This window comes from Abramis brama, assembly GCF_963993115.1.
Source record: "Abramis brama genome assembly, chromosome: 2".
NCBI classification, from domain to species: domain Eukaryota; kingdom Metazoa; phylum Chordata; class Actinopteri; order Cypriniformes; family Leuciscidae; genus Abramis; species Abramis brama.
In genome coordinates, this window is record NC_139964.1 from 57,509,951 (window position 1) to 57,654,129 (window position 144,179).

Here is a 144,179-nt window from a genome sequence, read left to right on the forward strand (position 1 = left end):
TCGCCCTCAAGCTGCTCAAACTCTTTATGAATTTTTCTATAGAGCAGAAAAAGGGATATTTAGCAGAACGTCCACTTTTTCTTGCAATTAAAGTAGAGGGTGACCAAGGGCTGTAAAGCTCCAAAAAGGACAAAAAGCACCATGAATTTACTCTATATGACTTCTATAAGACTTTTAAAGCCACATGATCACTTCGTGTGAAGAATAGACTGAAATTTAAAGGAGCAGTTCTCCCAAAAGTCATTATTATTATTATATCATTGTTATTATCTATTCACGGTCATGTTATTCCACTAGAATGGTTAACGCATTTGTCAAAAAAAAAAAATTATTTTATGATATTATTAATTGATCATCTTCACCAAAGATCTGAAATGGACTACAAAAAGTTGTATGGATTGCCAATGCCATTTTATGCCATTGTAACTATTTCATTTAAAGAGATTTTCAGTTATCATAAGATTATTAGTGACTACATTTTCACGAAGACATTTATGGTGTTGTCCTTTTTTAGCTTAACGGTTTCCTTTCCATGCTTTTCATAGAAAAGATGATTCTTCAAAATTTGTATTTTGTCTTTCTACAAAAAAGAAGAATGATTTGAGGGTGAGTAAATAATAATAGCTTAGGCTCTGATGTTTTAATATTTTTGAAATAAGTATTGTTTGCTCAACAAGGCTTCATTTATTTGATCAAAAAAATACAGTAAAAAGTAATATTGTGAAATACTATTATAAACTGTTTTTTTATTTTAATATATTTTAAAATTATATTTATTCCTGTGATGGCAAAGCTGAATTTTCAGCATCATTACTCCAGTTTTCAGTGTCATTCTTCAGAAATAATTCTAATATGCTGATATGTTGAAAAACACATTTCATTATCAATGTTGATAAGAGTTGTGCGGTTTAATATTTTTGTGGAAACCGTGAGGTTTTTTCTAGGTTTCTTTCATTAATATAACAGCATTTATTTGAAATATAAATATTTTGTAATATTATAAATGGCTTTACTGTAACTTTTGATCAATTTAATCAATGTGTACTTGCTGAATAAAAGTAATTTCCTTACACACACACACACAAAAAAAAATCTTCCTGACCCCAAACTTTTGAATGTTATATGTTGATGTGGAGTGGTCCATGTATCCGAATTAGACATCTAAACCTTTTCCAAGTAAAGAGTAAAATACCCAGCCAGTATCTCAACCTATCAAAGTGCGTAACAGTATAAAGTACCCCCATATCTCAACGTCTTAGTCTTTCCATTTTCTGAAATGGAAATTCTACCCATGTCCTCCAGCAGGGATCAGATTCAAGATCAATGCTTTCCAACTCAACCCACTGAACAATTGTTTTTTGTACTACGCAGAACATCCAGAGGATTGAAATGTGCCTTGAACAGATTTCATCTATCTTGACAGCACTGCAAAGTAACATTAGCTACACGTTGTAACCAAGATCTCCACATGTGGCTTTTCAAAGCTGGTAACATATTAATGAGTGCAATATAAGTTACATTAAGTACTACAGGGCATGCTAATGTCTTCCATCAGAAAGATGAGCTTGCGAAACCAGAGTGTGTTTTATTGCAGGATTGTTCATTTCATATTCTATTTGTGTTCTTTATTTAACAATCCAAGGCTTTTTCCTGACCCAAATCTCTTTAACCTCTGGGATTAACTCTTGAGATCTAGTATATATGCAACATTTCTGTTTTTAAGAACCGTTCAGCATACAGTCTGACCTTATCAAAAGCGATGCGTTTATCTTAGCGAGTGGGTGTGAGTGTATGAGTGTTAAGGGAGAAGTGAATAAAATGACTTACAAAAACGATTTTTTTCTGTTTGCCCTGAGCTTCTTTGCAATGCTGGAATGATTCAGAGAGCAGGAGGAATGAGACAGTAAGTGAGAGAGAGAGAGAGGGAAGGGGGGAAAAGGGGGGGGGGGGGGGGAATGAAAGTACTCTATCCCTGCTCTGGAGACCAGAGTCTGTTTGGAGGTCTGTGGTTAAACCCTTTGCCTCTCTCGCTTATCAGCTTAAACTATTGACAGCCATTTTCACTGCACACACCAAATAGGATTAACAGTCTAGAGAGGAAAGAGGCGGCCGACTACACAGACGCACCAACAGTCCCTTTCTCTCTCTCTGCCATAATACATCTATTCAGAAAAATGAATAACGTGCTGCTATCAGAGTCCCTTTCATATCGGTTGCAGGCATATGCACACTTGGAAACTCTGGAGTCAAGAACCGCTGGAGGTTTGTATTGGAGGACCAGAATAGAAGCCAGTAACACCATCTCATAAGCAGTCAAATGTTTGAGACCACACTTAATAGCTAACTAATCTGATGACAAAACCTGAGCAAATATCATTTATTTGAGTCAACCGTTGGAATGAATAGACTTTTCTATGTAATGATTGGCTGAGAGGGACTTTAAATGGGAAGTGATGGATTCTGACAAGGCCGTGTTAGGGCAGCTTCCCTTAATAAACTCCGGGTAAACATCATGGAAATTAGTCGATAAATAATTTAAGAAAAATTCATAAGTCATTTGAATCCGGTTAACAAGGGAAACAGATGAGCCGCAGGCAAAGTTTCCGGACAGCAGGAGGAGCTCTTGATACGTGAAACTGTGCCAGTGTCTGAGCGAGCGAGAGGGAGTGAGAGACAAGGAAAGCAAGAGAGGCACTTCCAAGAAATGAGTGCTAAAAGCTGTTTTGAAAGAAGACACCCTCCCTTATCGGAGAGGTTTCGTATGCAGCGGCTTTAGAGAACGGTCTGGGTGTTGTTCACAGCCTTTTGCTCTTGGTGTGTTTGCGAGAGAGAGAGAGAGAGAGACAGGGGAGAGGAAGACAGACCGAGAGAGAGAAAGAGGGCAAAAACGGATACATGTCTGTGGCCATTTCTCTTCAATATAAGAGTAAGAACAATTGAGCTTGTTGTGATTTGAGAGTTTGTTTGTGTCGGAGAGAAAGAGAGTCTCCTGTGTTGTGTATGTGCTTGTGGTTAGTGGTCAGTCGGCTATAACAAGGCAATTCTTTCTCAGTGTGTGGGCAAATCATTACAGAACCCTCATGTACAGCAACTGCACTAATACACACCAGCCAAACACCCAAACACATCAACACTCACATTTGAAACTCATAAGGCCACCTATGAGATGCATCAAGTTCTTTACCAACTTTTCTCTAGTCCACTGAACCACTTTAAGTCCTAATACTTAATACCTAAAACTCTATTTACATTGTAAATATCTGTCTTTCTGTCTGTTGTTTTATCTTCCTGCCTGTCTGTCACTCTATATATCATTTTGTCTCTGTCATTCTATCGTTCTGTCGTTCTATCTAACTCTATTTTCTGTCATACTGTCTATCTTTCTATGTCTGCCGTTCTATCTATCGTTCTGTCTAGCATCTGTCTGTCTGTCTTTTTATCTGTCATTCTCTGCCGTTCTGTCTGTCTAACATTCTGTCTGTTGTTCCATTGTTCGATCTATTGTTCTGTCTGTTTGTCATTATAAAGTTCTGCCTGTCTGTCATTTTATCTATCATTCAGTCTGTCTGTTAATCTGTCATTGTTCCATCTATTGTTCTGTCTGTCTGTCTGTCTGTCTGTTAGTCTGTCGTTTTATCTGTATGTCTTTGATTCTTTCTACTGTCAGTCTGTCATTCTATCTGCATTTCTGTCATTCTATTGATTTCTCTGTTGTTATATCACTTATTTTATCTGTATGTTTGTCATTCTATCTGTCTGTCTACCTATCATTCTGTCTGTCTGTCATTCTGTCTAACCTTCTATTGGTCTGTCATTCTGTCTTTTATTCTTTCTACCATTCTTTCCGTCTCTTTCTGCCATTCTGTCTATATCCTTCTGTCATTCTATCTATCGTTCTGTCTGTCTCTCTCTATTTCGATTGTTTTGTCCGTCATTCTCTGTCGTTCTGTCTGTCTGTTTCTATTTCTATTATTTTGTCCGTCATTCTTTCATTCTGTCTGTTGTTCTATCATTATATTTTTCCTTTGTTTGTCATTCTTTGTCTGCCTGTTTTGTAGTAAAGCTGCACGATTCTAGATAAATTGAGAATCACAATTTTTTTTTTTTTTTTTTTTAAATAGAGATCCTGATTCTGAATAGAGAACTATAGTGTGTAATTTACTAGAGGTTATGACAAAATTAATTTCTGCAGTCTATTTCAAAAATATGTAATTAGAATTTGTAGTTAGGTTTGAATGAGTGATTCAATGAAGCATCATTACTTTCAAAAAGTGATTTATTTTTTGATCAATACCATAGACATCAGTGTTTATATCCAAACTACAAACTTTTATCCCAGTACTTCTGTGATAATTAGAATTATTGTAATATAAAAAATGATACTGTGTGGATGAAAATACTTTTTTTCATGTTGTTTCATACCTATACATGACTGTCTCTGGGTCAGCGCCAGTGGCAATGCAGATCTGAATGTTCGCCGTGATCATACTTATATGCTAAAAGTTTAATAGACATGCTGAATCGTTGTCATTTAGGAATAAGATCGCGCGGGTGTTTGAATCGAGATCAGGATCTTTTAACAATTAACCGTGCAGCTCTAGTTTGTAGTATGAATGGAGTGATAGATTGATAGATTGATCTGTTTCATTTGTCTCTCTAGAATCTTATGTTTGGTGGAGTTATATCAGTGAACATATCTCACACTCACACACACACACACACACACACACACACACACACACACACACACACACACACACACACACACACACACACACTTTCTTTCTACTTCAATGCCAGTCTTTTTGTGTGTGAGTGTGTTTGTGTCCATCCCCTCTACTGCTCCTGTCTCATTTTATAGGGAATTCAAACAAACCCAGTGATAAATGGACTACATATGGCAGCCATCAATCCTGTGGCTGACTACAACTCCCAGAGTGCACCGCATCACTGGTGCGAAGCAGGAGATTACATGCTCTGTAGATCCAGGCACTTAATTACAGTATTGCACTGCAGCTGACAGACAGGCTTGGACAAAATGGGCTAATACCTACAAGAGCCTGCTAATAATTTACCTATACCAAATTGACTACAGTTACCTGTTGGCTTCTTTCCTACAAGCTGTGACTGTATTAGCACAGCTCATATTAATTCCAACCATCAAGCGCTCCACAGTGACTTCCTGCGAACAAATTAAGACTCACAGTATATTCAGAATCGCATGCCAGTTACTATTATTGACAGAAAGTAGTATTCAGAATGTATGCTGTGCACAGCAAGTGTTATATGCATAGAATACCGATCTACATTTGCCAAAATGTACATATATCAAAAGCACAGTGATTAATACTATATACTAAAATGCAATAGTTTCAATTAGAATTTCTAATTTTCAGTGTAATGAATGAACAGGAACTAGACGGCGCTCACTGAATTAAACATGAAACATATTTATTTTTTTGCATACTTTTTTTTTCAACTTACTATTTGGGAACTTTTTTTTTTTATACATTCATCATTTCACATACTTTTCAAAATAGGATGCGGTACGAAATTGTAGTACTAGTAAATTGTTCCCAGTATATAGCCATTATCATTGCATATTGTTTTATCATTTTTCTTTAAAATAGGTAGTTTAGTTATAGTCAATGCTGTAAAAATGGTAGTAGAATAGAATGCAGTGTAATATGCAGAAAATATCTGTTATTTTGTGCATTCTGCATACTTGTTTGACATGCTATAAAAAATTGCAAGCATTATGCACTCCTGGGCAAAAAAAAGTCAAAATGTTTATTGGTCTTTTATTGGTCTTAACCATTTTAATCACTTCACAAATCACAGGAAATTAGTAAGAATTGCACAGTAAAGTAACTTAGCATGGAATAGCCAACCCTAACTTGCAGACTAGAAAAGTCAGTGTTGTTCCACTCAGTGTTAATGGCTTCAAACAGTTCATGAGTTGTTGAAAAATGTCTCCCAGTTGGGTTGACTTAATGTAAGACCAGAGGACTTTATCTGGACTCAGACCAGGCCAAAACATGAGCCTGATGGACTTGTTCTTAAGCCACTCTTTTGCAGTTTGGGCAGGAGCATTGTCTTGTTGAAAAATAACATCAGACATTTCTTTTCATTTGTGGGAAGCAAGCTATTCTGCAATATCCTCCTGTACTCCAAAGCATTAAATGACTTTTCACAGTGAAGTATATCACCAATACCAGCCACTAAAAAGGCTCTCCACACAATGACACATCTTCCTTCATGCTTCACTGTGGTAGAGATGCATTTATTATTATATTTCTCAGCAGATTTTCGAAGACAGCACTCTGGAGCATCACCATGCAACTTGTTTCATTGTGATTAATCACTCCACACACAACTTCCCATATTCTGCCAAAAATTTCATTCTGTCGTTGATGATTTTCTGAGACAGCAATGGCTTTTTAAGTAGTGTATTTGCTTAAATTTTGCTAATTTCCCGACCAACCATTTGTGGTTAAGACAATTAAAAACTTAGTATTTAGCCATTTTGGGCTTGGCCCATTTTTTTATTTTTATTTTTTGCCCAGGAGTGTACACTTTTTACTGCACAGTATGCTAGTATTCCATAAACAGTCTCGCTCAGAAGATACAGAACAGAAGATAATCAAAATGGATATTGGAAACTGTCATGACAGGAGCATGACAGTTTGTAACCCTGCCTAATGTTACAGTCTGTACTTGGCAGATGTTTTAACAAAAGCTTCTGGCCCTATTAAGCAAAGAAGAGTGTATTAAGGTAAACTAGAGAAGACATGTTTCAATCTGTCTTCTTCTGAGAGATCTGAACATCCGGCTGCCTCACTGACAGTGATTCTCCAATCCGATTTGCTTGGATGAAATGACAGATGAAAGCGAACAAACTTAACACTTTTTCTCTGGAGAAGAACCAGATGTTTATGTAAGTTCAGTGATGCAGACTCAAATACTACAAACGGTAAACAAATAAATGTCTAAGCATATACAATCAAGTGAGTGATAAAATTAGCAATGTTTTTAATAGTTTTATATAATAGTAAGTATAATAATTAGTTTAACATGATCATGATTTAATCATGATCATACATTATAAAGGTATTTACCAACACTTTAATATGTCCTTTTTGAATAAAAGTATTACTTTATTTTAAAAAAACTAAATCATACTGACCCCAAACTTTTGAACGGTAGTATATCTTAAAACATTGATGTTAGCTTGTTGCTAAGCTAACGTTGTATTGTCATGCTGCCTTGAAATTTATAGTTAAGTACAGGCTATAAAGAAAAAATGCGTATAGTAGCATTAACAGTGAATGATTTTGCAAGAGAATGAGAAACAATGCAAGACTCAATACAAGTCATCATTAGTCAAGTTATTTTTTGGTTGTCATGAAGCAGTGATATACACTGTAAGGTGTGTATGGATAACTGTACTTAGCGGTAGGTTCGCCTACAGTGGTAGGTTAGCACCGAAGTGGATGAATGTCTCTGTGAAAAGTGGTACCAATCAAAGCAACCTGAATTTTATCTGGCCTTCTGATGTGGAGATTATGGGGAAAAAGGCCAAAGGAAAGGCGCGAGAAGACACTAATGTCCCAGCACTCAGCGAAAAATAATGAATGCTGTTATAACTTTATTGCCCCAATTCTGGACTTGCTCAGAGAAGAAAAAAGGAGCAAAAATTCAATCAGTTCTGCCTGGTGAGTTCCTCTCCCACTTTGCAAGATTAAAAGATCCAATTCTCCCAGCCCAGTCCAGCTCATCATACGCATCAGTCGTGTTTCGGGCGAGACGCGTTGCGCTAAGATGCACAGGTCTGCTGGGGTTTCCAATGAGGAGAAAGCGAACCATGTTTTCTTCCTCCACGGGCCGCATGCAAACGCGATTCCTGTCCTCGTGGCCAAGGACGAGGATAATTAGGCCTGGATGGTTTCTTCTCAAGGAAATGATAAAGTTGCAGACTAACGTTAATTTACAGCAAGAACACTATATCCCCTTTTGACACTTTTTTTTTCTCACACTTTTTTCCCTTCCTTTTGCCTCTTATACTTCTTGACTGGTCTCAGTGCATGGTTTTCTACCCACTAGATGAAGTGTTTTTAGGTGCTAAAAATAAAGCACTCCAAAATCTATTGTCAGTCAGAGCACCCTGCAGCTTGCCAGTCATGTACCCAAGTCAGTTTCTTTTCCATGGCCGTATCTGTTTCTGTAGGCTAAGCTAATGTTATATGTTTTTCCTTTCTTTCCACAGCAGCAGTGAATGGCTTGGCCTTATATTAGTTCAGAAACCCATAGGGAGTAGTTGCTCAATGATTCCAGACTGTGCTTCTAACTTAAAGGTAGATGTGGATTTCGCAATCCACTGTGCTGTACTTCTGCACCAGTTCATTGTGTTTCAGCTCTAATAATGAGAGGAAAAAAGTGACTGCATTTCTCATGACCTTGTCGCATTTCATTTAGCAGCATTGTAGGGACACTGTGTAAGTTATTTGATGTACTTGCAAAGTTGAGGCTCAATAAGAACCTATTTTCTACTGAATATTTTAGCTTTTATAGTGTCACTGTGTGTATTCTTTTGAGATGGATGGATAATACTTTTTGTTTGAGGTTTTTAGAAGATCTTGGAGAGCTCTTTGGATGTGAATAATGTTTTTAAGCGTTGGAGTCATTGGCCACAAACTGTATGATCTTCTTAGACAGCACACGTGTCATTTGAGTCTATGAGCAAAAGCCAGTCACTTAGTTTAACTTTATGTACATTACTATTAAAACACCACTTTTGAATGCGTCCGTCAGCGTGCAAGCTGTAAGTTTAGCTGACCTTTCTGCGAGTGGCACTGGGCAGCAGAAAATGCTGCTGGGACCGAATCCAACTTGGTATTTGAGACTGTAGCAAAGCTCAAATGTCAAATCATTCCCTAGTAATCATTTTCATGCCTTTTCATTGCCTATAAAAACTTATGTTGTTTCAACATCTCTGGCTGCGAGAGAGCGAAAATGAGTGAGAATGAAATTTAGGTTGGAAAATGGCCGTGCTATAGCATTTGAGCTTTAAAATTGAAGTCAGATTAAGACATGGTGCCTGCAGTTTTGCAGAGTTAATGTGGGCTCCACTGCTTAACCTGTTGATGGCTGTTATCTACGCTAAGATAAGTCATCTGCAAATTGCTATCTTTTCCAGACATCCAAGGCCTGGTAATCAGGGGCAATTTTGTGTATCTTCCCCAGTTCCTTTTAAATTCTTGAGATTGGAGCAGGAGTGCTCATATGTTTTAAGCCCGAGACACACCAAGACAACGATCGGCCATTGGGCAACGTCGGACCGTTTTTGAGCATCAGCCGACGTAGTTTTCCCAGTGTGTTCCGCACCGTTGGCTCTAGTCTGACGCCGTCGGGTTTATTTGGGCCGATTCGGTGTCGGGCCGTCGGTGAAAGAGGAAACTCTGATTGGCTGTTCAGCTTAGTGAACGAGTCAGTGTACGAGTCAGTGCACGAGAATAATCGCAAAACAGCGAGCAAAGAAGTCAAAACGGTACAGATAGAAGGCTGTTCTAATGTTACGTCATCTTACCTGAGTGTTCCTTGGCAAATATTTCAATATTAACATGAGCGGAGTGGAATAAAGTGTTTAGCATGATTGATATTCAAAACGGTAAGCACGCACTGCTAGTGATGTATGTCTCGAAACCGGTCTTGGTCTCGAGACCGGTCTCAAGACCACTTTTACGAGGTCTCGGTCTTGTCACGGCCTTGACGGTCTTTGGTCTTGGTCTTGGTCTTGTCTTGGTCTCGGACCTCTCGGCCTTGTCTAGGTCTCGCTGTCTCAGACCGACATAGTGGTCGGGGGATTTAGCAATACAATACTACAATATCCACGACGACACAATGTTCGATAATGCAACATTATTATCCGCAACGGAACGGATTGAAGCGCGCGTCCGAGTGAAGACAGTGCGGCGTGTGCGCCCAATATACGAGAAAACACTTTATCCGCGCCACTGATCGCAGCGGCAACGAGCACTTTGATCACTTGATTTAAAAAACACATATCAGTGACATGATGGGTTTTAACTTCATTCAGGAGATTTTGGGCAACTGCACAACTGACAGATGACTTTGAGCGCACCGCCAACTACACACTGTGTGTGTGTGTGTGTGTGTGTGTGTGTGTAACCATAGCGACAAAACGACCAACTTTCAGATCCTGCACTTAAACCTATAATTTTGTTTTTAAAATTTTTATTATGCATTTAAAAGTTGCAAAATGGATTCATTTGGAGACTCCGAAATCGGCAGAGATAGGCAGGCATTTGCTTAGATGAATTTGTGTCTTTGATATCTCTCTCTGTGTGTGTGTGTGTGTGTCTGTGTGTGTGTGTGTGTTGTTTGATTACAGTATTGTATTTAAGATGGTGTTAGACTAAATAAATGGTCTTTTAAATATCATCTGCATATCTCCGTTGTGTTGACTAAACATTAGGCCTAATCCAAGTTTATGATTTTGTATCTTTAATTTGATGTTACGATTTCATCTACACATTAAGTATAATTTCAATTGGTTACATATTTCTCATTCTTTAGACAGTTGTTGGAGGAGCAAGATGGTGTTGGAGGTGTCTGATGTTTTGTCAGATGGACCAGTCAGTACCAGTCATGTCAGTCCTCAACAGTACACAAAAGTTAAGGGAGTCTCAATCCTCTAATAGTGCAGTAACAGCCGTCATGCAATTGCTACACATAGTTGATCTCACCCAGTCTACAAAAACACTTACAGTGAGCTCACAGTCACACACATGACATGGTCTGTCTCTGTATAATGTTCTGCCTGTGTAGTTGAAGTAATACCATCTAATATGTATTGAATGTAAACTGCGGCTGAACCCTAGTATGCTGCTGTTCTTGAATTCATACAAGTTATTGCTTAGCTTCAACACTAGTCTGTTTTTTTCTTCTTCTCCGGTCTCGACTTGGTCTCGGTCTTGGTCTCGACTTGGTCTTGGTCTTGACTTGGTCTGTCTTGGTCTTGGTCTTGTCTTGGTCTCGATCAGGGGCGTCATGCAAGCCAAAATTCTGGGGGGGCATAATCTGAGACGTTGCAATTGTTTTCTGACGGGTGATATGGATCATGATAGGAGGGGTCAGGGGGTTTCTCCCCCTGAAAATTTTTAAATTCTGGCTGCTAAACATACCATTTCAATGCAGTTTGGGAGGGACAGAAATACCTTAACGGAGCTAGCAGCAACCCTCCTCTATCTGAGGACTAAGTTAAAGTATCTATTTTGTAAGTTTATGTAAAAGACAGGTTGATGAAAGAACTGTAAGCTCAAATTCAAAAGCTTTTGAAGTCTGCTTCATTAAAGCATGTTTACACACACACTTACTGTACACTTAGGCCTACTACACTTAGGCCTACTACACATGATTTTAAAAACAGTACCATTGCAGTTTTTATGTTATGATTTTAAATTGGTATGTGACCTAAGAACGATCTTACATTAAAGGTACATAAAGGTGCTGAGGTCTGACTTTGTGGTGCTCTGAAATTAAGTTATTTTAATATTAATATGTGATGAAGGACTTTGAAAGAAGTTTGACAGATTTCAGTGCTGAATAAGGTTAACACTACCCCGTTTATTTGAAAATGGTTAATATTTGACAGAAATGTAAAAAAGTAATCAAATCAAATGTAATATGTATGGAAGCATATTGCATTCACTTGAGGGAAAATAATCTACTCTGTTTTTCTGAATTAACAAGTTAATTATCTCAGAATTACGAGATAATTTTTCATGAATAAAAAGTTTTTGCTCTGTTTCTCTGAATTAATGACTTAATTATCTCAGAATTACGAGATAATTTTTCATGAATAAAAAGTTTTTGCTCTGTTTTTCTGAATTAATGACTTAATTATCTCAGAATTATGAGATAATTAAGTCATTAATTCAGAAAAACAGAGCAAATATTTTGTATGAAAAATTATCTCGTAATTCTGAGATAATTAACTCGTTAATTCAGAAAAACAGAGTAGATTATTTTTCCTCAAGTGAATGCAATACGCTTCCGTAAATATGTATCATTACTTTAGTAAAATCATTGAAATACTGTAGTTACACTGCTCATTATTATGTTTCAAAACCGATCAGATAACATATGGCTTTGTATGGCAGTAACGTTAGCCAGCTAGTTTACGGTTAGACTAGGCTAGCTATCCATAATGTTACACTGACACAACTTAAGTTAATGCTCTGAATTCGCAGCTAATATCAAATCCATAACTTTTTGATCAAGTTAAAATTTCCAGGTCAACCACAAATAATCCCACTACCTTTTAATATCATCCGATAACTAATTCAATGCCGATTTGTTGCTTTGCCCACTTACCACTTCAAGACCATCTGTATAACATTGCCAGCTCAACGTGCGAGACGAGTGAGTTGCTTGAACATACACAGCAAAGACGCGCGTAGCGCTCTAGATTTGATATACACAGACACCATATTAGGAAAAAGGGGCGGGCTGATGCTGACCGATTTATTACACATCCAGAAGAATACATTTGAGTCGTTATAGGCTCTGGTATATTATGGAGCATAATAGGAATAAAGTTGTGACAAAAAAATTACCAGGGAGGAAAAATCTGAGGGGGCACGTGCCCCCTCACTTTGAATGGGCATGACGCCACTGGTCTCGATACCCTCTGGTCTTGGTAGTGTCTTGGTCTCGGTTTAGGCGGTCTTGACTACAAGTCTACGCACTGCTTTGTTGATGGTTTGTGTATCTGCAGCGTCGGTTTCCCTTTTTGAATGATGAATATAGATGAATATATCTGCAGACAGATAAATGAGACATCATTTACACGCAGGCGCAGAACGCACATTCTAGCTGACAGTCGCCTGTAGTTCTCTCAGTGTGTTCAAGTGCAGCTTTTTCCCCCGACGCAGGCGACGCGAGGCGACAACACAGTCGGCTTTCATCAGTGCTAGTTCTTTGGCGTTGGTTTGGTGTGTCCTGGGCTTTAGAGGTAAATGCAGAGCACTAGGCCTCAATTTGCCAAATCACTGTTGATTCTAATAGGCCGAAAGGTGCTAAATGGTAGGAAATACTTTTCGAGATTTTGATCACGCTATACACACATTCACACATACTCTTCGCTGGGTCAAACTCTTGCCTGTGAGGCATAGATTGAAAGATCAAATAGAGTAGTGCAGTAGAGCACAAAGTGGCTGTGTGCTTTCTTTTCCTCTCTGGGACTGGATTGATTGTTTTTGTTGTCTCACAACTAAAGGAGGAAGATAGCTGTTCTCTGCTAGGCCTTCCTCAAGTGCTGACCAAAACAAGCCTAATACAGCTCTTCCACAGTCTACAAGCTGCCTTTAGCTTTTGTAGACTGGTGGAGAAATCAATAGAGTGAATAGAGGAACCATTTAAGAGTATCGGCTTCTTTCTGAGAGAAACTGGACTGACATAGACATCAGGAAGCGTCAAGTGGATGTTGGCAGCAGATGTCAACATTGCAATGTCAATTAGTCCTAGATGGAGAGATCGATAATGTGAGTTTTCAGTTTAAACGGGAACTATGCAGGGTTTTTTTTAGCTTAATTTACCTTAACTGAACAGCTTCGGAGTCATTGGAATGGTTATATGAAATTTTTCGAGTTGAATGGTGGCCGTCTCACTTCCCCCTAGCGCCTGGAAAAACCACCCTTGCAACTTTGCGTTCGCCGGCTTCTTTGAAAACAAATGACCGGGAGAAGATGGGAGGGGGGAGAGTCGACAACGAGTTTTTACGACAGTGTTGTCAAATATCTATTCAGCTGTAGGGAGAGCTCTATAGAGAAATCTGTGAGCAAAAAGCGAGAAAACAGCGAAGAAATTGCCAAAACTGCATAGCGCCGCTTTAAATGAGAAAACACAGTAGCCATTGGGCCACACAGAAATTATACATTTCAAAACAGGAAGGATGTCTCTGTGTTTGTTTGCTTTACTGTGTTTGCCTCTGCTGTCACTTTCTCCATCTTTATTTCCCATCAATTCTCAACTCTTCTTTCTGTAGTTCTGTCCTGAATCCTAGACAGTGTTGTAAGGCATCATAGCTGTACTATTACTGATTTAAAGGCTGTTTCAAAAGGTAGGCAGGCATGGATATTTATGATGCCTTCTAAGATCTTCTTTCGATCAAATTCTGATACAGAAATGCATTCGAGAGCTTTAACTTTCGCTGTTGTAGGACTCCAACATAAAACATGATTTTAAACACTATAATTTGACCATCGCTGATGTATGTGAACAGATCAGAAAAGATCTGTTGCGACTTGCACTACTTCTTTGATCAAAATTTACTTTTAAAAGTTAGCATAGGATGCCTATTTATAACCCCCTATAACTCCATGGGGGTTATGCGCAACAAACTTCCGTATTCTGTAAAACAGGTTGCATTGCTTCTGGTTTAGGTCTTTTGTATGTGGTTCGTTAAATATTGAGCTTTTTTATTCAAGATGCCTTCAGAGGAGATAAGATAACCAAAGATAAGCATAACCGATGTCCATTGCATGTGCAGATTTTTTTCCTTCTTACTAACATTAGGATATTAAAATTGAACAAAATGGCAACAATAAAAGCAACTAGTTTGGTTAACTGATTACCTAAAAATCCATAGATATATATGCAGAACCTGATTTCACCAAAGTGCAACATGTTCCTGGACATTCCAAGCAACTAATCAGATTTGAGGGACAAGTTTACAGTTTATGTCAAGTTTAGGCTTACAACCAGGCTTAGGCACTTCTACACCTAACATTATTCACCTACCATTTCCCTCTGATTTTAGGGATAACTTATGGGTAGAGTTAGGTTTTGGGGCAGGGATATGGTTAGGACTACATTTTTGGAAAGGAATCTTGTTCCAGGATCAATTAAATATGATGACCCAGGAATGCGTCTAACTCTTTCTCAGACAAGGGATGCAAAGAGACTTGTTTTCCTCAAATCTGATTAGTTGCTTGAAATGTTGTTCCAGGATCAACAAAGATCCAGAAACATATGTGACATTCGACATAAAGCCTATAAGACTGGACAAAACACAAATATGTCTTCAAATATGTCTTCCAATGGAGACTGGCTCATCTTGTGTGTGTATATATATAAAAATCTAAATAATCTATTTGACAAAGCATCAAATATCATTATATCATCATTATATTTTGAAGAATATGGGTAACCAAACAGTTGATGGGACCCTATTGACTGCCATCATCCGTTTGGTTACTGCCATTATTTATATTTTGTTCAACAGAAGAAAGAAACTTTATACAGGTTTGGAACAACTTGAGGGTGAGTAAATGATTACAATTTTTTTAAATTTTTGGGTGAACTATCCCTTTAAACTGTACTAAAATTGCTGCCTAGTAGAGTGTCTCAAATGACATTTGTGAGTTTCCATTTCAGTTAGGATGCCGCCTTAGAATTCTGATGATGCAAGATGACGATGGGTTGTCCCAGTGGAGGTAAAACCCAGTCAGCAGTAGAAGAGTTACCTTTGTAAGCAGTTGACAACAAGGCAGCTCTCTAGGTTTTGTAACAGAGCTTCGGTCTTCCTTTCCAAAATTCAGTCTGATTTTGTCTTGAGGGCCTTTCCCTCTCTCTCTCTTCTGCTGCTGACTGGGTCTTACCTCCACTGGGACAACCCATCGTCATCTTTCATCTCCCTTGCATACATTAGCTCTGTTGTCATGGTGCTGACCGGTATGCGCTTGCCGTAGGGACAGACTACTGTCTCCCAGACCCTGGAGCAGGTGATCAGTGAGTGACAGGAGCCCCCCAGGACGGGACCCCCCATCCCTCACACCGGGACGGAGCGATAGAGATGGGGAGAATTGATAAACAACAGCTGTTTCGACAAGGGAGAGAGAGAATGTAGGATTGGGGGGAGACACGAAAGAGAGGGAGATAGAGCGTGAAGGGAAAGGAAGAGGACTGGAGAGGTTTAAAATAATTAAAGAGGGTGGAAATCCCTGGAGAGACTGAAGCAGAGGTGTTCCAGCTGCTGAAGGCAAAGTGCTGTCACGGCACCATGAAACTTCACAAATGTGTAAAACAGTTGGACACTCATGGACAGAGGAAGTTTAATGCGTCATACAGCTACTAAATCCAAAAGTTGAAGTCTAAGTGAGAGTTGGAAGAGGACTCAGTTCACATTAATATCCCCAGAGGAAGAGAGGTCACATAGGCTTTGTTCAGAAAGGCAGCAGAAATCTGTTTTTTGGCTTATCCCACTCAAATCTATTTGGTTCTTTGTAGTTTGAACTGAGGGGTCAGGTTTTGACTGGTTAGCATTACCCTGTTAGCCCCTGCTGCTACAAGTCATAACTACACCATCTGGCGGATCATCTTTGCTCCATTGATGGCTACTATTCTGATGGAATACATTTTTTTTTGGGGTCCCATAAATATCGCTAATATTTAATTACGTACAGTAACTGATTCTTTCTGGAGGGCTCTTAAAAAGTGTCAATCCTGTCTGCTTCTTGTCACAGGATGGTTGTTGTATGGAAAAGATATATGTGCAGATTCTTCGAAATTCTCCTTTTGTTTCATGTATCAGACATGAGAGTGAGTATAATAATGACAGAAATTTCATTTTTAATGAACAATTCCCATACAATGGAAGTCTATAGTACGGTGTTCCAGTATTGCACAACAACGAAATTTAAACAACACAACGGAGACAAGCCACAACATGATGAAATCACCACAATAAAATGAAATCGGCACAGCGCAACGGAAACAAGCCATAACACTACGGAAAAGCAACAACACAACAAAATCACCACAACAAACAAAATCACAACAACTCAATGAAATAGGCACAACACAAAGAAATTTGCACAACACTTTAGCAAGCTTTATACTAGTGGTAATGGACTAACGAGATCCAAATTTTGAACAGTTTTTACTGTACCAATTAGGGCTGCACAATATATCGAAATTATTGAAATATCGCAAATGTATATATCGCGTTATGCATATCGCAACGTCTTGAAATAACTTGGGTCATGAGCAAAAGACGAAGAGAAAATCACTCACTGCTCTTGGCTGAATAACTTTTGTAGCTTTAATAAGAATCAGTATATATTTCATTCATACAGTGAAAACTGAGCAGTGTTTAATTTTTACATTTGATTATTCAGTTTCTGTTGTTAAATAAACCTAATCTAGGCCTACCTGAAACCCTGCTGTTCACTTTCAGAAGTTGTAGGGATGTTTTCTTGTCACAAAAAGAATGTGAAACATGCATGTAGGTTATATAATTTTAAATATATTTTAAAGATAATTTAAGTTTATTTTACACACTTTAAGCATTATCGTATAGCATATCGAATATCGCATTATTTAATGAGTTATCGCATATTGCAATTTTCTTCAATATCGTGCAGCCCTAGTACCAATATAGTTTTTATGAACCCTTGAATTTCCCATATGAGCAATAGAGCCGTTTGTTGCGCAATCAGACCATTTGTGTTGTTTCTTAACCACATGTGTGTTAAAGTTAACATGCAGGATTTATACTAGTGGCAATGGACTAACGTAATCCAAATATTTAAGAGGTTTTACCAGAACATTTGAAACACATTTATTTTATGCTAAGTATACTACAAATACATTTACATTACATTATCTATGCACTTAATATAAATACTCTGACATTGTACTTTTGGTATACTAAATTCATATACTTAAAGTCTGCTAAATTGGAACAACTTATTTTGTACTTAATTTACTTTAGTTATCCAGAAATAGTGCTGAAGTTCAACTAAATACACTTAAGTATATTTAGCTGAACTTCTGCACTATGTGATTGTGCTAACGTGGATCTATTGCAAGTATACTTTAGGTACACTTAAAATATTGATATTATACAGAGATCATATTATCCTTACTAATAGTAATATTAAACACAGTTTAGGCTTAATATTAAGAAATGTGCATTGTGCAATAAAAAGTACTCAAAATAAAATTAATATAATTATAATATTTATATCAGTAAGTCTTAAGCGATATGTCAGTAAATATGTTGATGGATTTGTAGTATACTTAGTATGACATAAATGTATTTTAAATACATTTTGCTATAGGTTTTTTCACTAGGGTAATGGTTTACAAAAAATGGGTACTACAGTAAAATATCCAAAATATGGATTTCGTTAGATCATTACCTCTGGTATAAATTCCTTAGCTTTAACACACCCTCTATAGTGGCAGAGAAAGGGAGCATTTCCATTGTGTTGAGGCTTTTCTAAGAAAAGTGTATTTTCATATTTCTCTTTCTCTTATGCTTAGCAAGGCTGCATTTATTTAATAAAAATAACATGGTAATATTGTGAAATGTTAGTACAATTTTAAATAACTGTTTTCTATTTTAATGTATTTACAAATGTAATTTATCAATATGATGACAAACCTGAATTATCAGCAGACATTAATCAAGTCTTCAGTGTCACATGATCCTCATTTGAGTTGTAAAGATATCTAAATTTTCCTTTTAGGAGTGGAACTACTGTCATTCTAGGCAGATGAACTTCTGATTACCAGTAATTACCAGTATCTTTTGGGTATCCTTATGCATATTGTGTGAGATACATTTATATAGTTTGCAGGAGTTAACAGATTGGAAAAACGTTTGCACAGACTCGTCATCTTATCATATTTGTCTCATGTTAACAGTGTATACGTTTGTGGTTTTACCATTTGAAAGAATGTTATTCCAGTGCAGCACCTTCCCCTATACTTGCATTACTGTACACGCATTTTCCCTTTTTTTTTTACTGAGGCACAAATCAGGAGCTTAATTAGTAATGAACCCAGAACATTGTTTTAACAGAGCCAACAGCAAAATTATAAAAGACACCAATGTCAATCTTTAATAATGATAATCTCAATAAATAATTCCTCTGCCAATACAGACCATGCACCTACTGTAACTGTAGGCTCTGTACAGTTGCCAAGCGCTGTAACAATTAAAGTTCATTCTATGAACAAACATTTGGCACAATAAAATAGAATTTAGTTAATGTGCAGTCACAGGTGTGTGTTCACAACAAAAGAGTCTCCAAACTTGGCTCATCCAATCAGATTTCAGAGCCAGAAATGTGTTTTTCAAATGTATGATTTGTTTATTTTATTTTTCTGCTCTAAATAAAATGAAATACTTGACTCTTCCTACTTGAGTAAACGTTTCTAACGCCACAAATACAATAGCACTGTGTTTTTATAGCACTTTGCTGGAACTAAACTCAGTTTTATACTTTGTATTCGTGATTCTGTGCCAGGAACATTAAAGAAAATGTAAATACACAGCCTACAGTGTGCGTTTGTGTGCGTAGGAGCATATGACCAATTTATGAAGTTATTTTGGATTAATCAGATGAACAGCAGAACATATTCTCACACTTAGCGTAGGCTCCAGAGGCTCCACACTTGACTTATCTTAGATGTGTGAGTGGGTTTGTGTATGTATGTGTGAGTGTGTGTTTAGAGTTGTAAAGTAAGACATGCCTGAAGACACATATACATAATTCATACATATTCAGAGCTCTGGGGCTTTATTAACAAGGGTGGTGGGATTTCACTACCAGTTTTTTTTTCCCCCTCCTTGCTGTTTGTCTCTTGGTCTTAGAGAGCTTAAAGAGTCTGTGCATGCGGATAGTTTGGGTATGTCAGGATGCTTCAATCTCATAAAGTTGACCTCTTTGCTTTGCCTCTAAGCCACACAGATTCAACAGCTTTCTGATTTGTGATTGTGCATTTCATTTGGGCTTTTGTGTTTTCGTTTGGGCTTTAGTGGCCGTTTAGATTGAGTTTAGCGTGCAGGCGGCATGTCAACACAGACGTACACGCTGCACTCGCCATTCTCCACAGGCACATTCATCCATTTCTGTCTTATTTACACCCATAACATATTCTTACTGCTTATGTAAAATGTCACAATTCCACCTAACACAGCTGAGCAATCCACTTTTGACAATCTCTCTCCCACCAGAGGGTTTAGAAATTATCCCAATATGTTTGAGAAGAGAGAGCTGGGCACAGGGCTTGGGTATGAAATAGATCGGGGTGTTTTATGCGTGCGTGAGAGAGGAAATGCTTTAGGTGTTAAGTTTGAAGTGTTAAGCTTTGGCACAAAGGCGTTGGTCTCCTGTGTCTAATTAGAGAACGGAATTGGCTTTTGATGATTCCGTTGACACATCTGAATCTGTGACAGATAAGGACAGACGATACAAGAGGAAGAGTGAGAATTAGCCAGGGTACTGTACATTACAAAGGATGGATTGGTCCGCTCTCCTGAATGACTTTTCAGTGCCGCAGGTTGTTGGCAAGTTGCTCACCTTATGGAATAGTAGTACGTAGTGATACATTTTTCATTGTTTCCCTTTTGTATAATTCTGTTTTGAACAGACATATTGTTGCAATATCTCGAGCTTGCAAAGGGAGAACAACCTTCAAAACATCCTGATGAGCCAAGAGAGGCAAGTTTTGAAAAATGTTCTTGAGTGTTTAAGATGAAGACTCCAGTCATATTAGTATAGCATAATAAAAGATGGTTTATTTTCCATGTATCTTCCATCTAGATGCACTATATTCAAAAGTTTGGGGTTCATGAAAAGTCTCTCAGAAATACAGTAAAAATTACAATTTAAAGTAACTGTTTTCTATTTGAATATGTTTTCAAATGTAATATATTCCTGTGATGGTAAAGATGAATTTTCAGCAGCCAATACTCTTCAGTTTTCAGTGTCACATGCTCCTTTAGAAATATGCTGATTTGATGCTCAAGAAACATTTTTCTTGAAATTCTTTTTCTTGCATTTTTTTCTCCACCTGGTTCAATTGCTCCTGTTCTTCGGAGCTCTCTCTTTCTTCACCCCACTTCAATGGGTCAGCTCGCCTCTATGCCCTTGACTGGGATGTATTGGAACATATTGCTGTGCTAAGTGTTAGCGACAGCTCTGGCTGATTTACTGTTCCGTTGGACCTCCTCTCCACCCTTTGATGCCCCCTGTGAGTAGCCCTGGTCTCGGGGAGGAGATGAGTTTGCGTGCTCTGTCTGGTTTACTGAGATCCAGGACGACTGGGGCGAGCTAGGCATAGAACCAGGGCTCCATTCTCTCACACACAGACAGGTCCATTGATTCTGCTGTCTGAGCTGTCTCTCTTCATAACGCAGATTACCCAGAAGCCTGACGCCTGCTCTCACTGTTTTCCTGGACCTCTTTCTCACTCGTTCTCTCTCTCATGTCACCAGCTTCCTTCTACTTGGGCCCCGTTCATTTTTGCATTCTCATCCCGACCCATCCTTTTTCATCTTTTCTTGTCTATTCGGTGTCTAGTTCTTTTTCAATGTCCCACAAAGACTTGTCAGTTCCAACCAGCTGTCTCTGTGTCACCGTCTTTCTATCTGCTTCTTCCTATTGTCATCTATCATTCCAGATTCTCAATCCCAGTCCTGTGCTTTCCTGAATCTCATTCTGAAATCAGTAAGAGAGTTTTGATCTGCTCATTCAACAGCTCATGTTTTTTTTTGTTTTTTTTTTGTATTATTTATACACTATTATAGTTATTATTAATATTTAGAATTATCTTTAGTTTTTATATTTTCAATTTTCATTTTCATTTTTGTAAAAAAAAAGGAAATTTGTTATGTGCTTTTGTCATTTTGGTTTTATTTGTATTCATTCATATTTCTTTTGGTAACACTTTACAATAAGGTCTCATTCGTTAACATTAGTTAATGTATTAAGTAACATGAACTAACAATGAGCAATACATTTGTTACTGTATGTTTTTTTTTCAGGTTAGTTCACAGTGAGTTAACTAATGTTACAAAATATTGATTATGAAATTATGATTTTAATAATGTATTAGTAAATGCTGAAATGAATATTAACTAAGATTCTTAAATGTTGTAACTAATTTTAACTAATAAAACCTTATTGTAAAGTGTTACCAATTTAAAACATATAAAAAAGGTTAAATCTCAAGAAAACTTTTAAGAAATGTTCAGGAATTATTTCACCAAATCTAATGGATCCTGGAGTTTTATTAGCCACAGGGACATGATATTTATTTATTGATTGATTTCAGAAGGAATTTGGGGTGATTTTTTTCATTTAACTTTATACTTTTTTAATGCAAAATATATGTCACAATTCCTCCAAAAAATATATTTCTCCTTAGGTAGCTGTGGTGCAGCAGTAGCGCTGGTGATGGTGACACATATGAGTCACAGTTTTCCCAGATATGTGTGTTCAAGTTTGGCCTGCGTCACATTCTGATCCCATTCTCCCATCCCTCTACCATGCTGTCACATAAAGGCAAAATCCCATAAATAACAAAGTGACATTTCCCTTTGAGGGAAGAAATGTAAGATAAACACTTCAAAGTGTAAGGAAGAAGCGCTTTTCTAGATGAGCATTGACTTATTAGTATGCAATTGTAGTTTGATAGTTAGTGGTGTAATGGTCTGCACAGTGTTTGTGTAAATATATTTAGTTTATACGTGCGAGCGCGTTTGTGATTAAACCTACTGTAATCATTACCCCATGTCATTGTTACACAGGGTAATCACATGCTGTATCATTTACATAATTACAGGTGTTGTTTTAAAATATGTGCCAGCACGACAAGCAGATGTTCATTGTATCCCATAATGCTCCTCTGATGGCCTTGCACAACATAACGAGTCACATGGAGTGTAATTACAAGACAGAGAGAGTAACAATTATTTCACAGTGACAAAATAAACAGCTAAGCACTTCTGGGTGGCTTTTGGCAGCTCACTTTTGTTTCAGCTTCTGAGATTTATATAAGTGAGATGGTTCGTTTACATTAGTATTAATGATGCAGGGTTCCCACGGGTCCTTGAAATCCTTGAAAGTTTGTGAATCTGAAAAAATGTTTTCAAGGCCCTTTTGAAAATAAGGTCCTTGAAAGTGCTCTGGAAAAAATTCCAGATTCACTCCGGTCCGCTAATGTGTTATTTCGCCAACACTTCATGGCCTATGCATACTAGCTTGCTTAATTTACGTTAGTTACGCGCATTTACGCGTTACGTTAAGTGTTTCCAGCATGAGGTACTTTGTCTTGTACATTGCCATGATGTTCACACGCGCACAAAACTACGATGGTACCTCAACGTTTGTTGTTGGACACAACAAATGTGTCCCCATATTAAGTCCTTGAATTTGAGGGTATTGGACCCAAGTCCAATACAACTTTCAAGTCCTTGAAATGTCCTTGAATTTGGTGTGGGAACCCTGATGAGGTCTTAAAGGGATAGTTCACCCAAAACTGAAAAATTCTGTCATCCTTTACTCACCTTCATGCCATTTGAATCTCAATTGATTTATTTTTCTTCCCTGGGAAATAAAGCACAAAAAAGTATAGTTATTACTATAGTCTTCTGAAGCCATATGACAACTTTCTATGAGGAACAGACCTAATTCAAGTAGTTATTCCACGAATTTTACGAGGTGGCTAATTCATACGAATTCATACGACCTCACTCGTACAAATTCATGCGATTTTTGCTAAATCGTGCATATTTTACGAGTTGCCAAATTTGTATGAATTTGTACGGATGACCTACCCCTGACCCCGCCCCTAAACCTACCCATTACGTGGGTTTAGACAAATCGTACGAATTCATATGAGTGAGGTTGTACGAATTCGTACAAATTAGCCACCTTTTAATCACTCGTACGAAATCGTACGAATTGGTCGTGAGATAGCGTTGGTTATTCTCAGAAAATGTCACTCTTAATTCTCATTGCTTTTCCACGTTCAAACTTTGCTCACCATGATTGGTTTTGAGACGTGAACAATAACGCTTTGCGTGCACATTTCAGGACTGAAATATCTTTGAAAACAAGGTCGAAAGCAGCAAATAAAGATTGATTGTCTGATTAACCAAAAAAAAAAAAAACGGCCTCTAAGAATGTAAAACTTCATGTAGTCTTTTGTGACGGACTATAGAAAAGTAAGAAGCTATGGAATTGGGAGTAAAAGAGTGCATTAAGAAACCATGGAAACACGGCATGCAAGGTTTAGAAAGAGAAATTACTCTTATTCCCATCTCTCCAATTCATTCTTCTTGAAAGAAATGGCACATAAGGTACTGGAAATGAGAAAAAGAGAATGAAAGCAATAATGAGGTGGAGGAGGACAGAAAGAGAGGAGAGCGAAAAAGACTGGGCGAGTCAGTATAACAGTCACAGCTCTTGCTGAAGCCATTAATGTTTTTCAGCAGGTTGTTAAAGGTGTTATTGTGCTGCACTTGAGATCATTGAAGAAGGCCACCAGCAGTGTTAACCCTGCACTCCACATCTGAACCGAACATGTCTTAGCTTTAGTTCAACTGCTCTCCCTTCCAATTAAACCTCAAATCCAATGACAATCTCTGGACAGTGAGTATTTTTGAAATGGCATAATATGATTCGACTTGCACAATTTTTTCTGTATGGACCACCTGGGTGGCCTACTGCCAAAATATGCAGGTCATTATCACCAGACTGCCAAAAGTACATACAAAATATTACTATATGTACTGTACTGTATATGGTTTTCAGTGAATAATGAGTTTGTTTTGTTTCCCGATACGCATTCAGGTAATTTTTGACCCGGGAGAGATTTCAAATTCATTTAATTTTTTTAAATGCATAGTTTTAAATTTTTGAAAATGTGTTAAGACTATTGTATTGTTAAGACAAAATGTACATAAATTACATTTTATTCATTTTAAAAGATTTTTTAAGAGATATAACCATTTTAAAATGTATAACTTTGTTCATGTTCTGGGTCAGTTTTGACCCTGATATCAACTGTGGCTTTATACTTGGTTTGTTTTTTTGGTTTTTAAATAATTATATATATATATATAAAATGCATATATTACAGATAAAGTATGAAGACTTAGAATATAGCGCATCATGAGTTTTTTGTTGTTGTTGTTTGCCTTTTGTTTTATTGTCATTTTTGGAACTCTACAGCAACCATCCTCATTCGCTTTTATTATATGGGAAGAGCAGCTTGAATTTTGCATGTCTTTTGTGCTCTTAAGAAGAAACATCACAGGATTTGAAACCACATTAAGTAAATGAAAATTAACACAAAATTGGATTAAAAAATATATAAAAAAAAACACTGAGATAACACCAAATTACACAGTGAGGTCATGTGACAGAAGAACAATGTAGCACTTTATAGTGTTTCATATATTGTTAGATAGTATTATGCAGTATACAGTGTATATTGTGCACAGCCAGTGTTCACCCTCAAATGTGCATGACATTTTGTGCAGTGCAGTCATTATGATATTAAAGATATAAAGATGTATGGTGACACATGGTTACAGTGCGTTATTTTTTTTTTTTATAGTTAGACATTTCAGGGTTTTTTTGGTCCTTGCAGGGGAACACACTTTACAATGTGACAAGGACAGAGAATCACATGACTTTAATGTAGTGATGAACAAGACCTTCATACCTATATTATGACAAAATAACGCAGCAGTTGTTAAAGTGAGGAGAATGTTAATAGTACATATAGTTCCTGAAAAGAGCTTAGAAAATGAGGATAAGATATGACATTGAGAGTAACACGTGAGAGACTGTGGCATGTGGTCTTCTGAAATGAGACCGCTTTTGCTGTGGTTTTTGCAGAATGGTTTCTGATGGAATACCATTAACCTTACACTATCTAAAGAAAAAAAACTGTACAACAACATTATTTATATTATATGTGTAAATTAATATACATGTATTAAAAGTCACAGCAAATGCTTAGATGAATTTTTAGATCAAAATAATCAAACTAACTAATCAAGTGAGTTAACTAATCAAAACACTAACAAGAAATGCTACAAATTCAAATTATTCGCCAAAAAATGTCTCGCTCAGACATCATTTCGCCTTTTGATCATGTGAAAATCAGTGACTTGAGAGTGGTGATGTTTGAGTGGGTGAGTTGTTTACTTTGTAATTATTCTGTCCATCTTCACCAGTTTGACACATTCAGCTCGATTTGCATGTTGTGCTGTTGACAGCATGATCAGCCAATCACAGCGACAAGGATGAAAACTCCTTCTGAAACATAATCTTCTGGTAAAATAGTGTTTTTGAGACATTTATTTGATCATATTTTTATTATTATTATTTTTTATTTTTGTCCTGCCTCTCTCATAGAAAGCCCTGATGGGAGTATGAGTGATTCTAATCACATAGCACAGTGTATACTGGTTAAATGCCAGTGTATCCCCACCATCAGTCAACTGATGAGGCCTTCAGTGGTGAAGTGTTTTAAAATAAATGGAGAGTTTATGATTCAGCTCTTGTATAAGCTATTAATGTTTTTCATCGGCTGGTTAAAGCTGTTATTTTTGTGCATTTAAAGAGTCAATGAAATGGTGTGATGAACACAATTTTCTTTCCGTTGTTGTTCTTATTATAAAAGGGGTTGGGAATATTGAAGAGATTTTTTGAATAGCCAATAGCCTTTATTTTATGCCACAGCCTGGCAAAACCAGGGCTCAAGATGTGGCTACTTAACATGGTCCAACTATATATATTTTTTAAAGTATAGATATTGGTCAAAGACTTTAGATATACAAAGACAATGCAATCATACTACTTATGAATGGGAGAAAGCACAATGCTCAGTATGGCGGAATTGCTTATGACTGCACAGTATGCGCATGGCTGGTCTAGCATGAAAAATAAGCTTTATTAACGCTATTTGAACATAAGAAACAACATTTATTTTGTTGATTTTGTTTGCTGATTTGAAATCTTATTTACTGTAAATCGGAGTTTAGGAAGAAGTCAAAACATTCCCCCATTCAAGTACTATATATCAGTATATTATAATGATTTCTGAAGGATCATGTGACACTGAAGACTGGAGTAATGATGCTAAAAAATCAACTTTGCATCACAGGAATAAATTACTTTTTAAAATATAATAAAATAGAAAACAGTTATTTAAATTCTAATACTATTTCACAATTACTGTTTTTACCATATTATTAATCAAATAAATGCAGCTTTGGTGAGCATAAGAGACTTTTTTTCTTTTTTTTCTCCGGTAAAGTACCCCTATTATGCTATTTTAAAGTTTCCTAATGTTATTTTGGAGTCTCCTACAACAGGTTTACATGCATCAAATGCCAAAAAACTGTTTCATTTTCTCATAATATACATTTGCACATCACCACATTTTCAATGATTCTCAAACGACTCGTCAGATGAATCAATCTCTCTAAATCCCTCCTTTCCGCGAGCTACTCTGCTCTGATTGGCCAGACAGCTCAGTCTGTTGTGATTGGCTTACTGCCATAACAACGTCAGCTCTGCCTGTCCTTAGGCTTCCTACACCATAAACTAAAGACAGTAACGAACAATGACGCCGATTTTACCATATCAATGCGAGCGTGAGTCCGAATTCATTCAACCCGAACCTCCATCGCAAGGACGACTCGAGCACAACGTTTCTCAGTGATACAGTTGCAACTGTAATTCCTCACCATAAACATTAACAAGTGCATGTCCATCAACAAACCGATTATTTTACTTGTACTAATTTATTTACAGAGTATTTTTGTAATATATTGCGGTGAACACGTGGAAACTGTATCAATAACTGTGCATGTATGCAATGTATACATTAGCCGAGCTCCAGTGTGAATGATCTGATGTAACATAAACGTTGGTAAAACAAATCTTGCTCCAAGCTTAATCTTTCCTCAAAGTAGTGAGAACGACAGACAATCTGCATTAATAGACACAGTTATAGGTAATAGTGGCCCACAAACTGATTAGCAGAGGTATTTAAGTAAGACAGTGATAACGTGAGTTAGCCAGTTAGCAGGAGACCTACACAATATAAAACTCAAAACTACGTATTTTGAACACCATCTTTCAAGAGCAAGCGGTTTGCGAATCCTGCATTGAACTCTGAGATTTGAGAAGCAGTCGTCAGTAAAATAAAGGGAACACAGCAAACGTTTAGGATTATACTGCTGTGATATCATGGTAAAGATGAATTTTAACCACTGATTCTTCACATGCTCGTCCTTGGGCAGTGAAAAAAAAATGGCTTTACCTTCACACTGTAGAGCAGCGTCTTCTCGACATGATGCTATCCAGTATCCACAGGAATCAGCTGCCGGTTTGAGGTTCAAGTTTTCCCTGGTGTCTGTGCGCGCAATACAACGAAATGGCTTATGACTCGTTTGAAAAACAATTAATTTCATTGACTCAGAGTCGACTCTTACTTTTGAAAGATAATAACTTTATATATGGTGCACTTTCAGATTTAAAACTTATTAAAAATAATAATAATAATCCTACCAACCCTAAATTATGGTACAGTATGTTATAGGATTGCAATATCTGCCATTTTTTGCTTATCGGCCATAACATGAAAATAATTATTGGCTTTTCTGTATTTGGCTGAATTTTAATATTGGTTTACCCCTGTAGTTTGATTATTGGTTGCATTTCCTGTAACATATGGTTGTAAATGATAAGTACTGTGCCTCTGATCGGAAATCTAAACATTTATCAGAGCTTTGAACCACAGGAGACACACACATATGGCAAGCCATTTTAGCTTAAATTGTACCCAGCCTTACTCGTCGTAATTGCATTTTTACTAGTAAGAATTCAATTAGAGAGCTCTACAATTCAATTCTTACTATAGCAATTACAATTAGAGAGCTCTCTTATTCAATTATTACTAGTAAAAATTACAGTTAGAGCGCTCTCTAATTCAATTATTACTAGTAAGAATTACAATTACAAAGCTCTCTAATTCATTTCTTACTAGTAACAATTCCAATTAGAGAGCTCTACAAATGAATTTTTACTAGTCATATGTCTCCATTGACTTCCATTCATTTTTAATTACGGAGCTCTACAATTGAATTGTTACTAGTAAAAATTCCAATTAGAGAGCTCTCTATTTCAATTGTTACTACTAAGAATGCAATTGCAGAGCTCTTTAATTCAATTATTACTAGTAACAATTCCAATTAGAGAGCTCTCTAATTCAGTTGTTACTAGTAAGAATGCAATTGCAGAGCTCTTTAATTCATTTACAGAGCTCTGCAATTATACATATCTTTAATTCATTTTTTTACTAGTAAAAATTCAATTAGAGAGCTCTGTAATTGCATTCTTACTAGTAAGAATTTAATTAGAGAGCTCTCTAATTGTAATTGTTACTAGTAATAATTGAATTGTAGAGCTCTCATTGGAATTGTTACTCAATAATTCAATTGTAGAGCTCTCTAATTAAAAATGAATGGAAGTCAATGGAGACATATGACTAGTAAAAATTCATTTGTAGAGCTCTCTAATTGGAATTGTTACTAGTAAGAACTGAATTAGAGAGCTCTGTAAATGTAATTTTTACTAGTAATAATTTAATTAGAGAGCTGTCTAACTGTAATTGCTACTAGTAAGAATTGAATTGTAGAGCTCTCACATATAATTCTTACTAGTAAAAATGCAGCTACGACGAGTAACGCTGGGTACAATTTAAGCTAAAACGGCTTGCCACACACACACACACACACACACACACAATCGTGTGAGTGTGTCGAACAGCCATTAGTCCTCCTTGATAGAGTGAACCTTTACTCTTTGCAGTGTTGTGCTATGATTGCCCTTATATGGGTGTTGACCTTGGCTGTCTCTTTCCTTTAATGGATGGATTTGTTCTTTCAGGCCATGAGGGAGCGATAATGCTCTCTCTCTCTCTCTCTCTCTCTCTCTCTCTCTCTCTCTCTCTCTCTCTCTCTCTCTCTCTCTCTCTCTCTCTCTCTCTCTCTCTCTCTCTCTCTCTCTCTCTCCCTCTCCCTCTCCCTCTCATTTACTTCCTGCAGCTCACACATGCTTTTATAATGTGACATGTTGTATAGGTCAGATCCCTAGCTTCTCCTCTTTAAAAAAATCATGTTGGTTTGCTCAAACAGACAAGGTGCAATCAGCAAAAGCTCATTTAAATGTTTCATTAGGCTATATTTGTGATTTTTTTTTCCATCTTTGTGTTGCATCTTTGTATATATTTTTTATTTAGTTTCTTTTTTTCTTGCTTGCTTTTGGGCCTATAGGGGTGGTGAAGGCGAAGTGGGAGGGGAAGCTGCTATCACTTTTAGATGTTTGCAATTTTGGTAACACTTTACAGTAATGTATAATTTGTTAACATTAGTTAATGCATTAACTATGACCTACAATGAGCAATATATTCGTACAGCATTTAATAAAATCACCATGAAATCAAAATGGACAATTCCTAGTTTTTTACAGAATCTTGCTATATATTTTGCTATATATTTATCCAAGGACATTATTTGTTTTAATTTATATACAGTACCCTCGTCATCTTTCATCAAAGACGTTTACACTACGTACACTACAATCCGGGCGAATGCATTTTCGACTGCCTCTGGTCAAGTGGTCGAAAGCTCAAAACTTTTTATACCCCTATATCTGTAGCGTCGTCCTGTTGTGATTGGATCAACCAAAACACATTTTAATACCAGGTGTACACACGTGGGACTAAACTGACTGCAAACTGGCAACTTCCTATGATCCAATTAATTGCCAAATAAAGTCCTGCCATACAGTTTTTTTTTTCTCATTCTAGAAGCCGTTTCACTCAGATATGTACGCTATAATACTATCAAAATTTCCAATTCATGCTGACTTTAATGTTAATTAATAAAAATGTTAATGTTAGTTCAAAGTGCATTGTTCATTGTTAATTCATGTTACGTAATATAGTTAATTAATGTTAACAAATGTAACCTTATTGAAAAAGTGCCACCTAGATTTTTTTATGGTGACACATGCTGCTTCTAAAACACATTATTTTGATGTTTAAATTAGTTTTTTTCTCTTTACATTACATTTACTACATTACTGTTCATTACATTTACACTTTTTTTTATTTAGCAGTTGCTTTTATCAATTTTTTTGCATTCTTGCAGCCATTGAAATGCACAAGGGGTGTTGATTTGTTATCCAATAGAACTTACACAGGACATATGTAACGATTGAACAGCAGCTATGTGTTATAAAATGCCAGACTGTTTGATTAGCTTGTATGTTGGTGTTCAGCTAATTATCAGCTGAGACATATTTAAGTTGTTAATAATTAACAGGGTAACAGGTGTATCGTTTTAACAGCCCTACACTTCACATATGCAAATATTTCCCAATAATTTTGCCACATTGTTGTAGGAGTATGCAAGTGCATAAGTCTTTCTCGCAAGCATTCATAGACACATATTCATAAAAGCTATATTATTGTGGCTCCATCTGCTAAGATTTGTGTGTGTGTGTGTGTCAGTGTGAAAGTGATTGTAAAATAAATAGAGATGTTGAACAGGTGGCTGGACATGTTGATTAGTAACACTGACAGTTGGAAGTTAAAATGCAAATTTAGCAAGCATAAATGAGAAAACCTTAACAGCACATCTGTGTGTAAGTGCAAGTGTTTATATCATTAATGTAATTACAGGAGTTGAAGTAAATTTATGTGACTTTATTAAGATTTGAAGTGACCATGGTCAATTTTAGTGTCGAGTGTTTTGGCAGTGTTCACAGGCAGTGTTCACAAGTGGTTGGACAGTGAAGATGTGGTTAAATCTCTAACACTTTAATTATGCTGTGACTTAAGATTTAATTATTTTTATGCATCTTTCATCATGCATTCTAACAGTAGTTATCTCTATTGTTTCTGAGATTGTCGTATATTTTTCCAACCAATTTGAGCAGTTGTGCTTGTGTAATTCATTGCCTTCTGGGATTTGAAATGGGTTATTCCTTTTATGGAGAAAAAAAAAATTAATGCCTGTTTTGTAAATTATGAAAGAACTTCTGGATATATTAGAGCTCAGGCACTTTATTATTTAAAGCTTGATTATTTACACAATAGTCATTGTTCTGTGACAGATTGAGTTTTTACTCAGAAATTGCAGTACGTTTCACAAATAATTACAAAGAAACTGCAAGTAACAGTAGAAATTTTAAGTAGAAAGACTGAAATAATATTTTCTAGTAAAATGTACTCCAATAAATTTTGTTTTATTTACAACTTCGAATTTTCTTTTTTTTACTGTGTCAACATAATTTTTACCATATTTTGAAATGGATTATTACATAGATTATATAATTTTATCTAACATGAAAGATTATGAGAAAAAAAAAACGACCATTATCATAAAATATCACAGCATTCATAATAATACTTGATCACGTTTATGCTCTTATTTTCCCACCAAAAGTTATGTCACTTCCTGGGATCTGGCTTTTTTTTTTTAAGTTAAAGGAAATTTCAAAAGACTAACAGGATAGAAAGTAATTGCACACAGGAAACAATGTAACTTGAGTACCAATTAAAAGAGAAAAGAACAAAATTAAGAAACACCTTATTAACTTTTATAACTTTTACCATTTTTTTTTTTTATATAAGAAGTGCAAAACACCCCATGGCCAAATTTGGGAGCAAACTAAAGTAGTACAATTATTTAAAATTAGCCTTTAATTGTTATTTTGTAATAAAAGAAAATTAAAAACTAATATGACTAAAAAATATGTTGCAACTATATGCGGAACTGATTAACGTGTACATAAAGTGTTTCATTCAAGGCAATTTTGCTTAAGTGCTACCAGGTGGGTCCAGAAATGCCTTTATACTTTATAATGACTGCGTTTTATTGCTGGAAAGGTTCTTTACAACAGGGATTATCTCTGAAGACAAAATCAAAGCTTTGTTTTAGAACACACATGAATGCATTCTTCATATGGCTATCTGCTATTGCTGGAAGGTGTTTATTCATGTACAACACTAATGGCCTATCTGTTTCAGATGGCATCTTCATCTCTTGAGGAATAGCCTGATTTCAGACCAAATATCACGCATGTAGGAGTTTGTTATATACACTGTTATATTCATACACACACATGCACTATTATACGACTATTTTGTGTGGGCGTTTGATTTAACAGTTGCAAAAGATGCTTTTGAACATTTTGCCAATTAGTGTTTAGCACTGTTTAGTGGTTGCATCCACAAAGGAGAAATACAATACTTGGAATGAAAAACACACACACATACACATATGCACTCAACTTTTAAAACTTCATATTAATTCTGAGAGGAATTTTAATAGAGTTGAATAACTCGCTCGCAGTATTCAGCAGAACATCACATTAATTTGACCGATCAACAGCGAAGATAAATGCACAGACAAGAATATGGAGGCAGATGTGACGAAGTGGTGTCACAACAATAACATGGCCCTGAATGTCAATAAGAAAAACTCATTTTCGACTCCAGTGCACCCAGACAGATTCTCCACCCTAATCATCACTAATGGGGCCACAGCGGAGACTGTGAACTGCCTGGGGTTACTTGGACTGCAGATTTGAAATTGTCCTTCCCCAGACCCTAAACACCAAAAACATTTCCATGGAAATACAGCACCTCCATGCAGTTTCTGGAGTGTTTTAAAACATATCATTTAAAATTCTGGTGGCAGCTCTGTTTGTCTGGTATCCCTGTGACAAGAAAGGCAGTGTTGGGGAATGTTACGCTTATTGCATTATTGCATTACTCCTACTAAAACTAGCTTGGCTTGCAGGTGTTTTGTAAATTCAGAGTGGTAAATTTGAAGTGTTTGTCTAAATCTGTGTGACTACTTTATAAGGAAAGGGAGGGGTATGCAAATGCAACTGTCAGTGAATACATAAAATTAATAGAACAGTGACACATATGACTTAGCACTTTAATAAGTAACTTACTCTGGTATTATCTTGTAAATTCAACAACGCACACATTCATGTCTGGCATGCAACATTTCTTGATCCTGCTTTCTTGTTCTCCCCATTGTATCCTGTTTTTTTATGAAGTGGCAAAAAAGTCATACAATATCCAAGAACCAATTAACACCCACTCACTCACTCACTCACTCACTCACTCACTCACTCACTCACTCACTCACTCACTCACTCACTCACTAATTTTTCTATTGTCAAATTGTGCAACATGACTACATTGAGATCTTGGGTAAAAGCAAAGATAGACTGTTTGGCATTAATGCAATATATATATATATTATATCCATCTATACAGTAAAATATATATATATCCTAGCTAAGACTTTAGCCACGGTTGACAGCACTGACCAGGCATTTTAAAGTCACCAGTCCATGCCAAACTCAAGTAAGCTCATCTGCTAATGTTGGCAATGTTACATAAGAGAGTTTCTGGAGTTGGCTGGGGAAATCTTTGAACTGACTTGAGGTAATTCTAAAAATGATTTCTCTTTCAATTTGTTCTTCTTCAGGCGGCCATTGTAGAAGCAGTCATGCTACAGGACTAAATTACACCGACAAAAGTTCTTCAGAAACTTAGATTCACATTAAGCTAAGACTGACATTTTTGCCTTGCAATGAAATCTTTTATGATCCCTGTAATTTATCTCCAGCTGTAAATCCAGCTTTACTCAGGCACCGTGGTGTACAGTAGGTAATGTGAATACCAGATACAAACACACCAGCTGCTGGTTTGTGACATTGTGATTCTTTTAAGTGTAGAGTGCCTAATTCACTGATCATATTAGTGGTAACAGCACTGCTGTCGAATGTTAGGGGCCTTTCACACAGTACATGTTTTTCCATTCCACTGCGCTACTTTTCCATTATTATTCAATGTAAACATGCTCTACATAGATGTCTTTAACGTATAAATTCCACTCAGATTGTAAGGGGTGGTTTAAACCTTGGGTGGCTGGAGGGTGGCTGGAACGGATCATCTTGAAACATTATTATTAGAATATTAGAATTAAATGTTTTCTGACGGATCTGGTAAAAGCCTGGGCTCTTTACCAGATCTCATCAGAAGACATCCGTTTTGTCTGGTATTCAAAACTGTCAGCATACCCAAAATCAGTTAACCAAACTGTATTTTGTCTGATACTCAAAACTGTATTAACTAAAAGTATTCTGGAAGCCAGGGAAGAGCAGAAATCAGGAGACGAAGTGATGATTATAAAAAAACAATTAGGAAGGTTAATTGAATAATCCTAGTTGTTTATGTGTTAATGCTCAGACTTTGTCTGACCAGCACAAATCGGCACAAGTCATTATACCAAAGCAATGGGAAATAACTGCTTGACAACATTGTACCATGATGTTAAAAACCTCAACATTTTCTCATTCGTGAAGACAAATATACCTTGAAACCACACAATCAAGATTAAACAACAATAGCAAGCATTGCAAGAGCAAGGGAAATAAATCATATAACAAGTAATATAATACAAATTAAATTGATTAAATTATAAATTATTATGATTAAATAATGAAACAAAGAAAATAAAAGAGATGGTAGCTTTCTTGAAGCCACACACACACACACACACACACACACACACACACACACACACACACACACACACACACACACACACACACACACACACACACACACACACACACACACTGGGTGCTATTGAGAATCCTTAGATCCTTCAACATCCTACCAGAGAATAAAAATAGGTACTTTTCAGTTACATTTAAAATCTTTCATGTTTTGTTTTTTTTTCTAGGAGAAGCACAATGGGGCTTATAATGGTCTTGCAGTCTTCTAGTTAGAGAGGCCTCATTCGCCCTATGCAAACTTGAAACCATATAGGTTTAAGAATAAAGCCAATTAGCTACTTAAGTGCACTTGAGTAGCACAATATCCTTCATCGACTTGAGCTTGTCTTTCCTTTGAGAAACAGACATTATGGTGTTGCGGCTTTATTCCCAGCTAGTCTTCTTCTTTATTTCCAAAGAAACACTTTATTTCTTTCAAGTTCTAACACATTACCTCAAATCAAACTCAATGGCTTTTTATGCACTCCACACAGCATTTGTTTACTGCTCACTTGGGCTGGAGGAAAGCTATTTTGTTGAAGAAAAATATTTCATAGTCCATATTTTAAGTATACTTTATCTATAGTATACTAATATCAATGTACTAGAAGTAAACTTGAAATTGTACTTTTTCAATATTGGTTGGGACTAAATTGGCCTACTTTTTACAAGACAAAGATTTTTCCACAAAACTATATGCAGACTTGTTTGTTTAATTTCTTAATTTCTTGTTTGATAAATTTAACTGCCTTAAACTATGGTTGTATGTAGCATACATTTTATTCATGAAGCAGCATGAACAAGTTAAATAGTATCAATACTATTGGTTTTGTTAAAATTATTGTGTTAAATAATATAAATTTAAATGATATCTTAAGGTAAAAATAAAATATAGCCATGAGAAATGGTGGTTCCATGGTGGGTTCCTGGACCTTAAATTCATGAAATGTTTCACCAACCATTATCCCATATTCGGGTCTTTAGCGACCTATATCTAACACGGATGGCTCTCTAACTACTACAGTAGTATAAAAGTCTCTTGAAATTGTAACAATTACAAAAAAATTAAATAAAGTTTTTTTTTTTTTACCTTTTTGAACTAAGAAGGGTTCAGTTTAAGCAAAGGCTTTTTACCATCATCACGGTCGTCGTCAGAGCTCATTTCCCCTGTACATTCAGCATCTGTCTTATATTCGCAATCTCAACGATAATCTCAAAACTATCAGTTTCAATGTTTTCAAAATCAATACTTTGATTACTGGCAGCTTGTTCACCAGATCAATTGACACTGACAGTGAAACTATTATTTGATTCCGTTCAGCAGTGGTTCCCAAAACTTTTAGTGCTGTAGAGTTTTTCTAACCCTATTATGTATTTCATGTTTTATGTCAAATTAATATAATAAATAAAGCAATTAATTAAACTAAATCAATGATGTAAATTAAATGAAATCAGTTTGAACAGAAGCCATCTTTGCATCTTTGGCACAAGCTGTATCTAGATGTATTTACACACTGTCTAAAATCGCAATAAAACTGAACACCTCAATACTGCAATAAATCAAGGTCGACACAACAGTTTCTTAAATGTCTACAAACACTCAAGTCTCATTTAAGCTCAAGTGCTCAAAAAGGTCATAACTAAACCAATATCCTTCAAAAGGTATCTTCAATTCAACGGATAAATAAAATAATGTCAAGGAAATAGTCAAGGCCTATGCTTGCACTTTCTAGTTTCTTGCTAGTTTTGGTCTCATGCAGCATGACCTCATCTCATATATGAAACACCTGCCATTCAACAACTACCATGCTAATCCACTCGTATTTGTGTAAAGTAACCTTGTTGACAATTTTGGGTTAGTAAGGATAAAACACACTTGATATTGTACCTTTAATCCCTTCTTTTGTAGCAGAAATAAACAGCTGCAGAAAAATGTAGGTGCCATGCAAAATGTAACAATTGTACTACTTATTACCAGGGGGGCAGGGTTTCATAAAATATTGAAGCTTCCCCAGGCACCGCCATTGATTAGCGGACCCCCACCTGCTGTTAGCATTCCATTGACTCCCATTCATTTTGGCGTCACTTTGACAGCGAATAACTTTACATCTGAGGCGTTTAAAGACTCCATTTGTCCATTATTTATTTCTAAAGAAACACGAAAATGTATAAAAGGCTCCATTACCTTGTATCTTACGTTATGGCCCCATAGATGCAGTTTTTGTAAAAATAGGCTAACGATTGCGTCATAACCACGCGACTCTCTGTCGCACAGTAGAGAAATTACTGTATGGACAGGAGGAGAAGCTCGCGGGCAATCGGGGGGACGTGGAGGCAAAATGACAAAATAATTAATCAGAATACTTAGCAAAAGTTGCTCCTGCTCCTAGCTCATGGACACCTCCTGCTCACACTCTCCGTCTCTGCAAGTTTCGGAAGGGAATGATTCAGATTTCGCTTGGCACAGCTACTAGAAGACAGACGGGTTGCTCACGTCACATCTACGTCGTCAAGCTCAGTTTGAGTCTGCGCAGTATGCTCGACCCCCAGGAATTGAAAGCTTCTAATTGACTTCACTTGTCTCCGTTGAATCCAATGGGGTCGCTGTGTCCAGTTTATATACTGTCTATGCTTATTACAAATGTATTGGAGTAAAGAGTACATATACTTATTTAAAAATGTAGTCATGAGAGTAAAAGTTGCCTATATCTTTGATTCTCAGTAAAAGTACCAAGTAGCCAAAAAGATACTTAAAGCTGCAGTCGGCAAGTCTGGCAGATTGAGGGGACTTAGCCAAAATTTTGAATGTTTACAACTCTCATGCCCCTCCCCCACCACCGAGCACCCTCCCATCAAGTTTGTGCTCGTCAGTGCGTGCACCAGATTTTCTGTGAATGCACCCGTCTCTTCAGCATCGAAACATCATTTTCTTTTCCTTGGTTGTTTTGGACCTCCTAGCTCTGGTTGTTAACCGAGGAATTGGAAGCTTGTTAGTAGATTTTCTCTCCGCCATCACGCTTCGTACAATCCAACACATCTGCGATCTTCAGGCGTGTGCATGTGATATTGTAACGTGCGCGAGGGGGGAGGGGGATCTGTGGCATGTGCACGAACTGTGATTGACAGTTAGATCTCTCACAGCCCTGCGCTGATTGGACCAGAAGAACCGGGAGCGGTGGATTTTTGCAAAACAAATAACAGGCTCCAGGTGGAGGTAGAAACGCGTTTTTTTTTCTAAAACCGGCTGATTTATGTTGATCTGTCGGAGCATAGTGTCGGTTTCAGTGAATATGATCAAAAAAATCTTGCCGATGGCAGCTTTAAGTGCTTATTACTATTACTAATTACTACCTTATGTACTCCAGTTTGGGAACCATTAGTGTACAGTATATTTGCTCGACAGTAAATCGGTGAGCCATTTCATGTTTTGCCGATGTATATTCTTTTGTTTTATGCCTGCGGTAATTGTGAGTGAAACATCACGTCATCATTGTGTATCAGACATTGCCACCTTGAGGAATAAAGGCGAATTGCACTTATTGAGTCATCAGAGATTCAGTTATTGAAAAAAAACAAAAAAACATACACTATTATACACCTTGGGTCACTAGCGACCCTATGCACTTACAATAAATTAATTGAAAAACAGACATTCTTTTATATTTTTTTCTTGTAATATTGTTTATAATGAATGAATTGAGGAATACTTTGATGTCTTACATCCCGGTTTGCTAAAGGCAGAGGTTTGCATTTAAGAGTTAAAAGATTAATTCTGTCATAATTTGCTTGATGTTGTTCCAGAGCCATATGAATGCACTGCAAAAGCTGTTTCTTGCTGCCTTTAAGGTTACAAGATATTAGAGAATCAGTTGAGTTCCCATGGCATGTATTTGTTAAAGTGAACCTTTAAATTTACCCAAGAATCTCTGGATGAAAGAATCTGTCAAATGCATACATGCAAATCTTGTATCCACAGACAAGGGATTTGAGTGGCCCAGTCATTTGCACACTTGTTGCCTGGAGGAGGTGATGGACTCGTGTAGAGTTTGGGCGAAAGCCAGGAGCCAATGTGAAGCTATTCACAAGCAACCATTGATGATAAGAGTGTGAATTTGATTTCAAGTGTTACCTAAAAGCAGCATCCCAACACCAAGAGAATGCAGCGCCACTGATAAGAAACAGAAGACCTGATTGCTGCAAACACTCCAACAAAAAACTCCAACAAAAGGGCTTAAAGAGACACACACATACACACACGTTTACTTCAGTCTAAATGAAGACACGACAGACTGTTGTTTTGTAGCTCAATTCACAGCCAATGAGAGCATATTTGATGCCTAACATGGAGTTATGAGGAGGGGGATTTTAGACCAATGAGATTCGCAGTGGCTGGGCTAACCTTTGTTTGTATACATATAAAATATTTTTACCAAAAAATTGTGTGTGTGTGTGTGTGTCTATAGTAAACACACAGTATATTTTGCAGTATATTTTAAATCCACAAAATAAATAAGCAGCATAACTGTTTTAACCACTGATGATAATAATAAGAAATGTTTCTGAGCTGCAAATCATCACATTAGAATGATTTATGAAGGATCATGTGATCCTGAGTAATGATGTTGGAAATTCAGCTTTGCCATCACAGGAATTAAAAAGAAGAATAGAAAACAATTATTTTAAACTGCAATAATATTTCACATTTTATTATTCTACAAATTTGAAATGTTTTGCTTCTATAAAATTAGTTTTTTATTTAATTATTTTTACAGTCATGTCCACAGATGTCCCCAAAGGTACACTCAAAAAATGGTACAAAAGCTGTCACTGGGACGGTACCTTTTAAAAAGGTTCTGTATCTGTACCATTAGGTAATATGTACACTTTGTACACCCTTGGGACAAATATGTACCTTTTAAGTACAAAGGTGTACCACCCTCAGTGACAGCTTTTGTACCTTTTTTATGTGAGTGTAGGTTTTGTCAGAATTTGCTATTGTTTGGGGAGATTGTCCCCAGTACTAAGTAACCCCCCCCCCCTCTCTCTCACACACACACACACACACACACACACACACACACACACACATTTATTCTTCTGTGAACCTCCTCCGTGGACAAACAACTTATTTGATTTGTACCAAGGGGTGAAACCACGTTTGGTGTTTTTGAGGTGTCTGTATATTTTGGTTTATTCTTTTAGAGGTTTGCACAGCAGTAGGGAAACCGCAGCCCAGTTGTTGTTGTTCTTTATACTGTCTGTCATTTGTTGTTTCATTCTGCTGTTTTTTTGCTGTAAACGACAGCACAGCTTGTGGCTTACACATGAGTGTCTGTGATTGTGTGGCACCAAACCCCTTTGATTGCTTTCTTTTCTCTGACCAAGGGGAGGAAAGACTCTCTCCTGGTCTTTCTCTTCTGTTTTCCTTTGCTTTTCTCATGCTGTGAGGGAACAAGAGATGACCAGGTGAGATTTTTGCTTTGTGTTAGTGTATATATGTGTGTGTGTGAGAGAGCTAATACACTCCTTTAAATGCCACAGAGTTAGAATTATTGGTCTACATCTACATCATGTGACATTGTCTCTCATCAGGGTTGTTCTGGAGTGTGTGTGTGTTTGAGTGTGTGTGTGTATACTTGCACAACTGTCTTTGCGAGGACCGGTTTGAGTTTAGACCATCGGAGTGAGGACAAAGAGAGTAAAGTGAGGAGATTTTTGGCAGTCCTCACTTTCTGAGAGCCCTTTAAAGGCCTGTTTGAAGGTCGAGACTACGCTTTAGGGAAAAGGTTATAATTAAGGGTAGGTTTAGGGTAAGGGTTCGGGTTAGGCACTTAGTTGTGATGGATAGGGTTAGGGTAAGGAGCTACAGATTACATTGTGTCAATGAATGTCCTCAACAAAGATCGATATACAAGAATGAATGTGTGTGTGTGTGTGTGTGTGTGTGTGAGACTGTATAAGGTTCTATTTATGCTACTAGTGACCAGGTTAGTCCAAGTGCACACTACAATCCTTAAAGGCATAGTCCACCTTAAAATTAAAATTCTGTCATTATTTACTCACCCTCATGTCATTCCAAGCCCGTTTGCATTTCTTTCTTTTGCAGAACACAAACATTTGGAGATCTGAGAATGTTAGTAACCAAACAGTTTCAGTTGCCATTGACTTTGACTGATTCTTTAAATGTATACCAGGAAATTAGCTTCAAGCTTTCACTATTTCCAACTAATGACAAACTGGAAGTCATTAATTTCCAATGGAGAGTAGTACGGGAGCTGTGTGGATTTCATTGTTCAGTCATTTTATCATGGCAAATAAGTGGAGCTGCTTTATCACCAATTTAAAAGTTCCGTGCAATTGCTGCCACTAGTTGGCGAAATGTGACAACCATAGGCCTACGTGAATGTCAGAGATAGTAGAAAAATGGCTTCAGTCTTGATGGCTGTGATCCAATTGAAAGGCTACATCCTTCGAAGGACTCGGACTTCAAAGGCCATGCTGTGGAATTCTGGGGTAGGCAAGACTTTGAAGGATCCATGGTGGCGCAATCGGCCTTTGAATGCACATTTTGAAGGATGCAGCCTCTGAATTAGGATGCAGCCGTATGTGTATTAGCTTAGCAACATTCTAATGTCAAACATCAAAATGCTTTGCTTGCTTTAAAGTTCCTGTGAACGGAACCTGCAACCGACTTTACTTCAGGAATGTGATACAGTGGGTTTGGAGGGGAGTGGTTAAAAAATGATCTGCCAAATCCATCAAACTGACGTCATCAGAGAAGGAACGCCATTACAGATGGGAAGCACATTTTCAGATTTTGACAAAAGATTATGAAGACTTTTTTTCGGAGGTTTTATTTTTCAACATAGGACCAATGTGTCGTAAAAAAAGTACTGTAAATAGGGTCAATTTTGATTTCATGCGGACTTTAAACATATCTAACAAAATGTAGTGAGTTTTATGTATGTAACCAGAAAAAAAAAAGAATATTGAGGAAAGTAAATTTAACTTGTTTTAAGGATGTTTAGGTATTTTACTTTAAACACTGAGACAGATGTATATATATATATATATATACATATATATATATATATATATATATATATACATATACATATATATATATATATATATATATATATATATATATACATATATATATATACATATACATATATATATATATATATATATATATACATATACATATATATATATATATATATATATATATATATATATATATACATATACATATACATATATATATATATATATATATATATATATATATATATATATATACAGTGAGGAAAATAAGTATTTGAACACCCTGCTATTTTGCAAGTTCTCCCACTTGGAAATCATGGAGGGGTCTGAAATTGTCATCGTAGGTGCATGTCCACTGTGAGAGACATAATCTAAAAAAAAAATCCAGAAATCACAAGATATGATTTTTTAACTATTTATTTGTATGATACAGCTGCAAATAAGTATTTGAACACCTGTCTATCAACTAGAATTCTGACCCTCAAAGACCTGTTAGTCTGCCTTTAAAATGTCCACCTCCACTCCATTTATTATCCTAAATTAGATGCACCTGTTTGAGGTCGTTATCTGCATAAAGACACCTGTCCACCCCATACAATCAGTAAGAATCCAACTACTAACATGGCCAAGACCAAAGAGCTGTCCAAAGACACTAGAGACAAAATTGTACACCTCCACAAGGCTGGAAAGGGCTACGGGGAAATTGCCAAGCAGCTTGGTGAAAAAAGGTCCACTGTTCGAGCAATCATTAGAAAATGGAAGAAGCTAAACATGACTGTCAATCTCCCTCGGACTGGGGCTCCATGCAAGATCTCACCTCGTGGGGTCTCAATGATCCTAAGAAAGGTGAGAAATCAGCCCAGAACTACACGGGAGGAGCTGGTCAATGACCTGAAAAGAGCTGGGACCACCGTTTCCAAGGTTACTGTTGGTAATACACTAAGACGTCATGGTTTGAAATCATGCATGGCACGGAAGGTTCCCCTGCTTAAACCAGCACATGTCAAGGCCCGTCTTAAGTTTGCCAATGACCATTTGGATGATCCAGAGGAGTCATGGGAGAAAGTCATGTGGTCAGATGAGACCAAAATATAACTTTTTGGTCATAATTCCACTAAACGTGTTTGGAGGAAGAAGAATGATGAGTACCATCCCAAGAACACCATCCCTACTGTGAAGCATGGGGGTGGTAGCATCATGCTTTGGGGGTGTTTTTCTGCACATGGGACAGGGCGACTGCACTGTATTAAGGAGAGGATGACCGGGGCCATGTATTGCGAGATTTTGGGGAACAACCTCCTTCCCTCAGTTAGAGCATTGAAGATGGGTCGAGGCTGGGTCTTCCAACATGACAATGAGCCGAAGGCACACAGCCAGGATAACCAAGGTTCTGGCGTGGCCTAGCCAGTCTCCAGACCTAAACCCAATAGAGAATCTTTGGAGGGAGCTCAAACTCCGTGTTTCTCAGCGACAGCCCAGAAACCTGACTGATCTAGAGAAGATGTGTGGAGGAGTGGGCCAAAATCCCTCCTGCAGTGTGTGCAAACCTGGTGAAAAACTACAGGAAACGTTTGACCTCTGTAATTGCAAACAAAGGCTACTGTACCAAATATTAACATTGATTTTCTCAGGTGTTCAAATACTTATTTGCAGCTGTATCATACAAATAAATAGTTAAAAAATCATACATTGTGATTTCTGGATTTTTTTTTTTAGATTATGTCTCTCACAGTGGACATGCACCTACGATGACAATTTCAGACCCCTCCATGATTTCTAAGTGGGAGAACTTGCAAAATAGCAGGGTGTTCAAATACTTATTTTCCTCACTGTATATATATATATATATATATTTTTTATTTATTATTTTTTATTTTTTATTTTTTTTACAGTGTAACGGTTCTCCTCTTCACATCACATTGCCATGGCAGCTCTGAACCTCAGAAAAAAAATCTCTTGTCAGGTATAATTGAAAAGAGAGTTAAGGCTTAGCGATTGAAAAACATGCGGCCAACCCTTCCCTGCCTTACAATAACCATACCACAAATCTCCTCATGGGTTATGACAGTCATCCGGCCACTGTGCTGTAGTTGCCTGATGATAGGTTTTCTCGCTCTTGCTCTGTTTCACCGCTCTCTGTGCTGTCCAGAGTTGGAATGTGAAAAGAAATTGCTGCTTTAGCCTTGGGTTAGGCCCTGTGACAGGTTAACACACACACACACACACACACACACACACACACACACACTGAGGTTCTGTTAACTGTACGCTGTCAGAACAAACACAGTCATTTTTCAAAATGACCGCTACCCCCCCCCCCCCCCCCCCCCCCTCTCTGTCGTTCTTTCCCACCTCATTCTGTTCTCCTCTGCCCCTCTCTCTCTCTCTCTTTCTCTCTGTCCCTTTCCTCTCTCTTTCGGTTCCTTTCCAATTTGTGAGATTTAATTGGTGAGTTTAGTGGCTGGAGCAAGGTGAAGGGAGAATTTAAGGCAGCTGGTTTCTGTCAGATGGACTGAGCTTGGTGAACTCAGTCACTTAGCTCTATCTATCTATCTATCTATCTATCTATCTATCTATCTTCTCCTTTTCTCACAATCTATCCATCTACCTCTCTTGTTCTGTCTACCTGACTCGTTTATGGGGAAGTTCAAACTATTCTGGGAGAGATAACTAATCTGAGAAGAACATGTCTCTGAGGTAAAATGTGAAACTGCCATATTGACCCTCCCTTTAAAACGCCTATCCTGTTCTGTCCTCAGATGAGCCATAAAGTCATTTACAACTTAGTTACAGTAATGGCTTTAAGCATCAGAGTTTTATGTGAGATATTTAAAGCAGCAGTTTGTAATTTCTGGGCTACTAGTGGCACCAAAGGGAACTGCAATCTGTTTGTTTGAGCGAGTATAACATGGGCTCAATTAAAGAGATGAGTTAGGGGCGGGACTATCTTGCTGAATTTAATATTATTTTAGAAAATTGTGTTCAGTGCCATTAGTTGTGAAGAAATTACATGGGCACCTAATTGAATTGCAAAAATAATGTCTGTTTCTAAATGGGTTTCGTCAAAATGCCCTTATTTGCCCTTGTTTGGACAAAAACAGATAGTTCTATACCATAATCATGCCATAGTTGAACCTAAATAAAATGTTGAGCTACTCAAATCAAGTGATCAATATTTGCCTAGTTTACATGATCCATTTCCCCAAAACAAGTCAAAAGTAGCTATATATATTCTGACAAAAGAATTTGTGTGTGTGTATTTCATATTTTTCGTATGTTTTACCCATTTGTTTATTGAGGGCTTTTAAGAGTGTGAAATTAACTGCAGTTACTGTACAGCTCGAGATAGTCGCTAGTGAAGGGCTTGGGACTGTGTGTTTTCTTTTGGAATCTGCGCCAGCTGAACAACCACCATAATGATGAGAAAAACTAACAGTTAGCTTCCTCTTGGTATTAAAGCAACCCAGGCTCATTGGCCTCTGGCGACATTTCTTCAATTTGTATTTTTGTATGTTTCACGACACTGTACACTTTCAAACTGAGAGTATCCAGTGAGTAGCACTTAAGGTTCATGACAGATGAACAGCTGAAAGTGAATCTGGCAACATTTTATTATGTTTTTGTACGTATCGTGGCCGTTCAGAAATGAAATGTGGTGAAATGCTCTATGAAAACGGTTAATGCTCTATCGTGTTTGAAAATAACGTACCACATACATAAAAAAACCTACCCTAAACCTAACTTGATAGCGTTACCTATAATTTGAGATAAAAATACATTTGCTGAAGCAGCCATGCCATTGTAGCTTGCTTCTATGGGTTTTTGAGTTTTTTTATTGTGACTTGTATATTATGGGATTCGTACCCAAGCGCTCTGCACAATACTGTACCAGGTGAGCTATCGAGCATGTTTACTACGTAAATGCCATACATATGGAGCTAGTTATGTGGTACAAACTTCAAAGTGTATGCACTATAGTAAAAATGTCATAACAGTACTGTGCAAGGAACCGCACAAAACTAAGACTTCATTAATCGATAATCTGCCCCTGTAATCATGATTCGTGTTAAAACGAATAAACATTGTTGGTGTTTTACTGCCACTGGTGTTCATTTTAGCTGGAAACTGCAGTTAATTGTATGTACAGTATCTGTCCGTTTTATGGAGTTTTGCAAAAATGCAGGCAGTGGCACGTATTTTTTCTAATGAACCCAGGTTGCAACAAAGACTTCCTTTGCTCAAACAAACATAGAAATCTTGAAAGCTCCACAGAGTCACAGTGTTTAATTTAAATTTTCAGTTAAATCGACCTGTTGGCTTACTTAGCTGTTCCAGCTGGGATAGCAAAACATATTTTAATAATGAAAAATTATACTCTGGTATGAATGTGGCCCATACATCACAAACACCGAGTCCCCCCCCCCCCCACACACACACACACAAATCCTATAGTAGTAGTAATGTAGGAACTGTAGGTAGCTTCTATGCTACATGTTTAATTGAATATACATGTTCATGGTCATTCATCTGAAGCATAGACACAAAGCCTATTTCATACAGTCGCTCTCTTTCTTTCCTCTGATGATTTATTTGTTCTCTTCCTGTGCAGCTGCCCCAGAGATAAGTGGCTGTTTATCAAATTGCCTGTCAGAAACACTCGCCAGATTAATCCACAGCTCTTATCGCCATGCTGAGAGAAAACTTCCCAGTGCTTTTAATTCACTGAATTGGATTACAGTATTACACAAGCACCTCTCGCGACTGGAGTGCACACAAAAAAAAAAAAAAACTATTTTACAGCTCGTTCACGCTGGAAGCGAGCGATGTGATCCAACAATACTAGAACGTTCCTGTTATAGTCAATTAAACAGTTTAAAGTGAGTGAGTTTTGTGGTGACAGCTATGGAAGTGCAGATAGTGTTGATTCACCTCCTGAAACCACTGTATACTGCAGGGGAGTAGTAAAGTCTAATGGGGTATAACAATGACTGAGTATTTTTCCCATTCGCATTTTCTATAGTGAAAATTCTTAATTAAAATCGGCATGAATTGAAAACTCGCTCTCATTTGTAAATGTATGAAATTTATCTTATTGTGAACAGTCCATATGTTTTTTTTTTTTTTTTTTTGACCTCTTAATGTTTAATAAATGTCAACTTGATCTTCAAAAATATCAACACAATTTATTTTTCTATAATCTGTTACTGGATGTATGTCACAATACTGTCATGAAACACTGACTCGCAGAAGTAGTGAGTAACAATTAACAAGCCCGCCCACCGACTCTATACACAATGTGATTGGCCTGACTAGAGTTTGGTTTTTCCAGCTCGAAAGTCAACGGAGAGTTGCTAGACTACCCTGGCTGCAAAATAAATTTTGCTGCCGCTAGGGTGCGTATAGATTTCTAGGCTAGCAAATCAGCATATTAGAGTGATTTCTGAAGGATCATCTAAAGGATCAGCTGTGTCCCCCAGCATTTTGACAGTCAAAAATAGTCGATCTCCGAATGCAACATAACAGGGAGGAAAGTAAAGATGGAAAGCTCCTAAAGCTTAGTTCCATATAGATTCACGGATAATTTGTTGTTTTGTCGTTAGTGAAAATCAATATTGACCTTATTTGAAAAAGGATGCTCATATAAGAAGCAATACTAAAATTCAGAGTCAGTTCATTCACATTCGGAGATCGACTATTTTTGACTGTCAGAATGCCGGCGGACACAGCTACAGTGAGTTGTTCAAAATCTTTCTTTTTAGTAAACTCTGTGTACACAAACATTGTTCTCAATGCTCAAGTCCATGTGTAGAGCCCCTGGTGATACTTCGAGTAAAGTTTTATGTTGTGTCGAGCCTTCTTAGTGTTTAAAAATAGCTTTTTTGACTGTAGTGCCCCTAGCACTCCCATTCAAAAGGCGACCGAAAACGAAAATATTCAGTAACAATAAACAAGTTTTATTCAAGTTTTACACACTGCATTCTCGGGAGCAACACACGACACATGCATAGAATGCTATCTTAGTATTGCCTTAAAGCTGCCGTCGGCAACATTTTTTTGATCATATTCAGTGAAATCGACACTATAATCCGACAGAACAACATAAATAAGGTGGTTTTAGAAAAAACCCCGAGCTTCTAACTGCACCTGGAGCGTGTTATTTGTTTTGCAAAAATCCACCGCTCCCGGATCATCGGGTCCAATCAGCGCAGGGGGGTGTGAGATCTGACTGTCAATCACAGGTCGTGCACACGCCACAGATCCCCCCTCCCTCGCGCACATTACAATATCACATGCACACGACACGCCTGAAGATTGCATGAAGCGTGATGGCGGAGAGAAAATCTACTAACAAGCTTCCAATTCCTCGGTTATTGCTATCTATGGGTAGATTAGCCAGGGCAACCTACCTCCGAGTCCATGGTGTTGATCGATGCTGAAGAGACGGACGCGTTCACAGAAAATCAGGTACACACGCACAGTGACGCACTGACGAGCACTACCTCGATGGGAGGGTGCTCGCTGGTAGTGGGGGAGGGGCATGAGAGTTGTAAACATTTAAAATTTTGGCTAAGTCGACCCAATCTGCCAGACTTGCTGACTGCAGCTTTAATGTAGTATTTATCGTCTCCGAAAGAATGTTGTTTTAGAATGTTACAAGTTGTCGAGGAATTCCGGTGAGGTAATGAAAGTAATTTCTATTCCCAGAACAAACATAAAACAAACACAACAGAACTATATAAGTAAAGGCTATTCACATGAGCATGTTTAAACTTTCATTAATTTGATACAAAGAGCAACTAGTTACTGATGCGGACTAATATATACACATAGCTTGGGTTGATATTGTCTTGGTCTGGAGCGAGGTTTACGTACGGTAACGTGAAAATAAGCTGGGCAGTCTGAAATCTGCCCCCAATGGCTCACAATTAGAGTGTGCTGCAGTTCCATTTTTCACCACAGATTTAAATTGGAATTTTTTTGTGCATCAAGGGCACATTTCGGCCGCAAAGGCCCTACAGTCATTTGGGACAGGGCCTCAGACAACCTCTGCCCCGCTTTGTATCATAATTCATGCCTGCCAAAGCCATGGGCTAAATTTTAATATATCCTGCTCACTTTACAACTTAAAATAGTCTAGAAAATCCGGAAATATTTGTTACAGAATGCTGAACACATTTACAATTTATTACTGATTCATTTTATATAGAGGTCTGTGTTTTGGATGAATATTTTGGTGTGGCTCTCTGCCCCATCTGCCCTTACAGATGTACAAGATGTACAGATGTACAGATAGACAATAATCTACTATCATTTTAATTCTTTAATCTCTTAATTATTTTGTCACTACGTGTATTGAGCCAGAGCCTAGCAGGAGAATTCCAGTGTTGTTGTATCACTTCATTATCTTGCAGTGTAGTTACATTGTTGAATGCTTTTTGGTTTTGCACTCATAGCTTGGGTCCTGATGGAATATGTCGGAAGAATGGAAATAGGTGGTTTTAAAGGAAAAAGTGTGGAATGTTAAATATTAGGAAGGCTCGTCTGGGTTCAGCTTGTCTGATGGGGTGCCGTAACAGTTGCTGTTTCAATCTGTGGCTCTATATGTAAAGTAGCCCCATGGGACAGCAGGAAAGGGGGCTCTGCTCAGCTGGATGAGTGATTGAGGAGATTTAAAGGCTGCGTGGTGAAGGGATAGCGAGCGAGATGGATGGAGGAATGGAGAGAGAGATGATAGATGTGGTAGGCGTGTGTGAAATGTCTATAGGCCGCTCAGGTGTCAGAGTCCTGACAGCTCCCCGTGGACTGTAAACTTGTGAACTTTGCCGTCTATTTACTCACTCGCGGTCTCATTCGCTCGCTCATTGAGCTTTAAAGAGTGGGCGGGGCAACTCGTTGTCATGGCGATGACTGACAGCCAAGTGCTCCTTTAGTCCATAAAGACTGATAAGAGTTTTAAATGAGCCCTCTAAGCCCATGGCTAGGTCTTACCCAAGGCATTATAAAAAGTGAAGCCACTGATATTTTCAACATTATCAGTGTTTTAAACAGATTATTTGATGAATAGAAAGTTCAAAAGAACAGATTTATCTGAAATAGAAAGCTTTTGTAACATTATAAATGTCGTTACTGTCACCTGATCAATTGTATGCATCCTTGCTGAATAAAAGTATTAATTTCTTTCATTTCTTTCCCAAAAAAGAAAAAAAATATCAGAAATATTTCTTAAGCAGCAAATCAGTAGCCTGGCAAGCCAGACCTACATCAAGATGTTAGGTCTGGCAACTCACCATTGGCAGGGCTCAATCCGAGGGGGGGGATAAACGGCTGTCTTTCAAATTCACTCTGCATGCAACAGGACAGCGCTACAACCAACCAGAGCGTTTTCCCAACAGCGGAGCTAGTTGATAGATTAAACTTTTGCCGTATCTGGCCGGCAAAACTACGAACACATCTTCCTGTTTTAAGAATGACTTAAGTGCCGTTCTTTGTTCTTTTCTCAAAGAAAATCTTAAAGGGGCATTTCACCCTTTTGAACATTGTTTTTTATTTAAAGTGGGTCATATATGTAGTCGAAATGTAAAATAAATTTTGAATTTGGTGCCTTTGTGACCGAGAAAAGACAAAAAATAACTTCAGGACGCATTTGTATGAAAGACAACAACTCCCACAATGCACCACATTGCACAGCTCCGCAAGCCACTCCCACTAATCCAGAAAGCGCATATCTGCCTATAAGAGAAATCACTCTTCCGTCTACAAGGCTAGCTACCACCAGAGCTTGAAATTCATTTCACATTCACACAAAATGTCTAGTTAGTTGGCGAACTCATTAGTGCATTACTCCTCGTTTGTATTTCTTTCGAAAAGGTGAATTATTGCATGGTACCTGGATGTTCAGTCAGAACATATGCGGTGCGAAACTAGGATAGTTCTCAACACAAACGTCCGTGTCCTCGTCTGATTCAGAGATTTCGTCCAGGAGAAATTGTCATCGTTGAAATTCTTTGCCGCAGACGGACTCTATCTCTGTGTTCGTAGCGGTTCGTAGTTGCATAGTGAGATCACCGGCGCCACCAGTCCGCCCTAACTCGAGCCAGTCCGGGCTCCTCGTCCGCGGCAGGCAGGTCTTCTGCCTCGGCTGCTCTTCGCTATAATGCGGCTTGTAAAGGTAGCCACAAACACCTGATTCAAGCATCAGACTTCCGAAATCCTCTTCCTCTATATCATATTGAGCACTCTCCTCCGCTATTGTCATAACTTTACATCTGTCTCCACAGCGCCTGTTAGCTTAGCTTCAAACAAGATGGAGGATATTGCTTTCAGTTTCAGAGAGTAAAGTCCCACCCACTGATCTGTAATAGGTCTGTAGCGTGAGCGGGTCCCGCCCCCTGGGAAAGATGAGGAACGTGTCTGTAGTCTCAACAGAAATCCCCCCCTCTTACACTTCCTCCTACAATGACGCAAAATGACGATTTTTGCGTCATTGTAGGAGGAAGTGTAAGAGGTAAATAACGGATTTCTCCCATATCAGGGGAAAATGAGAGAGTGTTGCACAACCATTCAATAGTATGACTGGGTTTCTAACAATGCAAAGCTTAATGCAAATGGGTGAAGTGTCCCTTTAACTCCAAGTCCGCCAGAGTCACGGACAAAGCCGATTCAAAAGACCGCTGTTCGCCAGCAGCAGCTCTTCTTTGTTTTCAAGTAGCAGGGAATTCACGCGGAACCGTCACAACTCTGTCGTCATTATGTAAAGCCCGCCCACCGACTCTATACACGATGTGATTGGCCTGACTAGAGTTTGGTTTTTCCAGCTCGAAAGTCAACGGAGAGTTGCTAGACTACCCTGGCTGCAAAATAAATTTTGCTGCCGCTAGAGTGCGTCTAGATTTCTAGGCTAGCAAATCAGCATATTAGAGTGATTTCTGAAGGATCATCTAAAGGATCAGCTGTGTCCCCCTGCATTTTGACAGTCAAAAATAGTCGATCTCCGAATGCAACGTAACAGGAAGGAGAGTAAAGATGGAAAGCTCCTAAAGCTTAATTCCATATAGATTCACGGATAATTTGTGGTTTTGTCGTTAGTGAAAATCAATATTGACTTTGTATTTGAAAAGGGATGCTCATATAAGAAGCAATACTAAAATTCAGAGTCAGTTCATTCACATTCGGAGATCGACTATTTTTGACTGTCAAAATGCCGGCGGACACAGCTACAGTGAGTTGTTCAAAATCTTTCTTTTTAGTAAACTCTGTGTACACAAACATTGTTCTCAATGCTCGAGTTCATGTGTAGAGCCCCTGGTCATATTTCCAGTAAAGTTTCATGTTGTGTCGAGCCTTCTTAGTGTTTAAAAATAGCTTTTTTGACTGTAGTGCCCCTAGCACTCCCATTCAAAAGGCGACCGAAAACGAAAATATGGTCAAACTTAAAAGTGGTGTTTCCATTCTATTTATGCTTTTAAACGAAAGTTCGCCTCGGGTAGATTAACAAAAAGAGCCTAGGTTGCATTTTGGCGAAAGTTACCCTTTAAAGATTAGGTGGGCCGTCCTGTTGTCATGGCGATGACTGACAACCAAGTTCTCCTTTAGTCCATAAAGACTAATAGACTTTTAAATTAGACCTCTAAGCCCATGGCTAGATCCTACCTATCTAAAATTCATCACTTCTTCTCATTTCATGCCTTTTTCATTCATTTTTAACTAGCTAGACCAGTCGACTGATAAATGTGCGCAACAATTACACTCGAGTATGCACCGGTGTGCTGTTGTATGTTTAGCATGCAGAAATCTTCTCTCCAGGTTTAAGTTGGCTCTAAAATCCCAGATTCGTCCACCTTGAGATTTTAAACTATGCAGTCTTGCTAGATGAGATCCACTGTGTCCCCCAGCAGTGCACATGACCAGAGTTCTTTACACCCACAGGCTTATGGGCATTAAAGTGCCTCAGTGACGCCAGGAATCCATTACTCTGCTATTTTGAGAATTCTACAGATTGCTCCCTGTGTGGAATAACAAGCAGCTGGGAATGGTCAGGAAGCTAACGGAAGGTCTGGATGACTGACAGGAGATCAGTGGGAACAGCCTGAGAGCTCGGCCCGGGCCCGGTTAACTGACAGCAGATCAGCACTGATAGGACAGGGGGAAAATGAGAGTGCTCTGAAAGCGCTTTGCTGGGGGCCAAAAGCCTGCCACAGCCCGGGTGTATGAATGGGGCCGGGGACCGGAGGAGACAGCAGCGGAGGGAGAAACGCAGACCGGGTGGACAGAGATAAGCATATCTGAAGCGGGAAAAGAGAGGAGGGGATGAACGTGCGAGGAGACAATAGTTAAGGGCAGTTAGAGGTGATGTAAGGGGGTTGATGAGGAGAGAAGATGAGGATGTGTGTATGAAGGGAGAATTATGAACTGATGAGGGATGGAAAGGAACAGAGGAGAGGTAAGTGATGTGGGAAAAAGGTATTTTCACTCCTTTCAAATCCACATCAGTGTACGCACAGCTGTCCTGCTGTGAGCTCCCTACCGTGTAAATGAAGAGGATGATGACGTCGTTGGTCCAGACAGAGAATGATTGCTGATTACGTGTGTGGGTGTGAAGAAGAGAGGCACTTTATTTTTGATTTTTTGATTTTATTTTATTTTGTTTCAGTCACATACTACTTGCTCTATCTTAGTAACTCTTTTTATTGTTTTTGCTGAATATGATTTATTATCAATTTTTTTTTTTTTTGCTCATGGAATAATCATGGCTACTGAGAATTTATACAGTGGCATTCTAAAAACAAGTATCAATAACTATCAGTAAGTCCGAGATGACTGACATTCCATCAGGGTGCACCTTTAAGCAGAAGTCCCAATTTAGTCTCATTTTAATCTCAGTGCCATGTAGAAGAAGCTGTTTTAATTTGTCTAATTTTATTTATTTGTATTTCTTTTCTTTTCTGCATTGTAATATCACGATTATCTCTTGTCATTTATGCAATGTCATTTCTGTCTCTCCCTCTATTTAAATCTCTTAAATCACCAACTCTTTCTCGTTTTCTGACTCTCTTCCTCTCTCATATCTCTTTCTGTTCTATGCTTTCTTCTGTTCCTTCATTCTCCCTCCACTTCATGGCTCTTTCTTAACCAGTCTCCTCTCATCCTTGGCTTTTCAATTATTCTTGTTTTTCTTTAGTGTTTATTTCCTTTCGTCTTCTAATTTCTCAGCTGCTCCCCCTCACTCTTTTCATCTCGATCCTTTAGCATTTGTCTCTCCCTCTCTTAATCCCGACTGTGATGTCTTCTTGTTATTTCTCACAGAGATAGGCCTGTCATAATCTATGCCGCTGAGTAATCATTGTTGGGTTGTTGTTCTGCTATAAACGGTACCCAAAAAAGTACGGCAGAAAAAATCTGCCATCCCAGAAAGGTGACATCATCCTCTCTACCAAAGAAAGATGATGGCCATCACACCTGAAGTACCAACCTGAGCTGAATACACAAGCCAAATAGAAGATGGAAATTGTGGAGGTGTGGTGGAGAGGGGCTGAAAATTAACTTTCGACAGCATCCATCCTAATACCAAGACTGTTTACTGTCAAACTTCATCCAATAACTATGATTTGGTAGTGAGTGAGACAGATAGACAGTGGGGAAAAATGGTTTGTTCTGTCTTATGTGCCGTAATGATGTTCTAGAGTAGGACAAATGGCCAGCTTTGGGCCGTTTGCTCACTTTTTATTGTATCCATTCTCATATTTAGCCATGATTCATGGTTAATTATGGGAGAATTGATTATTTGAAACTAATTAACCTCCATTAGAGCAGTTCTGGCTTAAATATGAAAACAAACTATCCAAGTGGACTTTGCTAGTGGGCATGTTCACAAACAAAAACGCTATTTTATATCGCTCAAACCTGTCCGTTCCTCTCCACCAATCACATGCCTTTAATCTGTATAGGCCACCCACTACATCTGTCTGCATGAAGGGAGGGTGTGTTTGGGAGTCATTAGGTCTGATCAGTTCATTAAAGAGATTGAGCGAGTTGCACTAATGGCCACTTGAGTGGTACCATGCCGTGGAAGATCGTCATTCGTTATTTCTCTCATTCTCTTCCTCTCTCCTTCTTCTCTTCGGTAGTCTCAGTGGGATTAATTGAAGGAGGAAAGCAAGAGGGAGCGAGAAGTGGAAAGACGTGAAAAACAGGAGAAACATGGAAAAACAATCTCTTGCATCCCCAAGGGATGGAGTTTGGTAAAGAACTTGTCTGAGGGTGTGTTGAAGAGGGCTGCATCCACTTGAGTGAAGAGTCAATGTCATACACAGGCCACGGTTCATCAACATCAGCCCAGATCACAACTGTGCTTGTGAAACACAGAAACAGGTATGTTTGCAGAAAGTATAGTGAAACTACACAATTTAAAGGGATAGTTCACCCAAAATTAGTTAGGGATAGTTTAAATTCTGTTATCATTTACTAAACCCCATGCTATCCAAACCTGTATGACTTCCATGCTTTGATTTTCCAAAAGCAGATGTGACCAGGTGGCTTTCAACCACCAAAATAGACAAAAAAGCACCATAAAAGTGGTCCATTTGACTTGTGCACTATATTCCAAGTCTACTTGGACCAACCAAAATTTAAGTCGCTATTCACTCCTCATGGTACCCTCCACTTGGGGTTGCGCGATAAACGATATCATACTAAGATCGCGATAAAATTTACGTTGATAACGATGAAAAGGTCTGAACATTTTTACTTCAAATAGACTAATCTAATAGCCTATCACACAGCAGAAATAAACACAAAAACAGCCAGTTAGTCACTAATAAGTGACTTCTGCATGTCTCTGTGTGATTGAACTGCGCAGTTTCGTCTGATACACAAACTCACACACGTGACGCTCTCTTTGTTTTCAGCATCTGAACATATGAACTTCATCTTCACAGCTGCTTTATTAGTCTCTTCACAAGTGACTTTTTTTTCTCACAACTGCGAAACTGATGTAACAGTTGTTGTCGTAACTAAAAATAAAAAACGTTATTTGAAATGAAGCTGAAATAAAATAAAATGTAAATTTTAAATGAAAAACACAAATTTAAAAAAATATATCTTTAGGTTGAAGTACTAGATCTACTTAGAAATATTCAGTATTTATTCATCTATGTTAATGTTAATAAAAATACTAATAAAATAGTTAATAATTTGTTTATTTTTAGCTCATCACCATTAAATAATATTAACATATACAACTTTTGATTTTAGTAAATGTTGAAATTAACAGCATGTAATAAGAATAAATGCTTTATTTTTGTTAGTTCATGTTAAATAATGTAGTTAACTAATGTTAACAAATTAAATCTTATTGTAAAGTGTTACCAAAGCACATAAGAAAATTACTAAAACTTAATGAAAATTGAACATATAAGAACTAGCTAATTAAAAATATGAATAAATATTATAATAGTATGTACAGTAAATAATACTAAAATAACAGTCATGACAGATTTTTTTTTTTTTTAAATGTGTGGATCTGCTGTTTCTTTAAGTAAACTAATATTTGCCATTTATTAATTGAGTGCTGAATGAATTGCATTTAATGAAATGTATTGTATTATATATATATATATATATATATATATAAACATGGTATTCATAGCATCATATACTGTGTTACACTACACCATCTGAGAGAATAACTGATGCTATTAAAATTATTGTTGTCCTTTACTCACAATGTTTGTGGGAAATTGGTTGTTTGGAGATAGAGCCGCTAAGAAAATAAAAACAGCACAATAAAGAGATACTGAAGATCTGTGAAGCTCTGGGCTAGAGAATCAGAAAGCCTCTGAAAGTGTGTGTGTGTGTTCTTATCTGCATGTCTGTGTGTTCTCACAGACACCTGTAGTTCAATAATGTATTTAAAGGCCCATTACCATTTTCCATTATTTACATAACCCTTCCTCTCCCTTTCTTCCCCCCACGGCGGAGAGATATAGAAGGATGGGGGGAATAAGCATGATTTCGACTGCAAGCAACAGGCAAGATCGAATCTTTTTTTTTTTCTGGGGAAATTCTCCCTCTGGCTTTCTGACACACTAGCAAACAACAAATAAGCAAAAGAGAGTCCAGATAGAAGAAAAATAAATGTGGCGGTACCTTTAAAAACAAAACAAACAAACAAAAAAAATGATATTAGATATGACACAAATCTATTCTGGGACTTGTGTTTTGAAAAACCTTGTTCAAACTGCTGGATAACATCCTGTAACTCTTCATTTTTACTTTCTGTTAGTAAATGATTGAGGACATTTTGGATCACCACCTATTGTTGCAAGCAATCCCTGGATCCCACAGCAGATGTTGCCGCTGATGGTTATTATAGGAATATTACTTTGTAAAGGTCATTTGTTTCCATAGAAATCCTGCAGATGCTATCTGAGCTAAACTCTAAAAAGCTCTGGAATCCCATATGACCCCTGGCTTGCACTGAAGTCTTCCCAGCTTAATGTAATACTCTGTTCAGAGATATCCGCACTGATATTAGCCCTTGTTGCCGTGTTGGATTAATAGGGTTCTTCTAATGCTCATGTATCCTCAAATAAGACAAATGTGTCTTCCAGCATCCACAAGGAGAGTGGTTCCTTTAATGGAGAGTTTTTCAGTAACACGCACACTGTTAATTATTTCACTGTAAATTTACAATAAATTGCAGGTTAATAATTGCATGACTTTCACAGTAAGTTACCGTATCATTTTTACAGTAAATAATTGTGAAATGACAGCTGTTTACTGTGACTTCACAATAACTATGCCGTCATATTACTGTGATTTAGCAGTAAGCTGCTGTATAATTACTGTATTTTACTGTGCAATTACAGTTAGTCTATCATATTACTGTAATTTAACAGTAAGCTGCTGTAGAATTACTGTATTTAACCATGTCTATACTGTGATTTAGCATAAATGATGGACCAAACAAAACTGATAAAAACAATGGTTTAACTTTTATTTTTTTAGAAGAAAAATACATTTTAATAACAGGAATAAACACTGTGTAACATGAATGAACACTGGGTAACATGAATGTCTGTCAATATGTGTGTGAATGTGTTTACTGTGTTTACCATTATGTGATAATGGTACTTGAAAAATACAATTTAATAACAGGAATAAACACTGGGTAACAGGAATGAACACTGGGTAACAGGAATGTGTGTCTATGTGTGTGCACTGTGCATGTGTTTACTATGTGATAATGGTACTTCACAACGTAGGAGCTGAAAAGAGAAAGAAGGAGAGAGAGGAGAGTGAGAGAGGGAAGAAAAGACAAAAAGGTGGGAAAAGAGAGGGTTGCAGGTGTCTCGCTCCTTCCCTTGCAGCAGGCACCTGCATAGTATGGGTTCTGTCCACCATCTACAAAAGATAAGAAAGACAAAAAGTTTAAGTTACTCTGTGGTGAAAGTACCTGCAAGTATGGTACTCGCATTGTAAAACTAATCCTAAAATGTGTAGAGTTTAAGAAATTACAATTGTAAAACTCATGATAAATCAGATAAATCATGTGAATAGTACTATATCAATTAATATTAAATCAACAAACCAGAGGACTCTGAAAGTAACATGATTGAGGTTAAGCAAAAATTACATGACATGCGTACATAGTAATGCAACTCAGTAAGCCAGTAATGTGATGTAAATTTACACTTAAAACTATTGTAAAGTACTCTGTAAATTTGACGTTTTTATTCTAACCTATCAATAACCTATAACATTGAAAAGGCATGTTTAATTCAAATAAACGTAAGAACAATGAATTTTAGACATTTTGCAGCCTGTCTAAACTCGTAGAACAGATTAAAGGGATAGTTTACCCAAAACCCCACCCTCATTCCAAACACGTTAGCCCTTCGTTCATCTTTGGAACACAAATTAAGATATTTTCTGACTCCTCCATGGACAGCAATTTTATTACCACTTTCAAGGCCCGGAAAGGTAGTGAAGATTGTTAAAATAGTCCATGTGACTACAGTGGTTCAACCTAAATGTTATGAAGCGATGCAAAAATACTTAATAGTGCGGAACGCACAAAAAGTATTCTCGTCGCATCATAGCAATAAGGTTGAACCACTGTAGTCACGTGGACTATTTTAACAATGTTTTTACTACCTTTCTGGGGCTTGAAAGCGGTTATAACATTGCAGTCTATAAGCGGGATCAGAAAGCTCTCGGACTTCTTAAAATTATCTTAATTTGTGTTGAACAAAATTCTTATGTGTTTGGAACATCATGAGGGAGTGTAATTAATGAGAGACTTTACATTTTTGAGTGAACTAACCCTTTAATAGCTTAAGTAAACATCTTACTGCATAACTAATTCTAGTTTAAAACAGAGACAGTGTTTCGTTAGTCTGTTCTGAAGTTGGAACACAACTTACATTAGACTGACATCCATTCAAAGTCAATGAGCTTCCTGATCAGTGTACAGACTTGCTGGTTTATGTGTCCTCTCTGCCTCTTTGATTTTGTACCTGTCTCTGGGTTGATGCCCAAGAAGCACATATAAACAAAAAGACAGAGAAGAAAGATGTTAGTTTAATTCAAGTGGGATTAAAAAGGTTTCAGTTCCCAGTCATCACCTTCAGTGGGTCACTGCTGTTGCAGTACTGAGCAAAACTAAAGTTAGCTCAGTTTTAACAAGGTGACATTACTTGGATTCAATTAAACAGCAACCATTTAAATAACTTAACAGCAACTGAAAAACATTTACATCACAAACACACAGTCAAGAATAGTCCTGCAACAAAGTAAGTTAGATGTGTGTGATTTACCCAGGCAATGCATTTGCACACAACAATTTACATCATTTACACGTACTGTTTGCAGAGGATGGAGGAAGAGCCTGTTGCCAGTCCATCTCCATGTGGCTGTTTCTGCTTGCACTCTTCCTCCTAGAATTATAACCCATTCACAGACAAAATGGCTCCTAATATCTCCAGATGTCGACCTGTTTTACTTTAGAATAGCACAGCTAACGAAGCTCCACTAATTCAATGATAAACACATTTATTTTCCTATATCTTTTTTATAATAAAATGCACTTTATTTTTTCTGTTGACGAGACAGACAACGGCTGCTCCGTTTCACACACGGCAGAAAAATATGGACGACGCCCAGCTAGCTAACGTTACTAATTTGAGATTAATTTATTCCACCTTTGCACAAATCCACAACACTATAATGTATCTAGTTGATCATAACTGTCATAATACACACATTAAGGCCACAGCTTACCTTATAACTTTATTTCCCGGTGGTAGAAAAATGCTGTGGGAAAAGAGAGAACGCTGTTAGAGTAACGAACGTTAACTAAGAAAAGCATTAAGCAAAGCTAAAGTTCAATTTTGACGGTGTAGCTAACGTGAAGCCTCACAGTTAATAACTTAATACGGTACTACTAATACACTTATTAACACAACCAACGTCTGATCATTCAAATTTGCGCGCTCAAACCTAGACGCGAATCTGCTCCAGCTAAGTTACAAAAACATGAAACAGAACTTAACTAACGCTAATTTGGTTCATACTTTTAAATAACATGCAGTTTCATATTAAAAACAGTCATCAAATTGACAAAGTTTGAAATTAAACACTTACCGCACTGAATCCGTCGAGTGAGACCATGGAGGAGATCAGGCCAGGGAGCTCCGGGGGAGCTCAGATGACGCAGTTGCAGCGCGAAAATGACAGAATTCACAGTAGTTTCTTGTAAAAGCCCCGCGCCTGCATTATTTTCACAGTAAAAGTCTAAATACGGTATTATATTGTGAAATATCACAGTTAAAGCCTGTGAAGTGGTAATAATGTAATTACCTGTGAAATATTACAGTTATATATTGTGAAATCCTGGAAATATTTTACAGTGCACTTAGGTTCAGAGTGACAAGGTTTTTCAGAGCGCACATATTCGGGTAAACTAAAGCGCTGTTGTTCCTTCAAGGACTCTTGAGTTGATGTCTGTTCCTCTTACCTCTCGCTTCCTGCTTTCTTCACATTATGAAAAGAGTAATTTGGTCTCCTGTTTTTTGTTGTTTTATCACTTAAAGGGATGGTTCGGAGTAATTTCAACCTAGGGTCCTTTGCACCATGACCTCGAGCCAAACAAACCCCCCAGAAGCTTTTTTTTCCCCTTGGTCGAACATTATTAAAGTTAGAGCTTATAGAGATATCAGCCGAATGGCTTAGTGCAGGCGCTAATGGATCCAAGGTTGTATCTCGTAAATTACTAGAGTTGGGGTACTCGGACTCGAGTCCAATTTTGAATGAACTCGGACTTGTCACGCACTCGGATGAATTTGTACTCGGACTTGACACGGACAAGTCCCGAGTACAGTCGAGTCCAGGCACTGGAGGACACAATATTATTCAAAAACGAAATAAAACTGCTTGTGTTGTTTCACCGCTGAGCATTGTAGCCAATCACAGATAAGTGCATGAACACAGTGGCAAATCAGAGGCGTTTTTGAGTCACCATGCGGAGAATCCGCTCAAAATGTATGTTCAGAATCAGCACGAGCTTTATCCTTTCGCAAATCCCCTCATAAACAACAAAGTCTAGATGCGATATAAATAAGATATTCACTGTGCAGTGCGGACAACTTCAGTGTTTATGACGAGAGTTTTAGGGAGAGTGCAGAACGCGGTAAGTAAGTGATGTTTTAAAGGGAGCGCTATTCTGACAATCTAAATAATAGTTTTGTTTTTCATGGTTACGTTCACACTGTAAATTATAAAGAGTGATAACTGTATTTAAATGTGGGAGTGTATCCGCTAATTTTACTGTGAGTCATGAAATTGCGATGATTGACATAGTAACCATAGCAACATGAGAACGTGATAACCATAGCAACATTTTGCCGTCTAATAATGTTATGGTTTTTGTTACATTTACACTTTAGTCATAAGTTTACATACATCTTTCAGAATCTCCAAAATTTTATTTGTATTTATTTTTTAATAAGAAGGATCATAAAAACATTGTTTCTATTTAGTACTGCCCTGAAAAAGCTTTTTCACATAATATATGTTTAATAGCCTAGTCCACAAGACAAAATACAAACACAAAATACAAGACAAATGACATAGGCTCGATTTTAATATTGTGTGTGTTTTGATATTATTATTTATAATATTGTGTTTTTTTGTTTTTTTTTCGTAATGGTTGTTCATGAGGAAAAATCCTCCAGCTCCTGCACATTCTTTGCTTTTCCAGCATCTTCTGCATATTTGACTCCTTATTAGCAGTGATTGTATGATTGTGAGATCCATCTTTTCACACTGGTGACAACTGAGGGACTCATACACAACTATTACAAACCTTGCAAACATTTAGTGATGCTCAAGAAGGAAGCATCCGTTAAGAGCCAGGGGGCGTAAACTGGGTGAACTGGATCATTGGTGTAAATTGTTCTTATTTTGTTTAAAAATTCATTAATTAATTTAGTCCTGCCCTTCAGAGGCTACATAAGATATTTGCATGTAAAACAAAATAAGAAAAATTTAAACATCACCATCATCTTGCTCAAAGGTTTACCCCTGGCTCTTAATGCATCGTGTTGCATTCTTGAGCATTACCTTGCAGATTCTGAAAGATGTACAATAGGTAAACGTATGACTGTAACTATACATTGCAATCATTTTGTAAGGTTTAAAATATTAATTTAAGAGCTCAGTACTGAGACCTTTCTTCGGAATTTGATTGACAAGCGCAGGGGCGTCGGACTGGGGGTAAAACCAGTACTGATTACCAGGGCCCCAAAGGGAGAGAGCGCCCTTGAAAAGTCTGGAATATATTTTATGTTACCTGGATATTTTCATTTCCTAATTAAATTTCATAATGAATGTCAGATGAAATGTAAAATTAGTGTATTGGCTGAATAACTTTGTTATAACTTTTGCAGGATAATGCGTGGAGAACTTTTTGCTTGGATACCTTTTATTAACGTTGAACATATTGAGCAAAAGAAAAAGTAGTGCCCCGTTTGTCGGAACGAAACCCTATTTCTAGGCCTCTTTTAGGCTACCGACAGCGGCCTAATACGATCACACCGGTGTGAGTAGAATGGCCAGTGCATCACGTGATCCAGTGTTGCCAACTTAGCGCCTTTGTCGCTATTTTTAGCGACTTTTCAGACCCCCTTAGCGACATTTTTTCAAAAAAGCGACTAGCGACAAATCTAGCTACTTTTTTGACAAACCTCAGTAACCTCTAAATGTTGCCAGCACAGTCCTGCGAGCGCGAGTTTTGCTTTCTCCCTGCCGTCACACACCTCTCTCTGCGTCTACCCTGTTCAGTGAATGGATGAGAGAGGAGCAGCAGCACGGCAGCTTACAGACGTGAATGAGCAGTGTTGTTTCACGGACTTATTACTTTGTTTTATATTTAAAGAATTTAGTTTGACCATTTTATTTTCCTTTCTTTTCTTGTGCTTATCACTTGCATACTCACTTTAACAGTGCTTTAGTTCACAACTTCACCCAGTTCCCGAACTCTCTCAATTCAGATCATTTTACACATATAAAAAATAGTCATTCAATAGCTACTCGTCTGACAAAAAAATATAGTAAATTAGAACAGCTTTATTGGATATTCGGCTATATTATATTATTATGTTATACAGTATGTGAGCATGATTTTAATGAGAAAAAACATTAGGCAGGCAGAACGCAAGTACGCCGCGATGACGTCATGAATATGCTAATTGACGTATGACGTCATCTAGCGACATTTAGCGACTTTAGCCCCGTTCACACCGCCAGCGATTTTGTCGCTGCATGTCGCAAGTCTCTGTACAGTGAAGTCGCTTGTGGGCGTTCCTAGTGTTGTCGCTCTAATGTTATTGGTAGACTGCACGTCTGAGCATATACCATCACAAGTGTTATATAAAACTGAGATATAATTCTAATTTGACTAGGAATTGGTCTTAAAAGATTTAAAAGCAGTATAATGCTGTTGGGAGAGTGTTGTTATATTAACCACAGCAGTGCAGTGCATTAAATATTTAACTACATTAACGATCGATCAATCAACAAATTAAACTCACTCATTCTGTCAATAGTTACTAAAACGTCATTCGAATTTGACAAATAATCAATTTCTTGTCCCTTATAATCCACATAAGGGGAAACTGTAAAATGAACTGTCTGCAGCAGTGCTAAACTTGCATCATAAAATTACAACACTCGAACTAAATGTGTGAATTAAACTCACTGAGAATGTCGACAGTTTCTTTTCCATGCATCATTTTATTATATCCATACAGTCAAATCATATAAAGCAGTGAAATCGCCCTCGAACTCTTCTTGCCTGCACTCGAGACGGTGACGTGAGCTGAACTCCACTGAAAGTCTTCTGTCCTATTGGTTGTCGCTCGCGAAAATCGCTTCTCATTTGCATAAAGTTGAAATTTCTGAACGTTTGTCGCGCGTCTCGTGTCGCTTGACACGCCCACATTCTGTCGCCAACGGTCACTGTCGCTCGTGTCGCTGGATGTCGCCAGCGCTCCATTGAAATGAATGGGATCATGTCGCTTTGTCGCTGCGTGTCGCTGGCGGTGTGAACGGGGCTTTAAAGGGGAGGCGTTAGCTACTTTCCTTTGAAAATAGTTGGCAACACTGACGTGATCAACTGCTAAATTCAAATCGTGCTTTCGCAGTTGGCTGGCGCTGAGCCAGAGACGGACGCGCGCCACTCAGGCGCTGTCAAATATCACAATTATTCAGTGTTTTTAACCACATAGTGTTTATTTTAGGTTTCAGACATTAAAATCCACATAAGTACTAAAAAAACAATACATTTAGAATTTGTAAAATACACACTGATGTCTATGGAAGCGGAAATAATAATAATTTCCATTATAATTAGACGACACGTTTTATTAATATCAGATTGTGTAGGTTACACATTGTGTAAGTAACTTTAAAGTTAACTCTATTCTTCCCCCAGTTCACCGGCCACTTACTTTCATGTATTTCGGGAGAAGTGGATGAATTCACGTGCTGTAAATCCAACAGATCCGATTCTCTGAACAGTGGCACAAACTAACATCTACGGCGCATAGCTCAATAACGCGATCGTTATAAAGGTGTTTAAACAACATAACACTTCCACTTGCATATATTTGACAATCGGAATATCAAATATTTCATGTCATAGCTAACAAATTTGTGAATATTTTGAATAAAAAAATGAAATAAAAGCATATCATCACTGTCATTCAGCGCTATTGTGGCTGCGGTGTGTCACGTGACAAGCAATGACGCGTCACCATGGAAACAATAAAGTGATCAGTTCTAAATAATGATCGCCTTGAAAAACTATTTTAAATGTACGTTTAAAAGGGTTAATTATGAATACACAGCCTGTTTTTTTTATTATTATTAAGAACAGTACTTTTTTTTTTTACTTAATATTTTAAGTAGGCAACAGTTTTTATTTCACTTTTAGGTGCAATACATTTGAATTGAATCATTATTTAAGTTTTTTATTAACCTCTAACCTGTATGTAAGCAGCACAGTGCAGTGTTAATGTTAAAACTGTGTTTACAATGTCTAAAGTGGCTGACAAAAAGAAATATTCTTATTAGAAATTAAGCTGCCTCATTTTTGAGCTGTGCATAACTGTAGGTGAATAGTTAGGCCTACTACGCTACTGTATTCATATTGGTCATTATGGTGGTACTTGGAGAGCCAAATATTTTCTGAGGTGGTACTTGGTGTAAAAAGTTTGAGAACCACTGATCTAGAACACGAAATCTGTAGTGCTAAACTGCTTGAATATCTCCGCGATCGTTAGTGCTAAAAATGAACTGAGACAACCCATTGAAAGAGCAGAACATACACTTTCAGATGATAATTTGGTTATACATGTAATCTGAGGTAAAGGCTAAATAAATAAAACTGTACACTAACAATGCTGTTTGCACAACACACCATTATAATAGCCTAAATTGAAACCTGTTTAATTTTAAATTAATAGGCTATAATATCTAAAATTAGCAATAATTAGCAATTATATAGCCTACATTGAGTGTTATAAAATTGTAATATCATTTAGCTTAAACTTAGTAACCACAGTAAAGTAGGCTAGAGAATGTTGAAAGGAGGTTTGAAATGTGTGTGCACACATGACAAATTATCAGGCTACTCTAAGCATTTACAGTTAATAGTTATTACGCTATAAATATCTAGGTCTACAGATTCATGTGTGCAGAGGCCATATTATTATTATTTTTATTTTTTTTGAGGAACATGGGGGCCCATCAGGACTGCCTATGCATAGGGCCCGGGATCTTGTGCTACGCCCCTGGACAAGCGATCTGACCAATCATAATGCAGACACCCACCATTTTTGTCTGACAAACAAACCAAACCAAATAATAGATTAAAGTCAGTGGATCTGAACTTGAAAAATGGTGTGTATTGGTTTCTTTTTGCAGTCATGATGTTCATTTATGTTTAATTCGTGCTATAACTAGAAGAGATTATCAGTTCACGTGCTGCCTCAGGCCTACACATTAAAGCACCAAAAAAAATTACATAAAACTGTATTTTTTTTTTTTTTTAAATATATTTTTATTTCATAAAAATTACAAAATTTGAAAGCTGAGACTTTATTTCATACAAAAAATAGCCTGCTCTGTCTTGTCTGTTAAAGGACAATTCCGGTGAAAAATGAACCTAGGGGTAATTAACACATGGTTACCGAGTCGATCGTTGTTAGTGGTATTAACTAGCGATTTACTTTTACTTACTCTGTGCCCCATATACTAGTGTTATAAGCTAATCTGTTTTTAGAGATAAAACTCTTTACATTCGATTTTCATGAAAACGCATCCCAGGGAACAATCGACTCGGTAACCATGTGTTAATTACCCCTAGGTTAATTTTTCACCGGAATTGTCCTTTAACGCATTGTCAGTGTCCTCTTTGCTCCTCAGTATATTTTTCACTGTGTGAGAACATGTGGAGTGAGAGCGGAATGGCTTGTCGGACGTAGCAACAGTAACTAAGAGGGGTGGGTGTTTGTGAAAGGTCAATTTCAAATCATTTAAATGTTTGTGTACTCGGCCGGACTCGACTCGGACTCGGATGTTAAGGACTCGTACTCAAGTCCGACTCGGCCCTCTTTTGGACTCGGACTTGGACTCGGACTTGGACTCGGACTTAATTGTTAAGGACTTGGACTCAGGGGGGTAATCCAGCATCCAGAAAGCGTACCACCCCTGAGGACCGCCATTGGCTAACAAGCCATCACCTGCTGTTAGCATTCCATTGACTCCCATTCATTTTGGCGTCACTTTGACAGCGAATAACTTTACATCTGAGGCGTTTAAAGACTCTTATTTGTCCATTGTTTATTTCTAAAGAAATACGACAATGTATAAAAGGCTCCATTACCTTGTATCTTACGTTATGGCCCCGTAGAAGCAGATTTTGTAAAAATAGGCTAACGATTGCGTCATAAGCACGCGACTCTCTGGAAATTACCATATAGACAGGAAGAGAAGCTCGCAGTCAATTGGGGAAATGTGGAGGCATAAAGTCCGATAAAGTCAAGGGAGAAGCCCATAGAGCAGGGGTCAGCAAGTAACTTTGGCCGCGGGCCAATATTTTTTTTAGCCAGTAGATGGCGGGCCAGCTACACAGAGTAGGCCTATGAATACAAATTAAATGCTCTTATATACTGTAGGCCTATAATCGCGGAATATGATGGGTCCATCACCGCCCATGGATCATTCGTTCAATCGTTTTTTTTTTTTCAAATTAAAACCAAAAATAAAAAGATGAAAAACGACTTGTTTTTCCATTATTTATTTCCTGAATTAAAATGAAAAAAATTTAAAAATCGAATATCGACGGGTTTTCTGATTTTCTGATTGTGCTCAGATCAAAAATAGAAAAAAATAATTACTGGATTAGACAAATTTTAATTTTGATTTTGAATTTTGAATTTAACACCTTAGGCATGATATAGCAAGGAAATCATTTTAAACAGATCAAGTACTTTTGTGGTAACAGATTACAGCCATTTTAATAATGGTGTGAATAGCAATCATGCCTCATTCGCGCCTTACAGTCCGACTTTTGAACTTTATTCCTTTTTTTATTATTATTATTTATTCGGGACACACACCTAAGGTTTAAGAAGGTCTGCGCGGGACAGTTTTTTTCCGTCCCGCTCCCACAAGCTTCTATTCAGGAACCGCTTAAATTAAAATACACTCTGTGTTCACCCACTTTATTTCCCGACCTGAGGGGTCCGCAAAATTTAGATCTCGTTTCCATAATCTCACATTCAAATGTCTCTAACGGAAAGAAGGAGATTAAGTAGCCTATAATAATTATAAATGCTATACAAAAATTGGGTTCGTGTCAATATAAATATTAGGCTATTTTAACATTGTACTGTCAGCAGAGAAAAAAAATGCCACAGGAAAAATTTATGAAATATAAATAACATAAATTGAATAGGACAAAGCCTATCACTCAAATTCCAAAGCAACATAAACGAAAATCATATTGCCCTACTGACAAATGAAGTAGGCTATTTTCTGCCGAACTATTTAAAACATCCTTGCAAAAAAAGAATGTTGTTGACTGACAATGGTTTCAGTACCAAACAGCTCCTCGGAGGTGTACAGGTGGTCAGAATTAAGTGCGGATACGCTGTCAAAAGATGTCGGGAGTGGGCTATTGTCAGACCGCCCGCTCAGTCCAAAGTTCACCAAAGTTCTGACCGCTACCGTCTTTTGACGCGCGAAAGCACACAAAGTGGTCAAGCGTATAACTAGACGCGGCAGGCGCGAATTTGACGCGCTATTCGCGTCCGGTGTGAACGCACAGTTAGGCTATACTTTAACATGTAATCCCGCGCCACATGATTCCCTATGTGCGTTTCACACAGTATGCGGCGGTGAAATCACCGCGCGACTACGGCTTTTCTCAAGTATTGGAAGAGTTTTGTGCAGCATTTAGGACTTCCAAAATAATCCGGCGGGCCAGAAAATATTGCTGGCGGGCCAGTTTTGGCCCGCGGGCCGCCAGTTGTCGTTCCCTGCCATAGAGAGTCATAAAGTTGCTCCTGCTCCTAGCTCATGGACAGCTCCTACTCACGCTCTCCGTCTCTGCAAGTTTCGGAAGGGAATGATTCAGATTTCTCTTGGCACAGCTACTAGAAGACTTACAACTGTCAGACAGGCTGCTCACGTCACATCTACGTCATCAAGCTCAGTTTGAGTCAGTATGCTCAGCCATCAGGAAGTGAGTGCTTCTAATTTGCTTCACTTTTCTCCGTTGAAATCTATGGGGTCACTGTATCCATTTCTTTTACTGTCTATGCTTGGACTCGACAAAGGTGGACTCGGACCCAACACTATAAATTACCCCACTAATAATGCCCGGAATGGTACCAAACTTTTACAGTAGTGCAAATAGGTTCTGTACTCATAAAACGAGGCATTGGAAAGTTTGTAAGTACATCAGGAGTTTATTTAAATAACACTTGCCTGATGGCTTATGCTACCGCTAACCTGGACGTCGAGGTCACTTCTGTGATTTGGGAAAAGCCCGTAAAAGTCCTGTCAGAAAGCGATGCATAAGGATGTAGTGTAATGATGCTCAGTTCCAGGAATGAACTAATATTTTGTTGGTAGTAAAAGTTTGCAACAATTATTAGTTAACACTAAGTTGTCAACACTTTTTCAGCAACACCGGGTGATCGCGCGAGAAGTGACCTCGACGTCCGGGTTAGCGGTTAGCACTTCAGGTATGGGCATGATGTGCAAATGCTTTTTAGAGAAGTTTCTGAATTCAGGTAATCTTGATTAATTTAAGCACTCTCATCTATTATCAAGGTTAATATCAAGGCCAATTTTCCTGAGTAAAGGCAGTCAGTGTAAAGTAGCAAAATTTGCATGTGCATGAACTTTTTAAACATAATTAAAAGTGTTTGGCCTGAATATGTTGAACTAGCTGTCAAGGTCTGTTCAGAGCAAACTTTATTGCGTAAATTTATTAAATAAAACAAAAGGGCGATAATCCAACATTAAAGGGTTAGTTCACTCAAAAATGTAAATTCTGTCTGTAATTTCTCACTCTCATGTTGTTCCAACCCCGTAAGACTTTCGTTCATCTTCGGAACACAATTTAAGATATTTTTTATGAAATCTGAGAGCTGGCTCACTTCTTCATAAGCTTCTATGTAATTTCATTCTGCCAAAACACACCAGAGCTTTACTAATTATATATTTATTGCTCCTGGAGAGCAAGAATATCTTGCAGTTTATAAATAAAATAACATATGTGTAACTGGACAAAATTTTATCCTTGGTGTGAAAGGATTATTTTTGATGCAATATTTTTCAAAGCAAGTTTATCTGTAATTGGGAATTGGCTTTTACACAGCTTGAATTGAATCATTTGCCTGAAAGATTTCTCAGAAAGATTTAACACCTGATTATCACCAGGGTGTTAAATATAAATATTTAATACCTTTTTATTATATTATATTATATTATATTATATTATATTATATTATATTATATTATATTATATTATATTATATTATATTATATTATAGACCAGACTGAATAGATTTTACCCAACTTTCAGTCATCTTCAGAGATGTTTCAAAGACTAAACTGCTGACTTAGTCGAATACGTGGCCTTCTGTTAATTCGTTCCCCGTGATTGTGTGAAGGGTTTGATAACAGAATAAAGCGTTGATTTGTCTATTGAGCGAGTTCTTTCATCTCAATGGGTGTTTTCATTTGACTTTGAAGCACTTATGTTGCTTTAGTTTTCCAATTTTATTCTTGGACGGAGGCATTATTTTTTGCACAGAGTTGGCCCAGACGTTCACACGCTGCCGAGCTGTGAAATCTCAGTTTATTGTCTTTGAATCAAATACAGTGTCTTTGTACCTTTGCGTAGCACTTTTTAGTGTGTGAGAGTGAGTGAGTGAGTGAGTGAGCGAATGTGAGAGAAAGTAATTTAGTTTTCTTTTTCCTATTGTGCCGTAGTTCCATCTTGTTACATTTCCATCTTCTCACTTTGCCAGTGAGAGGGAACAAACGCCTCAGACCTCCCTAATGAATCTGTGAGTAATTTCTTGCCTATTTCTGCATGTTTGCCTGGAGTCGACTTCAAGGCTTCAATGCAAGCATTCTGTCTAGATATCGTGTTTGAAGCCACTCACGTCACATAACACACAGCACTGGCACAGCAGGGCAAGACATGTTGACCCACTTAGCGGATCTTCCTTATAGTTAACACACCCTCTGCGCTTATACACATGCATAAAACATCTGTTTGTCCCTTGTGAATATGTGTGTGTGTGTGTCTGTCTGCACACAAACACGCTTAGGGATCTTCTTTTTCTTCATCCTTATCAAACTCTGATCAACAGAGCGTCGTATGAAATTATAATTACAGTGACATTCTGCTCCCCACTGTTCCCTTCACTGGCGTAGACATACGCACACATACACACTGCTCCAAGCCCACATAATGTTTCCCACTGTGCCACAAAAAACAGACATCACTAGTCGCTCAGGGGAGCTTCATCAATCCCACATAGAGAAAAGGGAAGACGCAAACACTGCAGCCCACACGCAGAGAGAGCAGCCGTCCCCTAAACATGCCTTAATTAACATGCCTTTGTGTGAGTTTGCGCTTTGAGTCTGTGTGACTGTGATCTCCTGGTGCCCTTTCTCAAAATCATCACAGCAGTCTTCGTAATGCATTCTCCCTCTTATTTTCTCTTTTTCTCACATTGTCATTCTGACCCACCTGCACAAAGCTGCATAATGTTAAGTGTCTCTTTTGAGAAGACCAGCAGATGGTCTGTTTCAGATGCTCGTGCTGCTTAGGCTTCTTGACTCGACTAGCTTGCTAGAATTCCTTGTTCTACCAGCTTCATTTTGCTATAGTGAAGCATATAAAACATAAGCTAGGCCTACATAAAAATATAATATTATACATTATATTGGAATATAATGCATATACACATTAAAATGTAATTTGTTCCTGTAATGGCAAAGCCATTACTCCAGTCTTCAGTGTCACATGATCCTTAAAAAATGTCAGGAATCTGTGATGAATGGAAAGTAGCAAAAAAAAAAAAGAAAAAAAAAGCAGCATTTATTTGAAATAGATTTTTTTTAACCGTGTAAAAATCTTTACAATCACTTTTGATCAATTTAATGCCTCCTTCCTGAATAACAGTATTGATTTCTTCCAATCATTTACTTAATAACGGTAACATTCATTGGATCATTTTTTGAGTATGAATGTGTCATTTGGAGTAGAAAATTAACTGCAGATGTCACAAAACAGTAAGTCACTAAACCTAAGAACAAAAGCAATGATAAAACAGTGTAAATACTGCTGAAAAACAGTGAAAAATGCAACCTTATTATGGAGTAGGTTTTACTTGATTTTATAATGTTGATGATACTTATTTTTTAATTTATACAAGCTTAAATTTAGTACTAATATAGACTTTATTTAATCTAATAACTTTGTTTATCTGTATTTACTTCACCACAAAATCATTTTCATTGTATAGAAAAAAAGATCAACATGAACATCCTGCTAAACATTGACTTTTTTTTTGTTCTGCTGAAATTGATACAGATTTGGCACAATACAAGGTTGAGTGAATGATGACAGAATTTTAATCTCCTAAAAGTATATATTTGACAGGCTGAAGTCAGTGTCTTTGCTTCCTTTCCATTTTCTCTCTAACCTTCTCTCGTGCCTTTCTCTGTATCTGTGGATGATGCCATGATAACGCCCAGGTATATTAAAGAAAGCAAAAACATGTCACTGAAAACCAAACACTGGCGAGGGAGATAGCAAGACACTGGCAAAATAACAGCAGGAGAGATGCAAAGAGAGGAGGGAAGGGAAAGTATAGAGATTGGAAGGGGGTCGAAGGAAATTAAACATTAAATTGTGGCTGTGTTTAAAGTATGTAACTCCAGTGCATTCTGGGGAATATGCATCCCGCTCTTTGCTGTGGCAAGCAATCTCCCGTCGGTTTGGTGTGCGAGTATGTTCGTATATGCTTGCATGTGTAATGGATGCCACAGGAGGATGACAAGATAGAGGGATGCTGTCTCGGGGAAGAACCAGACGAGAGCTTGCTGGGGAGAAAGTGATTTCGAGGAAGCAGCTCGCAGATATCAAATGAATGTGCAATTGTGCCTCTGCCTGAGGCAGATATTATGGACAAGACATAGACAGAGAGAGCAGCATTACAACAGGGTTCTCAAGTCTCACGCATTGGCCGTGAGACACACGCAATTCAACCAGTTCACACGCTCACACGCCACACCGTGTATTTCTCATGCTGAAAAGGCAATGCCTGCCAACCAAGTTGTCCTGCAAGCTTTATATATAACGTTGTATACGAGGCGCAGGCACACAAAGTGAAGTTTCCTGCTGCCAGCAGGTATCTCGGCCAGATTGCGTTCGTTACTAGGCAACATAGATGCGCAAACACACGGAAAATTCTCGGCCACCGTACGTTCGTTACTAAGTAACCAACAACATTGCGCGAACACACGTCGTGATGGAGAAGGTAAGTTGGAAGAAAGAAAGCTCGTCTAACATTTTTAGGCTAGAACATTAAATATATATATGTTATCAAGGCATCAAAATGTGCAACAAATACTTACAACACAAAACACATTTCATAAGCTGGAGTGTGTACTTGTGTACACACACACACACACACACACACACACACACCTTTATACTTATACACAATAAATCATTATACCATTTCGACTAGACACATTCAAAATGCAAAAAGATTTGTTTTTCCAAACTGTTTGGAGCAATTTGTTATATTTTTGTAATTTTTGTATATTTGTAATTTTGAAATATAACATTAAAGAGTATATTTGATGTGATGAATTGCTCTGTCATTTATCACATTTACCAATTGTTATCATTTCAATTTGTGCTGGTTAATTATGAACAATGGGTAAAATTGGGGGGCGGGGCTCCATTAGGGCTCCTCCCCTAACCGCATGATCTCACTCCAAGCTTTTGATAAAACTTGAGAACCCTGATTACAACCTGACCCGGCTAACGAAATATGGTTTTCTCTCTTTGTCCCTCTCTATTCCCTTTTTTTCTATCTGTCTTCTAGTTTTCTTCACTTTTATGGATTTCTCTCATCTTTCTTAGTACTGCTCCACTGTTCTTAAAAGTGCCTCTGTCTAATCTTCTATGATTTTCTACTGTAAAGGTTTAAAGTTAAAATATAAGTTTCTGTGGTGCTAGATCAAAACAAATTGTTTGAACATCTTGACTATAGCCTGACAAAGGCATTTTTCTCCCATTATTTTGAGGTATCTGGTCTATTTTGTTTCCCTACTTTAGAAACATTCCCACAGCAAAGGATGCTCATAGGAATGAGAATTGAAGGAACGAGAAAAAAAAAAAGTTTTAAAGCACCCTTGTGAAAACAAATTGGGACAGAGATGTAAGTGAGGATTAGGGGAGTGTAGTCCGGTGGAATAATTCATGAGATATTGTTCATTAAAACGAGTGACCAGATCACAAGGCCAATGTTGTCGTTTTCACATTACGAGAGCTGAATCCAAAAACTCGCAACACAGTACTTGGACTAAAAAGAGCTCTAGCCACAGAAATTCTTGTGATATTCCCATAGTTGCAAGAATTGGGTATATATGTAAGCATCATGTACACTTGATTTCCATAACCATATCTTGCCAATATACAATTTTATGGAAATCTGATAAAAAGCTGGAACACCCCTCTATAATCACTCTATTAATTAATGCATGATGTCCAAGCAATAGCAATTCTGGGTGATATTAGATACAGTCAGTTTGAAAAGTCAAACGATTGAAGAGCATAGTATAGCATGGCGTCGCTTATAGTAGAGTAGTATAGTGTAGCATTACATAGTATAATTTAGTATTGTGTAGCTTAGTAAAGTGTATCACTGAACAGCAGCTATACTGTACGTGCACTTCATTATACTGTACAGTTGGACTTTACTGATTCTACTTCTTTGTACTAAGATTTGCTGTTGTACTTTGACAGTTATACTGCAGTATTTTTTGTAAGGGATAGCATAATATAGTAAAGCATATAGTAAAGTATATATTTTAGTATAGTGTAGCTTAGCACAGTATAGCATAATGTAACTTAGCAAAGTATAGTTAAACAGAACACTATAACTTAGCATAGTTATAATGTAGTTTAACATAGAAAAGCAGAATAGGAAAATATTCGATTTAGTAATCAGAATTGGGTTATATTCCAATTATGTAGGCATTGTGCAAACCAGATCAGCCACTTTTCTTTCTTTTTTTTAAATCTAAAAAAATAATAACAATAACTTTGGAACAACTGCCAGGCTGTTATTGAAAATAAGAACTTATTCTTAAGTGACTTGCCTGGTTAAATAAAGGTTAATTTATAACAAAAAATAAAAAAGCTGCAATATTCCTGTATTATTCAGAATTCTGTGTTGGAATGTCAAGTGTTACTGACCATGCATTTATGGGCATGTCTAAACATAGGTATTTCTGGGTGATATTAGATACAGACAAAATAAACACAATTTGTAAAGTATTTTACAAAACATATATAATACAAAATAATGTTTTTAAAGTATAGTACAGTAAAGCTTAGTGTAGCTTAGCATAGTATAGCACAATGCAACTTAATATAACTTATACTATTGTATAGTTGAATATAGTATAGTGCAGGGTTGCCAACTTTGTTTGCCTGACTGGAGTAAGATTTTGATGACATGGACCCCTATTTTAGGTTTTAGGGATCCAATAATTATGTCATCTTAATCGTGCCATTTACCAAATACTTTGTCCTATATACTAGATGCAATTTTTTGAAACTGTCCTTATTAACTTTACCTGTACCACATGGTGAACTGGTAAGTCCGATATCTTACTGACTTATTAATTATAAACAAAATAACATTTAATTTTGTATGCTATACATTGTGGCGAAAATGTGTAGTGTAGGCTATATACATATTAAAGTATACAAAAAGTGGAGTTTACAGTATAAGCTCTTTTATTATAGATAATAAGGAAAAACAGTTGCACAATCACAGTGTTAATAGGTCAGAGGCAAAATGTGCATTTATGATGCATATAAATTATTGGACTCATTTCTCTGTTCACTCAATCTGTTGATACAAATCTCATGCTGACTTTTTTCTCGCAATTGGAAGTGTAAATCTCATTTTTAATTGCAAGTTTGTCTTTTTTCATAATTGTGAGATATAAACACGCAACTGCGAGACAAGAGTCAGAATTAAAAGTTTATATCTCGCAATTATAAACCTATAACTCACAATTCTGGCTTTTTTCCTTCGAATTGTGAGATATACAGTGAGGAAAATAAGTATTTGAACACCCTGCTATTTTGCAAGTTCTCCCACTTGGAAATCATGGAGGGGTCTGAAATTGTCATCGTAGGTGCATGTCCACTGTGAGAGACATAATCTAAAAAAAAAAATCCAGAAATCACAATATATTATTTTGTAACTATTTATATGTATGATACAGCTGCAAATAAGTATTTGAACACCTGTCTATCAGCTAGAATTCTGACCCTCAAAGACCTGTTAGTCTGCCTTTAAAATGTCCACCTCCACTCCATTTATTATCCTAAATTAGATGCACCTGTTTGAGGTCGTTAGCTGCATAAAGACACCTGTCCACCCCATACAATCAGTAAGAATCCAACTACTAACATGGCCAAGACCAAAGAGCTGTCCAAAGACACTAGAGACAAAATTGTACACCTCCACAAGGCTGGAAAGGGCTACGGGGAAATTGCCAAGCAGCTTGGTGAAAAAAGGTCCACTGTTGGAGCAATCATTAGAAAATGGAAGAAGCTAAACATGACTGTCAATCTCCCTCGGACTGGGGCTCCATGCAAGATCTCACCTCGTGGGGTCTCAATGATCCTAAGAAAGGTGAGAAATCAGCCCAGAACTACACGGGAGGAGCTGGTCAATGACCTGAAAAGAGCTGGGACCACCGTTTCCAAGGTTACTGTTGGTAATACACTAAGACGTCATGGTTTGAAATCATGCATGGCACGGAAGGTTCCCCTGCTTAAACCAGCACATGTCAAGGCCCGTCTTAAGTTTGCCAATGACCATTTGGATGATCCAGAGGAGTTATGGGAGAAAGTCATGTGGTCAGATGAGACCAAAATAGAACTTTTTGGTCATAATTCCACTAAACGTGTTTGGAGGAAGAAGAATGATGAGTACCATCCCAAGAACACCATCCCTACTGTGAAGCATGGGGGTGGTAGCATCATGCTTTGGGGGTGTTTTTCTGCACATGGGACAGGGCGACTGCACTGTATTAAGGAGAGGATGACCAGGGCCATGTATTGCGAGATTTTGGGGAACAACCTCCTTCCCTCAGTTAGAGCATTGAAGATGGGTCGAGGCTGGGTCTTCCAACATGACAATGACCCGAAGCACACAGCCAGGATAACCAAGGAGTGGCTCTGTAAGAAGCATATCAAGGTTCTGGCGTGGCCTAGCCAGTCTCCAGACCTAAACCCAATAGAGAATCTTTGGAGGGAGCTCAAACTCTGCGTTTCTCAGCGACAGCCCAGAAACCTGACTGATCTAGAGAAGATCTGTGTGGAGGAGTGGGCCAAAATCCCTCCTGCAGTGTGTGCAAACCTGGTGAAAAACTACAGGAAACGTTTGACCTCTGTAATTGCAAACAAAGGCTACTGTACCAAATATTAACATTGATTTTCTCAGGTGTTCAAATACTTATTTGCAGCTGTATCATACAAATAAATAGTTAAAAAATCATACATTGTGATTTCTGGATTTTTTTTATTTAGATTATGTCTCTCACAGTGGACATGCACCTACGATGACAATTTCAGACCCCTCCATGATTTCTAAGTGGGAGAACTTGCAAAATAGCAGGGTGTTCAAATACTTATTTTCCTCACTGTAAACCCGCAACTGCGAGTTGTAAAGTCTGACTTGCAAGATATAAACTCACTATTCTGAGAAAAAAAGTTTGAAGTTTAAATAGGGCTCCATAATCCATATAGCATAATCTATCTTAACATAGTATATTGTATGTAATGTAGTATAATAGCTTAGCATAAAATATCATAATGTAGCTTAATGTAGCCAATAGCATTATGTAGCGTAACAGTATAATATTGTATATAATAATATAGTGTGGCTTAGTATTGTGTATAGTGTAGCCAAGCAGAATATAATATACTATTGTGTATAGTGTAACTAATATTATAATAAAATGGTACAATGTAGCTTAGAATAGTATGTTATTGTATATAAAATATAGTAGAGTGTAGCTTAGCGTGTAGCTTAGCGTGCACTTTCAGTGTTTCCTAATTGTCCATTGTTTGATTTCGCATTGAGCAGCTACTGAGTTCTGTAAAGTCTTCTGGAAGAGTAATAATAGACTTCTGTCACACAGTTGTGTGTTAAATGCAGAAAACCTGATAGAGGGATAGTGCCTCCAGCATCTCACAGCTAACGCAGCAGATTAATGGATCCTCTCATCAGCCTCGTCTCCAGCATCAGATTATCCCCTCAACAGCATCAAGAGTGCTTTAACTGCCAAAGTATGCGTGTGGATCTTATCTGCGATTCTGTAGAACCACAGTGAGGGAATTGTTTACAACAGAGAGCTTGTGTGTAAACACAATAACGTTTTTCTGCATGTGATTCCAGGGCATGTAAATTTCTCTCCCGGTATGAATATGTATGGAGCCCAGACTCTGATTAGGGAGCACTGAGATCTCATGTAACATTTATCGAGCACAGGAAGGACAAATACAGCATGTTCCTCATGAAATATGGACTTGATATCTTAATATGCATGTGTCTGCGACTATGCGTGGACGTGCATCTGTGTGCATATCTTAGTGAGTCACGGCAGACACTGACCAATATGGTGTCAGTTTGCTGATTTGATCCATAGTTGTGGGTTATAGTCATGTGGGCAGAGGCATTAGTATCATGTCTCTTGAGGAAACCTCTAATGCATACAGTCTCATGATTATGGGATTATTATAATGTCTTTATTTTCATGCAGATAGCAACTACACTCTATTACTAACTGCAAACTTTATTGATCATTCATGCTTCTTCAAACAGGAAGGCGATTGTGTATTTATTTAAGCTGTCTTTTCACTGTCAGCGACATTGGGTGCGAATAAGTCTTAATTAACAATCAGTTTGTTTTTGCATTTTCACCCATACAGACATATGTTCTTTTTTTTGCGTCCCCAGTAAAGAAGCTCAACAGCTTTTACTACCCTATGAATAATGAACAAAATAGCATCTCACATTGGAGAAATGACCGGAAAGCATTATGGGTTGCCCGAGGCTACAGTGTTAAACAATGTATATTATTATTTCTGGCTTCTTTCATAATATTTTTTTTCGAATTGGAATTGGCGGCATACTGTTTAGTCGTACAAGATGTTTCAATGCTTATATCGAATTTGAAAATCTAACTGACTGTTGACAATGAAATTCTTCAATGCCATGGACCCGCAAACAGGATGATCCCCTTGCAAGAGACCTCCTTCTTAAAATACAAAACGTGCTATATATTTTCATGTACAGTATAACGACCCATTTATATAGTGCAGGAATGAAGAATTATAAATATTTGTAAAATGATATCTGGAAAATATTTACTTATTAAATATTTAAATTGTATAAAATTATTTAAATAAAAAGTATTACAAATAAATAAATAAAATAAAATAAATCAATTATATATTTAATTTATACAATTAGTAGTAGTAGTAGTAGTAGTAATAGAAGTAGTAAATAAACATACTTAAATTAAATGAAATTAAATATTTTAATTAAAATCTTTTTCTAACCACCATTAAGAGTGTTGTTAAATGTGTAAACCTGAAAAAAAGAAGAAAAAAAATACTATTGCAATCATTGGACTAAAATAATTATGATTTAATGTCAAGACCAAATGTAAAATGTATTTATTATTATTTATGTTCTCATTATTTTTGCACCGGCCTGGCAATTGATACCAATTGAACGCCACCTGAGATAGATTTACAGTAACACTCTTACAAACATTCTTGCACTTCTTGTCTTTTTGTACAATCTACATGTACTGTATAATAGTAGTGAAAATACATTTCGTGCAATGCTTTTATTATCATTGACACTCTCGTGACTGCTTCAACCCTTTGAATAATGCAGCCACAGTATTTCTCAAGGTGAAAGATTATTTCTTGCTGAAGGTTTCCTTTTTTTCCTGTTTCCTTTTCCAAATAGGCTTTGTACTTTCTTGTTCATTGATAAATGGTATATCTTGAGTGTGTGTACCCTTTGCATTAACACAGAAATTGCGGACTAAAGTTCACCCCAGACTGTCCCACAGGTCGCTTTTGAAGGTTATTGCAAAGTTTCCGTTCAAAGTTACAGTAAAGTTAAAACCTCTCACAAACCGCAGCAATTCTAGTTGTAATTTACTGTTTAATTGCAATTTCAGCCTTGGCTGACCGGCTGTGGCCCTACATATGGATTTGAGGCTGCGGAGCTGAAGTCTATCATCAGTTAGCCACACTGTCCGCTTTGCGCTGTGTGTGTGTATAGAGGTAGAGGAGTGCTCTCAGATACTGGATAATATGCTCTTCTGCTGCCTGAAAGCACTGCTGCTTTTAGGCTCAAAATTAGAGTGCTCAACTGCCAAACATGCATCCGTGGTCTCAGACCACCACAGAAACAGACTGGTTACGTTTATGCGCTCTCAAGGGCTACTCTGGTGCTGGCCAACAAAACACTAGATGCCACAAAGGGGAGTGAAACTCATTTGAAACATCTTATTTCGTGTTTAGATGTGTCTCACTCTGTTCCTCTAGGAGCCCTGAGGGAAACGGTAGTTTGGACACACTGAATGTATTCTCTTCGAATGCGAAACCTCTTTTAGATACGCAGAATTTGGCTCTGGCCACGGATTTTGAATTCCCATGGACAGTGGTAATTATGTTAAGTGGTATTTGTATCTGTGCTCTTTTTTTCTTTGCCTCTTACTGTCTCCCTCTCATATGCGCACACTTTTGCTGTGGAAAGGCTGTTCTGCAGGTGTTTGGGGGCCGACGGAGAGCTTGCAGAATGAATCAGAGGTTTATCAAATAGCAGCCAAAACCAGAGGAGATGAGATGAGGTGAGATGAGAAGCGAACAGGTAATGGGAAGACGAGATGAAAGAATCTGTAATGCAGGTTTGCAAAGCTTTTAGTGGGGAGGGGGGTGGGGGGGTGGATATCTGAGAAAAATCAGTAAAAATAGAGATTAATAAAATGAATACATTAATTCCCGCAGCTGAAGATTTCTATATTTACATTACAAAAGAGTTTTCTATCAATTCTCATGTTTTCTGACATATCATCCATCACTTGGCACAAATGAAAATTTCAACTTCACCTCAGCCAAAGTCTTAAACGGTTCACGAATGAAATATTACTGCTGCGTCAGGGTATAACTACAGCCAAACAAAAAGTTTTGGTAAACTAAAACTCTAAACTGAGGGGCAATGTTGGCAAAATCACAAAGCGTGTAGTATGGGGCATCTACTTGAGTCTCGAAAGGTAAGACAAGTTTACTTTTTTACATTTTGTGAAGAAAATGTCAAGTCACCTTTATAGCACTTTATACAATACAGATTGTTTCAAAGCAGCTTTGCACTGATAACAGGAAAATTATGTATTTCAGCTGTTGTTCAAATGAAGTCAGTTCAGTGTTGATTCAGTTCCTTTGCAAAGATCATCAATTATTAAATTAGTTCATTTCATCTATAAAGCAGTTCTGCAAAAAAAAAGTATGTCATCGTCCAGCTCAGTTCAGTTCTCATTCAACAGCGTCAGTGCAGTATAATTAATATTATCGTTGAATATTAAGTGTCCCCTACTAAGCAAGCCAGAGGCGACAGTGGCAAGGAACCCGAACTCCTTCGGGTGACAGAATGGAGAAAAAACCTTGGGAGAAACCAGGCTCATTCGGATGGGCCAGTTCTCCTCTGGCCAATAAACGAACACGGTGTCATTATGATTCAAGCTGCATCGCAAGTTAGAATTCAGATCGGGACTGGTAGCATTCGAATATTCATCAAATGTGAGCTAGGATGTTCTTCTTTGGTTACCATCAAATTATCAATGATATTCTGATCTTGAAGGCTTGGTCCCTCCATTTGAGGTACGCAACAAATTTTAATATTTGTTCAAACCCAATCCTAAGTATAAACAGTTATAATAGCAATGTTCATATAAGCAAGCACCATTAATCATCCTGCATAATATATTCTGAACCTTGAGATGCCCTTTTGGAGGGAAAACTTGCAACAAAAAGCTCATGAAGAAGATGGATTCTTTTTAATGTCTCAGTTCTCCTTAAACATCTTAACAAGAATAGAATTGACATATTCATGATGTAGCTTTTTTAATGATAGCTGAAAGCACCTCTCAGCTCTAGTGCCACTGCCTGGGGGCTATAGAGATCACTGTCAGGCCACTTGTCTAAAAGAAGCCATACCGTTTGTGCTGATAAGTGAGTGCATTGTGGATTTAGTCATTTAGCACACACTGTTATCCGAAATGAGTTGCGGTGGGGCAGTTAAAGGGCATTTCCTCTGCTTCGCTCATAGAAACAACTGTGATGTAGCAGACTTTTAGTAGATATAACATTCCATTATCTTACTGTCTAAATTGGCTGAAAAGTATATGTTGCAGTATACATATATGTACATGTATGTATATGTATACATGCAGACATTTCGGGACATCCATCCATCCATCCATCCATCCATCCATCCATTTTTAATTAATCAAATCAATTACATGTTTTTTGATGAATTAACTACACTATGATAAATAGTACATAATTACTAGTTTTAATTAAACACAAATAATCACAAGGTCAGGGGTTAGTTTAAATGTTGTACTTTTTAAAAATTAATTTTTTTATGTAATTGCCCTTGAATAGCATGTTAAATTGACAGAAGTCTTAAATTCAGAAGTGTACCATTTCTAAAACAATTAATACAATGCATATTCTTGTTGATGTGATTGCAAAATCTTAACACTGCGGATAAATGACATAGTATGCCAGTGTTAATGTATAAAAAAATGTAGTTTATAGTGGAAATATACTATAAATTTACCCGCTGTTCAGTGCATTGACCTCAGAACACGCAGTTTACTGCCTTATGGGCATGCACACGAATATTAACCGTCTGTCTCTCCCTCTATTTCCCTTGCTAGTCACTCTCTCTCCTCCTCATTCTCTCTGAGTCAGAGTTTTTTGGCATTTGATTAAACAGAATTACAAGCTCCCACCCTGGAGATTGTGAGCTTCAGCACATGTGAGTGTGTGTGTGTGCGTGCGTGTGTGTGTGCGCGTGTGTACTCCACCCACACGGGTGATAACAGGTGGGAGGAGATTTCTGACTTTGATTTAGACTCTCTGTCTCTCTTTCTTTCTCTATCTTCTTTGCATCTCTGGATGCTGAGTTGAGAAGTGATGGGTAAAGCCAAGATGTCAGATTTGAAAGTATAACAGACTTTGAACATCTCTTAAAAAAAAAAAATGATTTTAAAGCGTGATCTGTAGGACCATCTTAACAGCATCGCCTTTTTTCATCACTTTTTGAGAAAGGTGTTATGTTGAAATATAGGTGTTAGTCTTTGAGATTGTATTACAAGATTGGAATATGCAGGGTGAATTCCACATTTTGACAACTATACTTTATACACACACACACACACACACACACACACATTACATTTTTTACTGTAGTAGACTGGTACATTAGAGTTAGGTGTTAGGGTTCAGGTTAGTAGAATAAGTTGATATGTAATTCCAAATGTACTAGTCAGTAGAATGTCTAAAGTGGACCATCGAAATAAAGTGTATATATTTATTTAACCAATATGTGTGAAAAAAAAATTCATTCATGACACCTAATTTAGAATGTAATACATGTTAGTGTGCAAATGGTAATGTATACGATTATGGTGTAAAGCATTATACAACTTTGGTGTATTATATAATATATAGGCCTTTAGCTATAGCCTGACCAATCAGATGAGGTATTCTTCACATTATGATTGGCTATCCAGTAGCTATGTGTGCAATTACTTCTATATAATACCAACACAATTATAGACGTAATTAACATATTTATTAGGCATATTATGGATAGCATATAGCATATATATTTATATGAGAGTACAACGTACAATGAATATACACATATGTCCACCACACACATAATTACCCTGAAACTAGTTGGAGAACTCTCTCTTTTTCTCCCTTCGATTGCCCCATTTTCTCCTGTGATTATTTGACGTGATCATATTTGCTTTGCTCTAATTAATTCATCTTCGCTTGATCCGTTTACTGTGACATGATATTTCATGTTTATAAGCAGGCGCAGGAGTTTATTGGGAACAGGTGAAAGCAGTTGTAATGAACTCATAAATAACTGTAAAATTATCGAGTGTTTCTAGTTAATCGTTTTTACCGTGCATACACTTTGATGCAACCCCAAATAAAAGCTGGACATGCTTAATGATGACGCTCTTAAAAATATGTGAACAGACAAATGATCTTTATAAATAACTGCACTGGGGGTAATACAAGCTAGTACAAATTTCTAATTTGTCCAGGAGTCACTGTGTTGTGTATGTGTGTGTGTTATCATAATTAACAAAACAAGTAAATCACTTTGAAGTTTAAAACTTGAACATCAGTTGGTGTAGGACTTGGCTAAATGACTCTCCACCTGTGTCATTCATCATGTCTGAGGAATGACTGGGCTTCAAGTAATAGTTTAACAGTGTGTTCTTTGGATGGCATTTAATCACAAGTGCTATTTTTTGACTTTACTGTTTTTGACTGTTTATGTAGGCGTTTCTTCAACTATGGTGTACTTTTGCCCCTGAGGACTTCTGGGAAATGAAATCTTTTAAAACACTTTTCGCACGCTCTGGTTTATTTAATTTGTCCTCTATCAAAGTCCAACATACGGAGTATATACATATTTCACAGGATAATTTTGTCTAAGTTGGGGACATTAAATGTAACATCTAATTTAATATTCAACAATAATATTGATCTGCCTGAATTGACACTATTATACAAGAACTGAACTGAGCTGGACGATGATGGACTCCAGAGTGGCTATATATACAGTATATATATATAAATGAACTAAATAACTTTTTAAAAACAAAAATGAAACATCACTGAACTTACTTAAGCTGGACTGTGACGCTATTTTCTTCTGGAAACAAACTTTTTTTGCATTATTTTCCTGTTATCTCTGTAAAGCTGCTTTGAAACAATCTGTATTGTAAAAAGCGCTATATAAATAAATGTGACTTGACTTGACTTGACTAACCTGCTGTCGGTGAGTCTCATGCTTCCAAGTCAAGTCTTTATTTTGCATTTGTTTCATTCTGGGTTTATTACACTCGCCTACAGTTGACTCTGATACACTCATTGATAATAATCTGAAATGTTTCTTAAGCACCAAATCAGCATGTTGAACTGATTTCTGAAGGCTCATGTGAAACTGAAGACTGGAGTAATGACTGCTGAAAATCATCACAGGAATAAATTACATTTTAAAATATTTTAACATAGAAAACAGTTATTTTAAATTGTAATATAATTTCACAATATGACCTTTTTTACTGTATTTTAAATCAAATACACGTGCGTAGCCTTGGTTAGCGTAAGAAACTTCTTTAAACAACCCAATAGTGACTGGTCGTATGCTAAATACACACGCATAAGCATAAAAGTATTTGCATAGACAAAATTACAGCTTGATTGGAAAAGACACTTTCTAAAAATATTCTGTGATAATACCTTTATCTCAAGCATGATTTTCACTGTTGTCTCCTTGGCTAACAAGTACACTTGTTGTTTGCCAACAATATTGTGAAAATGACGCCCCAAATGTGGGACAGTCCTAATTAAAAAAAAAAAAAAAAACGGATATAAATAATTTTACACAGTAAATATTGAAGTGGTTTATTTTTGGTTCTCTTTGTTTAGATCCGGGTATAGGGGAATAGTTCCCTTCCGTGATAAAGCTGATGGCAGTTATGGAATTGCCTGTTGAGTGCTGTCTTCTCCCCATACGGCAATTAATGATCCAGTTTCATGGTTGCTCCATTCATGCGTTTCATCCATGATTGCTCACTCACCTGTGGGGCTTCCAAACCTGTGTATGCTGGCATTAGTTTATGTATCAAAAAACTGATGCATTTTGAATGTTTTTCGCAAAAACTGATGCATACTTTCTCAATGAATCTTGTGTGCATTTCAAACCTCCGCTGAGGTCCTGAATTCATTCTGGAGGACATTTACAATTTGACTTTTCATGATTAGATAATTATCCAGTAAAAGCAATAACCCACAGTAAGTGTTGGGAAACAGGCCAGCTGAAAAGAACACTTTAAACCAGGCTATGGTGGATTGCTGGACTGGTTTAAGATGATTTAATTAGTCTCCAAATCTGATCTACTGAAAAGTTTTAGTAAACTTGGTTCTAAAACCAACCCTCCCCCCTCAGGATTATGAAAGGTATACTGTGCTTCTTATCACAAGAGATATCATAGTGCAATGAAAGAGCTTCTGCCAGTGAATTCTGAGACAATATATTCTGACACCTTTTGACACGTTGTAAATATACATGCGAACAGATTCGATCCAATACATCAAATGAACTGCCTACCCTTTCCCAAGATAAGGAGACATGTAGTAAAATTTTATGTCAGACCAGTTGAAAGGCAGACATTAAAACAGAAATCTCAATGCAGGGAATCCGAAGATTAAATGAAAGGTTAGTTTCTTGTTTTAATTAAAGACTGCCTTAAAAGGAGGAGATATTTCACACTGAAATATCACATTTTGTTACTGAATGTAATGGTGTATATCCCAGATCCCACTTTAATATACTGTAAATGTTGGACTTTGTCTAAATTGTTTCTCTTAAAGAAATGAAAATGGACACAAATGAGACTTGCACTTTGACATGCATGAGTTCATATTAAGATTTATGACATACTGAAATTTGTTGAGATTTTTTCTGAAACAAGGCATGTGTGAGAAACTTTTACTCAAGAGAAAACTCAGAGTAGACTGAAGCAAAGATTATGATTTGCTTTATTCAGTTTAGGAGAAACAACAGAGATATACAATTTTAATTTGTGATGATCTGACAGCTACAGAAGCCCTGCATTTTTTTTTCTTGTCATGATTACAGCTTAACCTTCTTGTGATCGCAGCATAACAAAATGTATGCTTTTTTAAGTGCAGTTACACATTTCTTGTAAAAAATAAGGTTATGTCAAGATCACAAGAAAGTTGTTAACGTGAAAACACAACGGAACGAAAATAATACTGTGTGGTTTTTGAGAGCTTCCATATATAGCAATTTAAATATCAATTATTATTTATTTTACGACATGACACCCCAGGTGAATAGAGTTAACTAGATATTATATCACCATACCTCCTCAGTTGATTTATTATATTCAGAATCACGAATCACAAACAATTTTAGTTTTACAAGTTTTCTGAAATTAAAGTGAGCCATTATCTAATTAAATATGCACTAATTTGCATACATTTTGAGAACAGAAATCTGAACATTGGGTAAAGCCCGGCTCAAAATGTTCATTTTGTTGAAATATTGCCCAACATTTCAAAATTGACCAGAGCGTGAAAAAAAGTGTTTTTGTCTGTAGTGTCTTGTCTTAAATTGTTAGTTCATCCAAAAATGAAAATTCTGTCATCAATTACTTACCCTCATGTTGTCCAAACCCACTAGACATTTGTTCATCTTTGGAGCACAAATGAAGATTTTTTTTATTTTATGAAATCTTAGAGCTTTTTATTCCTCCATTGTCAGTCTACGCAACTACCACTTATAGGCGACATTATTAAAATCCATGTGACTTCAGTGGTTTAACCTCAATTTAATGAAGCGACGCAAGTGCTCATAAAATGCATAAAATTGAGGTTAAACCACTTGGGTCACATGAATTCATTTTAGTTTATGATGTAAACCAAATATAAGGACTTATGTGTTAGTAAAACTACAACTAAAAACAAGCAAGGCAAAATAAAGTAAAATAAAACAACAATAAAACTTCTTAAAGCCCTGGTGTCTGAGACTGTCTTGATCTCACAGTGAGGTGTGATTGAGTGCAGCACAACAGTCACACTGCAGGTGAGATCTGTAACAGGTACAGTATAGTCAATGCCCTCCGGTGCGCACACCCGTCCTCCCAGCTCAAACACACAGAACTCTTCTATTGCAAATTGAAACACTAAATCTAGACAAGAATGGATTTCTATAGTTTTCTCTCTCCGTGTCTCTTAAGGCAGCTCGGGCCATCAAGTGCATCACCTCTTTCACTGAAATCCCAGTAGCCTGTTCGCTCTCTCACTCTGTATGTGTACACCTTAGAAAATGTAAAAGAAAGTAGCAAGGGTAATTTTAACTCCCATCTGTGGAGACAAAACATATGCCACTGGCACAGGACTGATTAACACTTCTAAGTGAAGACTCAGAAGTTATGCGAGACAAGCCATCTTTAAATATCTGTTAGCAAATCGCATGTAACATTAAAGCAGGTGTGAAACTCCTGCTCTCATTTTCAGTTATTTAAAATTCTGATTTGGAATAGTAGTTTGAAATACAGGGATAGACATGTTCACGTGCCAAGTATTTGGGATGCCATTGGATATTATTCATCTGTCTGTTTCTTGATGCTAATGCCAAATGGACACTCTTTCTAATTAGCAATGTCGGCTACCCCGCTGCCAAGACAATAACCCATACAGAAGAGCTAAATGACTTTCAGCATGGCACCGCCATAGTATGCCACTTTTCCAACGAGTAAATTTGTAAATTTCTGCCTTGCCAGAGCTGCCAGGGTCAACCGTAAGTGCTGTTATTGAGAATTGGACACATCTACAAGCAGCAACAGCTGTGAAGTATTAGGCCGCATTAGCTTACAGAACGGACAAATCACGGCTCGGGTTCTGGAAATGGGATTTCAGTGGAATATCACCATGAACCATTGAATATTTTGGCTGGAGTGTTTTGTAAAACTGCACCGCCATTCTCTTAAGTATGGTTTTCTGGCTCACAAATGATGGTTTGGCAATTTCCAGGAGATGCTCATCGCCCAAATGTGGTGTGCCAACTGTCAAACTTTGCTGATGATGAATAATGGACTTTTTTCTGCACTGCCGGGGAGGTCTTTTTAGCTTTATTTTAAGTTTCCAGTAGTGGAAGCTTTTTTTTTTATGATTCATTCTTGTTTCAGCATGGTAATGATCAAGTTCACAGGTTTTTACAGAACATGGATAGTTAAAATTAGCAAGGGAAAGCTTGACTGGTCTGATGGGAGTCACGACCTCAACCCAATCAACTACTAACTATTGGATGAATTGGAGCTCAAAATGGCGGGCTAGCTATAATTGGCCAACATCGGTGCTCTGGTATCTTCTGGTTGAATGAAGGTCATGGTTTTATATAGCATGATAAAGATATTCTCTGAGCTGCCATCTATTCATAAATCAGTGGTTCTCAACCAGGGGGAAGGGGACCACTAGTGGGCTTCAACAAACTTTCAAGGGGGCCACAAGATGACAATACAAACTCCATAGGCATTTTTATAATTAATGTTTTTTTATATTTTTTAAAATCTTATCCTTAATCCTCATCCAGAAAATCATGAACAACTGGAAAAATCAGGTGGCTTTCGAATATTGTTGTGGGCAATGGGGGGCTTTGAAGTAAAAAAAGATTGAGATCTGCGGTAATTATTTCTTTTCCATGTGTTTGTAAGAATATGACAAGTAAATGTCATATTCAGCTTCCTAACTTTGAAAATGTTGCCTGAGTGTATTATTTGACTAGATTTTGGTTCATTTCTTCCTTTTTTTTTTTTTGATCCAACTGTTCCGTTTTCATCCATTTATATTCCATAAATATATTATCTTCCTATTCATGTATCCTTTTCATCAATCCAGTCCTCTCCCTCTTTTTCCCTGTTTTTGTGTGTTAGTTCTGTGTGCTGTGGCCAAATGGATGCACATCTCCACTCCTCATTGTCTTGACCTGGCAATGAGTGCTTCTGCCTGGCTCCAGTATCTGTCCATTTATACGGCTTCTCTTTGTCTGATAATAAAGAGTTACGCCAACAGAAGCACTCTGAAAGGCACATAATAGTGATTACCAAAAGAAGAAAAAAGGTAAGTAAACACATAAAATGCAGTTTTGAAGGGCACCGCTGATCCTCTCCATGTTCTTTGAAATAACTAATGTTATATATTCTCTTTGGCGTCATTGTTATCTGCCATACTTTTGTTGCAATACCTAGCAAATGTTCAAGTTTAACTATTTCTAAATAATAAACATTTCTCTTTATGAATAATTGCCATATCTCCAACTTAACCGGTGGCTTTTTCAATCAACATGAAATCAAAACGACCCTATTTACTTTTGCACTGATGGTTATTGACCAGTTTTTTTATAATTATTATCAGCAGATGCTGAATATTTAATAAATACTTATTTCACTATTTTTACATTTATAGATTGTCTTTCGTCTTATCTTTTTTTAGAGAACTAATTAGAAACTACCCACTAAGCACAATGATGTCCAAAAGACGTCTTTTCAACATCTTTGTCAGAAAGTCATACGTTGAAAAGACATCCACTGAGGAGCCAGAATGAAAGTTTTTATGATGTCTTTTTTTTTTTTTTTTTTACATGTTCTGCACGTCTGATATAGACGTTCATGGAACCTCCGTACAAGGTTAAAAACTAGTTCAAATGTGGCCATTGTGGACATATTTTCAGCATCATTTAAGGTCTCATTTAGATTTATACTGTTTCTGGACCAAATAAACACTCTCAGGATGCATTAAATTAAAACTCATGTTTATTTCAATGTAATTTCCTTTTGTAATTGCAAAGCAACTCACAGACAGTTTGTGTTTGCCCAAAAATCATGAACATAAAGGAAGTATTGGTATCAATAGCATTTAAATGATCATTTATTTAGAGGTGGATAAAAAGGATGTGCACACGATGTTTTGAGCAAATGTATCATTTAGTCACACACAGACATCAGGATTTTGGATATGAATCATAACAACGGTGACAATCAAAACAAAAAAAGCTTGGGAATCAAGGATGAGTTTTGTACTATGAAGGCTATGACCTCAGGTAAATGGTGACAATGAAAATTATGACTTGAAACAAAACTAAGCAGAACAGAACAAGACAATGACCATTTATTGATTATCTGTCATAACATAAAAATAATTATTGGCTTTTGGCAAGAATTTGATTATTATGCTTCTCTACTTAATACACATTCCTGCTCTTATTGTACTCTATTCATCAGTGCATGTTATTCAAAATGTAAACATAATTTTTTTTTTTTTATCCGCCTTCATAATTGTTAGTGTGTGGCTTTCACATTCCAATTAATTCCTGATGGACTAAATCAAGCCATTATATAGTCCAAGGTGGAATTTAGATTAGTTATACATGCATTTCTGTTTAAAAATGCCAGAAATAGAGATTTAGAAATTTTTAGCATATTGTTTCTGACTGTGGCCTGGTTTCAGGCTATTTCTGATTAGATCCAGGGTCAATTCTTTCATAAGACCTGGCAACTCTGTTGAACTGCTACCGCATGTGTCTGTCTGCTTTCCACAATAAAAGGATGTGTGAGAATCTTCCCTCCGGTGCTCTGTATCGATTGTACACGTAAGGATCGTGTACTGTTCTTCAACATTCTGTTTGAGCCAAAACGGCTATTTGTTTGTCAAAAAAAAAAGAGAGGCAAAGTTATACAGAGGGGGTCAGCTGACACAGTTGTGTTTTTGAGGCTTTACTTCTGCAGCTGTAGATGGATTGTGCTTCGGGGACCTGGCAGCGCTCATAGGATGAATGAGCGTCTTTGTGAAGTTTCAAGGAAATGTCTTCTATAAATTCTTTGCAAAATGATGATGCTTGTGGATTTGTTCCTCTTGCCTTCCTTGTTCCCCTCAGTTTAAAATCTATCAAGAGAATGTTTCAACGCTTTATTGACAGAAACACTCTGGCTCTGGGGATTACGCCCCATTCATGCGGTGGTCAATAGTCCAAAAGGGTTTTCTTGTTTACAGGTTAATATACAACACTCTGTTTTGTTCCTTTTGTGTTCACTGTAATCTTTGAATGGCTGGATATTGAAGGTTGTTTTGTGCATGGAGAAGTATGTCGCTGTCTTTATCGAATCGCAACAGAAAACCTTCAAAGTCTCTCTGTCTCTTTCAGAGCTCATTTGTAGACATTTTTACATTATGTGCCAACTGAATTTGCATGAAAATACCAGTTAAAGCCTGCAGTGCCAGCTAATGCCACCGATTTCTCTCCCACTCTGTCCTGACTGGTTTTAGCTTCTCAACTCTGGCTGACTGTTCCTACGTAGAACAGAAACATGTTTTTATACAACTCAGTGCGCTGTAAGCCCTTAAAATCATCCTACACCAATATTTGCTAGTGCGCTCAAGGTCCAATTGTTGAAATGCTGAACCTTAGTGTGCATGGGGGCGATTTATAACCTTCTTTTCTCTTTCATCTAGTTCATTTGTGCCAATGTTTTAGTGTAGGAGTTTGTTTGGGCATGTTAAGCTAATGCAGGGGGCTTTAAAATTTGCTTTTTCAACATTGCGTCCCATGAGAGAGAGACAATAGCAGGCATACAGCTGGCATAACTCAGAAATGAGGGAGCATATTGGAATTCTTATGGCAGAACAAAAGTTCGATCACACTCCATCTGAGAAGAATCCAATGTTTGCTCTCCCTGTCTCGCTGAAGTCCTTCCCAATTACTTCCATCATATTTAGCTATAAATTAGCAACACTTTTTGCTTTCTCTCTTTTTCATCTTGGGTGGTATTGACTTGCAACTCTGCGATCTGTTCATTGTGGCATGATATTAGGTGATTAAGAATCAGCGTCTCAGAGATTCTGCCGAATGAAACGAATTTTATCGCCCCTCACCTGAGGTGAATATTGAAGAGTCTGTTTGGCATTTATATTCAAAACAATTTTACAATATGGAGGATCCATAATAAACAAGGAAACAAATACACAACTAAACAAAGGAGACAGAAATAACAGAGGCACCTCAGGAAAGCGGGGACCCCTGGTGACACAAACTAATCTACTAACCAGAAGTGCTCCGAGCTCCAGTGATTATGCCACACACATACACACACTCAGGCTGTGTTGTGGCGCTGTTTCAGTGGAAGCTCACAAATCCTTCTGCGATTGATATAACAAATTCGTTTTATGAGTCCGGTCAGTGCTCAGTCTGACCTTGTGGGTCATAACAAACGTGATACATCATCAATTAAAAGCCTGCTAAATTATATTTAGATTTTTAAGGTGCATTTCCTGTGGCACGAAACCAACTCCAGCAAGCTCTCCACACTAACTCAAAATGACAAACGTACTAGCCTGACTGCAAATACTCTATAAAACAAAATGTCAGTGCCCTGCTCCAGACCGTAAAAGTTGGATATGGTTCAGTATAATGAAAACATCCAGGTCACCCCAATATTATACAAATATGTATGTATGTATGTTATGCATACATGCTGCATTCATTCATTCACAACAATTAAGCACATTTTCCCCAAGTCCTTTTTATTGGTTGAATTTGTCTTAAAACTTTACTTAACGCCTTTATGTATAATGCATTATAAAGGTATTCATAATGCATGTTATAATGCATTATATATTTTCATAAATAATTATAACCAAAGTTAAAATCCAGTATACATTTGCAGATTATTGTTACATCTGAAATTGGTTGTTTGTCATGTGTTTTAATGCATAATCTGTTATTTATTTCTAGTTATTTGATGGTGATCCATATGTGTTCTTCAAGTTTTGTGATATTCCAACCCAAATTCATATGTATTTTACGAGGTGGCTAATTCGTACGAATTCATACGACTACCTCACTCTGGCCTCACTGTCACTATGAATTTGTAAAATTTTTGATAATCATAAAATTTTTACCTAATTCTAATTTGCCTAATTCGTATGAATTTGTATTGAATATGAATTTGAACCCCTGACCCCGCCCCTAAACCTACCCGTCACTGGGGATTCGCCACCTCGTAAAATACATACGAATTGGTCATAAGATAGCGCTGAATATTTCCCTTATATAATTTGATAATGGTTATTTGCTTGATAGGCCAACATAAGACATCTTATATCTGACTTCAGGTCAGCGCAGAAAGAAAACTGAAAAGTAAATAAAAAAACAACAACAAGAAAAATCACAACTCGACAGAAACATTGTGCTACTCTGACCTAACTGGGCGAGCGAGAATGAGGAGAGTGAAGCTCTCACATAGAGGAGCTACAGGAAGTAAGAAGATAAAAATAAATGTGAATGTGAAGGAGAGAGAGAGAGGAGGTGGAATCATTCGACTTTGTTCTTATATTAATTAAATCCACCCAAAGTATCTTTGACGATGGGAGAGTGTCAAGACACAAGCCCCCTAGAGAATTCTCCCCCTCTTTGACAGGAGGTGCATATTCCACCCCTGAACATTCAAAAGTCTTTCTGCACCTTGGCCCTCATTATGGTCTTTCTTTTTTAGCACTCTTTTAACTTTCCTCCCTCCCTTCCTCTTATCTGCTAAGGTTGAATAGCTTCAGAACTTTGAAAAGAGAGCAGGACTTCCACTCGTGGGCAATCCCTCTTGTTTCGCACCCTTTTTAATGTATGTCTCTTGTCGTCCCCGTCTGTGTTTCTCCTTCCTGCTCGTCACAATTGAAATGGATTACATCTTCAAACAGAGCTCAATCACGCATCAAATCAAGCCAGTCTGTTCCCATATGATCAACTCTCTTCCTGCGTCTTACCTCAATGGCCACGATGCTCCCTGAATGTGAAATCGACATCCAGGCTCTCGTCTCCTCTCCTGTAGATGTGCAGTATCCTCTTTAAGAGGTTAAAACCATTTATCAGACATATTTTATTTTTCAAACTCTAAGGCCAGTAAAATAATTGGCCCATATTTATCCATATTTAAACAGCTGGACAGACTGTGATGAAATTTGTGGTAATTAATCCAGAGTTCATTCATTGCATTTGCTAGAGCCATGACTCATCAAACTGGAGTGCTTTTAGAAAGAGAGTGAAAGAAATGGCCCTGGTAGAAGTTATACTAATAACTTGGTGCCTCCACATAAAAATCTCTAATTGTGTGTTCTCCCTCTCCTCCAAAACAAGAGTAAGTTAAATAATGCATCATGAACAACATTAGACTGCATTCTAAGTACAACAGCACATCCCAGAATATGAGGTAGTGAAATTATTACTGATAAAAATCTATCAACTAAAAGGACTATTTTACCCAAAACTTGCCCATACCTACATTTTTGCAAATCTCCGAAAACGTAGAATTCACTGCAGTTTCCAGCTGAAATGAACACTAGTGGCAATAAAATTCAAACAACTTTTATTCACTTTCACACAAATTATGATTACAGGGGCAGATACATTATTGCACTTGTGATGCGGAGAACTTCGTTACGAGTCCCATAAAAGTGTCACGATAAAACAGCTCAAAGACTTGAAAGGGGTATTCTTCAGCAAATACATTCTTATCTCATGTTTGCTTTTGTTAACACTATCAGTTTGGTTTAGGGTAGGTGGCACTTTATTTTCAAACGCGATAGAGTGACCTTTTAGCGCCACGCAGGCATTTCATTTCCAAACTTCCACGATACGTTCAACAACCAACTTTAAGTGCCACTCGCTGGACATTTTACATTAGCAGTTCTGTGAAGCATGCTATGCATTTTTATGCTTATAAGAGTAATTTATTGTTAGCTAGCAACATGCTAATATCAACCTCTATAGGAATCAATTGTTTGTTGAGTACTGTCTGTGTGCTTCATGCGAAAAGCAGTATTTGTAGAGATCATTGTAGATGATTCAAAATCATTGATTCATGGGGTTACATTGCATTCCGGAAGCTACTTAGAAAAAAGTACACAGCAAGGCAGCTCTCTATAGGCTTTGGAAAAGGGATAAATAATTTAACATGTACAGAATAGAACTGATTCCACCTTATCCACCTTATTACCTATAACGGCTAATAAAAAGGAAGTATTGCACATTTACAGGGAATAGAATAGAATAGCATAGTGTTAGGGGGTAACAGTTTAGGACCCAAGGACCAGATGTTTGAAAGGAGACCCGGAGTCAGAAATATAATAAATTGAAGAAAGGTTTTACTGAAGATAGTTTGCAGTTTCATCAGCAGAAGTCAGCTTCAAGACTCACATGGAGTTTGTAGGCCGCCCCGCTTACAGTTACAAAGATCACAGCAGTTATACCATTTCCAAGGTCTAAGCTACGTCCTTGCTTCAGGTTGCAGTTTCTGATTGGCTAAGAAATAGATAAACATTGTAATTTTCCACACATATATAGATAGACGGAAGCATATCTCCATTGATTATGCAGCTGACACTCGGACCCTGAAGTTAGGCACTTCGTGATCTTCCAGGTCGCAGATTTGGGTTGCTGGGCGCCAGCCTGTCCAGAACAACTGAATTAATAATGCCAGTGGTTCCTTAACCTGTAACCAAGAAGACTAACACACAGCTTTTCCAAGGTTGGATTTGGCCAGGCTCTAACTATAAACAGAAGAGTCCCCTCAAAACATCAAGATAATGTGTTCTTTCTCTCAAGGAGAGCTACACTTTAATCTAACTGGAAAGTAAGGCTTTAACAAAGAAATGGTCTCTATAGGCTTCAATGACCCCTATATGTTTGAACACGTTGAAGACCTTTCTCAAACACAAAACAAGTCCCCATTTCATTTCTGGAAGCCGGGCTAAATAAGCAAGCACTGTTACTGCATTCAGATATCAAATACTGACATTAAAGAATACAAGAAAAGAACATTTCAGTAATCACACAGGTAACTTCTATAACAAAGTAAAATCTCCAGAGAAGTCATTCAACTCGTTTGATATTTAGAAGGAAAAATATTGAATACTACCTTGATTATAATCACTCATAACATATACATTAAAGCAGCAGTGGATTCCAATCCACCCCCTTCAATAGAATAGAATAGAATACAATATAATAGAATAGAATAGAATACAATACAATACAATACAATACAATACAATAGAATAAACAGGGGTAGAGTTAGTCTCCATCTGGTCTTGTCTGTCACCTAGAAAAAAGGGATGGCTCCTCAGAGATTTCTGAAGGACCAGAGGGAGAGAGTAACAAATACAGCTGACAGACCCCAAATCTTCTTTATGTTACACATTTAAACCCTCCCCCTTCAGTTAATGGAAAAAGAGAGTAAACAAGTTAGAGAAATGGTGAGTAAGACAGAAAAAGAGAGATAGACCTATCTGAATAGGCATGCAGTCGGACTGATGGCTGATGACACTTTAATGAGAGAAATCTGCTTTTAGAAAAGCTTGAACTCTTCCTGTTTATTTAGCTGAACCCAGAAAACCTTCCTTATCCCTCTGAGTGTTCCTGCAAAATGAGGTGGGGAAAGTAACAGATGGTTCCTCCATATCTTCTCGCAAATTCGACTACAGACCAAGAGACATTTCTGAAAACCCATTTGAGTGTAGCATACAACACCAGAACGACGAAAACCCGAAACAGCCTGCATCACTGTGCTCGAAACAGAGCACGCAGTACTGCAGATGTCATGTTGTTTTCGGATCAGCTACGGAAGAATGAAATGATCCCAGAAAGAGAGGATAGGCTGTTCCTCAAGCTCCGAACCCTGACACATCTCTCCCAGCCTCACACCCCATCTACAATGTGAGCGAGCAACACAACAAGACTAAAATGCTTCTATTATAAAGCTCTGTTCCAAAACCTAGTGAGATGCATCATAATTGAAACAGAACTGTGCTTAATGCACCTCACAAATAACATCTCTTACATTAAATTTACAAAAGACCCAACTCACAATTGATTCAGATAGAGGTTAATGTTAGCATGTTGCTGAGCTAACAATATGACCTTATAAATACAGTAGTAAGAGATCATATATAATATTTAATTACGAGATCAAAACTTAAAAATTGCAACATGCATGGATGAATTGTTCACTGAGTGAAACGACTTCTCAAATACAAAAAAAATGTAGGACGGGACTTGATTTTGTCCATCAGGAATTGATTGGACTGTTGAATCGTCATGGTGATCTCATAAAAAGGAAGTATTGCACATTTACAGGGAATAGAATAGAATAGAATAGCATAGTGTTAGGGGGTAACAGTTTAGGACCCAAGGACCAGATGTTTGAAAGGAGACTTCTCAAATACAAATACAAAAAATGTAGGACAGGACTTGATTTTGTCCATCAGGAATTGATTGGACTGTTGAATCGTCATGGTGATCTCATGTGATTGACAGGTTGTCCCACCCTCATGCCAGTAAACACGTCATCAGAGAAGAGAAGAGAAGAGATGTTAGAGGGAGAGGAAGTTATTTTCATTAAAGATTATGAGGGCACATGAAGAATAATGATATGCACAGATAAATACTGCAATATTCCATACAAAAAGAATGGTCAATTTTTTTTACCAGTCCGTCATCTTGGATGATTGTTTTTCATTGAGATTGTTGCAGTAAATATTGTAATTTCCTTTACTAACTACCTAATTTTATTTGAATATCTTTTTCCCCATTCACTTCACTTTTGTTCAGCATGGCACCTCAAAGAATTGCTGAACTACACTGAGAAATAACAGTTTCTAGCCAAGAGAAGGTAGCAGTATCATTCTTTTAAAACATCCCTCATCAGTAGCATGCCTAAGATGCCTTAATATGCTGTCTAGGTAGTCAGCTCACTACTGAATCAGTGGTGCAGTCATTGCCATTTATGCATTTGGCAGACGCTTTTGTCCAAAGCGACTTACATTGCATTTCAAGGTACACATTTACATTCTTATCAGTTCTTTCTTTCCCTGGGAATCAAACCCATGACCTTGGTGTTGCAAGTGCCAACGCTCTACTGTTTGAGCTACAGGAAAGCCTTGAGCATCTGCAGTGTAAACAGCTCTGGTGAATTTAACGTGAGCATTGTCTTTTATAGTTCTACACTGGCTGAATGATGTGTTTTATGTTTCCATATGCTCCAATTCAACTGTGTTAGAAACCAGCAGAAGTTTGGCAGTGCAAGCGGCAGTGTGAGATTGAACTGTAGGGGGCAGTGTTGCTTCACAAAAGATGTCCAGATAGGTGCTGTCAGAGAGAGAGAGAGAGAGAGAGGGAAGGAAGAGATGCTGGGGGAGGGGTGGAGATGATGGGGTGATTTTACAGGAGAGAGGGGCTTCATCTTGTCATGACTGTCATGTCTGAGTGGCCCGACTGCACCATCTGACATCACATTCCCTCTTTAACTAGCCACCTCTCTCTTTTTCTCTCTCTCTCTATATTACCTACGCTTACTTTCTTTCTTTTTTCGTTCTCATACTTAATTTACACCTCTCTATTTCTCTTTGCTACCTCTTTGACTTTTTGCTTTTGTTTCACTTCTTAATGTCTTGAGAGAGAGAGAGAGTGAGAGAGAGAGAGAGAGAGAGAGAGGGAGGAAAAATTTACTAAACAATTGCATTACAGCGCAAAAACCTGCAGCTTATCCAATAACCTTATCCAGTTTTACTATGAGCTAAATGTGCTGAAATAGCATTGCACCATGAGTATTCGAATTAGTTCATTGTCATCCTTTTCAGCACAAATGTGCCCCATTCACATGCAAATGATGCTCACTATTGATTATATGATTTGCATAATTATACATAAAATAATAATTAAATCATAACATTTTAAAACGTATAAAACATGCTCGCATCACCAAACCTCCTTATTTTCCGGCCCCTCCCCCAGTTACCCGTCACATAAATATTGCTTTTCACAGTCCAATTAAATCCTGCACTACTTATTTCCCCCATTTCCTGTTACAGTTTGAAAAACTCCATCTCATGTTGACTTTGACTTCAGAGAGAGACACTGGAGGATACATTTCAGTTTCAAATTCAGAGATTATACTGTATGTGTGTGGGAGGAATAGTTTAGGGAGACTAATCCAGGTGTGGAGGCCACCCATGAAATTTCAGTGAGTGTTTCTGTGCGGACTCGCACTCCACACACACAGCTGTTGACATTCAGACATTTCAAATGTAACCATATAACAACAACACTTATTTAGCATTTGTTTGCATGTCTGTGTGACAGAGCGGACCTTTACACAACAGATGCAGGTGCCGAAACTGAGTTTCACTTGCTTTCACGGTGGACTACGTGTGTGCCAGAGTGTCTGTGTTTATTTAAGTGCAAGTGAACAGCTCTTAAACAAAATACAGGTGTGCACAAAGATGCATTTCGCAGGTGTTTTCATCCAGACAATGAGAGTTGTTATTCACTGATATCTGAACAATAATGCCATCTAAAAACATTCAGCCTCCAATCCACTTCAGAGTTTTACAGTTCGGCTTGTTTCAACACAGAATTTAACCCCAAACAATCTACGTCAGTTGGTTTGGCAGACATTCCATATGTGACCATAAAAGCAGAGCACAACTGCTTTAGAATGTCAAGTAAGCTTTCAGCACTTTTTCTTATAAAATCCTCCGGTGGTAGTGTCCATATCCTGAATTACGATATTAGAGGCGGATGACATTTTCAGTGACATTTAGCATTAATCGTTATCGCTACTAAAAGAATATCGTTTTAGCGATTTCTTTCTTGAGGGACGTGGGGCTGAGTTCAGTCAGATCATGTTTAAACAGGTAGAAGTTTGGAGGTTTGACGCTTACGTCCCACTCTGGAACGAATAGCCTTGGGCTACTGCCTTGAGCTCTGACAGAGGCCTCTTCTCATGTGTAGATCACACCGCTTACTGTCATGGACAGCTATGAGACAGTCTCAGTCATGGAGCCTGTGTCGGAGCGGCTTGATTGATTGACAGGTGCTGTATAGGTGGGAAGGCACACAGAGAGTTTGCGTGTATAATGATTCCATCTGCTCAAATCGACAAGATAAATGAGCCAATATCTCTCAGCTGGACTCACACCAGTGCATTTGGATTTATTCTGTATGTGTGCGCTGAAAGCGAGCTGCACATTGACAAAAGCAGAACGCTTCCATTAAGGGGCGTTCACTCTGACGATTTGCCACCGGAAGTCATTAATTTTCAAGGACATTTGGCGGGATTTGTTGGCGACAGCATCTGTTGGCGATGCAACAAAGTTGAGCTGAGAACTTAATGGGTTAGTTCACCCAAAAAATTTAAATTCTGTCATTTACTCTCCCTCATGTCGTTCCAAACCCGTAAAACTTCTGTTTATCTTCGAAACACAAATTAAGATATTTTAATGAAATCTGAGAGATTTCTGTTCCTCCATTTACAGTACACGCAACTACCACTCTGACGGTTCAAAAAGTTCTGTAGCATTTTATTTTACAGTCCTGTTCCCTATGTACATACAATGTGCTTATTATAGTAATTGCAATACAGTAACTGGGTAATAACTGGTACTTACCCTGAACCTACCCCTAAACCTAACCTTAACCCATCTACAGTAGGTACCTTTTATTACCCAGTATGTTAACACTTTATTTTACAGTGTCCTTGTTACATATGTTACATGTACTTACCATAGTAATAACAGTAAATTATGCATAATAACATGCAGCTAACCCTCAACCAAATCCTAATCCTACTCGGTAACACTTTATTTTACAGTGTCATTGTTACACGTGTTACATGTAGTTACTATAGTAATAACTATTAATTTTGCATAATTACATGCAACTAACCCCTTAACCAAACCAAACCCTATTCCTAACTCTTTAGTAAGTACATGTAGTTGCTTAATTTTACTAAGTACTTAAATGTATAATTACAGTGTAACAGACACCTTAAAATAAAGTGTAACCTCCTACCCTAACCCTATAGTAAGTACGTGTAGTTGCTTAATATTATTCATTACTTAAAAATATAATTACACTGTCGCAATGACATCTTAAAATAAAGTGTAACCCAGTGGTAAGTACACTGTAAGTACACGTGAGTGCACATACTGTAAAATAAAGTGCAATCAAAAATTCATAAGGGGATCATAAAACTAATCCATATGAATTGAGTGGTTTAGTCCACATTTTATGAAGAGACATGTTGCTTTATATGATGAATGGGTTTAATTTAGGCTTTTGTCCACATATTGATGACAATTTTATTTTTATTTTTGGGTGAACTAACCCTTTAACGCAAATGAGCAGTGACAAAATAACTAGCCATGGAAGTGCAGACAAGGCTCGCTTGCAATGTCAGATTTTATGAAATTTATCATTTTAATTATTATTTATATTTAACTCGTCCACATGCAATGTACAAGAGACTGAATGTGACTCAAGGCCTGATATACTCTCAGCGAAGTTCTTTTTCGTTCTTAGCTTAGAAGTAATTAGAAGTTGGAAACATCTTTGCAGCGATACACTTAAAGTACCCCTGTAGTCAATCATTTTATCCCTTAAAACTCATCTTTGATTACCAAAATAACATATTTAAGCGTTTTGTTCTTGAAGAAAATGTCTGCTTTAATGTAACTCTACACCATTACCTCATTTAGTATACACGCACACGGTTCTATGAATAAACAAATTAGCCCCGTATCCACTCACTCACACCAGCTCAGAGATCCACTCGTTGACGATCACACGTTGACCTGATTGGTTACAAGGTAGTTTGTAAAGTCAGAAACACCAGCGATTTCAAACCGCGTTTTTGAGACTGTCTTTGGTTCACTGCAGTTTTAAGGTGAAAATACTCAGCAATGGTGTCGACTTATGAATTTACACATGGTTTGTCTTAAAGCATATTAAAAACACCACATGGACATACAAACAATATTTAAACCTTGATTTTAACCACAGGGGGACTTTAATGAATTGTACATTGTACAGAATTGTACAGAATTCTAATACCAGCGATTTATCGGTTATTTGTCGTAACATGAAAATAATGATCGGCTTATCAGTATTGATGACAATTTCATTATCTGTGTAGGCCTATAATAAAAACAAGAAGTCATGAGAGAGATTTTGCTATAGAGAAGATTGTAAAAAACAGGCCTTAGTGTGGTAAAAATCATTGTAACACATGGCCTCCCGTGGCTTATTGCTTTATAATGCCGTAGTTTCCTGCTGTAGATATTGTGTGTTAACTTCTATTATACCGCCTTGACTAGTAAACGTCAATTAGTGTATTTGTTCGCAGGCATGCATGTATGTGCTTGTTTTGTTTAGAAAGGGCTTTGATATTGCATTATGCGAGCCATTATGAAGCAATTATCAGATTTTCAAAGAGAGACAGACAGTAATGAGTTGATGACTTTGTCTTCCACTTCACTCTTTCTCCCTCGCTCAAATTTAAATTCCCATCATTTGTTTTCTTCCCTCTCAGATAAATTGCTTGTCACCACACATCTGAGTTTGTTATCTTTTCATATATTCCTCCATTTTAATACATCAGTATGAATACAGAGAGCAGCCATTCTATGATCATTAATTTTTTGTCCTTTCAAAAAAGTTTCATGCTATTTAAATGTTTTTTGTTTTTTTTGTTGACATAGTACCATGTTAACCCCAAGTGTACTACCATAGCATTTTTCAAGTACCATGTAATCACATAAATACTATGGTAGATGAATGGTAATCATACAGTACCATGATATTGACAAGATCAGAGGTAGTTGTCACAACAAACACAATAAATCCACACCAGCACACATTCAGAGAAGATTCAACTACCATTCAAAAGTCTGGAGTCAGTAAGATTTAATTTTAAGAAATAAATACTTTTATTCTGAAACGATGCATTATATTGATCAAAAGTGTCAGTAAGACATAATATTCTAAATATTCAAAAGATTTCTATCTCGAATAAATGCTACTGTTTCGACCTTTGGTGGTATGGTTTTCACAAAAATATTAAACCGCAAATAATAATTGATATATATTGATATATTGATAATAATAATAAATGTTTCTTGAACAGCAAATCAGCATATTATAATGATTTCTGCTGGATCATGTGACAATGAAGACTGGAGATAAATGCTGAAAATTCAGCTTTGACACCTCAGGAATGAGTTACTATTTAAAATATATTAAAATAGGAAACAGTTATTTTGATATTATTTATTTTTACTGTATGCAGCCTTGATGAGCTAAGAGACAAAAATCGTATTGACTCTTTTGAACTGATCATCTTTTTAATGGTAGTGTATACAGGTATAATGAAGGCAGATTTATTATATGAAAGTAGAATATTGTATAGGTGTTTTATGTGCAATTTATCAACATTATTAGTTTGATATTTTTGTATGCTACTCCTTTTAACATTTTTTTTTTCATGAATAGTTTTGTGTTTTATAATCATGTTATAGTTTTTTCCCCTGAAAAGTCGATACTAGCCTATTTAATGGCATGTTGTGACACAATTCTTGGTGCATGTTGTCACAAAATAAATGTTCAGTATCTCTATTTGTTGCCAAGACTGACCCTGTCTCTCCTATATCAAAGTAACATCTGATACCATTACCCTACCTTGGTTCTTTTTCAGTTTTTTTTTCTTTAGTATTTCAATCATATGTACAGTTATAAAGTAAGACCTAAGAGTGCATTATCATATTTTATTGGTTGATAGATTAATTGGGGATCAGAAAATGAATTATGAGGGTGAATTAAAAAAATACTTTTGTCAGTGTGTGTGTGTGTGTGTGTGTGTGTGTGTGTGTGTGTTTCAGAGAAGGTGTTCTATGTACAATATTCTATCTATGTAGTGTAATCTAGATATGGATTTTTGGGGCCAGTTTGAAACTATTACTCCCAGCAGCAGTAGAGGGTGGTTTGATTTACAGAAAGAATTTGGGAATTTTCCAGAAAACCCATTATCTCTTTCGCACGCACACACACGCACACATGCGCACACACACACACACACACACACACACACACACACACACACACACACACACACACACACACACACACACACACACACATACACACACACACACACACACACACACACACACACAGACAGCAGAGCGACAGATTTAATCTCACATTTATACATTATCTCTCTCTTTCTCTTTCTCTCTTTCTTTCTTGCGCATACGTGTACTGTGTTGGATTCTCTCTCTTGCAACCTCCTGAGGTGTGTACAATAGCAGTAGCTTTTAAAGGGGACATATCATGCCAAATGCACTTTTTTAGCCCTAAAATGCATTTTGTTGTATATTTGGAGTGTTTAGAAGTACAGAAAATATGAAATTATTCTCTTCAGGTGCTTCGTTGATATCTTTATATTCTGTTTTGGTCATATTTTTCAACCTGTTCCGATTTTTCTGTTATCTATGACGTTTTTTGAACTATTACGTCACAGTATTTGCAGCGGAACTGCCAAATAAGGACATTGACTTCCGGCCCAACACTTCGAGCAATCCGCCATTTTTATTTCTCGCTGCAATTTTGTAGTCCAAGCTAAAGGATGCAGAAGTTACGAGAGAGTAAGTTAAAATGTTCGGTTGTTGGATGTAGTAACCCACACGCTTCATTACACCGTCTAATGTAGATGAACTGCCGCGCGTGACAGGGCGCATGTTTAACTGAAAGAACGAGCAGAGAGAGAGACCCGGTCGCGCGCGCGCGCTCACTCTCTCTCTTCAGAGCCAGGCGAAAGTGTAAACAAGACATCACCGTCTCCAAACTAGACGCTGTCTTGCTCTCTCTCCCTCGCACATATTAATCAAAATAAATCGACACGGTGGTAAAAGGTCGGAAGACCAAAGTTTCATGTGTAAATACAGTACACACCATTGCGATACATCCATATGAAGACGTTGTTCTACAGGTTCGTCGTCTTCATTTTCATCTCGCTCCTGCTCCGACTCTGGCTCGAACATGTAAGGCTGGCTGGACAAGTCTTCCGTTGTTGACATTTTGTTAATAACGTGTGAATAAAAAGTTTCTGTGCCGCTAAATAATCGTATCTCTGCTATCAGACTACAAAAATGGCCGAACGGGGTGGAGTTGAACCGAGTGTGGGCGGGGTATGAAGTGTCTCAATTGTATTTAAAGAGACCGCACCAAAACGAGTTGCTCTCAGACGCACATCAGAAAAGGGGTAGAAAAGGGGCCTGTGGAGCTATAATAATGAGGAATTCAGACCCAACATTGCAGTTCCGCTTTATATAGACTACAAATGTATGATTTATATGTAAAAAGGAACAATTTAAAAGCATGATATGTCTCCTTTAAATGGAATTCATAAGTCCATCTGATTCATGAAGTGAATAGAGAGCTGTTAAAATGAGAGATGGATTAAAAGGAGAGATGGATTAAAAAGACAAGCATGTGGAGAGTGGTTTGAAAGGCTGTTCTCATCAGTGTTAACTTTCTCTAATGCACTGCCATAAAAAAGCCGTTTTCACATGTGAAATCACTCTTTGTTCATTGACTTCACAAATCTGTGTAAAATGAATCTGAGAGTAATATAATGCTGTTACAACTAAAAGTATTCCAAGAAAAATCAAAGAGCAAGGACAACAGAAAGAATCTGAAGTGATTAGTGACAAGTTAAAATAATTGTCCCCGAGATTTAGGAATCAAAAGCGTTCTAATTAGTTTTCTGATGGGTTTATTTTAGGCTTTGCTTTCTTCTGTGCAGTGTGGTGAAATTTTTTGATGGCGACTTATTATTATTTTTTTAAACAGAGGAAGCGGAAGAGGTCGTTTTAAAACAAATGGAAGTGTTTTAAGAGATATGTAAATTATTACAATTAATTTGTTTTTAAATCATTATTTTTATTCATACTTTGTGCTTTCAAAATAATAATTGTAACCTGGAATGTTGATATGTCTGTGCAAGGGTTGGCAAGATTTTTAAAATATTTTTGAAAGAAGTCTCTTATGCCAACCAAAGCTAAAAAAAATTAATTAAAAAATAGTAGCTTTAAAAATGGCAAAAAAAAATTCCTCAATTGCTAAAACACTAAAACCCATTGGCTGAACAAAGTTCTCAGTTGCCTGAACTCATTTAGCTAATTGTGCAGTCTGTTGTCAATACCTTAACCATTTCACATGGTAAAACACAATTTGCAGATCTCACTTAGACTTTTCAGCAAAACTCATTCTCAAAACACATTCTGCACTGTAATGCACATGTCATCCATACTGGTAAAAACACAAGTGGCAACAATCAAATACAAATAGAGAACACATGCCATTGATTGAACACAACCACTCAAAATTGATTTAACTTGTTTCAAATGATGTGACACAACCAATATAAGCCAGTTCAGAGAGCAAACAGGTTGTTGAAGGTAGGAAGGAGAAAATCTGAGAATGGATAGAAGAAACAATGTGAGAGGACGAGGACGAGGACGAGGACGAGGACGAGTGCGTATGCGAGGAGGAGGAGGAGGGCAAGAAAGGAGGAGGGACAATATTGCTTGTGATGTCGACAAAGTGCTCTGGCCTGGCCTGACCCAGCCCAAAGACAAGAAGAAGCACATTGATCACATGTTTACTCCTTTGATTTTTGTCCCTTTTAGTATTGTATACTGTAGTACAGTGTATACTGTATACTGAACAATGGGCTGTATACTGTACAATGAACAAATTGTATGGCCCTGAACATTGTGTTTTTCCATTTGTGAACAGTACTGACTGCTCAATGGTTGCAGGTTCATATCAACAAAGAACAAGAATTACTGTATCACAGAGACAAAGGACAAGTTTGTGAGATGCAGGTTACAGTACTGTAAAAATAGGGGTACAAGGAGGAAGAACAAACAAAAAATTGCAAAGAGCAAAGCAGAGTAGTAATTTCTTATCAATTTTGAGCTACTATGATAGAACATGTTTTCGTTCATCAAATAGACAATGACGGAAAAATATGAAATTTGTTTTGAGATTAAAAATGTACTTCTCCCTGAGAACTATATGTTTTGAACAATGTGTTTTCTATTTTTGGTGTATTGTTTACTGACTGCTTGATAGTGTATATCATTTTGATCACTTTTGTTTATGAAATTGTGTTTTAGCAATTGAGAAAAACTGTAATCTAAGGTAAAAATAAAATAAAATAATGCTTATGTATTTTTGCTATAAAACAAACAAAAACACAAACTTTTTTGCAGTGAGATTTAGTTTTCAGATGTTTTGATTTCAGTGTTTTGAAGTTTTCATTTAGATGCATAGAATGCTCTCCTTTCTCTTGCTTTGGTCTCTCTTCTTACAAAGCTTGCCAATGAGTGTGTGTAGTTTGCATGTGCATGTGTACACACTTACTTTGACAGGCCAGTTAAACACACGCATACTCAAACACAGGCGTCTTATGATTCCATACACACTTTGTGAGGTGGAATAAGAGCCTCTCAGTAAAGGCGGAAAGCAAGATGATGTACACACTCTTAATCTGCAGGTGGTTGGATACGGCAGACCTGTTGCTTGCTGATGAAAACAGCCACGCAGTACAGAGTTACACAGTGATGAGATTTGTTTAAAGAGAGAGAGAGAGAGAGAGAGAGACACACACTTATACTCACAAACACACACACTCCTCCGGGGGGGACCTGGCAGGAAGCCACTCAGTGAACAAAACGTACTAGGTGACATTCGACAAGCCTGAGGTAAGATTTTATACACTAGAACATGGCAGGCAAATGGAGCAGATCACCAAAACAAGACCATTGGGAGTGAGTGGCAAAAGAGAGGCCTATTTGTCTCACTTGAGCTCATTGTGTACTCAATGAAATTATAAAGTGTGACGTGAATGAATGGCGAAATACTGGCAAAAAGTGATGTGATTCACCGTGTCCCCGTTGTTGCTGGGATAGGCTAATTACCCTGTCTATGAGATCAGTCATGTTCACAACCACACAGATCAAAAAGACAGATTAATTATGGAGTAAACAACTCAAGAGATTCTGACATTATCATGTTTACACGCATCTGAATCATGACACCTGCAGTGAGGATTTATTGACTAATGGCCTTAAAAGGTGATAAGAAATGAAAGCTTTAGCATAAGTTCTGCCGGGAAGACTCAATTGTTACATCACTTATTACCTTCTCATCTATCCAATCATGTTCTAATACTTGTAGTATAAAAATCGGTACTTACACATGTCTGAGTGTTCGCAGATGCTGACGCCTACATTCACCTTCATCCTCCCCACCACCACCAAGATGGTCCCTTCCCATACCTCCCAGGGGGCGTTATTTTGCCTCCCGAGTCTTTCTGGTAGAACTGAATTTATACTCCATATTGGAGATTTGTGAAAAGCACAACAGTCTTTAGGTCTAATATTAAAATATGTATTCTGTCATTGTTAAAGGGGCAATTAAAACATGGCTGTCTATGCAGTTGAGAGGCATTTTTAAATCAGTGTTTCATGACTAGAGAAAACACAGAGAAAGGGGCTGTGGCATTTTCCTTTTTCATTTACATATACTACCATCATTGTAATTTGTAACAATACAATACAAGCTATTTGAAAGTCAGTGAACTTGTCCTTTCAGTTAAAAGGAAGAGTTCAAGAGAGATGAAATTTAGTTAACCAGGACTTATCACTAATTGCATTCCTCTGTTTGTACGTTCCAGACAGGATATCAGTGTACGTATCATTATGGATATTTGTTTCTGCAAGCTATAAGTGATTGTCTTTTACATTTACATGCATCCAAATAATCCATTTACAATTTAACTGAAAAAAATATGGAAGGACATTAGTGCCACATAAGAAACAAATGCTTTGGTTAATCAGATTTAAAAGATAAAGAGTCATAATTTTAACTGTCAATTTATGTCACAGTTTATGTCAATTTTATCTCAATTTAGACTTTAAGTCATCATTTCAAATTTTATGTCATAATTATGACTGTTTGTCATAATTTCATCTTTTGAGAGAATGATTGATCAAGGTAGAGTAAAGGACAGAACAATAGATAGAAAAAAAGGGTTGAGCATTTCTATCCATGCTCATATAGAAATAGTTTGACAATATTTTTATTATTTACTCTTAAGGTAGGGACACACCAAACCGACGCCAAAAAACTAGCACTGATGAAATCCGCCTGTGTTGTCTCCTCGCGTCGCCTGTGTCGGGGAAAAAGGTTCAATGGGGTTTACTCAATTTTAAAGAACCCTTTATGCTAAAAATAATTGCATAATACTTTCATATTTAACATGTTTTTTTTTTTTTCTAGTAATAAAGTATGTTTATAGGCTGTTTAAATCATAAATAATATACTCATGAACAAACTGGGAATCCTGTCAGAAACTGCATTTCACACACTTCCTTTTACTGTTCTAGTCATTAGAATGTTTACTTTATAGATTACTGCACAGCACAGAAATGGCAAAGTGACTTTGACTTCATCATAAGCCATCACCCACAGAGCATCTTCCTCCCTGAACATCTAAAATAACTCTGGTCTTGCGTCTTTATTTGTGGTTACAACTGAGTCCCATGGCTTGGCAAATGCACCACTTGCTGTGCAATTTTTGCCTTGATGTATAGCCAAGCATGAAGTTTAATGAGTCCATCACTCTGATCTGGATCAGATCGCAGCTTTTCTCTTACGCTGAAACTTTGGGACTCGCAACACCAACACTCTCCGAGTATCAAACACTTGTATTCAAAAACATACATTCACTAACAGCTCTTAATGATCTCCAGCAAAGCTCAGCTTACTTAGTCTGTTTAAAAGACACATAAAGGCAGTAAACAAGGAGAGTAACGTCTCTATTTACTTCATGGATAAACAGATTTGCTGTGAGTTCGTCTTTTTCTTTTTTAAATGCTCTTTTCAAGGCCTAAAGTATCTTCAACAACCTGGAAATGTAAACGAAAAGCTTACTGATTGTGCAGCAAAGTGTATTGACTTTTAAATTGTTCATCATTAACAGTTCACAGTAACATAGAGTAATGAGTGACAGTGGACCCAAATCAATTGTGGGATTACAGTCTACAGAGTATAAAATGCAGTGTACTTTACCTATGATTTATCATTGGCCTTTGAATTAAGGGTTAGGGCTGTGATTGGTTTATAGGATTGTTGCCACATGAACTAGGTTTTTGCACACAAAAAAATAAAATCCAATCAATAAAACTTTATTTATAAAGCACTTTAAAACCACCCAAGTGGACAAAAGTAGGCTACTATACAGAAAAATAAATAAATGACATAAAATACATACTTTATACCGAGCATATAAAACAAATAAAACATATCAAGAGACATAAAACACATGAAGTGTGAATTTGAATTGAATTGACCACACCTAAAAGGAAGCTGCATCTTATTTATGTCAATAGTTGAGAGAATGAAAGGGCCATTGGTTGACTATTGCTTATTTTCAACGCATTCTCATCCTAGGGCGTCATATACTGACGCTTTTGACATTTCGTCTACAGTCAACGCACATGGCACCCTTTAGTGTCAATATGACACGCACAGAGCTTTGTTCGGTTATGGGTAGGTTTAGGTCTGGGGTAGGGTTAGGGTTAGACCGCTAGGAGGCGCCTTCTGGCCCATATGTATCTGCGTCTCATATTGACGCTAAAGGGTGCCATGTGCGTTGAATGTAGACGAAATGTCAAAAGCGTCAGTATATGATGCCTTGGGATGAGATTTTGTATAATCAAACACTTCAAGAGTTTGTATTACTCTAAAGTTCAGTAGGAAAAAAGAAAGAAAAAAATGGCAATTTGGCCATGCCTTGAACAAAGTGACAATCCCTAGTGATTTTCTGGAAGAAAATTAAACGGCTTAACCTTTAACCAGAACGACAGCTGAGCAAGACAAATAAAGTGACACTTTCCGCTGTGTCTTTGAAGCACTTTCTTTTCCCTCATTCCCTCCTGCTAAGTGAAATAAATAAAAAGAGAGATAAAACAGATAAAAGTGTGACAGGTGTGAAAACAGACTTGGAGTAAGGGAGATCGTATACTAAGGGAGAAAGTATACTTCCTTTGACTCGTATGCTAACTAATGAGAGCTTGTAAAGTGTTACTGTTTACTTCATTACACAGATGTTCGACGCAAGCGCAGTTTTGAGCAATCTCTCGCCACGAGTTACCCTGGAAATCCAGAGTTCTCACAAGAGCACAAATTGAATTTGCTCAGCGAGTTTACTCTGGCGTCGACTCGAGTATGATGCTCATTAAATATGCCCTTGTATCCGAGCTGCACCAATCACATCGGGTTATCTGATATAGGCGGGCCAGAGGCGAGCTAAATAGATGACGACAGCGCTGTGACGTCGAAGTCATTAGTAAACATTGCAAGGTGGCTATGGATGAATACCAGTTGTTTGAAACGGCTTTGGCCGCTACAATGAATGAGTTAGACTTGGCTTTTTATCTAAAAGAGGAACAGAAGACGGCGCTCGAATCCTTCCTTTGCAAGAAGGAGGTTTTTTGCTGTCTTGCCGACCGGATACGGCAAGAGTCTAATCTACCAGTTAGCTCCACTGGTAGCTAAGCATATGGTGCTTATTGTTGTGATTGGTCGTAGTGTTATCCAATTGCGTGCAGTGAGATTTTTAAATGCATGCTTGGTGCCGCCCCTCGAGCTGGGTGATTTTCATTAGTTGATGCCAGACCCTTAATCTTTCAGATTTGGGTCTGAATTTCCAGGCTAGCCACGAGTTACAACCCATGTAAATACTGCCCAAAAATTACAATTATGTGCGACCGGCATTGCACATACTTTACACGCGTACTCTTCTGATGACGAAATTCACGTCACGCACACAGTACGCTGACCCTCGTGTACGAGTAAAAAGTGAAGTATACTTTGGCCTAAAGAGTACGTATGTGCTCCGGTGGATTTTTGGTCACACATGCGTTTTTTTGGGGGGTTTTTTTGCAGTAATTAATTTATCTACAAGGTGGCAAACGTTCCCTGGGGGCGTCGATTCACAAGGTAGTCGAAGAAAAACTGTATAAACAGAACAGACAGGAACTCAAGCTACAGCGCCAATGGAGGACTACATAGACGAGAGATTGTGCGAAGAGGTTAGAAAGTAACCTCATTTGTACAACTCTAGCATGAAAGAATACAAAGATATTTACATGGGTTGTAACTCATGGCGAGAGATTGCTCAAAACTGTGCATGTGTCGAATGGTCAAAAGAAGTATACTTTGCAAGGCTGTGTGTTCAACTGTTACCATACGTGAGCATATACGTAAAAAACAAAGTATACTTTCTGCTATACATTCATGGTCTGATCACAGTCAAGATGTCATTTTTGAGGTCTGTTCCTTAGTATGTAACAGCAGAGGCCATAAAGGAGAACAAAAACTTAACTTGTTCTGTTCAAAAGCTCTGTGGACCCGCTTTACATATTTTACGATGCAATATACTGGCACCATTGAAAGACGACACATCTGCGCTTAAGGCAGCTTTTCTGACTGATGTGACATGTCAATTCAATTCACTTAATTCAATTTCAGGGGAAACAAAAGATAACGCTGGTGATGCTGAATGATGAGGCTGCATTTGAAGAGAAACTTTACAGCAACTTTATGAAAAAAACCCCAAAAAACATAAATTTTCTACAATTCACAATCAACTACAGGGTAACAAACAATCAGGTGCTTTTTCGCCCATCCCATACTATTCATTAACCTGACGTGCTTTAAATCCATGCTGACATTCTTATAGTATATTTTAAAACCAAAATACATCATAACAAAAGCAAAAATTAACCAAAAAGGGCGTATGTCACATGCCCATGTCATTTGCAAGCTCTTAACCCAAACCACAACCACAATTCCTTAATACAAAAACCACCTCTTCTCTGTTTTGTCTATTACCTTTCTGAATTTAAAAATGCATAATAACTGGTCAAACAGTTTTGTCTTGGTAAGATTTACTTTTTAAATAATTTAATACTTTTATTCAGCAAACAAACACTACGTTTATCAAAAATGACATCAACGACATCTATTATATTGTTACAAAAGATTTATTTTTTAAAATAAATGTTACAGCACCAAATCAGCATAATAGAATTATTCTGAAGGATAATGTGACACACAAAAAGCTTTGCCATCACAGGAATAAAGTCACAGAGTATATTTTAAAACCACAATACATGATAACATCAGCAAAAATAAGCCGAAAAGAATCCCCATGTCTTCTGTAAGCACTTAACCCAAACCACAACCACAATTCCTTCACACAGAAACCACTTCTTTCCACTTTTGCTTTTCTACAGTTTTACTTCTGCTCTAGCTTTCTCTAGAACCGCAGTATTGCCGTATTGCGAGTATTGTTTGCGACTGTATGATAAATTGCTTATGATGCTCCTCATTTTCAAGCTGCTTTGGATAAAAGCATCTACTAAATGACTAAATGTAAATGTAATGTAAATTTATTCAACTATTCCACCATGGCCTATAAAAATATATATGCTTTGTAGGACCAAACAGAAAAATAAATGTTTAACCTAATATGAGCTAAGAAAGCAGTGCTGATGATGTAAGATTAACTGAAATTTGTCTATCCCCTTTTGAATAGATGGAAGCTGTACTTGTGTGATTAGAAACCATCTGTCCAGGGATTTTACCAAGATGGCCACCGAGTAAAGAGACTTGCTTCAAAAGGACATTGGTAATAGTCTCTCTTTTTCTGTCAATACTCTATCAGCATGAATCATATTACCAGCATGATGGCACTTTTCCAAGCTTGTACTGCCTTCATTCACTTTATTAAAATAGATCAAGAACACTTGTAGTGATGTACAACAAGGTGCTTTTTATGCGCTGCTGGAGAACATGGATAAAAAAGGAGCAACACTCTCTCTCTCTCTCTTTTTTGTCTCTGCAGTCATTTGTCATTGCCATTGTTTTGATTGACAGCTGGTACAGATGAGTGAGAGCTCTTCCTGTCCACCCACCAATCAGCCACCTCCTCCAAGCCCTCAACATGATGGCCAAGGGTCGGAGGTCACTCTCATGCTCTCAGTGAGTGACTCTTGATGAAGACGCTGATGGAGAGATGCAGTTCCTCTCCTCCATCATCTGTCTTTCTTGCTGTTTTTCAGCCTGAGGTCCTTCCACCCATCTCACAGCAGACCATCCATCTGCCTGTCCGCGGCCACCACTAATCAAAGCTGCCAGAGGGGCGGCCCCATAAAGCTCTTCACGAGGAGAATGCATTTTGTTTGTGTGTGAGAGATAAATGAGAATTAATGTACTTCACATCCAAATTAATAAACGTAACAAACAGACAAAATTTGTTTTACCCACATGCGTGCATCAGAAAATTATGTTGTATCTTAACAACACTGGAGATACATGGAGATTTTTGGGGATCTTCAGTTATTTAATTAGCGCACTTACAGGCGATAATAACTGAAAAACAATTAATCATCTCATTTTCATTAAAGGGGACATATCATGCCAAATGCACTTTTTTAGCCCTTAAATGCATTTTGTTGTATATTTGGAGTGTTTAGAAGTACAGAAAATATGAAATTATTCTCTTCAGGTGCTTCGTTGATATCTTTATATTCTGTTTTGGTCATATTTTTCAACCTGTTCCGATTTTTCTGTTATCTATGACGTTTTTTGAACTATTACGTCACAGTATTTGCAGCGGAACTGCCAAATAAGGACATTGACTTCCGGCCCAACACTTCGAGCAATCCGAGCTAAAGGATGCAGAAGTTACGAGAGGGTAAGTTAAAATGTTCGGTTGTTGGATGTAGTAACCCACACGCTTCATTACACCGTTTAATGTAGATGAACTGCTGCGCTTGTTACAGGACGCATGTTTAACTGAAAGAACGAGCAGAGAGAGAGACCCGGTCGCGCGCGAGCTCACTCTCTCTCTTCAGAGCCAGGCGAAAGTGTAAACAAGACATCACCGTCTCCAAACTAGACGCTGTCTTGCTCTCTCTCCCTCGCACATATTAATCAAAATAAATCGACACGGTGGTAAAAGGTCGGAAGACCAAAGTTTCATGTGTAAATACAGTACACACCATTGCAATACATCCATATGAAGACGTTGTTCTGCAGGTTCGTCGTCTTCATTTTCATCTCGCTCCGGCTCCGACTCTGGCTCGAACATGTAAGGCTGGCTGGACAAGTCTTCCGTTGTTGACATTTTGTTAATAACGCGTGAATAAAAAGTTTCTGTGCCGCTAGATAATCGTATCTCTGCTATCAAACTACAAAAATGGCCGAACGGGGTAGAGTTGAACCGCTGCAACATGGAGAGGGGGCGGGGTATGAAGTGTCTCAATTGTATTTAAAGAGACCGCACCAAAACGAGTTGCTCTCAGACGCACATCAGAAAAGGGGTAGAAAAGGGGCCTGTGGAGCTATAATAATGAGGAATTCAGACCCAAGCATTGCAGTTCCGCTTTATATAGACTACAAATGTATGATTTATATGTAAAAAGGAACATTTTAAAAGCATGATATGTCTCCTTTAAAAGCATCGCTCTTACACCAACTTTGCTATCACAGGAATATATTGGCTTGGTTTCACAGACAGGGCTTAGATTAAGACAGGATTAGGCATTTGTTCAATAAGGACATTTAAGTACCTTTTATTAACATGCCTTAGAAAAAACATTACTGGTGTACATCTTGAGACAAAACAAGGGCATTAAGCCTGGTCTGTGAAACCAAGGGATTACCTTTTAAAAAATATTAAAACAGATTTAAAAACATATTATTTCACAATATTACTGTTTTTACGGTCAAATAAATACTATCTATCTATCTATCTATCTATCTATCTATCTATCTAGATTTTATCTGTATAATTTATGTCAATATAGTTGTGAGAATGATGGGGCCATTATTTGACTTCTAATTATTTTGCATAATCAACCACTTTTTCAAGAGATTTTATTACTCTTATGTTCAGAAAACAAAACTAAAAAAGAAAGGAAAAAATGGATTTAGATTGCATTGAACAAAGTGACACAATCCCTGGTAATTTTCTGTAAGATCCATCTATCTGATTTATAATTGATTTAAATATAGTTGTGAAAGCGGCAGAGCCATCGTTTGACTGTTGTATCTATGTCATATCTTAGAGCAACACAAACTGGAGATACATGGAGATTTTGTGGGGATCATCAGTTATTTCATTAGCGAACTCACGGCGATAATGTCACGTGAATGACATTTTCATTAACAGCATCGCTCTTAAGCCGGTCTCAGTGAGGCATTCAGCACACGGACACGTTAGTAAGTAAACACTCGGATTCCTCCCATCACAGTCCTGATAAACATACGGTGCTTAGCAGTCTCCCATAAGAGTCAAGAATTCTAATTAATACAGCTTACTCTTTAAAGAATACACATACTCTCTTAATGGCTGTACCCAAACACACACTCACAGTTCTGGTGATGTGCTAGTCCCCAAGTGTGAACAGCCCTTAATAAAAATGTTAATTGAATCTTAGGAAGTCTCTAGGCCCAGGTTTAGCCTAATTCTCCACAGCCTTCTCTCTCGTGCACACACACACTCGCACACTTCACAGCATTTACACAGGCACTCAGCTGTTTCTGTGAAGGCACAGTCATTAATTTTTATCTGTTCAGACGGACCAACTGTAACATCACAAATCTCAGAGAGAGCAGGGATGGATGGGTGGGTGGGTGAAGACCTGTCATCGTATGGTAGAAAGACATTTTTTCACAACCGACCATGTTTTTTAATATATTTTTTGGAGGGATGTTCCAAATTAGCTAATATAATGCCATTCAATTAATACATTACGACTGTTTCATTATTTGTCATCTCTCTCTGTCTCCTATTTAGGGACATTCAAATGTTTTTCAATAAAACAGCATTCATATCGCATTTTATTTTTTTTGTTAAATAGGATAATCAACAAGAAAATGTGATGCTTACGTGTTGTGGGTGGTTGGCAGGTTTTTTTAACAACAGTTGTAACTGGCCTAGGTTAAAAAAGCCCAAAGTTTCTATGATATGATATTTCCTACTCTTATTATGTGTATTTTTTTTTAAGGAAGACAGTCATGTTAGTTGTGTGGTGAAAAAATGTTTACCTTATCCATCTTATTATTATATATCCGTATATCTGTATTATTATCCACCTTATATGCTTACATTATTATTTTTCAATGCAGAAGTAAGCTATTTTCTCTGAATCTGCATGTCAGGTTTCGTACAAATAAAGCAGGCAAGATGGTAAGTTTGATATTTTAATAGCAGAATGGATCGGACACAGCGTGAAAGGTGAGTAAACAGGAAGTAGATAATTGGATGAAGCTTAACTGAATGATAACAAAGTCTCTCTTTCTCTTGCAGATGCAGATGAAGATTCTCTGAAGATGGACTGAAGACAGGCTGAAGAAGATCGGGACCAACGGTAAGTATGCAGGTAGGTGAAGTAGAGAGTGTGTCATAAATAGACATGTATTGACGAGACCAGACCAAGAGTGAGTGACTGAGTGCTGAATATAAAGGTGAGCTGGTGATGGGATCCAGGTGACGGTGATTACTACTTAGAGGAGAGAGGAGAGTGAGTGCAGGTGTGCGCCAAGGAGGATTCTGGGGAGTGTAGTGCAGAGACAGATGAGGAAGACAGACGGTGGATGTGACATTACTCCCCCCTCCCGGGCATCCTGGAGTCCGTGATGGGGAGGTGGACTGGGTGTAGATGGACGGACTCCAGGATGGTCCAGATGGCCATGGTGGAGCAGACTGGTCAGGGGGCCATGGCGGAGTAGGAGACCACCCCTCGGGCGGTCCTGGCGGAGACGACCCCTCGGACGGCCACGGCGGAGACTTCCCTTCGGGCGGCCATGGCGGAGCAGGCTGAGGAGGTGGCCATGGTGAAGCAGGCTGAGGAGGTGACCACGGCAGAGAGGACCCTTCGGGTGGCCATGGCGGAGAGGACTTATAGCCCCCCCCCCAAATTTTCTTGGGGAAATTATCAGGCTTTGACACTGGGCTGAATGAGGCAGGGGGCGAAAGCGGCTCTGGGCTGGACAGGACCAGTGACGAAGGCGGCTCTGGGCTGGACAGGACCAGTGACGAAGGCAGCTCTGGGCTGGACAGGACCAGTGACGAAGGCGGCTCTGGGCTGGACAGGACCAGCGATGAAGAAGGCTCTGTGCTGGACGGGACCAGCGGTGAAGGCTCTGTGCTGGACGGGACCAGCGGTGAAGAGGGCTTTGAGCTGGGCAGGACCAGCTGTAAAGAGGGCTTTGAGCTGGACGGAACCAGCGGTGAAGAGGGCTTCGTGCTGTTGCTGTTAGCAGTCTCAGCGGGGCAGTCGCTGTGAGCAGTCTCGGCTGGGTAGTCGCTGTGAGCAGTCTCGGCTGGGCAGTCGCTGTGAGCAGTCTCGACTGGGCAGACCCTTGCTGGCTCTGGCTCGACTGGGCAGACGCTTGCAGGCTCTGGTTCGACTGGACAGATGCTTGCAGGCTCTGGTTCAGCTAAGCAGACACTTGAAGGCTCGATATGATTCTGGATGAGGATGGGTGAGGAAGTGAAGATGACTGGTGGCTGTGGATCAACTGGGCCGATGAGAGGAGGGAGATCGAAAAAGTCATCCTCCTTGAGTTGCGTTTCGGACCCAAACTGAAATGCCGGCTCGGCTGGACACAACCGGATGATGAACAGGGCTGCGTAGAATAATGAAAGCTGACTCATTCTGGAATCCGAAGGATTCTGCATCTTGGTCTGGTCTTCTGTCAGGTTTCGTACAAACGAAGCAGGCAAGATGGTAAGTTTGATATTTTAATAGCAGAATGGATCGGACACAGCGTGAAAGGTGACTAAACAGGAAGTAGATAATTGGATGAAGCTTAACTGAATGATAACAAAGTCTCTCTTTCTCTTGCAGATGCAGATGATGAAGATGAAGATTCTCTGAAGATGGACTGAAGACAGGCTGAAGAAGATCGGGACCAACGGTAAGTATGCAGGTAGGTGAAGTAGAGAGTGTGTCATGAATAGACATGTATTGATGAGACAAGACCAAGAGTGAGTGACTGAGTGCTGAATATAAAGGTGAGCTGGTGATGGGATCCAGGTGACGGTGATTACTACTTAGAGGAGAGAGAGGAGAGTGAGTGCAGGTGTGCGCCAATGAGGATTCTGGGGAGTGTAGTGCAGAGACAGATGAGGAAGACAGACGGTGGATGTGACAGTGCAAGACTTCCAATTCACTAGCTGCTGAAAAAAACAAAGTGCAGTAAACTGTAAAACTATTTGCGCTACAAACCAAAATGTTTGTATGATAAAAATAAAAAATGAAATGTTTATACCAAAATGATTTCGTTTATACATTAAAGGTAGTCTACATTATGTAACTTTTGGCCCTCTAGTGGCTAAAAAACAAAACTGCATGCATTTTGCAGAAGAACAGTTGTGTTTCGACTCTGTGTGACTGTACAGATGAATATGGTTCGCGGAGAAAACATTTATGGTTACTCAAGTAACCCTGGTTCCCTTTCGATATGGTTAATTCGCATTGCATTAGTTCACTAACGCTTTTGGGGAAAACTCTGTTTTCTCCGAATCCTGAAGCCTAATTGGTTCATGTCTGTGCAAGTGCACAGACAAATGGCATTTCAACCCTGCGAAAGCACTGACGTGGTTCTGCTGGGCTTGGAGGGGTAACTAGCCTTAGTCTTCCAGCTGATAGTCGTAGGCGGGCAGAGGTGCGGAGCGACAGCTTCTTCCACAGGTGGGGAGCTTCGTGTAACCTTTTTCTTTGGCGTCGTCAACCATGGAGAGAGCGCATTGTCTTGGTGATTTCCTGGGGGGCTTCTGGGAAGAACAGGGCTGGATGCTGGCGAGGGGCCTGCTGGTGGCGCCTTGGCTGCAGGAACCATTCATCAAGTCGGCTGCGGGCGGGCTCCTCTGGGGCTGACCAGTGCAAGCCGAGCTCTTCTACATCTTTTGTGAGGACTCACAAAAGCTCTGTGTCCATACAAAGCTACGCGCCGTCAGACTGTTTAGACGGCAGAGGGGCAAGTCATCGCCAAAGTGCACCCACTCTTCACACTCAGAGGCGGCCAGGGACATCGAGTCTAACTCTTCTTCAGACCCGCCGAACGAGACCATGCCACTCGCGCCAGATGAGGGGTGTTGATCCTCGCAGGTGAAGGTGTGGGGGGGAGGCACGTGGGTGCTGGGCTGACTTAAGCTCCTCTCACAAGCGGCTCTGCATCTTTTTTCGCCTCGGCTCAAGAGGGGAAAGAGATGAGGGAGCGGCCTGTTTGGTGAGGAGCGCAATCCGGGCGCGCAGCGTCGCGAGGTAGAACAAGAGAGCCTCCTTGGCGTGGGTGCGGCCCAGGCAGGAGTGGCACTCATGCTCGTCTAGAGCGGGCAGGTGAGCCCTGCAAAAGCTCCATTTGCGGTGTAACATTTGCATCAACATCGCTGTAAAATTTGCTCTTTTGTTAACTGCCGGAAAGCCCCAGGGGAGATCGCTGAATCAGCTTGCGTGTAGAGCGCGCTGAGTCAGCTTGCTTGCAGAGTGCCTTTTATTTGGCTTGCTTGCAGAACACGTTGAATCGGCTTGCTTGCAAAGTGCTGTTGTTCCACTGCGAGGCTCGTTCAATGGCGAAAAGAGGCAAGGAGCGAGGCTTCAGTCTTCTTCGGAGCAGCGAGATGATCTTCACGCTGAAGGAGAAAGATTCTGACGATTGGGCATTTCTGCATGGCTTATATAGGCAGCCAACCAGCCCCTTTCGGCGGGCTGAAATGCCATTTGTCTGTGCACTTGCACTGACGTAAACCAATCAGGCTTCAGGATTCTGAGAACTGAGTTTTCCCCATAAGCGTTAGTGGACTAACGCAATGCGATTGAGCCGTATTGAAAGGGAACAAATATAATAGTTTACAGATCTGAGTCAGCTCTAGTACAAGATAATGGTGGTAGAGGCAGATGTGTTTTGCTTGGAGTCGAAGTAAATTGTTCTTTCTCATAACTAAAAAAAGAGGGAGATTATCCTGCAGCTTATAAAACATTCATTACTAGACTTAAGAGATATAACCAGTTTAGATGGAAAGGATTCTCAAGCTATTTTTCCGCCTTTGATTGGATGCACTGGGAAACAGGTGTTGTCATTTATGTTGCAGATCGCCTCCTTATGTCCCCAGGCTATTGACACTGACATACCTAGATGGTTTACAATCACATGTGCAGACTTGGTGCCACTTGCAGAACTGAGTTTTCCCCATAAGCGTTAGTGGACTAACGCAATGCGATTGAGCCGTATTGAAAGGGAACAAATATAATAGTTTACAGATCTGAGTCAGCTCTAGTACAAGATAATGGTGGTAGAGGCAGATGTGTTTTGCTTGGAGTCGAAGTAAATTGTTCTTTCTCATAACTAAAAAAAGAGGGAGATTATCCTGCAGCTTATAAAACATTCATTACTAGACTTAAGAGATATAACCAGTTTAGATGGAAAGGATTCTCAAGCTAACTAGCTGAAGATGTAACTGTAGCTATACCATAATAGAAACGGTACTTCCTTGAAAATAAATTCCAGCACAGCACTACAACAACCATAATGAAATGAGCCTTCACAATAGATAATGCTTTACAAACTCTGTTAGAGCTACACATGGCAATGTATCTGTTCAATAAAATATACCTTACTCACATGTTGAGTAATAAAAATGCCATCTCCGCGTTGCTTTTACAGCATTTCAAATCCCTTAGTTCTCGCCATCTCCGCAAAGTCAAGCCAATGGTGATTCTCATTTATTATGAGCTCTGTCGCTTTCTCTTTTTGCTAACAGACTCTCCTCTATTCGCGCCTTTTTTTTTTTAAACAGGTGATTCTCTGGAGGTTTGAGATTTAGCAATGCTCATTTCAACCTTTCTCGCTCGTTGTGACAACCAACCCATGTGTCAACCACACCATAAATGCATCAAAGTAGCCCGAGTAACTTTTCTCAATTTACGGATAATAACAAGACACGTATGGGCGAGTGACGCATGTACGAAAACCATCCCGACAGGTCTAAAATATAAACACTTATATTAGGCTTACCATAGTGAATCGGGGTAAGACAAAAAAAAAAAAAAAAAAAAAAAAAAAAGTTAGATAGTATACCTTTAAAATAATATGATAACCAAAATCTGATTGCAGTATTCAGCATAAAGACTTTAAAAGTTAAAAGTTAAGAAGTTAAAAATGGTTGTGCCGCTTTTATGTTAAAAATAAGGTGGATTGGGCTGTCAACAATAATTTTTTTCCGCCTTTGATTGGATGCACTGGGAAACAGGTGTTGTCATTTATGTTGCAGATCGCCTCCTTATGTCCCCAGGCTATTGACACTGACATACCTAGATGGTTTACAATCACATGTGCAGACTTGGTGCCACTTGCAGAACACAATATATATCAGATATTCGGATTTAAGGGCCGTTCAAACCAAGGATGATAACTATAACAATAAAGATTTCGTTTTATAACACCAGAGTCCACACCACGACTATAACTTTAATGACACAGTCACCATGAATTTGCCAAATAATGCTCTTGGATCATATTTGTTGACAATGCAGCCCATGCTTATAATAAACAGAACATTATTGTGCTTTGGACGCTAATATAGTTATCATAGTTACCTTTAGTACCTATAGTAGTTTTTAATAATTATTCCATTCAAAAGTGAATAAAGGCCACATTTAATTTGATACGATTGGAGCGTTCACCAGCCTGTATCAAACCCTGTCTCTTCAGCTAAATCAGCCTTAACAAATCCATTTCTTATGCAAATAACTTGTGCTCTATAATTACCTCCCCAGCAAACACAGAACGTTGGCACAACGTACCCAACCTTCTAACAACATTTTAACAACATGGCCAAAAGGTTGCTATAACTACGTTGTGTGGTGAAGGTTGATACAGCGTTGTCACAATGTTGACATTGAACCACCGTTCAGGGCCATTGCTTAAGGTTGTGCCTGTGGTGTCTTGACAACCACTGGACTATGTACTCGTCACTGCCCTGAGGCGTGAAAATCAGCCATTTAAATTTCAGAAGGGAAGTATGCGATTTCGGACGCTGCAAGCAAGATCATACAAAAAGCAAAAGATTACACTCTTTTTTTTTTTCGTTTACTGTAGGCACAATAATTAATGATAGCATTGTGTTCTTTCTTGGGGCAGATATTTGTGGTAATGGTGACAGGAATGTGGTATATTCTGTAAAAAGAAAACAAATCACAAAATACAACAGAGACTTAAAGGGGTAGTTATAAAGCACATTAAAAATTAAAACAAGTTGAAACCAAAGTGCTGTACAAGTAATATAGTGTAAAACAGATTTATGAACAAAACATTTCAGTATAATGAAAGTGAACGAGGACTGAAACTGAACATCTTTTTAATAAATAAATTGAGTTCACAAAACTGGTCTGAATGATTTGTTCACAAATCAGAATAGATCTGGTTATCGAGTTCAGTTCACCCATTCCATCCAGTTGCAGTGGTTATTGTATTTCTTTTCTTCACACACAAACCTATTGTATGGCTTTGGAAGACATAATATATAAACCATTTTATGATACTGTCAGCATTATGTTTTGTTTAGTTGCATTTTCGTTCCTGTGTGTCTCTTGTGCGTCAGTTAAACTTAGCCTTGATTGTTTCCTAGTTAGTCTCCTTGGTTACAGATTACATTAAGCTATAATCATTATGTTTCCCTGTGTATTTATACTCCCTTTTCCATTCAGATCATTGTCGGTTCTCGTCTGTGAGTTAAGTGTTAATGTGTGGATTTCTCCTTGTATATATTCTCTGTAGTAATAAAGAAGCTTTTTTTGGAAGTTTTGCATCATGCTTTTATTATCGACCGCAATATACGTGACAAAAGAACCGACCAAAACGAATTATGAGGACTGCTTCTTCCAGAACAGCCGGACACTGGAGGAATATGTGGAGGGCTATCTACAGCTTTACAAGGAGGCATGCTGGGACAATGTAACCCTGAAAGAACTTTTCTGGAGCCAAATGCTACTGGCCAAATGCTACTGCTGGGTGAGGATCACACCCTGTGGGTATGCGGATCCTCCCTCACTGTGGGAGTCATTGAGGATAACGTCAACATTACCTCTGACTCCCTGGTACATATTCCATCACCTGCAGCTCTCTCTCTCCCCACTCCAGACAGAGTCCCGAAAAGTTAGAGAGATTCTGCCGAGGACCTGAGTTCTATGCCTGAGCCCGCTATAGATACAGAGCCTGAACCAACATTAACCACGGACCACGTGTGAGTGCTGCCAGAGCCAGCCAACGGATCCGCCTCAGAGGTGGAGCCAGATGCCACTTCCGTTCTGAGGCCAAAGCCCATCTCGGAGCCCGCACCTGGGAATCAGTCCTCTCCCAAACCTGCTGTAGACCACTGGCTAATCTGACTTGTCTGACTTTTGGTCTGAACCAATTCCTGCCCATAAAATAACTTCAGTGAACCTTCTTGACTACCTGTTCCCTCCCAAGCATCTGCCCACCCCGTTATCCCCAACCTCATGGCTGGACTAACCTGGTCAAGTTGCGTCGTGCAGTGTCTAAACTTCTTCTTCACCGCTGTCTTATCTTCAGCTCCTCAGCTCCGCTTTTAGGGCTTCTCTCCATCAGCTAAGCTCTGCGAAGATGGATTCCCTGGCTTCACTGCAGGACTCCACCTTGGCCTCTCTGCCCATAGGCCCCACTGTGGCTCTGCGCTCCCTCTGCTCTGCCATAGTCCGCCATCACTCTGGCTCCCTCGTTCCTCCGGTTCCACCTTGATCTCTCATCAACCTGGTTCCTCCACGGACTTCCGGGCCTCTGGATGTGCTTCAGCCCTCCACCCCTTCAGCTCCACCGGGATCCTCCTTCCCTCTAATTCCGCCTTGGTCACCCCTTCCACCGGTGTCACCCCGTCCTGCCAGGCCCCCTTCACCTCTGTCCCTCAAGCCAGCAGCATAGCCTTGGACCTCCAGACCTTTCTTCTCATCTTCCACAAAAGAAAGTCATCCAGGTTTGGGTAATATGAGAGTGAGTAAATGGTAACGGAAAATTGTATATTTTCGGTTAACGAATCCATTAAATTGATAATTAATTGTTGCATGTTCCTGTACAATTATTCTGCAAAATTAAAGTTTTGTTTCAATGCGCCTAAACTATGTACTTTTGACATTGACACTAACTTTCACCTCTTGTTAAAAAATATATTATACTGTCACACAGAGAGCTTGTTAATACTGTTGATTATGTTGGTATACGTACTTGTTAACTATAAGTGCGCTTTTCCATATTCGTGCCCTGACTTGACAATGACACTGCTTTGAAACTGAGTTTTATTTATCAACATCCATCTGAATTTGTATGCATGCTTTACTCGTATGTGTTTGTATGCGAGATGCTTGATATCACTTGCCTGGTAATTAATTTCTTCAATAGAAGCACAGCAGCTCAGTTGGAAATGAGACGGGTAAAAACTGCATCCCTGTGTATCCTCCTGTACACATCCAAGAAACCTCACTTTGGTGTGACACCTGCAGTCTTTCATTTAGCAGAACTCACCTTGGTAATGGAGGGAAGATATCCACACACACACACACCATTCAGGTTGACATGAGATAAATATGAAAGAATCCGGGCCTGGCGGCTTGCTGCAGCTTCCATGCAGTGAGTTACTGCTTTGGCAGTCTTTCACCACAGAGATTTTTCCTCCCGGGGAGTGTGTGGAACCCCTGACATTGATAAGTCCTTACGGACAAACTTTACAGTGATGTAAAATAAAATGAGGCATCCAGTTTGGGTCTCCAAAAAATAATCCTAGATATCTGTGTACATGCGTGCGGACCCCAAATGGTACAGTAATCGAGCGATTGACTAGATGCTTAGAGGGCAGATGAATCCCGGTAGGAGCCGGATAAACCAGGGATGAACCTAATCACCCTCTTTATCGTTCTTTTTCTCTTCTCCTATCCTTCACTTTCCTTTCAGATCGATTGCATTAATCTGTCATTTTTCCATTGCGAATGAGAAAAAGCAAAAAAAAAAAAAAAACTGACTGCGTGTCATATTTTGACCATTGTATTTAATTCGGGCATCAATAGAATATAAACAGGTGGAGGGAAATCTTGCAGAGAGTCAGCATTTAAACATCATTCCGGAGAGAAGAGACAAAGGAAACCAGACACAAAGTGACATTCCTCTTTGTGACTGAGAGAAAGAACAGGAGAAACAGAGAGTGGGAGAGGGAAAGAGAGAGATATGGAGAAGCGACACAGTGTGTGGTTGAAATGCAGATATGCGGAGGAGTTTGCTCATCTCTTCTTTGAAAGTTGTGAAGTCAGAGTTTCTGTGAAGTTCTCAGGTTTCATCACTCTTCTCACACACGGAGAAGAGGAGATATCAAATGATCTGGCTTTTCTGGAAGTCCCTTTTCATCAGCCTCAGATAGCACTTATATCAAACAACCATCAGACAGTATGGAAAAGAGGGATTTCACATTCAAAAAATGTTAAATTTCATCTCACTAGGTTATGATTGAGAAGGTTAAACTTCTTACGGCTTTCTGAATATAACTTAGATGTTCAAGATATCTTCCTTGACTTTAAATGTTAATATTTACAATATTAAAATAACGTCTATCCCACATGTAAGTAAACCATTTGTTGGTCTCCCCCTGAAAAGTGTAAATACTGTGGCACTAAAAACATTGTTTTTTGATTACCTTAACATGCAAAGATCGCTGATGGACCCAGATTACTGTTATGTACATTCACTGCATGCTATACCATGACATTTAATGCTGACAAACTGTGTATCATTAAATGGATTTAAGGATTAGTTAATCCTGATAAGCTCTACGCAGCAACATTTACTTGAATGGGAATGGGACTTATTGTTTTTTAACCAGTGCAGATGGGAGAAGTGTTTGGGTTATTAGTGGTGCCTGGTTAGTCTTGCATAGCCAGACTTTCAGACTGACAGCAGAAGGTCTGGACTCCATCGCAGCTTTCATTGGCCAAGGACTGCCCAGTGGCTGTCTGACTTGTAAAGCAACCAATCACAGTTCATTTTGTTATGTTTGTTATGTTGAGAGGCGTAAAAATTTAAAAATAAATAAATGTAAAAGTCGTCCCTACAATAACACACTGGCGTGTAAAACTCGCATATTTTAAAGAGTCCACGTCGTGAACTTCACATACTTTTTACTTTTTTTTACTTCCAGTGTTTAGCTAATAAGTGTTCATTGTCACAGTTGTAAACAAATTGTGCTAAAAGATTCCCATAGAGAACTGTGAATGACATGAGTTTCCCTAAAATATATTGTGTATCAATAGTTAAAGGTACGGTAGGCAACATTTTTCATAAACACTTTTTGTTATTCTGGTTGAAACTCTCTTCACATCCTGATATAGCAATAAATAAAAGAAGTGGTCCACATTTAAAACAAATTACATATATCTTCTGTGTAAGTGCCAGGATCAAAATAATGTTTGTCCAATCATTGGATTTGGTCCAAATGTATTTGGTGGAGATTTCACTGCAGAATCATGGGTAATGTACAACCCCAAATCAGAAAAAGTTGGGACACTGTACAAAAAAAGGAATGGAATAATTTAAAAATCTCATAAACTTATATTTTATTCACAATGGAATATAGATAACATATCAAATGTTGAAAGTGAGACATTTTGAAATGTCATGCCAAATATTGGCTCATTTTGGATTTCATGAGAGCTACACATTCCAAAAAAGTTGGGACAGGTAGCAATAAGAGGCTGGAAAAGTTAAATGTACATATATGGAACAGCTGGAAGACCAATTTGCAACTTATTAGGTCAATTGGCAACATGATTGGGTATAAAAAGAGCCTCTCAGAGTGGCAGTGTCTCTCAGAAGTCAAGATGGGCAAAGGATCACCAATTCTCCCAATACTGCGGCGGAAAAATAGTGGAGCAATATCAGAAAGGAGTTTCTCAGAGAAAAAAATGCAAAGAGTTTGAAGTTATCATCATCTACAGTGCATAATATCATCCAAAGATTCAGAGAATCTGGAACAATCTCTGTGCGTAAGGGTCAAGGCCGGAAAACCATACTGGATGCCTGTGATCTTCGGGTCCTTAGACGGCACTGCATCACATACAGGAATGCTACTGTAATGGAAATCACAACATGGGCTCAGGAATACTTCCAGAAAACATTGTCGGTGAACACAATCCACCGTGCCTTTCGCCGTTGCCGGCTAAAACTCTATAGGTCAAAAAAGAAGCCATATCTAAACAGGATCCAGAAGCGCAGACGTTTTCTCTGGGCCAAGGCTCATTAAAACTGTTCTGTGGTCAGACGAATCAAAATATGAAGTTCTTTTTGGAAAACTGGGACACCATGTCATTCAGACTAAAGAGGACAAGGACGACCCAAGTTGTTATCAGCGCTCAGTTCAGAAGCCTGCATCTCTGATGGTATGGGGTTGCATGAGTGCGTGTGGCATGGGCAGCTTACACATCTGGAAAGGCACCATCAATGCTGAAAGGTATATCCAAGTTCTAGAACAACATATGCTCCCATCCAGACGTCGTCTCTTTCAGAGAAGACCTTGCATTTTCCAACGTGACAATGCCAGACCACATACTGCATCAATTACAATATCATGGCTGCATAGAAGAAGGATCCGGGTACTGAAATGGCCAGCCTGCAGTCCAGATCTTTCACCCATAGAAAACATTTACTGCATCATAAAGAGGAAGATGCAACAAAGAAGCCTGTATTAGACAAGAATGGGACAACATTCCTATTCCTAAACTTGAGCAACTTGTCTCCTCAGTCCCCAGACGTTTGCAGACTGTTATAAAAAGAAGAGGGGATGCCACACAGTGGTAAACATGGCCTTGTCACAACTTTTTTGAGATGTGTTGATGCCATGAAATTTAAAATCAACTTATTTTTCCCTTAATATTATACATTTTCTCAGTTTAAACATTTGGTATGTCATCTATGTTGTATTTTGAATAAAATCATCACATCATTGCATTCTGTTTTTATTCACAATTTGTACAGTGTCCCAACTTTTTCTGATTTGGGGTTGTAGTTTTTCACTAGGAATTCTGCTGTTACGATTATTTTATAAAAATAAGTTGACATAATGCCCACGCAGACATCACTTCATCAGCGTGTCCCATGAGGCTACAGAGTTGTAGAAAGACGGTCACCTTACAGTTCCTCCAGAACCAAAACAACGAGCTTATGCTGCATTCACGCCATGCCGTAATTAACGTAATTAAGAGATGGAAACCCATTACCTTTACTCTGAGCTGTTCTTGGACTATGCATTTCTATGGCAACACTATCAATGCCGAAATTAACGTCAGGTGGTACAAGTCAGAGCTCTTTAAGTTGTTTACATTCATTATTATTGTAATGTTATGTGCTTTGAGACATGAGATCTCTCGTGACGATATGCAGAATCTGCTCCGGCTGCCAATAATGTGTTTTGGAGGAGGAGGGGCACTGTTAAAGGAGGGTGGAATCTTACGCTTTCAAAGCTAGCTTGCTATTGCCAGCCTCTCCAAAATTGCCTACCATATAATAGTTATATATATATATATATATATATATATATTATGGGATTGTAGTTTTTTAGGCCTTTTGTGTACATACTGTAGAAAAAGTCTTAGATCTTTGAGTTCAGCTCATGTAAATTCAGCTCATTATAATTTTGTTCTGTGTATATTGTATCATTACAATTTTGGGGTGATCTATCCTTTTAATCTAGTTATTTTAGTAATTTGTTTGGTATATTTTTTAATAGTTGTTTGGTGTTGCTATTGTTACAGAAATTACACCCTTCACCTTTAAGAAACAGCAACAGAATGATATAGGCTACAGTATGATGTGAACAAACTCTTATGAGGATAATAATTTGCTTTCTACATGCTCATGGGTAATTGCAAGGAACACTGTTTTGTTTACCATTCACTGTTCTGTTTGTTTTCCTGCAGCACTACATTTGGACAAATGAGGGTATTCACTGAGCAGATAATGCTCCAAAGGTCTCGCTTAAACACGATGACAGTCATTATGGCTTGAAGTGCTGGACATAAATGATTGTTTAAAGTACGTGTTGAGAAATGTGTAATTATAAGCACATTTACAATGTTGATCTTCTTCATTCGGTGTGTTAAGACACAAATCAACGGCACATAGTGTTTAAAAAGTAATTCAAAGCTGCTAATGGAGTGTTGAGTTTACAATTGACCGCTCTTTAAGCTTGCGTGCATTTTAATGGTTATTTAAGGGCAAAAACAGACCTTGACAAGCAATTTGTGATGAGCTGACAAAGAAGTTTAATGACACAGGTGATCATTGGCTTTTTCAGTTAAAATTGGATAATCAACAAACTATGCTCTTAAGTAGTTAATGCATTATTTGCTATGTCAGTGCGGTCATGTTCAGTAACATGTTGAATGTAGATGTCATCAAATTATTGAATTGTTAGCACCACATTTTAATATTTAAGACAACTAATGGCAGTCCATTGACACAAATTTGAAGCATGGGCACATAGATAACTTTTAGTTTTTTTTGTTTTTGTTTAATTTAACCCTTATGTTGTGTTGAGGTTAATTTTCCTTGCTGTTTGCACCCAGATTAATTTCAAAATAAAGCTTTTTTTCTTTTTTCTTTTTTCTGAAAATGTATTAAATTGTTTCACCTGACCTGATTAAAACTCAGCAGGTAGAAGTTTAAATTCTCATAAACTTTCACTCAAAGAAACTTTCACACTTTTTTTAAACCGAATTTTAAAATAATGTGACTATTTATTTTCAAAGATTATTTGGTGGGTACTTTTGCTGCATAGTTTATTCTTTGCAAGAACCGTCCATACAAATCCGAATGGCTGTTTGATTGACTGGCGGTTTAAACTACCAATCACACTTCGCTTGCTGTTACGTCATTTTTAGGGGCGGGTACTACTCTGGGGTGACTCTTGTTTACCCTTGCTTGCCTGAAACAACATTTTGAGATTCCGATTCCACAAAACTTATAAACGCTGGTAAGTTCTTTATCATACTTATAGTATTTTTATGAGTTAACATGATGTATCTAAGATTGCTAAATATATATTCTAGGCTAATTAGCCTACTTATTTCTTATGTCTTAATTCGGCTATTCTCTTGAGAAAACAGCCAACATTTGCACAAAGTTATTTAACTTTGTTTTTTAAATCAATATTAGTCTCATACATTTCCTATTGCAGTCAGAATATACAGTAGACTAACAATTACATTTATTGTCTCAAAATAAAAAATAAATAAAAATGCGGCACGTTGACACATCTTAACAAGCTTTCTAAAGAACTCCACAAAACAAACTGCATTTTATATATATAAAAGCCTATAATTAATTATCTCAATACTCAATACATGTACCAACAACAACTGTGAAAAATTATTTACTTGGGTGTTGTTAAAGGGATACTTCACCGATTAGCATTAAGCTTTGTATCAGAAGAAACCGGTAGTATTTTCGAATTACCATGCTTCCCTCCCTCATGTTCCCCTGAGACAAGAGATTTCTGTATTGTGTGTCTTCTCCGATGATGCAAAAATCGCCATTTTACGTCATCGGAGACTTTTTTGGACAGAGGCTTCTCCGACTACAGCCAGTAGAAGTAGTAGTAGTTCTGCATGTTTTCAACCCGCCCATAGGGGGTGGGATCTCACCGATAAAACGGCGTCTTTTCAGTTTCGAGTCAACTAGCAGCCTAGCTGCGTCCGAAATCGAATACTTCCCTACTATATAGTTGGGGAAAAGCAGTAGGCGAGCGAATGAGTATGTACGAATCCTTAGTACTCATAAAAGAGTAGGCGAGAATTACCTGGGTGACGTACTAATTCTCGCGAGATTCGGACGTACGTATACTAATAGTGTGTTCGAATATGCCTACTTTCCTACTAGGCCTATATAGTAGAAGAAAACAGTACGTGAAAGGAGTAGTACGTTTGAAACATCAGTATTCATAAAAGAGTAGGCGAGAAGTTCCCAGATGGCCTACTACTTCCGGACAGATTTTCGAGTGCTCGTCCGATGGATACTTTCCTATCCCAGGAGGCCACGGGAGAGGATACTTCATAATCGAACATCGCGGAGATCAGCGACGCGGGTGTTTTCAAATGTGAGTAAACACGGTTCCTTGTGTTAAAATCGCATGTGCTGAACTACTGTAGAGTAGCCTAAACATTTTAACTGTTGAAGGTTTAAAGGAGTTAGACAGTATAGTTTAGTTGTGATTTTGCTGTAAAAACATGTTTTATTATGTATAGCTAACAGGGGAGCTCCAGTAAGCACACGTACATCTCTAAAGTGGATTTACATAACCATATAATGTTACATCTTAAAGACGCTTATTTTAAATGTCTATTTACAAGTATTGTAGATGAGCACATCAAAACATGAAATAGACATTTGAGTGATGAATGTGTGCTATTATGTAGGATAACTCACTGTTGTCAACACTGTTTACATTAGACAAATGTGCTGTAAGTAAAGTAAATAAACAAATCTATAAAGTAACTAAACATAAGTTATCTATTGTATTTGTCCCTAGTACTGTTGATAAATTGAGGAACATTTAAGTTGGATAAAAAGTGAGTTAACACATCAGCAACCTCAACGTGTAAATGTGGTATTGAGCACATAAATCACAGAGGTAACGTGAATCTTGTCTGGATGTTACAGGGACAGATGAACAGATGTGTGTTAAATTAATCCAGTGGAGAGTGGCTCATGAAGCTGAATGCTGCCATCAAAGGCATTGAGCGAGTATACCACAGAAATGTAGTCTGGGTATCACCAGACCAAGCTCAGTCTTTTAAGACTGAACATTGCTCTGGGGTGTCTGCTCTGTATTTTCTACTGCACAAGAGGCGTGATCAACGGGCATAGTTCAAATGACTCTGTACGCAATTGGATAGTCCTTCAACCAATCAGGCCAACAGTACGAGTGACGTACTTTGCAGAGCGACGCGAAAACTCCAGGCAGGAAATGTGTAACCAAACGTGGTGATCAGCGGATTGCAGAAGCAGCAATGAAATTGAGCGATTTTTGCTAAAATCGAACCCACTCGAGCGATTCATTTGCTAAAAAGAAGCCATTGAGCATTGTCGAGAGGTTAAAAGGAATTGGACAGAGCCGTAACAGCTCTGGAATTGGATTGGATTAAACCCGCCAGTAGCGTGCCAGGTGGATAAGCCAGTTTGTGATTTGTTCCCGCAAATTTGTCAAGGAAACAGCAGAGATAAATGTACAGGTTTCCAGCCTGAGCTGCAGGGCGAAATCAAATCGCCGGCAGTTCAGGCTAGGTTTACCCAGTCTAACAGAAATAGATAACAAAATCTATGAAATATTAAGTTGTAGTTTATTTTAATTATTGTAATTTCAAACAGAGATATTACAACACTTTTCTGATTCTTGATTTCTGTGAACTTGCTGCAGATCTTCTGTGGTGGAGCAGGACCTGCAAGGAAAGATGATGGCGGCATTTGTTAGGAAAATAAGGTTTTAGGGATTTTACTAAAATATAAAAGTAAGGTCATTTATGTTACTTTTAATACAGAAATCAAATGACATTGTGATGTTAAAATGTTAAAATGTTTGTGCATTTTTGTAGGATCTGAAATCTCTGCTGACTGGTGTGAGCACTGAGGATGAGGAGCCCAGAGTTGAATCCTGGAAATGGTGCCATGGATGAGACCCTCCATCACTCCACCTGCTCTTATTGCCTCAGATTGTGAAGCACAGCGCAGCACGCAACAACCTCCAGCACGAAGGCACGGCTCACCTCTGGTGGTCAGCTGATTCATCAGAATAAAGCTGCAGAATGGGAAGCACTGTGTTGAGATGGCAATAGGATTTGGGGTTCAGCGCCTGTAAATACATGCTTGTAGAGTTGTTGACTTGTATATGCATTTGTTTATTGTGATGGTTACTTTTATTTGTTCCTTTACTAATTTATTCATGTTTCTCATTGTTGTCAGTATATAATTATTTAAATAGTGTATGCATTAATTCATTGCTTGACTGAAAATTGAGATGTTTCACTGCATTTATCTAGTGTGTATTCATGCATAGCCCGTCATATGACAAAACAAATTACATTTCGCTTGTTTTATTAAATTATATCATTTTCAGTATAAAAAAAAGTAATATAATTAAGTATTGGTTAGCATTTATTATTATTATTTTGTTTAAGTTTTGGGGTGGGCTAGCAATGCAATTCATTCTGAGGAATTCATTCTAATTTTTAAGGAGTGATACTTACATTTTTCGAGTATAAAATCTACAGTTTTCTTCAAAGGTGAGATCTTCGAGCAGCTGCCCGTCTCCTTTGTGCAGACATTACAAACGCTGTGGAAAACCATTCTAGGTAGGGCTGTCGAGTTACTGATGTTATGAGGTGTTAGTGCACCTGTCGCTCATATCATTTTTTGTTCCAGAACTTATAGTTACATACAAGATCAGGGAAAGATAGCATAGTTGTATCTTTAACAAGGAACAATCATAATGACAAAAACAGAAAACAGAAAGATCATGGGTTTGTGTACATCATAATATTATGATATTTTATAAACAGGAAAAAAGGCTAAATATCTTTAAATATAGTTCTTCATAATACATAAATATATATATATATATATATATATTTTTTGTTTTGTTATTTATAAGCCTGGGATGAAACGAGAGGTAAATTCAACAAGAAAAAGAGGAAAACTTAAAGGAGAATTTTTTGGGATATAAAATAAAGAAATTAACAACATATTCAAGAGATGACGATTCTTAATAAAACATTAAATCGTTATAAGAATGAAACTGTGGGTCACATTAATAGGGTTTCACGAGTTCACACATACATGAAATCAAATGTAGTATTTTAATCGTATTTGGCATGCTGTCCGGGGGAGGGCTCTGAGCTCGGAATTTGGCCCGAACCCAGAGTACTCCCCCTTTTACTGGGATAGAAACCAGCCGAGAGTGAGGTGATGGGGTGGTGGAGGGATGCTGTGAAACTTGACATGAGACAGAGGTGAGGAAAAGCTTTATTTATACTGGCTTCCTCTTGTGCTGATTGGTTGATTACCTGAACGTGCTCCTCCCGAACTTTGTTACATAAAAGTTAATTTAAGTACCTACTTGAAATTGAAGTTAATTAATTACCTACTCATTATCATTTCTTCCGATACTGCCCTCTGTAACCGGTAGGCGTGGCTTGGGAGTGGCCTCGTAGGGCAGCAAAGCAAGTGCATTCTGGGAGTTGTTGTCTTTCATCCACATGAGCCAAAAATACATTTTCTGGCTTTTCTCAGTCTAGAAGGCACCTCTAAAATTATTTCACATTTCTACTACATAAATGACCCAATTAAAATACACATTCATCTTTCCAGCGGTGAAATATCCATTTAAATAAGTAGGCCTACAGTTGAACCAACTTCTTTCTTGGTTCCCAGCACTTGTCTGTCAAAAAACCTGCCTCCACTCCCACATTTCAGAGTCTTAGCAGATGCAGTAGACCTGGTTCATGAATAGGCCTACTGCATATCTGGACATCCTACTCATTGGCTGTATCGGTTTATGCAAATAGTAGGGGGGTGCACATATTTCACATATTTAGAGAGTGTAAACATCCGAATATGTGTTCGACTTCGTTATGTTCCAAGGTCACTGTCACAGCATGGGCTAATATATGTGCTTTTTAAATTTTACTATCTTTGCCTCTCATTTTAAAAAGATTTATGTTAAGAGTGATTTTTTTAAGCTCTGAGGTGCTTCATTTGCACCTTTTTTACCCATATTTTGTCTCATGACAGTACACATATTCACACTATGTAATTTCACACTGCCTCAATTACAAATGTCCATCAACTTGACTTTTTACAAGTCTTTTGTGCTGTCTAAATACTAAAATAATGGGTCCTCTGATACGGTCATAACAGACATCATTAAAAACCGGGGTTTCGATAAAGATACTGTAACTCATAAACCGCACCTCAAGCTCTTTAATTTCATTGTCTGCTAACGGATTCTTTTACAGGTGCGCACGCTTCCCGTCTAATGGCCAATTAACCGCCACAACCGCGCGGGAGGAGAGGGTGTCACAATTTGATTGTTTGATAATTTGTCAACGATCTTAACTGCCTCAACATGCACTTGAGTGTTTTGTAAGGGATTTAATATATAAATGAGCTTTAATTAGTTACATGTTAACATTTTCATCAGTATTCAGCGACCTAATTATGAACAAGGAGTTATTCATGAGTTCAGTCCACTTCCAAAGATGACTTGACAAAAATTTTGCTCATGCATTTAATGAGGACATTACCGGTGATTTTCGGGATTGACAACGTATTGGTCATGTAGCTTTGGTCTGCCGGTCCATTCCAGATTGACGTGATCTTTAAAGCCAAGGCCGAGTGAACTCTCAATTTCCTTTTGCTGTTACTGTCCTTGTGATGAGGAAATTAAATTGAACACATATTATTTCAAGTAAAATTCAGTTGCCACATTTACTCAGCTTTCTCTCGCTCTCTCTCTTTCTCTCTCTCGCTCATCCACCTGCCCTTTTCCTTCATACCTTGTGTTAATTAATCTAGTTGTGGTATCCTGAGCAATAACTCCCTTGTTTAATGAGATGAGATGAGCAGCGTGTGTGGTTTTATTGTTCAATGGGGAGCAGTGAGCCATATTTCCAATTTGTCCTCTCATTACGATGGCAAATGTACATGGCTTCAGTCATGGGGTGACAGTAGCAGGCACTGAGCTTGAATAACTCTTCTGCATTAGAAGTTAATATCTCTTTCCTTGTGACAAGGGCTGGTTATAGTCCTATGAGGCTGCGTGAGTGCTGGTGGAGATGCCGTCTACATTTGTCAGACTCACTCTTTGTCACAGGTTGTTGAAAAGATACAGTACGTTCCTATTCAATTCCAGTGACTGATACATGACAGTTCTCCCTCTATCCACTGAAACTTGCAGGGTTGTGCGCCATTCACTACTGAAATGCAAATACTTTTCACATTCCAATTCAGTTCTTGAAATAATGTAGCAGAAAGGATGGAAGTATGCTGCTTCAGTGTAGTTGTCAATACATTCAATTGCTTTCATTCACATATAAACACAAAATGTATATCCAGTCTCATTCATTTTGTAAGATTTTGAAATAAGTCTCTTATGTTCACCAAAGCTGCTTACTTAGAGCAAAACAGTAATATTTTGAAATTTTTGAAACTTAATGCATCCTCGCTAAATAAAATGATTAATTTCTTTAAAAAATGCCATATAATGTCTACATATCAGGCAGTAAATATGCATGATTAGTTGAATAGTATCCAAAAATTTTAATTAATTTACTCTCAAGCCATCCTAGGTGTAAATGACTTTCTTCTTAAGCCTTCTTTAACTTAACTTCTTAAGAGTTATATTAAATAATATCCTGGCTCTTCCCAGCTTTGTAATGGCATTGAATAGCGCCCGAGTTTTTAAAGCTCCAAAAAGCGCGTCCATCCATCATAAATGGTTTTTGTAAGAAAAATATCCATATTTAAAGGTCCCGTATTATGCCCCTTTTCACAAGATGTAAAATAAGTCTCTGATGTCCCCAGAGTGTGTATGTGAAGTTTCAGCTCAAAATACCCAACAGATCATTTTTTACAGCATGTTTAAATTGTCATTTTTTGGGGCTCAGAAAAACGCAAGTACACCTGGCTGCAGCCTGCAGATCGGGGCGGGGCTGCACGTGCAGCCCCGCCCATAACGCTACTCATTGGATAGGGGCAAAGTGATGACGTCGATCGAGGCGGGGCCGCACCTGGTTCTCATTGGTTAGTGGCACAGTAATGACGTCGACGCCACGGTAAACAGGAAATGTGGTTGAAAACTCATGCGCCATATCGCGCTGACGATTTTATCCAGTTAAATACTTTTTAAAGAAATTTAGAAGTGATATTGATACTTCCTGCTCTTTTTGTGAAGCCTCTTCTGAAACTGTTGATCATTTGTTTTGGGAATGTCCTTTTGCTCGGTCTTTCTGGAATAATATTGATGCTCTGATTGTCCAAAAGGTTTTTTGTAATTTTTCTTTGTCATATAGACACATTCTTTTTGGGTTTTATGTCAAAGACAAGAATCTAATTAATGCAAGTTTTTGTATAAACCTTCTTTTATATATTGGAAAGTTTTATATCCATAAATGTAAATATGTGAAAAGTAAACCCCACTTTAGCTTTTTCAAAGAAGAATTGAAGATGTATTTAAATACAATTTCAACTTCTGTTAACAAGAAAGCAATGAAAACATCTAGAATTTGTGCCATGTTTAATATTCTCCCTTAATGTTTGTTCTTTTTTTGTGCCCTCTCCTTTTATTTTCTTTTTTTCTTCTCTTCTCTCTTTTTCTTTTAAGACTATTGTTGAATAGATTTAAATGTATTTTATATTGCCTCTTTTAATGTATACTGAACCATAATTTCTCTTTTGTCTTGAAAGATTGTTTATATTTCTTGTTTGTATCGACTTGTTTTGTTTGTTAATATTGCAATAAAAAAAAAAATATCGCGCTGACAGCGCAGGTGTCGTATTTGCGTTAAGTGGTGACTTCACGCGTCTTAAAAACGCTTGCGCAAATTTGAAATAATACTTTAATAAAATGATAAAGTATTAAAACAATTATAAAGTAATAATGAAAGCAGCAAAAAGTAGTTGAGTATCCATAGTTTTAACTATGTCTGATCTAAGGTAAACTTATAAGGAATTACAGAGTATAGGCTATATATTGTGCAATATCTGTGTAGTATTTTACAAGTTTTTTACATTCTGTTGCACTTCACTGTGTAAATTACAAAATTACTGTAAACATTAATGCCACCTTATATATTTCTTATTTTAATCATTCCTCTGTAATAGTTCTTGTTTATTTTTGTGAATTAGGTTATCATAAAACATTTATGCCAATAAAGTTTTAAGTTAAACTAACTACATACAGTACATTGTCAATCTCTGTCTGTATCCCATATTATGCATGCCAACTCAAAAAACCAAACTCAAACCAGTGATAACTTTTATTTCAAAACAAAAATAATTGTGTAAAAGAGATATGCACACATACAGATAATCACGTACATCAACCGTACACACACACACACACACACACACACACGTACGTACACACAGACGCGTACGCACACACACACGTGCGCGTACACTCACACACGTACACTCACTCACACACATGTACACTCACACACGTACATACACTCACACACATATGTACACTCACACACACACGTACGTAAACTCACACACGTACATACACTCACTCACACTCACACTCACACACACACACGTACACTCACACACACACACACACACACACACACACACACACACACGTACGTTCACTCACACGTACGTACATACACTCAATGAGAAGCATTGTGGGCGGGGCTGCACGTGCAGCCCCGCCCCAGGTGCACCCCCGCCCAAATCTGCAGGCTGCAGCCAGGTGCTTCTCGAAAAACGTGCTGTTTTAGTGTGTGCCCTTTAAATGCAAATAAGCTGCTGCTGGACGATCCAGGGGGCGGAGCTTCATGAGCTCGCGCTCAGTCTCTCAGGACAATTTCATCTCACGGAATGATGATAATATCAGAAACTCTCAGTAACGGTGTTCATTTCGAGTCGGACAATAATGCCTACACAGTCAGAGTGCTGTATAGAGATGAAACAGGTATAGTTTAGTAGTTTAATTACGGTTATTATAACGTATTTGTCATCTGCTTGTATGTATCCATTATTTATTAATAGCCTACAAGTCTGCTGTCTGAATGATGATCAAACATATACTGATGAGTTTAATAAAGTTTATTGTACATCACACAAAAGATGAAGCGTCAGTTTTACTTCAGAAAATCACCGTAAGAGCTGAGTAAACACAGTAAGTTATAAGAAGTGCGCAAGTAGGCCTACATAAACGAATTTCGGTAGAGTTGAGGGAGCATTTCTGTGGGCGGAGGTTAGTCAAAAAACGGTTCTAGTGACGTCATTAAAGAAGGAAGTAGAGGGATGTAGTCCAAACGGGCCGTTCGATGTAGACGACTTCTGTTAAATAAAATATCTCGCTTGGCATTGAACTTTGAGCTTTATAATTTTACAGATATTATTTATGCTCTAACAGCAACATTACACACTAACTAAAGTTTGAAACATGGGATCACGAAGAACGGGACCTTTAAAACTTTATAAACTATCATTACTGGCTTCCGGCAATGGCCTTATGCGCTTTCATGAGAGAGTCGAGTTCCGGCGGAAGAGTGACCACTGACCCGATGTATGATTATAGTTTATAAATTCCAGTTTAGTTTTCTGTAGTCAATTCAACTCATGAATGGAAAGCCTATTGAGAATTTTGTCCAACTTGGGCAATCTTGTTTACTAGGCACACACACCCACACACCATGACAAATGGGCGTGCAATAGTTCACAGCATGTGTCCTTGTAGGGTGTCTTCATTGAACACTGTCTGTCTTTGGTTTTCCTAAGTCCTCTTCGCCCTCTGAGCCCCATTATTTTCTGATGTATAAGAGAGACTCTGTCGCAGTGAGGGTGTGAATAAGTTTTCTCTTTCTCCACGTTTCAGGGTGACACAACACCGCTGTACCTGCTCTGTGGATGTGTGTGTGTGTGTTTGTTTCCTGACTTGAAGAGTTTGTTACACATCGCCCTAGGAGATGCCTGGGGAAAGGTATGCGTGAATGTGTGTTTTTGCATGCGTGTTTGTGTCTGTGTGTGAGACGCGTCAGCAGGGTTCTTTAGCAATCTGACTTTGTACTGGTCCCCTGTCAGTCGCTGTGCTTCATGTGAAGAATGCCCATGCATACTGATTTACCCATTCTCTCCATTCTCTCAGTCACTGTCTCTCTCCACCCCCCCACTTAATTTTATCTGTCTATCACGCTCTCATTTAACCTCTCCACCTCTCCTCTCCTTTCAATTATTCTTCTCTCATTTTGTCTTTCTCACTCTATTTATATTTAGTCTTTTTCTCTAACATTTACCTCTATCGCTGAGTTCTCGTTCTCGCCTCGCCACTGTAAACCCTTTTTCTTTCCATTCTCTTTCTCTAGTTTCATCATTTTTATCCTCTCTCTTTCTGCATCTCCATAAAGACTCTTCATTGCCCAAATTGCTTGAATCGCCTTGCGGCTCTTGTTTCAAAGTTTCGAGTGGTCGCTGTATTTCATTCATGCTCTGAAAAGCAGATGAGGGTTTCTGAAACATGTGCAGCAAAATGACATATAAATGAAAGCATATGAAATGGAATTGAGTCCTGTCAGAGCGGAGGGAGAAAGCGAGGGGCTATCTTGTTAAATTCATTCCTGATAGATTCGTATAATGTGCACAGTTGATTAGCTGTTACTTGTACTGCATACTTATGGCTGGTAAGTATGCTGCCAGATATGGGCAATCTTTTTATGTAGATTAGTGTTTATGCTGCCCAAGGTGAGATCCCCAAAGTGCTTCTATGCCTTAGATATTAATTATATGGACTAAATGTGATAGCTTTGACACAGACATCCTTTTTCAAACAAGGGATGCATTTAACTCCCCTTTAATCATACACCGCAAACTTCCCTATAAGCACTTCTCTTCGGGGGAATCCCCGCCACCATTTTGAAGTGCGTTCAACTTTGTCAAGTGGGCGAGGGAAGTTTATTTGAACAGACCCTCGAACCATCGATTTTGATAGAGGGGGCGAGTCTACTCAATATGTACACTTGGGCAGATCCATAGACCACAATGCACCATGATTGTGACTTAGAGTTGTCAAAAAGTTAAAATTTAAAAATGTGACGATACCAGCATTTCCCTCTAGCATTCTGAGCACTGTTGAATGGATTCTTAAAGGGTTAGTTCACCCAAAAATGAAAATTCTGTCAGTAATTACTCACCCTCATGTTGTTCCAACCCCGTAAGACCTTCGTTCATCTTCGGAACACAAATTAAGATATTTTTGATTAAATCAGAGAGCTGGATCACTCCTCCATAGGCTTCTAAGACATTATAACTTGCTGGCCCAGAACATGTATTAAAGACATCGTTAATATAGTCCAAGTGACTACAGTGGCTCAATCTTAAGTTTATAAAGCGACGAGAATACTTTTTAAAAAAATTCAGGAAATAAGCATAACTAACAGTAACGTTTATGATCTGTCATTGAGTTTTGGTTTTCACTGTCTGCCTATTCGTCTATGTTCCTAGTAAGGCTCCTTGGTTGTTAATTAGCTCTACACCTGTACTGTTTTACACTGATTTC

General features: G+C 38.0%; 2 long non-coding RNA genes across 5 annotated transcripts; one reads left to right on the plus strand and one right to left on the minus strand.

The window, feature by feature from the left end:
- The first annotated feature begins 2,690 nt into the window (after window positions 1-2,690).
- On the plus strand, window positions 2,691-117,737 carry LOC311078309. 3 transcript variants are annotated; one of them, XR_014605127.1, is made up of 6 exons: window positions 2,691-2,926; window positions 55,670-55,913; window positions 71,613-71,689; window positions 115,374-115,466; window positions 115,683-115,819; window positions 115,900-116,098. It is a non-coding gene; the product is annotated as an uncharacterized lncRNA (long non-coding RNA). The 3 variants fall into 3 exon arrangements; XR_014605128.1 differs by lacking the exon at window positions 71,613-71,689 and adding an exon at window positions 90,756-90,942 and having other exon boundaries at window positions 2,694-2,926; window positions 115,900-117,737; XR_014605129.1 differs by lacking the exon at window positions 71,613-71,689 and having other exon boundaries at window positions 2,795-2,926; window positions 115,900-116,102.
- LOC311078307 lies at window positions 58,519-61,439 on the minus strand. Of its 2 annotated transcripts, XR_014605124.1 has the most exons (6): window positions 61,404-61,439; window positions 61,188-61,313; window positions 60,825-60,857; window positions 60,408-60,481; window positions 59,969-60,067; window positions 58,519-58,946 (listed from the first exon to the last, which is right to left on the minus strand). It is a non-coding gene; the product is annotated as an uncharacterized lncRNA (long non-coding RNA). The 2 variants fall into 2 exon arrangements; XR_014605125.1 differs by lacking the exon at window positions 61,404-61,439 and having other exon boundaries at window positions 61,188-61,317.
- Window positions 117,738-144,179: the final 26,442 nt, after the last annotated feature.